Source organism: Esox lucius, chromosome 11 (assembly GCF_011004845.1).
Source record: "Esox lucius isolate fEsoLuc1 chromosome 11, fEsoLuc1.pri, whole genome shotgun sequence".
Lineage (NCBI taxonomy): Eukaryota > Metazoa > Chordata > Actinopteri > Esociformes > Esocidae > Esox > Esox lucius.
Genome location: NC_047579.1, coordinates 13,474,804 through 13,617,398, shown reverse-complemented (window position 1 = coordinate 13,617,398; position 142,595 = coordinate 13,474,804). Strand labels below are relative to the sequence as shown.

The 142,595-nt window shown below is 42.9% G+C and overlaps 2 protein-coding genes and 1 long non-coding RNA gene across 5 annotated transcripts; all 3 read left to right on the top strand.

Annotated features, from left to right (window-relative positions):
* The first annotated feature begins 45,442 nt into the window (after nt 1-45,442).
* On the top strand, nt 45,443-65,962 carry LOC117592781 (NLR family CARD domain-containing protein 3-like). The gene is given in 10 exon segments (XM_034295551.1): nt 45,443-45,691; nt 47,308-47,460; nt 47,624-47,757; nt 56,973-57,274; nt 57,525-58,838; nt 58,841-59,315; nt 61,333-61,506; nt 62,534-62,707; nt 64,059-64,232; nt 65,785-65,962. Coding segments are annotated over 10 exon segments (3,117 nt in total). The 5' UTR covers nt 45,443-45,652.
* A 14,131-nt stretch (nt 65,963-80,093) lies between these two features.
* LOC117595315 lies at nt 80,094-88,068 on the top strand. Of its 3 annotated transcripts, none has more exons than XR_004576523.1 (5): nt 80,094-80,131; nt 81,064-81,213; nt 83,228-83,321; nt 87,790-87,870; nt 87,989-88,068. It is a non-coding gene; the product is annotated as an uncharacterized LOC117595315 (long non-coding RNA). The 3 variants fall into 3 exon arrangements; XR_004576524.1 differs by lacking the exon at nt 80,094-80,131 and adding an exon at nt 80,164-80,197; XR_004576522.1 differs by lacking the exon at nt 80,094-80,131 and having other exon boundaries at nt 81,037-81,213.
* A 15,199-nt stretch (nt 88,069-103,267) lies between these two features.
* On the top strand, nt 103,268-107,887 carry LOC117595129 (protein NLRC3-like). Its single transcript, XM_034294925.1, has 2 exons — nt 103,268-103,425; nt 106,863-107,887. Exons 1-2 carry the CDS (start codon nt 103,389-103,391, stop codon nt 107,885-107,887), a joined length of 1,062 nt encoding a protein of 353 aa, XP_034150816.1. The 5' UTR covers nt 103,268-103,388.
* Nucleotides 107,888-142,595: the final 34,708 nt, after the last annotated feature.

Sequence of the window (142,595 nt, the reverse complement as noted above, 5' to 3'; positions counted from 1 at the left end):
CCCTGTAAAATTTCCACAATGTTTAAGGATATGTTATGACAACTAAATGACTCCTGCTCTACAGAAATGTTTAAGGATATGTTATGACAACTAAATGGCTCCTGCTCTACAGAAATGTTTAAGGATATGTTATGACAACTAAATGGCTCCTGCTCTACAGAAATGTTTAAGGATATGTTATGACAACTAAATGGCTCCTGCTCTACAGAAATGTTTAAGGATATTTTATGACAACTAAATGACTCCTGCTCTACAGAAATGTTTAAGGAGATGTTATGACAACTAAATGGCTCCTGCTCTTTAGTACAGGGCTTTAACTGAATTTATCCCTCTCTTCTAAAGACAAAAATATACAAGAACTCAAGGAGAGCTTAGACAGCACAACGGTTGATGCCTCAGGCAGCTCAGAAGCACCACGCTCAAACATACCAACCTGGAGTTTGTGGCAAGCGCTCTGTGATGGAAAGTGGCAGAAATCCCCACAACTTCTACAAGCCGTGATAACAGGGGGAAGGACACCTCAACATGGTGGACACAAGTCTAATGCACAAGAGGCTGTGATTGGATGCAGAGACTGCCTCCCCAAATAACTGTATTACAGTAACTGTGATGTTTCAGTGCATAGTCTGTATGTTTGTGGGAGGGTTTTACAAAGCCCGGTCACCGAAAAGCCTAATTTCAAAGGACATCAAGGGTGAACATGTAGTGCAGAGGTGTCAAACCGGTTCCACGGAGGGCCGAGTGTCTGCAGGTTTTTGCTCTCTCCTTGTACTTGATTGGTTAATTAGGTCACTGATTGGTTAGTTTCTACCCTCACCTGGTTGTGTAGGTATGAACTAGGAACCAATTTATAGGAAAAACCAAAAACCTGCAGACACTCGGCCCTTTGTGGAACCGGTTTGACACCTGTGATGTAGTGTCTGAGCAAGGTATGTGCATTTTATGCTGGATTGAATTAATGTCAAATGTAAATCTTTCCAATTAATAATGACTGTTTTTCTAACATGTGTCCTACCAATGGCTTGGCAAAACAAGATTTGCTGCTACAATGCTGGGGATATTTCTGTAAATGTTGGTCATGCCATTATCTTCATAAACATTAATGGTGAGTACCTCCTCATATCTGAAAGTATAGTTGCTACACCAAGTAGAAGGCTTTGTGTAGATGAATGTATGCTTGTGTTGACATTGTGTTTCTGTTGGTCTCAACAGGTCTCTATGATCTCTCCCTTCTGTTGGTGACCAGTAAGTCTTGTCTAAAGTCATGGACACCTGAGGGGAAAGACCTTATACAGAATGGGTCCTGGCCAGGAACTACTGAGTTTCTAACTTTTTACACGGTTGACCTGGTCAGTACCTTTGAAGATGTTAAAGTCATGGACACCTGAGGTGAAAGACCTTATACAGAATGGGTCCTGGCCTGGAACTACTGAGTTTCTAACTGTTAACACGGTTGAACTGGTCAGTACCTTTGAAGATGTTAAAGTCACGACACCTGACCTCTCCACAGGCATTTATCTGAACGCTACAAAGTTGCTTAATTCGTTCAAGCAGAGTAAGTGTTATGTTTTGCTTTAACTATTGATATACAGCATTGTTATAAAGCATTTCAAAACAAAGACAAATATGATTTACTGTAACAGGAAAGAAAGGCTATGTGGTTGTGACTAAGCCAGACAGAATAGTCTGGTCCGGAAAAAGGCATCTGATGAATTTGACAGAGCTGCTACTTGTGAGAAGCCATTATCACCATAATGCCCTTTTCATGTTTACTAGGTTGGCTCAATATCAGTGGACTGTTTCCAGCATAGTTTTCTGGAATTTGTTGTGCTTTTCAGTTCAGTGTTAAATTATTACCATGTTGAAAATTTGAGTGGAAGATGCTTTTTCAAAGCGAAGTTGTTTTAAAATGATTGTTCCCATTCATGGGGTAACCAGCCATGTGTGGCGCCATGTCTTCTTGATGTCTTGTACTTCTGCTTGAGTTTCCAAGTGGAAAATGAAGTGGCATTCCATTGTTCTGAAATGAAAGAAATGTGGATAATTATTGTTCATCCTCCATTCAGCTGCTGGAGCTGATAGAATATTGCTGGATCTTTTCATGAACAGTTTTGGATTTCCAATGAACAGGTTTGACTGTTGGAGAGGAAGTGGAAGCAGTCAATTCATTTGTGTCTCGTGCTGCTTTGACAACAAAGTATAAGACCAGATCTGGTGAGTCATTAGATAATAGATCAACTGGAATTGTTGGCTTTGTGCATCATTTCAAATGGACAAATGTTTTTGTTTCAGCACTGATAGGATCACTATTCATGTACCTGGATGGAACCTGAGGAAAAAGTTACATCTTCATAAGTATCTTGATCAAAGATATGTAAAGGTACAGTGAGTTTCTATCTTATTTTTGTTTATTAATACTTATCTAGACTCACTTTGGAATTACAATTATAAATGTATGTACATTACAGACAATAAAGAGAACAGCTGAAGTGGCAGGGGAGATTGAGATGACCAAATCCCACATCAACAAAACACCTGAAGACCTGCATCAGTGGGTCACAGACGGGGAATTGTGGGCAGCATCAAGTAAGCTTGTCACTACAGCAAGTAAAACAATGTCAGTGTTGTAACTGTTGGAATGTGTCAGAGTCACATCAATGTACAGGATCCACAGGGACTGCAGCGTGTAATGGAGGGCATGGTACTTAAAATACACCAAAAGAAACTGTTGTACAGAAAAGAAGAGTTGTACAGGTTTTTTTTAATGTATTTTATTTTCTAGAAGGATGCTATTACTCCATATTTAAGTAATCTTCACTGAATTGAAATGTCATAATGTGTTTAGTTAAAATTAGAAAATATAGAAGTACAAATGCACTGTACAGAATAACCTATATTTATATGCTAAAAGTTCTTGGGAGAAATGCCCTTGATACAAAAGAAGATTGTGTTTGACAAAATAATGCTGTTATTTGGTTTAAAAGAAGACCGCATTCTCACCAAAGAGATGACTCATCATTGGCGATTTCTCTGGCTGTCTCCAAGACATTAAGGGATGATGTAAAGTGGGTCAGAGGACACTTGAAAGAAGGAAGTAAGTATACACTGTTTCTGACAAGTAGTATCATGCCACAGGACTATGGAGTGTGGGAGAAAGGATATTATCAGGTATGATTATAGAATGTGTGATGGTAATTCCATGTATCGACACTCGGAGTAAGGAACACAGAGACAAATTTCTCTTGGCACATTCTAACAGTTATATTAACTATTATGCAAATATGAGAGACGCGTCAACCGCTTACACAAATAATCATCTGAGGAGTCTCTGACTTGATACATCATTTCAACAGTATTTAAGGGAAGAAAAGGGGTGTGGTAAGATGCTGTCCTACGTCAATAAAACACATTCCCTTTGTTCTATCACACAAGTCAAATGCTGTCCTCCCCCACCTTATCCTTCCTGCCATAATGTTTACTGTTGCATTTACTTAAAGATCCGCCCAAGGACCACATTCCTGAGGATCAAATGACTGACACCCTTCTTTGTCTAGGCAGAAGGACATGGCCCAAATTTAATCCTCTTATATTATACAGACATGTGTGTCACAATCAAAGTAAAGATCTACATACCAGCCAATGGAAAGACAGACATTTCTCAAATGCACCTTAGTCAAAAGGTTCCATAACAAATGTTATCAGGTATGATTATAGAAAATACAGCTCCAGAAAAAATTAAGAGACCACTGCATCTTTTTCTTTCTTTTCCAAAAAAGTTGAAAAGGAAAGTTTTGAGTGAGGAACAGAAGTGTTCAATGTGCAGTGGTCTCCTAAATGTAACCCTTCTGTTCCTCACTCAAACCCTTCCTTTTCAACTGTTTTGCTACTCTGAGCTCCACCCATTTATGGTGAGCCATTAAAAAGGCCAAATGTTTGTGTATGGTCCTCAGACTACCCTATCAATTTAGCCGACATCCTTTGTTAACTGAAGATTTAGATTTAGTGTCCAACCCATCTAATATTTTTGCAGGCATTGGTTTTAAAAACACAAGTATTATCCCAGTAATCTTTGGTAAATACAAATAAGAGAAACTATATTATTTAACCAAACTCAATTCAGCATTTAAAAAATAGGTCATTTAATTTTGTGAGGAGTAAACTGTAGTACCACTTTTTTAAGGATATGACTATATTGGATTCAAATTCAGTCCACATGGAACACAGCCTGTCTACTTAACGTTCAAGTCTATCACCATGTGGATTCTTCATTCTACCACTTTTACAATACATAAGGAAGGCGAAAACACAATACATTAACCTTGTGTAAGACAACCATGAGAATATTTTACCAGATTAGAAAATCATTGTACCAAATTCAAATTCATCATAGGTTTCAGACGTTCCCACTTGTGCTAGCGAACAGCTCAGCACACAACAGACAAGTACCACGTGGTGGGCCTTGGTTAAGGCCTTACCTACATTGTCGTGAGACCCCCCTTGAGGCCTTATGGTTTTAAACATTATCATCAACGCAATAAATACATTTGACTCACAATTACATAAGTAAACATGACAAAGCACAACAAAACAGATTATTTCTAGAATACCTATAAAACATGTTCAAGCATGACAGAAAACAAAAAAGGCTATTTCGAATGCCCATTTAAAACATGCTATATAACATTCAAGTGCTTTTCAAACTATATGTAATATTGAATTAAATATGCTTGGCTGTTACCGAAGAAGGTGATCAGGTTTCCTTGATAAGTTCCAACTCCGTTTAATGGTTAGGTACGATACATTTTAGGAAATAAACATTTAAGAACTCTGAATCAATGATTATGAAAGCTCACTTCAGTTAGTATTGTCCATGATTCCAGGATCCCATAAGAGGGACTCCATCTTGAGACTGCTGTCGGTCAGCCAGGTGGTCAAACAGAATTAATCTTTGTCCATTATGATTGTCTCCTTTCGCGCCATTCGACTTTTGTCCTTTCTCGGCCATCTTAACTTTCCTTTGTCTTCTGTCTTCGTATGTACCACACTCTCCATCTATCCATAGAGATATTTTACACGTTACACAATGTAATTCGTGGCCCAGTCAGGGAGTAACTAGGTCTTCTCTCCAATTTATCCACCCCTAGAGATATTGTACACGTTGTAATTTGTGGCCTAGTCAGGGAGTAACTAGGTCTCCTATAACTACCTGTGCTCTTGAATTTCTCGTTTTGTTTGTTAAATGGTGTGGATTTCAGACTCACCAACTTTTCAGCTGTTCGCAAAAAGAAACAGGAACTAAAGACTGACTCCCTTGCGGGTGCGCACAGCCAGCTTCGTCTCAGGACAACAAAAAACATATTTTTGGTAGAATCTGAATCTCCAACCATCCGGGTCACTGCACCAAAGTGTTAGAAATTGGCGGTTTCGTATAGTGGTCAAATAATTAAGAACCCGTATCAAATCAAGGGAGAAGTTCGCTCACGTTTATTGAAAAATTGCAGCACAGATGTCATTCAGTGAACGTTCCATTATTTTCTCACTGTAATGTTGGTTACCAGCTAGCCTATACATTAAGGGCATTTCTAACTAGCAAATACCATGTTTTTAGAAGTCAACCCCCATGTCATATGGCCATCGTAAATATTCCTATGGTCATTATAGCACAACCTACAGAGAGATAATCTAAACGGAGATGTTTCTGTTGTTCTCATTATCTAGGCACATTCACTTCCAATGAAACGTACATTCACATGGTAATTGTTAATGCTCACATTCCACAATAGTCACTATGAGAATGTTACTGTTCAGTTTGATTGTTTGAAATTTGATTAGAAGTAATCATATTAATCTCATGCATTATGGAATAAGTGAGTAAAAAGGTGCAGGGAACACATTTTGTTATTCCTTACATGTTTACTAAGTTTGGCTATGTTTTAATTGAAACTGAGAAAGTAATTCTGCATGATGTTCTATTCTATAAAACCAAGTTGAGAAGTTTTACATTCTAAATTGTGAAGAGGTACAGACCCCCTGGAGTGCTCAACTCACTCACACAAACACCAGTGTGGGTTTTGGGGTGGGCTGCTTGAAATGGGTTTTTGACTTGTTTGAACTCTTTAGAAGAGAAACAGACTTACTGGTGACATTATAAAAATTGGGTATTCTAATTCGGATACATTGAATACTTTTTGTTCATTATTCTGGTTTTGAACAGGAAACAGGAAATGTCAATTCCATGTTTATTTACATATTCAATGACTCTTTGTTATTTTTTATAGAAATGTATACCTATGTACTTAATTTCTGTTCTAGTAGGCAATCATTGGAATGTTAACAGTTAACAGATGTTTCTTTAAGGTGCGTATGCTGAGACTAAAAAGGTTTGCTTGCTATTGCCTAGCTGATTTGTTTCTCATGATAACAGCAATGTGTGCCTAATTGATTAGGGGTCCATTCTTCAAGACTAGGGTCAGTTATCCTTAGGTCAGTAAACCATCCCCCACTCCAGGGTGAGACCTGGGGGAGATAGGGCATAAAAGAGGGGGGGGGGGGGTCATGAGTTATGACAGGATTACAGAGTGTCTTTGATGTGCCAAGATAAGAGGCTTGGAGAATTTCAAACTGGGTTTCAACTAATCTTCTCAAGGAGAATTCACTGACAGGTACAGGACACTTGAAAGCGATTCAGTGATAAGAGGACTGGTTGGAACCCAGAGAGACTGAGTTTGGCTTAAAGGACAATTGGGCTGAGATAAGATGGATCTCACACACACACACACACACACACACACACACACACACACAGACACACACACACACACACACAGACACACACACACACACACAGACACACACACACAGACACACAGACACACACACACACACACACACACACACACAGACACACGCACACACACACACACACACACACACAGACACACACACACAGACACACAGACACACACACACACACACACACACACACACACAGACACACACACACACACACACACAGACACACACACACACACACACACACACACACACACACACACACACAGACTGTCCCACAGCTACAGAGATGAAATACTCTTGGCACAAATTAACAGTTCATTTAATATTTGCAAATAAGAGTGACGCTTCAAACGCTTACATACATAATCATCCGAGGAGTCTCTAACTCAATATAGCTCATTCAACCGTATATATCACATAGAAAAAGGGGTGTGGTAAGATGCTGCCATCTGTCCTGTCAATAAAACACATTACCTTTGTTCTATCACACAAGTCAAATGCTGTTCTCCCCCACCTTATCGTTCCTGTCATAATGTTTACTGTTGTGTTTACTTAAACAAGCCAATTGCTCCTACTTCCCCCCAAGGACCACATTCCTAAGGAACAAAAGGATTGACACCCTTTTTTGTCTAGGCAGGAGAACATGGTAATCCTCTGATATTATACAGACGTGTGTCACAATCAAAGTAAAGATCTACATAACAGCGTATGGAAAAACAGACATTTCTCAAATGTACCTTAGTTCAAAATTTCCATAACATAGGTCAGATTAATTCCAACAGAAAACCCCAGACATTAGTTTAACCATTTATTGGAACATGAACAACAATAACTTGTACATGGTTTGGTGTTATGTTCTTCTCCTTGAGGGTAACTCACTGCCATCACATGATCATGTATACAATACTACTGATAACAACACTAAACCACAACATAATCCCCATAGACAATGAACAAGGTAGCAGTACCAATCCCCCCCATTAAAATATGTATGTGGGTAACAGGTGGAGTTAGGGTGGTGGTGGGTGGGTAACAGTTGGAGGTAGGGGTGGTGATGGGTGACAGGTGGAGGTAGGGGTGGTGGTGGGTGACAGGTGGAGGTAGGGGTGGTGGGTAACAGGTGGAGGTAGGGGTGGTGGGTGGGTGACAGGTGGAGGTAGGGGTGGTGGTGGGTAACAGGTGGAGGTAGGGGTGGTGGGTAACAGGTGGAGGTAGGGGTGGTGGTGGGTAACAGGTGGAGGTAGGGGTGGTGGTGGGTAACAGGTGGAGGTAGGGGTGGTGGGTGACAGGTAGAGGTAGGGGAGGTGGTGGGTGACAGGTGGAGGTAGGGGTGGTGGGTGACAGGTGGAGGTAGGGGTGGTGGTGGGTGACAGGTGGAGGTAGGGGTGGTGGGTGGGTGACAGGTGGAGGTAGGGGTGGTGGTGGGTGACAGGTGGAGGTAGGGGTGGTGGGTGACAGGTGGAGGTAGGGGTGGTGGTGGTTAACAGGTGGAGGTAGGGGTGGTGGTGGGTAACAGATGGAGGTAGGGGTGGTGGGTGACAGGTGGAGGTAGGGGTGGTGGTGGGTAACAGGTGGAGGTAAGGGTGGTGGTGGGTGACAGGTGGAGGTAGGGGTGGTGGTGGGTAACATGTGGAGGTAGGGGTGGTGTTGGGTAACAGGTGGAGGTAGGGGTGGTGGTGGGTAACAGGTGGAGGTAGGGGTGGTGGGTAAAAGGGGGAGGTAGGGGTGGTGGTGGGTGACAGGTGGAGGTAGGGGTGGTGGTGGGTGACAGGTGGAGGTAGGGGTGGTGGTGGGTAACAGGTGGAGGTAGGGGTGGTGGTGGGTGACAGGTGGAGGTAGGGTGGTGGGTAACATGTGGAGGTAGGGGTGGTGGTGGGTAACAGATGGAGGTAGGGGTGGTGGTGGGTAACAGGTGGAGGTAGGGGTGGTGGTGGGTAACAGGTGGAGGTAGGGGTGGTGGGTAACAGGTGGAGGTAGGGGTGGTGGGTAACAGGTGGAGGTAGGGGTGGTGGGTAACAGGTGGAGGTAGGGGTGGTGGTGGGTAACAGGTGGAGGTAGGGGTGGTGGGTAACAGGTGGAGGTAGGGGTGGTGGGTAACAGGTGGAGGTAGGGGTGGTGGTGGGTAACAGGTGGAGGTAGGGGTGGTGGGTAACAGGTGGAGGTAGGGGTGGTGGTGGGTAACAGGTGGAGGTAGGGGTGGTGGGTGACAGGTGGAGGTAGGGGTGGTGGTGGGTAACAGGTGGAGGTAGGGGTGGTGGGTAACAGGTGGAGGTAGGGGTGGTGGTGGGTGACAGGTGGAGGTAGGGGTGGTGGGTGGGTAACAGGTGGAGGTAGGGGTGGTGGTGGCTCGGGTGGTCCACGTCACATCTGATACATGCTTTGTGTAGAATAACCCCAACAACGTTTTCCAGAATCATACCCATTGTTGCTTTGATGATCTTTAAAACTTTTGGTACAAGGTGATTGTCCATTTTGTGATAACTCTTGTTAGCGTTTGAAAGGTATGACAGGTTAAGAGGACCTAGCTGATCACCAATCCGGTCAATCCAGTGCTAGTTTCTTGCTGGGTTTGCAGGTGGAATCGAGTGGTCTTGGTCAGGGGTTCCGTAAAAGGCTTGTCATCCCAGGCATCACACAGCCAGTTCTCAGCCTTGGGTTCTTCAATCACCGCTTGGTTGTAATCTTGAGACATGTTTCGTGAATTATTCAGACTGCTTGATAGTGACAGGCGGTCTGTCTGTTTCTATGCTGTGCTGAGGATGGTGTTAACGTAAGGCGGGGCTTCAGGGTCTTACGTCAGTCAAACTGTCTGCAGTCACAATCGACCCCGCTGACATTTTCCGGAAATAGCTCCAATCTAACAGAGTCGTACTCTTTCAGCCCCTCGACAACTTTAAACAGTCTACTGTACAGGTGCTGGTCATAAAATTAGAATATCATCAAAAAGTAGATTTTTTTCAGTAATTCCATTCAAAAAGGGAACCTTGTATAAAGTATACATTCATTCCACACAGACTGATATATTTCAACTGTTTATTTCTTTTAATTTTGATGATTATAACCGACAACTAATGAAAATCCCAAATTCAGTATCTCAGAAATCTAGAATATTACTTAAGACCAATACAAAAAAAATATTTTTAGAAATGTTGGCCAACTGAAAAGTATGAACATGAAAAGTATGAGCATGTACAGCACTCAATACTTAGTTGGTGCTCCTTTTGCCTGAATTACTGCAGCAAAACACAGTGGACCAACACCAGCAGATGACATGGCACCCCAAACCATCACTGACTGTGGAAACTTTACACTGGACTTCAAGCAACGTGGATTCTGTGCCTCTCCTCTTTTCCTCCAGACTCTGGGACCTTGATTACCAAAGGAAATGCAAAATGCATTTTCATCAGAGAACATAACTTTGGACCACTCAGCAGCAGTCCAGTCCTCTCCGAGGCGAGACACTTCTGACGCTGTCTTGTTCAAGAGTAGCTTGACACAAGGAATGCGACAGCTGAAACCCATGTCTTGCATATGTCTGTACGGGCAGGTTCTTGAAGCACTGACTCCAGCTGCAGTCCACTCTTTGTGAATCTCCCCCACATTTTTGAATGGGTTTTGTTTCACAATCCTCTCCAGGGTGCGGTTATCCCTATTGCTTGTACACTTTTATCTACAACATCTTTTCCTTCCCTTTGCCTCTCTATTAATGTGCTTGGACACTGAGCTCTGTGAACAGCCTGTCTCATTAGTAAGGTGTGCAAAGTGTCAATGGTCGGCATTTGGACAGCTGTCAAGTCAGCAGTCTTCCCCATGATAGTCTATTTTTGTAGGCTACACAGAGAGACCATTGAAAGGCCTTTGGAGGTGTTTTGAGTTAATTAGCTGATTAGACTGTGGCACCAGGTGTCTTCAATATTGAACCTTTTCACAATATTCTAATTTTCTGAGATACTGATTTTGGGGTTTTCATTTGTTGTCAGTCATAATCATCCAAATTAAAATAAATAAACACTTTAAATATATCAGTCTGTGTGGAATGAATGTATACATTATACAAATTTCACTTTTTGAATGGAATTACTGAAATGAATCAAATTTTTGATGATATTCTAATTATATGACCAGCACCTGTAAACACACGGTAAAGGGTTTAGGGAAAAGGGGCTGAGCTGGACCCAAGAAATGAAATAATATGGCAAACACCCCTAAACTGAACTTTAAAACCACTTCAAGAACCGCTTGGCTGACTACTAACCAATACAAAAATACAGTGGGTGGTCCGCTCAGGGACACAGGGACAAACAAAGCACACAGGTTAAAGTGGGACTAAAGAGCAAACAATGGACTAAACAACACCAAACAAAACACCACAACAATACATACTCACATGACACAGGACTAAGTGAGATGTATGTGCTAAACTAAATGATGTATGCATCAACAGGGTATGTATCTCAAGAGTGTCTACGCCCAAGGGAGGTAAAGCAAAAGAGTCTCTCTGGGATAACCAACTGACTGGGTTTTTAAAACCAGGGATGTGTGATGTGATTGGGTAAAGGATAAAAGGAACCGGTGGTGCAATTAGGAGGAGTGTCCACTGATTGGTCCACCTCAGCAGTTAGGCGATGCACTCATTACTGCCAGGAGGGAAACACCAATGACAACAATCAGGAACATAAAGGACACCTGGGGAAACATTCTGTGACAGACTGGGTGTCTCCCTCAAACCAACAGACAGACTGAACCAGGGAAATACCTTAGACAACACTCACCATCCCCATGAGTGGAGCCAGAATGTAGCCTGGGCTGAATATGGGCAGAATTCACTGGTCCCCGCCTCTCTCAAACTCACTCTGCTTGGATACCAACCACCTCTGTTCCCCTGGGAGACAGAGTCTGGTTCTGTACCTGCTGTGTATGAATGGTTTCGACGGAGTGAGCGAGTGTGGGAAACCGCCCACAAGCACTTCCATCAAGCCTGTCTTTCCGAAAAACGTTTTGCAGAACGGCGCCGACGTCCCACTCCCCATCTTCATCCTGGGCAGAGGGTGTGGCTATCGACCCCGAGACATCCGGCTACAGCTCCCCAGGAAGACGTTCAAACCCCGGTTCATCTGTCCCTTCAAAATCACTCTGCATATCAACCCTGTCACCAACCACCTGCAGTTACCTTGTCACTACAGAATCTCCTCAACGCTCCTCCTGTTTCCCTCCTCAAACCTCTGCGGTACAGCCCACTTCATCCTCCAGTTACCCACCACAGAGCACCACCTCCATTGGATGTCGGGGGTACCCCAGCATACATCATCCACGCCATCCTCCATTCCAAGAGAGTGGACAGCTGCATCCACTACCTTGTGGATTGGGAGGGTAATGGACCCGAGGAAAGTTCATGGGTCCAGGCTCAGGGCATACTAGACCCCGATCTGATCTTACCAGTAAGGCCTTCCAGGCCATCCCGCACCTCATCCAAGAGGCAGACCACCCAACCGGCCTGCCTGACCTCACCCAAGAGGTGGACCCTCTAACCAACCGGCCTGCCTGACCTCACCCAAGAGGTGGACCCTCTAACCAACCGGTCTGCCTGACCTCACCCAAGAGGTGGACCCTCTAACCAACCGGCCTGCCTGACCTCACCCAAGAGGTGGACCCTCTAACCAACCGGTCTGCCTGACCTCACCCAAGAGGTGGACCCTCTAACCAACCGGCCTGCCTGACCTCACCCAAGAGGTGGACCCTCTAACCAACCGGCCTGCCTGACCTCACCCAAGAGGTGGACCCTCTAACCAACCGGTCTGCCTGACATCACCCAAGAGGTGGACCCTCTAACCAACCGGCCTGCCTGACCTCACCCAAGAGGTGGACCCTCTAACCAACCGGCCTGCCTGACCTCACCCAAGAGGTGGACCCTCTAACCAACCGGCCTGCCTGACCTCACCCAAGAGGTGGACCCTCTAACCAACCGGCCTGCCTGACCTCACCCAAGAGGTGGACCTTCTAACCAACCGGTCTGCCAGACCTCACCCAAGAGGTGGACAATCTAACCAACCGGCCTGCCTGACCTCACCCAAGAGGTGGACCCTCTAACCAACCGGCCTGCCTGACCTCACCCAAGAGGTGGACAATCTAACCAACCGGCCTGCCTGACCTCACCCAAGAGGTGGACTTTCTAACCAACCGGTCTGCCTGACCTCACCCAAGAGGTGGACAATCTAACCAACCAGCCTGCCTGACCTCACCCAAGAGGTGGACCCTCTAACCAACCGGTCCAGTCACCCAGTCTACCTGCTCAGCCACGCTGGTGTGGAAGACCTGCTGTCCAGCTCTCCAGTGCTCCTCCGCATTAGTAACAAATACTATCAGAAATAAATAAATAAATATCAATGTTTAGCATCAATTATGTCTTTGGCATTTGGTCATGATATATTGTCCATGTCACAATTAATATCTTAATTTTTCATGCACTGCGGAAAGAATATTTTGACTTTGCAAACCCAATTGTGACATTGGACACTAGTGATGTCATGATGGTGGAACCTCACATTATCACATACAATATTATTGAGGAACTCAATGATTTGCCTTTTAATGAGTGAAGTATTCGACCGGTTCTAGACACATTGGTGTATGTATTTATATAGATTATCAGTGTTATTCACTTCACCTGTCAGTGGTCATATTGTTATGGCTGATCGGTGTATATATTTATATAGATTATCAGTGTTATTCACTTCACCTGTCAGTGGTCATAATGTTATGGCTGATCGGTGTATATATTTACATAGATTATCAGTGTTATTCACTTCACCTGTCAGTGGTCATAATGTTATGGCTGATCAGTGTATATATTTATATAGATTATCAGTGTAATTCACTTCACCTGTCAGTGGTCATAATGTTATGGCTGATTAATGTATATATTTATATAGATTATCAGTGTTATTCACTTCACCTGTTAGTGGTCAAACCCCAGTTGTCTTTTATTTATGACACCAACTCAGTACATTTCTTTAACAGTCTCATGATCAGCATCACTCAGTGTGTCACATGCAGCCACTCTTCCCTTCACAATGGGGAGGGGTTGTGTATGTTGTGTTATTGGAGGAGGGGTTGTGTATGGTGTGTTATTAGAGGAGGGGTTGTGTATGGTGTGTTAATAGAGGAGGGGTTGTGTATGTTGTGTTATTAGAGGAGGGGTTGTGTATGATGTGTTATTACAGGAGGGGTTGTGTATGGTGTGTTATTGGAGGAGGGGTTGTACATGGTGTGTTATTAGAGGAGGGGTTGTGTATGGTGTGTTATTAGAGGAGGGGTTGTGTATGGTGTGTTATTGGAGGAGGGGTTGTGCATGGTGTGTTATTGGAGGAGGGGTTGTGTATGGTGTGTTATTAGAGGAGGGGTTGTGTATGGTGTGTTATTAGAGGAGGGGTTGTGTGTGGTGTGTTATTAGAGGAGGGGTTGTGTATGGCGTGTTATCAGAGGAGGGGTTGTGTATGGTGTGTTATTGAAGGAGGGGTTGTGTATGGTGTGTTACTGTAGTCACTGTCCATCCGGTCTTCCTTTCTCCTCTCCGCCATGTTACTGTAGTCACTGTCCATCCAGTCTTCCTTTCTCCCCCCTCCACCATGTTACTGTAATCACTGTCCATCCAGTCTTCCATTCTCCCCTCTCCACCATGATACTGTAGTCACTGTCCATCCAGTCTTCCTTTCTCCCCCCTCCACCATGTTACTGTAGTCACTGTCCATCCAGTCTTCCTTTCTCCCCCTCCACCATGATACTCTAGTCACTGTCCATCCAGTCTTCCTTTCTCCCCCCTCCACCATGTTACTGTAGTCACTGTCCATCCAGTCTTCCTTTCTTCCCCTCCACCATGTTACTGTAGTCACTGTCCATCCAGTCTTCCTTTCTCCCCCCTCCGCCATGTTACTCCAGTCACTGTCCATCCAGTCTTCCTTTCTCCCCCCGCCACCATGATACTGTAGTCACTGTCTATCCAGTCTTCCTTTCTCCCCCCTCCACCATGTTACTGTAGTCACTGTCCATCCAGTCTTCCTTTCTCCCCCCTCCGCCATGTTACTCCAGTCACTGTCCATCCAGTCTTCCTTTCTCCCCCCTCCACCATGTTACTGTAGTCACTGTCCATCCAGTCTTCCTCCCCCCTCCACCATGTTACTGTAATCACTGTCCATCCAGTCTTCCATTCTCCCCTCTCCACCATGATACTGTAGTCACTGTCCATCCAGTCTTCCTTTCTCCCCCCTCCACCATGTTACTGTAGTCACTGTCCATCCAGTCTTCCTTTCTCCACCTCCACCATGATACTCTAGTCACTGTCCATCCAGTCTTCCTTTCTCCCCCCTCCACCATGTTACTGTAGTCACTGTCCATCCAGTCTTCCTTTCTTCCCCTCCACCATGTTACTGTAGTCACTGTCCATCCAGTCTTCCTTTCTCCCCCCTCCGCCATGTTACTCCAGTCACTGTCCATCCAGTCTTCCTTTCTCCCCTCTCCACCATGTTACTGTAGTCACTGTCCATCCAGTCTTTCTCCCCCTCCTCCATGTTACTGTAGTCACTGTCCATCCAGTCTTCCTTTCTCCCCCTCCACCATTTTACTCTAGTCACTGTCCATCCAGTCTTCCTTTCTCCCCCTCCACCATGTTACTGTAGTGACTGTCCATCCAGTATTCTCCCCCTCCACCATGTTACTGTAGTCACTATCCATCCAGTCTTCCTCCCCCCTCCACCATGTTACTGTAGTCACTGTCCATCCAGTCTTCCTCCCCCCTCCACCATGTTACTGTAGTCACTGTCCATCCAGTCTTCCTTTCTCCCCCTCCACCATGTTACTGTAGTCACTATCCATCCAGTCTTCCTCCCCCCTCCACCATGTTACTGTACTCACTGTCCATCCAGTCTTCCTTTCATGCCCCTCCACCATGTTACTGTAATCACTGTCCATCCAGTCTTCCTTTCTCCCCCTCCACCATGTTACTGTAGTCACTGTCCATCCAGTCTTCCTTTCTCCCCCCCTCCACCATGTTACTGTAGTCACTGTCCATCCAGTCTTCCTTTCTCCCCCTCCACCATGTTACTGTAGTCACTGTCCATCCAGTCTTCCTTTCTCCCCCTCCACCATGTTACTGTAGTCACTGTCTATCCAGTCTTCCTTTCTCCCCCCTCCACCATGTTACTGTAGTCACTGTCCATCCAGTCATCCTTTCTCCCCCCTCCGCCATGTTACTCCAGTCACTGTCCATCCAGTCTTCCTTTCTCCCCCCCTCCACCATGTTACTGTAGTCACTGTCCATCCAGTCTTCCTCCCCCCTCCACCATTGTTACTGTAATCACTGTCCATCCAGTCTTCCATTCTCCCCTCTCCACCATGATACTGTAGTCACTGTCCATCCAGTCTTCCTTTCTCCCCCCTCCACCATGTTACTGTAGTCACTGTCCATCCAGTCTTCCTTTCTCCACCTCCACCATGATACTCTAGTCACTGTCCATCCAGTCTTCCTTTCTCCCCCCTCCGCCATGTTACTCCAGTCACTGTCCATCCAGTCTTCCTTTCTCCCCTCTCCACCATGTTACTGTAATCACTGTCCATCCAGTCTTCCTTTCTCCCCCCTCCACCATGTTACTGTAGTCACTGTCCATCCAGTCTTCCTCCCCCCTCCACCATGTTACTGTAGTCACTATCCATCCAGTCTTCCTCCCCCCTCCACCATGTTACTGTAGTCACTGTCCATCCAGTCTTCCTCCCCCCTCCACCATGTTACTGTAGTCACTGTCCATCCAGTCTTCCTTTCTCCCCCTCCACCATGTTACTGTAGTCATTGTCCATCCAGACATCCTTTCTCCCCCTCCACCATGTTACTGTAATCACTGTCCATCCAGTCATCCTTTCTCCCCCTCCACCATGTTACTGTAGTCATTGTCCATCCAGTCATCCTTTCTCCCCCTCCACCATGTTACTGTAGTCATTGTCCATCCAGACATCCTTTCTCCCCCTCCACCATGTTACTGTAATCACTGTCCATCCAGTCATCCTTTCTCCCCCTCCACCATGTTACTGTAGTCACTGTCCATCCAGTCATCCTTTCTCCCCCTCCACCATGTTACTGTAGTCATTGTCCATCCAGACATCCTTTCTCCCCCTCCACCATGTAACTGCAGTCACTTTCCATCCAGTCTTTCTCCCCCCTCCACCATGTATCTGCAGTCACTTTCCATCCAGTATTTCTCCCCCCCTCCACCATGTTACTGTAGTCACTATCCATCCAGTCTTCCTATCTCATCCTCCACCATGTTGCTGTAGTCACTGTCCATCCAGTCTTTCTCCCCCCTCCACCATGTTACTGTAGTCACTGTCCATCCAGTATTTCTCCCCCCTCCACCATGTTACTGTAATCACTGTCCATCCAGTCTTTCTCCCCCCTCCACCATGTTACTGTAGTCACTGTCCATCCAGTCTTTCTCCCCCTCCACCATGTTACTGTAATCACTGTCCATCCAGTCTTTCTCCCCCTCCACCATGTTACTGTAGTCACTGTCCATCCAGTCTTCCTTTCTCCCCCCTCCACCATGTTACTGTAGTCACTGTCCATCCAGTCTTCCTTTCTCCCCCTCCACCATGTTACTGTAATCACTGTCCATCCAGTCTTCCTTTCTCCCCCTCCACCATGTTACTGTAATCACTGTCCATCCAGTCTTCCTTTCTCCCCCTCCACCATGTTACTGTAGTGACTGTCCATCCAGTCTTTCTCCCCCTCCACCATGTTACTGTAGTCACTATCCATCCAGTCTTCCTCCCCCCTCCACCATGTTACTGTAGTCACTGTCCATCCAGTCTTCCTTTCTCCCCCTCCACCATGTTACTGTAGTCACTGTCCATCCAGTCTTCCTTTCTCCCCTCTCCACCATGTTACTGTAGTCACTGTCCATCCAGTCTTCCTTTCTCCCCCCCTCCACCATGTTACTGTAGTCACTGTCCATCCAGTCTTCCTTTCTCCCCCTCCACCATGTTACTGTAGTCACTGTCCATCCAGTCTTCCTTTCTCCCCCTCCACCATGTTACTGTAGTCACTGTCCATCCAGTCTTCCTTTCTCCCCCTCCACCATTTTACTCTAGTCACTGTCCATCCAGTCTTCCTTTCTCCCCCTCCACCATGTTACTGTAGTGACTGTCCATCCAGTATTCTCCCCCTCCACCATGTTACTGTAGTCACTATCCATCCAGTCTTCCTCCCCCCGCCACCATGTTACTGTAGTCACTGTCCATCCAGTCTTCCTCCCCCCTCCACCATGTTACTGTAGTCACTGTCCATCCAGTCTTCCTTTCTCCCCCTCCACCATGTTACTGTAGTCACTATCCATCCAGTCTTCCTCCCCCCTCCACCATGTTACTGTACTCACTGTCCATCCAGTCTTCCTTTCATGCCCCTCCACCATGTTACTGTAATCACTGTCCATCCAGTCTTCCTTTCTCCCCCTCCACCATGTTACTGTAGTCACTGTCCATCCAGTCTTCCTTTCTCCCCCCCTCCACCATGTTACTGTAGTCACTGTCCATCCAGTCTTCCTTTCTCCCCCTCCACCATGTTACTGTAGTCACTGTTCCATCCAGTCTTCCTTTCTCCCCCTCCACCATGTTACTGTAGTCACTGTCTATCCAGTCTTCCTTTCTCCCCCCTCCACCATGTTACTGTAGTCACTGTCCATCCAGTCATCCTTTCTCCCCCCTCCGCCATGTTACTCCAGTCACTGTCCATCCAGTCTTCCTTTCTCCCCCCTCCACCATGTTACTGTAGTCACTGTCCATCCAGTCTTCCTCCCCCCTCCACCATGTTACTGTAATCACTGTCCATCCAGTCTTCCATTCTCCCCTCTCCACCATGATACTGTAGTCACTGTCCATCCAGTCTTCCTTTCTCCCCCCTCCACCATGTTACTGTAGTCACTGTCCATCCAGTCTTCCTTTCTCCACCTCCACCATGATACTCTAGTCACTGTCCATCCAGTCTTCCTTTCTCCCCCCTCCACCATGTTACTGTAGTCACTGTCCATCCAGTCTTCCTTTCTTCCCCTCCACCATGTTACTGTAGTCACTGTCCATCCAGTCTTCCTTTCTCCCCCCTCCACCATGTTACTCCAGTCACTGTCCATCCAGTCTTCCTTTCTCCCCTCTCCACCATGTTACTGTAATCACTGTCCATCCAGTCTTCCTTTCTCCCCCCTCCACCATGTTACTGTAGTCACTGTCCATCCAGTCTTCCTCCCCCCTCCACCATGTTACTGTAGTCACTATCCATCCAGTCTTCCTCCCCCCTCCACCATGTTACTGTAGTCACTGTCCATCCAGTCTTCCTCCCCCCTCCACCATGTTACTGTAGTCACTGTCCATCCAGTCTTCCTTTCTCCCCCTCCACCATGTTACTGTAGTCATTGTCCATCCAGACATCCTTTCTCCCCCTCCACCATGTTACTGTAATCACTGTCCATCCAGTCATCCTTTCTCCCCCTCCACCATGTTACTGTAGTCATTGTCCATCCAGTCATCCTTTCTCCCCCTCCACCATGTTACTGTAGTCATTGTCCATCCAGACATCCTTTCTCCCCCTCCACCATGTTACTGTAATCACTGTCCATCCAGTCATCCTTTCTCCCCCTCCACCATGTTACTGTAGTCATTGTCCATCCAGTCATCCTTTCTCCCCCTCCACCATGTTACTGTAGTCATTGTCCATCCAGACATCCTTTCTCCCCCTCCACCATGTAACTGCAGTCACTTTCCATCCAGTCTTTCTCCCCCCTCCACCATGTATCTGCAGTCACTTTCCATCCAGTATTTCTCCCCCCTCCACCATGTTACTGTAGTCACTATCCATCCAGTCTTCCTATCTCATCCTCCACCATGTTGCTGTAGTCACTGTCCATCCAGTCTTTCTCCCCCCTCCACCATGTTACTGTAGTCACTGTCCATCCAGTATTTCTCCCCCCTCCACCATGTTACTGTAATCACTGTCCATCCAGTCTTTCTCCCCCCTCCACCATGTTACTGTAGTCACTGTCCATCCAGTCTTTCTCCCCCTCCACCATGTTACTGTAATCACTGTCCATCCAGTCTTCCTCCCCCCTCCACCATGTTACTGTAGTCACTGTCCATCCAGTCTTCCTTTCTCCCCCCTCCACCATGTTACTGTAGTCACTGTCCATCCAGTCTTCCTTTCTCCACCTCCACCATGTTACTGTAATCACTGTCCATCCAGTCTTCCTTTCTCCCCCCTCCACCATGTTACTGTAATCACTGTCCATCCAGTCTTCCTTTCTCCCCCTCCACCATGTTACTGTAGTGACTGTCCATCCAGTCTTTCTCCCCCTCCACCATGTTACTGTAGTCACTATCCATCCAGTCTTCCTCCCCCTCCACCATGTTACTGTAGTCACTGTCCATCCAGTCTTCCTTTCTCCCCCTCCACCATGTTACTGTAGTCACTGTCCATCCAGTCTTCCTTTCTCCCCCTCCACCATGTTACTGTAGTCACTGTCCATCCAGTCTTCCTTTCTCCCCCCCTCCACCATGTTACTGTAGTCACTGTCCATCCAGTCTTCCTTTCTCCCCCTCCACCATGTTACTGTAGTCACTGTCCATTCCAGTCTTCCTTTCTCCCCCTCCACCATGTTACTGTAGTCACTGTCCATCCAGTCTTCCTTTCTCCCCCTCCACCATTTTACTCTAGTCACTGTCCATCCAGTCTTCCTTTCTCCCCCTCCACCATGTTACTGTAGTGACTGTCCATCCAGTATTCTCCCCCTCCACCATGTTACTGTAGTCACTATCCATCCAGTCTTCCTCCCCCCTCCACCATGTTACTGTAGTCACTGTCCATCCAGTCTTCCTCCCCCCTCCACCATGTTACTGTAGTCACTGTCCATCCAGTCTTCCTTTCTCCCCCTCCACCATGTTACTGTAGTCACTATCCATCCAGTCTTCCTCCCCCCTCCACCATGTTACTGTACTCACTGTCCATCCAGTCTTCCTTTCATGCCCCTCCACCATGTTACTGTAATCACTGTCCATCCAGTCTTCCTTTCTCCCCCTCCACCATGTTACTGTAGTCACTGTCCATCCAGTCTTTCTCCACCCTCCACCATGTTACTGTAGTCACTGTCCATCCAGTCTTTCTCCCCCCTCCACCATGTTACTGTAATCACTGTCCATCCAGTCTTTCTCCCCCCTCCACCATGTTACTGTAGTCACTGTCCATCCAGTCTTCCTTTCTCCCCCTCCACCATGTTACTCTAGTCACTGTCCATCCAGTCTTCCTTTCTCCCCCTCCACCATGTTACTGTAGTCACTGTCCATTCAGTCTTCCTTCCTTCCCCTTCCACCATGTTACTGTAATCACTGTCCATCCAGTCTTCCTTTCTCCCCCTCCACCATGTTACTGTAATCACCGTCCATCCAGTCTTCCTTTCTCCCCCCTTCACCATGTTACTGTAGTCACTGTCCATCCAGTCTTCCTATCTCATCCTCCACCATGTAACTGCAGTCACTTTCCATCCAGTATTTCTCCCCCCTCCACCATGTAACTGCAGTCACTTTCCATCCAGTATTTCTCCCCCCTCCACCATGTTACTGTAGTCATTGTCCATCCAGTCTTCCTTTCTCCCCTCTCCACCATGTTACTGTAGTCACTGTCCATCCAGTCTTCCTTTCTCCCCCTCCACCATGTAACTGCAGTCACTTTCCATCCAGTATTTCACCCCCCTCCACCATGTAACTGCAGTCACTTTCCATCCAGTATTTCTCCCCCCTCCACCATGTTACTGTAGTCACTGTCCATCCAGTCTTCCTATCTCATCCTCCACCATGTTACTGTAGTCACTGTCCATCCAGTCTTTCTCCACCCTCCACCATGTTACTGTAGTCACTGTCCATCCAGTCTTTCTCCCCCCTCCACCATGTTACTGTAATCACTGTCCATCCAGTCTTTCTCCCCCCTCCACCATGTTACTGTAGTCACTGTCCATCCAGTCTTTCTCCCCCTCCACCATGTTACTCTAGTCACTGTCCATCCAGTCTTCCTTTCTCCCCCTCCACCATGTTACTGTAGTCACTGTCCATCCAGTCTTCCTCCCCCCTCCACCATGTTACTGTAGTCACTGTCCATCCAGTCTTCCTTTCTCCCCCTCCACCATGTTACTGTAGTCACTGTCCATCCAGTCTTCCTTTCTCCCCCCCTCCACCATGTTACTGTAGTCACTGTCCATCCAGTCTTCCTTTCTCCCCCTCCACCATGTTACTGTAGTCACTGTCCATCCAGTCTTCCTTTCTCCCCCTCCACCATGTTACTGTAGTCACTGTCCATCCAGTCTTCCTTTCTCCCCCTCCACCATTTTACTCTAGTCACTGTCCATCCAGTCTTCCTTTCTCCCCCTCCACCATGTTACTGTAGTGACTGTCCATCCAGTATTCTCCCCCTCCACCATGTTACTGTAGTCACTATCCATCCAGTCTTCCTCCCCCCTCCACCATGTTACTGTAGTCACTGTCCATCCAGTCTTCCTCCCCCCTCCACCATGTTACTGTAGTCACTGTCCATCCAGTCTTCCTTTCTCCCCCTCCACCATGTTACTGTAGTCACTATCCATCCAGTCTTCCTCCCCCCTCCACCATGTTACTGTACTCACTGTCCATCCAGTCTTCCTTTCATGCCCCTCCACCATGTTACTGTAATCACTGTCCATCCAGTCTTCCTTTCTCCCCCTCCACCATGTTACTGTAGTCACTGTCCATCCAGTCTTTCTCCACCCTCCACCATGTTACTGTAGTCACTGTCCATCCAGTCTTTCTCCCCCCTCCACCATGTTACTGTAATCACTGTCCATCCAGTCTTTCTCCCCCCTCCACCATGTTACTGTAGTCACTGTCCATCCAGTCTTTCTCCCCCTCCACCATGTTACTCTAGTCACTGTCCATCCAGTCTTCCTTTCTCCCCCTCCACCATGTTACTGTAGTCACTGTCCATTCAGTCTTCCTTCCTTCCCCTTCCACCATGTTACTGTAATCACTGTCCATCCAGTCTTCCTTTCTCCCCCTCCACCATGTTACTGTAATCACCGTCCATCCAGTCTTCCTTTCTCCCCCCTTCACCATGTTACTGTAGTCACTGTCCATCCAGTCTTCCTATCTCATCCTCCACCATGTAACTGCAGTCACTTTCCATCCAGTATTTCTCCCCCCTCCACCATGTAACTGCAGTCACTTTCCATCCAGTATTTCTCCCCCCTCCACCATGTTACTGTAGTCATTGTCCATCCAGTCTTCCTTTCTCCCCTCTCCACCATGTTACTGTAGTCACTGTCCATCCAGTCTTCCTTTCTCCCCCTCCACCATGTAACTGCAGTCACTTTCCATCCAGTATTTCACCCCCCTCCACCATGTAACTGCAGTCACTTTCCATCCAGTATTTCTCCCCCCTCCACCATGTTACTGTAGTCACTGTCCATCCAGTCTTCCTATCTCATCCTCCACCATGTTACTGTAGTCACTGTCCATCCAGTCTTTCTCCACCCTCCACCATGTTACTGTAGTCACTGTCCATCCAGTCTTTCTCCCCCCTCCACCATGTTACTGTAATCACTGTCCATCCAGTCTTTCTCCCCCCTCCACCATGTTACTGTAGTCACTGTCCATCCAGTCTTTCTCCCCCTCCACCATGTTACTCTAGTCACTGTCCATCCAGTCTTCCTTTCTCCCCCTCCACCATGTTACTGTAGTCACTGTCCATCCAGTCTTCCTTCCTTCCCCTTCCACCATGTTACTGTAATCACTGTCCATCCAGTCATCCTTTCTCCCCCTCCACCATGTTACTGTAATCACCGTCCATCCAGTCTTTCTTTCTCCCCCCTTCACCATGTTACTGTAGTCACTGTCCATCCAGTCTTCCTTTCTCCCCCTCCACCATGTAACTGCAGTCACTTTCCATCCAGTATTTTACCCCCCTCCACCATGTAACTGCAGTCACTTTCCATCCAGTATTTCTCCCCCCTCCACCATGTTACTGTAGTCACTGTCCATCCAGTCTTTCTCCCCCTCCACCATGTTACTGTAGTCACTGTCCATCCAGTTCACATGGTACCATACAATTCTACAAAAGATAATGGGCCATGTCTGCATTTCCTTTCAGATGCCTTCAGCTGTTGAAACAACATCTGCATGTCATTTTTCTGTAACATAGACAGACAAAGCATTGACAGTTTCAGGAAGCTGGTAGCACAGAGATATAATATTACCCTCCCATCTGGTTTTTGACAGTGGTTTTTTTGCACGGTTCTTCTCATGTTCCATATGAATTGACCAGCGGTTTACTGAGGAGCTAAACAGGGTATAAAGTTTTTGCAGCAGAACAAAGTAGTTGATGTGAACCCTCAAAACTTCAAACTGAACTGCTGTGAACCATCACAAGTACATCTCTGTTAAAAAAAGCTGACTTTTATCGGGTCAAAACTTGACATTGTCAGCAAAATATCATTGGCCAATGTTATGGAAATTTTTAACAATAATTTTAACATAAACGTTTTTGCTGTACTATATTATGATTCTGTATAATGAAAATGTGTGATCTTGGAGTTAACACGAAGTTAATGGTCTAGAATCATTTAAATGAGGATCCAGACATTTCAGATTTGTTCCATTCTCTAATCATTAGGGTAATGATATCGACAGGGTCATGTTGTAAAAGAGTACTGTTTTTTTTGCAGTCTACATCCTAATTAGTGAAGTGTTTATGGATTGATACCAAGGTTTGATTTGGTATCAAGAGGATGGGTTGTTATGGACATTTTGAACTAAGGTACATTTGAGAAATGTTTTTCTTTCCATTGGCTGGTATGTAAATCTTTACTTTGATTGTGACACATGTCTGTATAATATCAGAGGTTTATTAGGTATTTGGGCCATGTCCTCCTTCCTTGACAAAGATGGGTGTCAGTCCTTTCTGTTCCTTAGGAATGTGGTCCTTTGGTCAGTTGGCCCCTTTAGGTAAACAACAGTAAACATTATGGCAGGAAAGATAAGGTGGGGGGACAGCCCGCCCTTTGGGCAAAAACCTATGTGACACAAGACAGGCAACAACTTACCACACCCCTTTTAACTGTAATAAATACTGTGGAATGACCTGTATTGAGTTAGAGACTCCTCACACAATTATGTTTGTAAGTGTTTGACGCGTCTCTGTTATTTGCAAATAATAATAAACTGTTAAATTGTGCCAAGAGAATTTGGTCTCTGTTTCTTTCTCCTTTAAGAGTGTTGATCGATGGAATTGCCATCACAATACACATGGGCCAGTAATGGGCCAGATACACATGGGCCAGTAATGGGCCAGATACACATGGGCCAGATACACATGGGCCAGATACACATGGGCCAGTACTGGGCCACATACATATGGGCCAGTAATGTGCCAGATATGTATGTGGCCCAATACTGGGCCAGATACATATGGGCCAGTACTGTGCCAGAAACGATAGATAAGCATATGTTTTATGATGTGTTAGAATTTCTTGGCCAAGTTTGGCGTGCGGTATGTGGCCCAACAGTGAAAGTAAAATAAGAGGGCCACACAACCTATAGCCTAAGTGTGCTGAGATCTCCTTTTGGATCGTGTACTTTGTCAATGGCCCATATTCTTAAGCGCACACAACTTTCAAAACCTAAAAGTGTATGATGTATGTAGCTAAATTAAGTATGACAATGTTATTGTTAATAAAACTGAATATGTTTCCTTGCGCAGTAGGCTTGTAAAAGAGTGTACAATCTGAAATGTACATACACTACCGGTCAAATATTTCAGAACAGCTAAATTTTTCCAGTTTGTATTGAAATTCAGTTTTTGTTTTTTTTCATAATGTTTTCAGTAGTCCATTGGTGGTTCATGGTAAACCTGTTACCTTTCTAATTTTAACAGGCCTTACATAATACTAATGATAAAAAAATTATTTCCTGAAGTGGCATGAGATACAGTGGATATAAAAAGTCTACACACCCCTGTTAAAATGCCAGGTCCTGGTGATGTAAAAGAATTAGACAAAGAGAAATCATATCAGAACCTTTTCCACCTTTGTGGAATGTGACCTATAACGTGAACAATTCAATTGAAATCTTTGAGGGAGAAAAATAAAAAACTCACAATAACCTGGTTGCATAAGTGTACACAACCTTAAACTAATAATTTGTTGAAGCCCCTTTTGATTTTATTACAGCACTCAGTCTTTTCGGTTAGGAGTCTATAAATATGGCACATCTTGACGTGGCAATATTTGCCCACTTTTCTTTGCAAAAGCGCTCCAAATCTGTCAGATTGTGAGGACATCTCCTATGCACAGCCCTCTTCAGATCACCCAACAGATGTTCAATTGGATTCAGGTCTTGGCTCAGGCTGGGCCATTCCAAAACATTAATCTTCTTCTGGTGAAGCCATGCTTTTGAGGATTTGGATCGTTGTCATCCGGAAAGGTGAACTTCCTCTTCATCTTCAGCTTTCTAACGGACGCCTGAAGGTTTTGTGCCAAAATTGCCTGGTATTTGGAACTGTTCATAATTCCCCCCACCCTGACTAATGCCCCAGTTCGAGCTGAAGAAAAACAGTGTCCTTCGTAAAGAGATAGTTAGTACTCTCATACATTGTGTCAAGTTTAATGCTGTTACTTTTCATGCCCAATATCTATCAGTGGGTTTGGTGTTTTTGGGTGATGTGCAGTGTTGTTTTTGTGCTAAAAAGTACAACCTTGGTTTCATCAGATCATAACACATTTTCCCATGTGCTTTTGGGGGACTTGATGTTTGTTTTTGCCAGCCTCTGTTGTGCCATATTTTCTCCACTTGATGATGACTGTCTTCAATGTGTTCCATGGTATATATAATGCTTTGGTAATTCTTTTGTACCCTTCTCTTGACTGATATCTTTCAACAATGAAATGCTTTGGAAGCTCTCTGCAGACAATGGCTTTTGCTCTGAGATGCAACTTAAAAAAGGTCAGCAAAATCAACAGCTGAACTTTATTTGTGATTAATCAAAGTCACTTTAAATGATGGCTGGTGTGTAATGACTTGTATTTAACATGAGTTTGAATGTGATTGGTTAATTCTGAACACAGCCACATCCCCAGTTATAAGAGGGTGTGCACACGTATGCAAGCAGGTTATTGTAAGCTTTTTATTTTTCGTTTTTCCCCCTCAAAGATTTTAGTTTGTTTTTTGTTCACATTATAGGTCACATCAAATGTGGAAAAAAGTTCTGACATGATTTATCTTTGTGTCAGTCTTTTACATCACAAAAAAGTATTCGTGCAAGACTACTCTTTAGTTCCGTTAATAAATGTCTTTTGTCCACGTTATTTCAGCAAAAATGTAATGGCTGAGGTAAAAGTTGCATTCTGCTGTTTAAATGATTAAGTAATGATTAAAGACAGTCTGCCACATAGAAAACCAGGAATTTAAACCTGCCAGCGACAACAATATTCATCCCTCCTCATCAGCTGAACTAGGATTGCCTGGTTCCTTTTCTGGTTTCAAGGTCTTTTTGTTTTGTTTTGATTTCTTCTCCTTCGATTGGACATCCTGACTACTAGCGGCATTGGGCATTTTTAAATAGCAAAACATTTCTCTACTGAGAGCATGCAGTGAGAGTAGTTTTGCAAAAATACCTGAAACGCTGCTCGCAGCTTTAATTTTACTTTGAATTATTTCTTAATTAAACTTTAGATACTAATTTAAATGTCATGTCTGTCTTTGGATTAAATTGCCTGAAAATCCAAGAAATCCTTAGTTTCTTTTTGATAACCCACATTTATTAACATGAGAATTATGCAAAAGTTTAGTATTGATAATATGCATTTACTATTACAGGCCCAGTGTTTGGAATGGTGGTGTTTTTTTAGATGGAGCCTTCACACAAGTCAAGGTATTAGAAAAGTTAAACACGGATAGAAATAATGTTAGGAAATTAGGAGTAAACAGTAAATGCCATGATGGCTTTACATCAGTCTGGCGGGGCCTGAGGTAACCATGTTTTAATGGAGATTAAAATGAGTGTCTCAATCTGGTCTGAATATGATTGAGAATTTTTTTTATATTGTTGTAGGCGATGCATTCAAGAAGCCTCTGATACAGATGGTGAAAAGTAAGATTACAGCATTGGCCCGATGGACTTCCTAAAGCCCCATCAATCAGCCAACCCACCTACACTACTTGGGAACCCTGGTTTCACCAGTCTACAGTATGATTTTAGTCTTGTGTATGTCAGTACCTACAGGATGCACGTTTGATGTTCCACCCCTGTTTTAATAAAGTCTTTGTTCTTCACTGAAGTCCCTGCTAGACCTTGGCCCCAGCAGATGTCAACACCACAAGCCTTTTAAGAAGCCACCAGACACACCGGCAGAGATGGGGAGGGTGAGTACATCCATTTCTGAGGATGGAAACACCTTCCTTGTCTCTCCTCTCAGTCATGATCCTCAGGGGCCTCCATCCACAGTTTAGCTGTAAGTGCACATTTATTATTAAATACAGTGGGGAGAACAAGTATTTGATACACTGACGATTTTGCAGGTTTTCCCACTTACAAAGCATGTAGAAGTCTGTCATTTTTATCATAGGTACTCTTCAACTGTGAGTGACGGAATCTAAAACAAAAATCCAGAAAATCACATTGTATGATTTCTAAGTAATTAATTTGCATTTTATTGCATGACGTAAGTATTTGATACATCAGAAAAGCAGAACTTAATATTTGGTACAGAAACCTTTGTTTGCAATTACAGAGATCATATGTTTCCTGTAGTTCTTGACCAGGTTTTCACACACTGCAGCAGGGATTTTGGCCCAATCCTCCATACAGAGCTTCTCCAGATCCTTCAGGTTTCGGGGCTGTCGCTGGGCAATACAGACTTAAAGCTCCCTCCAAAGAGTTTCTATTGGGTTCAGGTCTGCAGAGTGGCTGGGCCACTCCAGGACCTTGAGATGCTTCTTACAGAGCCACTCCTTAGTTGCCCTGGCTGTGTGTTTCGGGTCGTTGTCATGCTGGAATACCCAGTCACTAGCTGTTTCTTTTCTTATTGAAAAATGGCACGCGTAAAACAAGAGCGCACAGGTGCAAAATAAATGTGCAAACAGCTTCACAATCAGTAACACCAAACATAGAACAATACCACACAAAGACGCCCAGAAACAAGGGAACTAATATAGGTAACCTAATGAGGGAATGGACACCAGGTGTGTGCAATAACAAGACATGACAGTGCCGTGGGAGGAGGAGCGGCTTGACTAGAAGGCTGGCGATGACACACGCCGAATTCCACGCCGGGGGGGATGGCGTGTGTCTTCTTGTTACAGACAGACCTCTACATGCTTTGTAAGTAGCAAAACCTGCTAAATCGGCAGTGTATCAAATACTTGTTCTCCCCACTGTATAAGAAAACATTAAGTAAACATATTGCTGTTTAGAATGTAATGGTATATCCAATGTGGGGCTCAAATTCTTATTTAATTAATATAAAAATTCATGAACATTTTGGAAATAACATTTTTGGAAATATTTTGGGAATGATTTCTCAGATTAACAAAAATTAAGTGAGCTGAATAAAGTTTTAACACTCAGATTTTCCATTTCACAAAAGAAACCAATGCAGAAGCCGGGGTGCGTTCTATAGACAAATAGTCTACTTTTTAGGATGCAGGTATGTGCTCAGCTAATCATTTCTGGTGAATACATTATATAAACTTAATGTATTCATGTCTTAGTACGAGCTGGTGGGGAGTTGGGGAGGATTTGTTATACTGAAAGGCCACAATACATTTTTGGTCAGCGACATATCTGCTGACGGTGGGAATATAACTATCTGAATTTATACTGACTTCAGTCGCCAGGTTAATCACTCTGATGTGTGCTGGTCTACTAGCATGCAAGTGTAAACCCACCCACCACCCCTGCCTCCACCAGTTTGGCGGTTTTCCTATGTGGATTGCAATTAATGACATTATGGTATTGATATTGTTATAGTATCGTATAAATGACATGTGATGTCATTAGGTTCTGATCCGCTGGGATAACTGAATGTCAAGAACTTTATTAAATGATTGTTGTGCCTGTCTCCAATAGATGGGTTTTATGGCTGAACAGCAGGTCTATTTGGAACATTTTAGGAAATTTATTTATTAAATGTATTCATATAGCAAATAATAGCAGGAGTTTAGGTTGTCGACCCATATGCTTCCCTTACCATGGGAAAATGGTTATTAATTGTATCTACTTTTTAGATCAACCACCTATACCTTGTTGGGGGATGCAACTGTAAGGATGCTGTATGGCGGGTGGTTTTTGAGGGAGGTTTGAGGAAGGATTTTCCTGTAACAAGTGTCTTGCACTTACAATACTGAATTCACTCTGCAACTTAATTTTCACATCTTCACAATCATTTGTGCTCCTGTCCATTTAGCTGCTGTGCTGAGGTATCCAGTGTCATCAATGGCATCAGAGTGATGTGGAGGCAAAAATGAGAAGGTGGCTGCAGCTGGATTGAGGTAGAAAGAGATGAGGAAGGAGTGTGGCGGCACCTCTGCCATGATGGACTTTGGAAGAGGGGTTGAGGTTATGAAGTGTGGCATGGTGTAGTGTGTGCCAGCGGATGGAGTGAGAGATGGGGAGGGTGTGTCCATCTGACCCCGAGGATAGACATGTCTTCCCTGTCTCTCCTCCTGGTGGACAATTCCTCAACATTATCAACAAAAAGTTGTTCTGTTTATTGTCTGAGCTCTATAGTCTATAAACCAGGGTTCCCACAGGTCCTTAATCCTTGACATTTTGTGAATTTGAGAAACAAATCAAGGCCTTGAAATTTGTTGAAAATAGTCATGGGTCATTGAAAGTGCTTGAATTCTTATTTTGTGTAAGGATAGTAACTAAAGAGACCTAGTAGTCTACCATCACTGTAACACTGCACAATTGAAGTATTCACACATTCAGACCTCTCTTTAATTGTTGTCTGTGAGCTTCTGTGAAGCCTGCTAGTTCTGATTATAATGCTCAGTATGTAACAGTAATTAACCTTGATCCATGTCTCCAACTATGCCACTTTGGGTCCATGAATTGGAGGGAATTGGGCCTGGAAAGTCCTTGAAGAGTAATTGAATTTAATGTATATGACGGTGTGGGAACCCTGCTGTAGACTTGGGGAAATGTTCAATATACAGTTGTGCTCAAATGTTTGCATACTCTTGGAGAATTGGTAATATATGTACCACTTGTAAAGAAAACATGTGTAAGCAGGCAAAACACATGTCTTTTATTTCTTATGGAATTCATATTCAACTGCATGTTATAACAGAATGGCAAAATCTTAAAACAAAACATGTCAACAGAAAAAAAAGTGACCTGACAAAAGTCTGCATACCCTTAATTCTTAATACTGTGTATTGCCTCATTAGCATCAATGTGCAGTCTTTTGTAATAGTTGTGTATGAGTCCCCGAATTCTTGCAGGCGGTATAACTGCCCATTTATCTTGGCAAAATGCGTCAAGGTCACGCAAAGCCTTTGGTCGTCTTGCATGAACCGCACGTTTGAGATCTCCCCAGAGTGGCTTGATGATATTAAGGTCGGGAGACCGTGATGTTCACTTCAGAACCTTCACATTTTTATGCTGTAACCAATGGAGGGTCAACCTGGCCTTGTGCTTAGGGTCATTTTTATGCTGGAAAGTCCAAAAGCATCCCTTGCACAGCTTTGGTGCATAAGAATGCAAATTGTCTGCCAGTATTTTCTGATAACATGCTGCATTCATCTTGCCATCCATTTTCACAAGATTCCCCGTGCCTTTAGAGCTCGCACACCCCCAAAACAGAAGACAATTCTTCTGGCAGTATTGGCTGAAATCTTTCTTGGTCTCCCTGACCTTGGCATGGTATCAAGAGATCCCTGAATTGTCCAGTTCTTAATAAGTGATTGAAGAGTACTGACTGGCATTTTCAAGACTTTGAATATCTTTTTATAACCTTTTCCATCTTTATAAAGTTCCATTACCTTGTCTCACCGGTCTTTAAACAGTTCTTTCTGCTCCCCATGGCTCAGTATCTAGCCTGTTCAGTGCATCCATGAGAGAGCTAACAATCTCATTGACTATTGATACACAGACACTAATTGCAATTGAAAAAGCCACATATGTGGGAAATTCACCTTTAATTGCCATTTTAACATGTGTGTGTCACCTTGTGTCTCTAACAAGGCCAACCATTCAAGTGTTTGTAAACTTTTGATCAGGGCCATTTGGGTGATTTCTGTTATCATTATAATTTAAAAAAGAGCTAAATAACTAAGTGATAATAAATGGCCTCATGTGATCACTATCCTTCAAGAAAGTTTATTTTGCATGATCAGTCCTATCAAAATCAATGCCAGAACTTCAACATTTCTGTAGGGTATGCAAACTTATGAGCAACAACTGTATCACACAGTGATATCACACTGGGTAACTGAGGAAAAGACAAATTTGAGGAAAACATTCATTCATTATTGGTATTTACAGGTGCTGGTCATAAAATTAGAATATCATCAAAAAGTTGATTTATTTCAGGTAATTCCATTCAAAAAGTGAAACTTGTATATTATATTAATTCATTACACACAGACTGATATATTTCAAATGTTTATTTATTTTAATTGTGATGATTATAACTGGCAACTAATGAAAATACCAAATTAAGTATCTCAGAAAATTTGAATATTACTAAAGACCAATACAAAAAAATGATTTTTTGAAATGTTGGCCAACTGAAAAGTATGAACATGAAAAGTATGAGCATGTACAGCACTCAATACTTAGTTGGGGCTCCTTTTGCCTGAACTACTGCAGCAATGCGGCGTGGCATGGAGTCGATCAGTCTGTGGCACTAGTCAGGTGTTATGAGAGCCCAGGTTGCTCTGATAGAGGCCTTCAGCTCTTCTGCACTGTTGGGTCTTCCTCTTCACAATACCCCATAGATTTCTATAGGGTTAAGGTCAGGCGAGTTTCCTGGCCAATTAAGGACAGGGATACCATGGTCCTTAAACCAGGTACTGGTAGCTTTGTCACTGTGTGCAGTTGCCAAGTCCTGTTGGAAAATGAAATCTGCTTCTCCATAAAGTTGGTCAGCAGTAGGAAGCATGAAGTGCTCTAAAACTTCCTGGTAGACTGCTGCGTTGACCTTGGACTTCAGAAAACACAGTGGACCAACACCAGCAGATGACATGGCACCCCAAACATACCATCTTGATCGTTCATATCAACAGTTCATCTTTCCCTGCTAGACTAAAAATAACATGTTATGTGCAGTTGATGTGATCTTTAGCTAAAAGTGTATTGGAACCATCAGTCAAAATAGCTTGTTTCCAATGTATCACTACAAAGCAAGGCAGGGTGCTACTGTTGGTTATTAAAATGATTAAATATTAAGTATAAGTTAATTTGTTTACAGGCATGGGTTGCTCAGTTCACATAGCGATGTTACGTAGGGTTGGGGAAGGTACTATTCAGGTCTCACAGGTAACACAGATGCTAAAAACGAATCAGTAATGTCGTCTACTGGGATGCACAAACCCAGTAAAATGGATGTTACTGTTTATACGTAGTTGTGTGCTTAACATGGTCTAGATTAGCAATGGTTATTATCATAAACAGGCACAGATCACGTCTTGTTTATATTTTGCTGTAAGACACGGCTACCCACGGCAGGACGTTAGCTGATCAGGCTAGTAAAAAGAGCAACAACTTGCTTAACGTTACCCCCAAATCAGCCCTTCGCATGTTATAATTTAAAAAGGACCGGTGCGTGGCTAATCAAGTCATGTCTATTTAGCCGGAAGGTTTAGCTAGCTATCTCTATGACAGTTAACGTAAATATGGCTAACGTTAGCATCGTAAACTAATGTTAATATCTTACCTTGAAATGGCGACCGGGATCTCTTCTTATTTAATGAATCCATTCACAGCGATGTACAGGATCTTTGGGGAAACGATGGAAGGTTTGACCTGTATAGGATTTCTTTCTCTTTGAAGACGCACATTTGGGAACACAACAATGCGGCGGCATTGTAGGTAACGTTATGACAGAAGTCTACAGTTGGGCGGGCCAACGTTACTTCCGTACCCCACAGCCTCTTTTTGGTTTAAAGGAAGTGCCGTAGGTGAATAAGGCGAATTCACACCTTAAAGAAACATCTGTTAACCGTTAACATTCCAATGATTGCCTACTAGTATAGGAATTTAGTACAAAGAAGCAGCACTGTAGGTATACATGTAGTCTATAAAAATAATGAAGAGTCATTGAATATGTAAATAAACATGGAATTGACATTTCCGGTTCCTTCAAGTCAAACCCAGAATAATGAACACCAAGCATTTAATGTAGCCAAATTAGAATACCCAATTTTGAAAATGTCACCGGTAAGTCTGTTTCTCTTCTAAAGAGTTCAAACAGTCAAAAAAACATTTTAAGCAGCCTATCTCCCCAATAATGAGTATCAGGCATTGGTTTTAAAACACAAATATTATCCCAGTTATCATTTTAAACAAAAACAAAGTGAAATTAATTAATTTAACCAAACCAAACCAAAATTTAAAATAGGACGTCAAATTTTACGGCTTTGGCTATTTGGGGAATAAACGGGTCGTGGCTATTTTACCTAGCATGTGTTCTTAACGTTAAAGTCTATCACCATGAGGTTCTTCATTGTACTACTTCATACAAGGAGAGAGAAACAAAAAAATTTAACCCATTATAATGAAACCACAAGACCATGTTTTACCAAATTAGGAAAGCAATCTTTGTACCAATTTCCAATTTATCACTCAGATGAAATTCAGGACATTATGCCAGTATAGAATCCTAAGTTACCATGCGAATACCTCCACGTGTGCCAGCCACCAGCACAACACTGGAACACAAATATCAATTTCACAGACTCCGCGCTAAGGCTAAAGCTGAAAGAGTGGGACTCGCCAAAGTATCACATTAACAACGCAATGAATGCGTTCGCCAAGTGTACACCCAACAAAGCAAAACCTGGCGAAGGCAAAACTTCCAGGTTAACAACAATCTTGGTAAATGAAATCAAATATTCCACCAAGGGATACACAATGCAGCCAATCGGACCCCTCGTGCACAGGGAATACCAAAATGGAAAATGCATGTACTAGGTCGACCATAACCAGATATCCACAGAAGCCCGGGACTCGGGCCACAATCTTATTCAGAGCAAGCACAATCGGTGCGCACGCATATACAACTTCATTAATTCTACCATTCACCAAACCACCAGCTGACCAACAACTTGGGTGTTTTACAGGAGCAATCCCAACTCTATCTTACAGTCTCTTCAATTGGTGGACATAGAACTTGACAAAGTCTGCAAGGTCATTTTGAGCATAGCATGTGGTTATACCCCACCACATAGATGCGCAACAGTTATAGCCCCTAAGCTATCAGTGCCCTTTCTATGTGGTTGGAAATCAACCAGAGGTCTGCACACCACTAGCCCACATGTCAGAATCTCTCCTACCTATAATACAGGTTGCACGGGGAGACATAAGGGCACAATTCCTCTACTGTTGAAAAACAAACAAGACATCTTTCTCGCATTTTGCACAGAAATGCAGTTGCACAGAAACCAATTACACCAACAGAGAGCTGCTTAAAATCCTGCACGAATCGCTCGGCAAAGACAGCATGGGAGTGTTCCCAGTGCTAACAGGACACAGAACAACAGCCTTTTCTTCACTACAGTTACTACAACAGAAATACTATTAAATAAATTACCCCTACAAACCATACTTCCTCAAAACCACCTGTCTACTTCCACAAATCCATCAAATCTGACATACTAAACCCAACCACAGTTTACTAAAGCATATGAAAACTGTAACGCCTGTATCCTCCAAATATGTTAGAGAAAAACCAGGATGGTATTAAGAAATGATCTCACCGGTTGATGCTCCCTGGTCCGTCTCCTCCAACCGTCAACACCCCTCCCTCAGGCGGTTTAGCATTCCTGCGTGTTTCCGTTGGGTCGCTCGCGGTGAGGCCAGAGAGGCAGCCAGAACTGTCTCTATTCTTGAAGGAACACTACATAAACAGGCATCGTTTCGATTCCCATAGGTATCTTCCCAAATCCAATGTCCAGTCGAATGTCTAGCGGTAGCTTCATAAATTTCAACGTAGCGGTTAGCATTGTATCTTCCTCAACCCTGGGTCTGTAGTCTTCCTTGGTCTTAGTCATCGTAAACACCGCCCTGGCCAACAGAGGTTACGTATCTGGTACGTTCTTCTCCTCCCTTTCAAATCATCTCTTGATGGAGCAAAACGGCCTCCAGATGGCCTACAGCATTCCCACGTTCACAACAAAAAGGGTCCATGGAGTGAAACGAGTCGGGGGCTATCTTGGTCACCAGCGGGGTTGTCTACGTCGATTGTAGGGAAATGTTCGACACCGATGCAGTGTCAACGGGCGGGGTGGGACCACGCAAAACTCCAAGAAGTCCCAGCGATCGGCCTGGCGGATGTTGTGGAAATTCTTGAACTGATGTATTCTTGGTTCTATACATGTATGAATGAGTTACTAGTTAAAGTACTGAGTACCCATGTTTGGATAAGGAAAGGAATGTAGGAGAGGGGGATCTGGTGTTTAGTGTCATTATTGACTGGTATCAGCAGATTATAGGGTTCTCTATCTGTTGTTTGTCCAGATGCTGTCTTCTACAGTTGAAAAGGTTACCCATGTGGGGGAGGATAGCTTGCCCCTTGTGTAAGCCTAGGTAGTAATAGAACAAAGGGAAGTATGGTCAGTTGGCCCCTTTAGGTAAACTCAACAGTAAACATTATGGCAGGAAGGATAAGGTGGGGGACAGCCCGCCCTTTGGGTAAAAGCCTATGTGACAAGACAGATGGGCAACAACTTACCACACCCCTTTTAACTGTAGTAAATACAGATTGTTCATGATTTGAGTCAGAGACTCCTCAGACGATTATGTTTGTAAGCGTTTGACGCGTCTCTCTTATTTGCAAATACTTAATAAACTGTTAAATTGTGCCAAGAGAATTTTGTCTGTTTCTTACTCCTTTAAGAGTGTCGATCGATGGAATTACCATCACACGGAACACCGCGGGAGGGTGGGGGCGGTCAGAGGGATGATCCATCCAACCTGAGCGAAAAGAACTACAACACAGATCAATAAACCCCACACAACCTTTCCCAAAGCTTCCATCAGTCACCACTGTCTACATACTGTAGCCTACGCCTTCCAAACTAATGTATATCATACTCCCATACGTTACCTCATCCATATTCCTCCAATCTGCCCAGTAGGCCATGCATCCATCACCAAATGAAAACACCATTAACCGGAAAACCTAATAACTCCCAAAGATACAGATGTTCACATGTCCAAACACCACAGTTACGTTATTCTTGCCTGTCCATAGCAAGTACGAGGGGCCGTCGAAAATGAACCAACGCACCAACCCATCAGCAAACCTAAGCGTGTTGAAAATGCCGGATCCAGAGCGAACCCCATGGGGTCGTCATGCCACCACCAGTCACCCTGGTACCTTGATTAATGTTCCCAGCATGCGTTAATAAGCTCATCAGCCCTTTTGCAAGATACTCCTTATACCAGTGTTTTATACAGTGGTCCAACCACTGTACTGTTAACAGTTTCAACCAAAGGCTGACTTGAACTTCAAATTGCTCCCTTTCCTCCGGATATGTACCAAACTCACTAAAATAGCGTAAATTAAGCCTCTTCTTAAATAATTGCATCTGGATCCTGACATATTAAACAATTATAGGCCAATATCGAACCTCCCGTTCCTCTCAAAAATCGTAGAATTTTTTTTCCCCAACAACTGAATGCCTTCCTGAAGACAAATAACATTTATGTTATTTGCCAATTAAGGTAAGAAATGCAAACTCAGTGCAAACTTTCAAGTGTCTACTAAAAAGGAATCTCTACAGCACGGTCTTTGATTAGGTGTAGCCTGGCCCAGGGGCGTGAAGGTGTCCAGAAGGCTTGATACTTTCCACCCTTGCTGTCTCATCGCCACTGGGATGCACTCCCTCTAATGCCTCTTGGGGGAGGAGTCACTGGCTGGTTGTTGTTTCTCTGTTGCGCACTTGTGCAATTGGGCTGTACTCTGCTGGCAATACTCAGCCCTCATTCAGGGTGATTGTGGTTGGTGGGTGTCCCTTTGGTTGATGCTTGGCAATGTGGGTGGATTGGGCCCTGTCCAGGGCCTTCCCCAGATAGGGCCACAGTATCACCGGACCCTCTGTCTCAGTCCCAAGGTCTTATGCTGCTATTTTATTGTGCTGGGGGAGTAGGGCCAGTTCTCCTTCTCCAATAAGTTCTCCTTCTCCTCTTTTAATCCTTGTTGATATGAGGAATGTATTTTCAGAATTTTCCCAGTCTCCTCCCGTTTTGAACTTAGGAGAACATGAGATCCTGGCCCACATCTGCGGAGTACATGGCTTTGGAGACCCGTTGCTGTTCCTGTCCAGAGTCCTCCTGGTTGTGTTGCAAATCGAGACGATGACTGATGATTTCAGCCGCCACTGTGCTGACGCCTCCACCTCCTGTGTTGTCCCTTTCCTTGTCCATTAGGTAATTTGTCCGAACCTGGACTAAGTTTAAATAGACTCTAGACTCAGCCAACATGCATTTATTAATTATTACATTTGTAATCTTAATATGTACTTGCCACCACTTCTGAGCCTGGATCCCCTCTAGGTTTCTTCCTAAATTTTGGCATTCTTAGTGAGTTTTACCTAGCCACTGAAATTCAACACTACTGTTGTTTGCTCCTTGGGGTTTAAGACCGGGTGTTTTGTAAAAGCACTTTGAGACATCTGCTGATTTAAAAAGGGCTTTATAAATACATTTGATTGATTGACTGTATTGTGACCTTACCTCCTGATTTCAAAATTTCAGCCGGTACCTGTACTGATGAACCCCTAATATAATTTAAGCAGGGCACCCTGACTCTCTCCCCTTTTGCAGCCAGTCCACGAGCGGGGGAGGATTTAGGGCTCCAGAGACCTAGTCTCTGGCCGTGCACAGTTGACCCGCTAGAATATGATTTCGAGAACACCAGGTTAAGTAACCAAGGACAAGCCCCCAAAGTGTGATGGTAAATCCATCGATCAGAACTTTTAAAGGAGTAAGTACAGAGACAAAATTCTCTTGGCACAATTAAAGGTCAAACGCTTACAGAATAATCATCTGAGGAGTCTCTGAAGTAGAAACATGAACAGTCCGTATTTATTACAGTTAAAATGGGTGTGGTAAGATGCTGCCCATCTGTCTTATGTCACATAGGTTTGACCCAAAGGGCGGGCTGTCCCCCCATCTTATCCTTCCTGCCATAATGTTTACTGTTGTGTTTATTTAAAGAGGCCTTATTGACCTAACTTCCCCCCAAGGGCCACATTCCTATGGAACAAAGGACTGATACCCTTCTTGGTTTAAGCAGATAAACATGGTCTGAGTACCTAATAATCCTCTGATATTATACAGACGTGTGTCACAATCAAAGTCAAGAGTTACTTACCTCGTAAGAGAAAGACAGACATTTCTCAAATGTATCTTAGTTCAAAGATTTCCACAACACCACAACAGTGGTTTTTATACTTTTCCTCATTAAATTAGATTTAGTTCAGGTAATCACCAAATCAGTACCTCATTAAGTAAAATGAGGTGTGCTTGTGTTGGAATTCACAGACACTGGAATGGAATGGCTGCTTTACATGTAGAGATGCTGATTTAAGAAAAATTAGGAGTGGTCTCTTAATATTTTCCCGAGCTGTATTATCGAGCTGTATTATTACCTTAGGTTACCTACCAGATGACAAGACAGTAGGTTACCTACCAGAGGACAAGACAGTAGGTTACCTACCAGTTGACAAGACAGTAGGTTACCTACCAGTTGACAAGACAGTAGGTTACCTACCAGAGGACAAGACAGTAGGTTACCTACCAGTTGACAAGACAGTAGGTTACCTACCAGAGGACAAGACAGTAGGTTACTTAACAGAGGACAAGACAGTAGGTTACCTACCAGACAACAAGACAGTAGGTTACCTACCAGAGGTCAAGACAGTAGGTTACCTACCAGAGGTCAAGACAGTAGGTTACCTACCAGAGGACAAGACAGTATGTTACCTAACAGAGTGACATAAGTAACAAAGTGGTTTCTCATCAGAATGTGTCCAACTAGAACAACCGGTTCAACCAGGTACAAACTGTGTTCTTGTCTTTCACATGACTGTACATGATTACTGTCAGATACAGATATCAGAGGGACAGGAGGGAACACACAGCAACACACAGAGCAGGTGAACAGGGAAACTACATACTTCATGGTGAGTACTAGACATTCATGGTTATGGACATTAATATCACAGAGTCAGTTATCTGAAGTAATGATGTGGTACTGAGGAGGATTAAAGACCTATAGGTTCCAATAGTAATGATGTGATCCTCAAGCTTTGATGGTACTTTTGTATTTGAAAGTTTTAAGTTATTTACTCAATGCATTCATACAGCAGAACGAAAACTTCAAAGAACACGATTGTTTTTCTATAGTTGTTAATTGAAAATTACAGAATGTCTGTAATAATAGTAGTAAAGCCAATAGCACATAAGCAGAGTCTCCAGAAGTTAAGTAAAGTAAACTTCAGGAAATGTTGAGTAATAATGAACTGAATGGAATGAAGCATGAGTGAGTTTTTACTGATACTGCAGTCAGTGTTTTATAAGCATGCAATTATGATCGTTAATAGATGTTTTTGATGTTCCATTTATTGATGCTACAAAAGGGGTCTACCCCGCCAGTACCCCTTGTCCTATGATATCTAGTATACAGTAAGTCAACTGTATAAGAACAATAATTAGCTGACAACCCAGCTGCCAGTAATCTACTGTAATTTCATAGGCAATTTATTTTGCTGTGTATGACCGCCAGTTTGTGTTTCTTAAGTAAGCAAAGACTAGTATATTTAGTTGATGAAGTCTATAAGAACTGTGACACTGAAGTATGTTTACTGTACTGGTCACTGTACATTCCATAGCCTAGACCAGCGGTCCCCAACCTTTTTTGCGCCACGGACCGGTTTAATGTCAGACAATATTTTCACGGACCGGCCTTTAAGGTGTGGCGGATAAATACACAAAATAAAATGATACGACCGGCATAAAAATTGTGGTATTTTCTAAATATAATAATAAGCGTGAATCCACTGTGTACTCATATGCAACTTTATTAGCAGCATCCTCGAAACATCGAGCCAACAACATAACATGAGTAACATCCTCTCTGCCCCCTAACACTCTCTGGTCGCTATGGTAACGTTTAAACATGCCTTCAAAATAAGATACAACACAAAAACAAATATAAAGTGCATGAAAAATACAACTCACCATAAAGCTAAATCAATGGGAGCCCTGAGCTTGTTTCTCTGCAACGAGACGGTCCCATCTAGGGGTAATGGGAGACAATGACACCCGAAGTGTGTTGCTTATGTCCAGTCTACTCCGCAGAGTTGTTGTCTCGAACATACTTTTAAGGCCGCCGTCATTTGCTATCTGCAGCAGTTGATCTTCTTCTTGCATAGGATTCACCTGGTTTGTTGACAAATGGGTCGCGATCCATTCCTTGGCAGTTCGTGGGTCTTTTGTGGTTGGGAAGTAGTGCTTTTTAAAAGCAAAGACCGGTGGTCGTGCACCAGCTGGGAGAATGAAGGCTCGGGCTCAGTCTCTTCCAAAATCCCCGCAAATCTTTGAAACATGTAAAATATACCTCTGTTCACGCGCCATCACCACAAATCCAGTTTGGCTTTAAATGCAGCTACTTTATCTGCCAACTTGAAGACAGTTGTCATTTTCCCCTGAAGTGACAGATTGAGTTAATTGAGCAGGTTGAATATGTCGCACAAGTAAGCAAGTTTTGCGACCCATTCCTCGTCACTGAAATGTGCTGCCACAGAAAAATCTCTGCAGCGGCTCTCGTAATTCAAACACTCTGGCCAGCGATCTCCCTAACCCTAATCCTAATAACCATCTTATTTCTGTGTATAAGAGAGGGTGTCTGTGCTGCGCGTCCATCCCCTCACAAAGCTGCTTGAACAGGCACGAGTTGACACGATGCGTAGACTCACATTCAGGTGCAACCTCCTTAATCCGAGTAGTTAAACCAGACAGACGGCCATGTCAGCAGCTCCGTCTGTGCATATGCCGACACAAAAGGACCATTTCAGTTTTCCTTATATATTATCATCCAGCGACTTGACTAGTTCTGCGGCTGTGGTTTTGGTTGGCAACGATAGTGCACATAACATATCCTCATGCACATCCTCCTGATGAAGATATCGCACATAAACAAGTAGTATTGCCTTGTTATCTGTAGACTCGTCAACCTGGAGTGCATACCACAGTGATGTATTAATCCTCTCCAACAATTGTGTTCATAGGCGCCGATTTATGTTTTCCTCCGTGGGTGCTCATAGGCGCACGCCATATATATATATCTGCCAACACACCTATATATACCTATATATACACACCTATATATACCTATATATACACCTATATATACATATTGTAACACCCCTGGTCGGGATGCTAAATCAGGAGCCGGAGTCAGAGGTAAAGAATGCCAGGTAGAATTTATTAACCCTAACAAGACAGCTGTGTGGCCACTGTCTACGCCCAACAATACCTGTTAACACACACAGGTTCTTTACAAACTCTCTTAGATCTGTAGCTAGCTAAGACAAGTACACCTGTCACGGTCCTCTATCACACACAGGAGTGGAGCCACGAGAGAGAGAGAGCTTCCCAAAACCCCACCTTATATAAGCTATGGCCTGAGACCCCTAGACCCGCCCCTGCTGTCCCCAAGTCCCCCAGAGATGCCCTCCTCACTGCGGGACGTCCCACCAGGTAAACCAGCCCCACCTAACTGTCAGGCCCCGCCCCATAATGAAGCATAACTGACCAACTTAAAACTTTAAATGAACACAGGGTCGCTACACAGCTCCCCCCTTTACAAGCCCTCGACACCCGCCTCGAAGTGCCGCCCCCTCGCACGCAGATCATAGTGTCGCTTCTGTCGTGCGCCCGCGTTCAGTAGCTGCTCTCTGGCGAAGGTGTGGGCAGACTCGAGCCGGTCCTGTAGTCTCCGGGCATAGTCTAGGCCAGCCAGCACTGGTGTTCCCTCTGGAGGGTGACCGAACACCATTTCAGCTGGGGTGCGGAGTTCCCTACCCAGCATGAGAAGAGCTGGTGAGCAGCCGGTGGAGTCCTGGACAGCCGACCGACAAGCCATGAGAACCAGGGGAAGGTGAGTGTCCCAATCTTTTTGGTGTTTTGCCGTCACCATAGCCAGCTGCTGAGCTAAGGTGCGGTTGAATCTCTCCACCAGACCGTCACTCTGAGGATGAAGAGGGGTGGTGCGGGTCTTTTCCACACCCAGTCGCTGGCACATTTCGGTGAACACCCTTGACTCAAAGTTCCTCCCCTGGTCGCTGTGGATCGCCTCAGGTACCCCAAACCGGCTGATGAAACCCCCCAGCAGCGCGTCAACAACCGTCTCAGCCTCTTGGTCAGGAAGGGCATATGCTTCAGGCCATTTTGTAAAATAGTCCATTGCAGTCAACACCCACCTATTTCCCTTGTCTGAAACTGGGAAGGGGCCCACTACATCAACCCCCACCCTTTCCAAAGGTGACCCCACAGGGAACTGTTGCAGTTGGGCATGTGACTGCCCTGGTGGGCCCTTCCTTGCTGCACAGCTGTCACACTGTCTGCAATAGTCCTCTACGTCCCGTCTATGTCGCCCCCAGTAAAACCCTTTCCTAAGTCGTCTAAGCGTCTTGGTCGCCCCAAAGTGCCCAGAGCCTAGGCCCCCATGTAATTGGCCTAACACGGTCTGCTGCAAAGCTTTTGGAACCACTACCTGCCAGATGACTTCTCCCGTTGCTGGAGTCTTCCATCCCCTCTGTAGGACCCCCTCCGCCAGCCTCAAAGTGTTAAAACCAGCCCACAGTCTCTTTGTTGTTGGTGAGAGGGGTGCCACCTCCTCTCTCGGCGGTCGTTGGCCCTCGCGGACCCACTGTAGCACAGGTGCCAGCTCCCTGTCCTCCTCCTGTTTCTCCCTCCACACACTGACGTCGACCAGGTGAGTCTCTCTGCACACCGGAAACCCCAGCTGGCTCGCCGTTGCCACTGCACCCTCCTCCTCACACAGCTCTCTCTCTCTGGCCACCCTCTTCTCACAGTAGCCGCAGCCCTCTTCTGCACAGGGACGGCGGGACAGTGCGTCGGCGTTGGCATGGCGAGCACCGGCCCGGTGCTCCACCCGGAAGTTGAACGACTGCAGCTCCTCCAGCCAGCGCGCGATCTGCCCCTCGGGCTCCTTAAAGGACAGCAGCCACTGGAGAGCAGCGTGGTCAGTGCGCACAACGAAAGGTATGCCACATAGATAGTATTTGAAGTGGCGCATGGCTGCTACTACAGCCAACAGCTCTCGCCGTGTCACACAGTAGCGCCGTTCTTCCTTACTGAAGGTCCTGCTGAAGTATGACACCACTTTCTCTCCTTCTGGACCAGGCTGTGCCAACACCGCTCCCAAGCCTACGTTGCTAGCATCGGTGTCGAGTACAAACGGCTGTGATGGGTCAGGGGCAGCAACGACGGGGGCTTCGATCAGGGCACGTTTCAGGGAGTCAAACGCTTGTTGGCATTCCTTGGTCCAACTAAATTCTCTGTCCTTACCCAGTAGGCCCGTGATGGGGGAAGCGATGTTGGAGAACCCCCTCACGAACCTGCGGTAGTAGGAGGCCAGTCCCAGGAAGCTCTTGACCTGCTGCTTTGTTGTTGGGACAGGCCAGTCTCTGACAGCCTCCACTTTGTCAGGCATGGTGCTGATGCCCTTCTCCCCTACGCGATGCCCGAGGAACGTGACCTCTCGACGCATGAAGTGGCATTTCTCCGGGTGCAGTTTCAGACCTGCCGCCGTCACCCTCTCTAGCACTCTCCTCAGTGCCCCCAGTGCCTCTTCAAAGGAGATCCCATGGGCGAGGATGTCATCTAGATACACCAGACACTGTTGGCTGGGGACGTCTGACAGCACACGGTCCATGAGGCGTTCAAATGTGGCAGGTGCATTGCACAGCCCAAAACACAACACCTTGAACTGCCAGTGGCCACGGTGAGTAGAAAACGCGATTTTGGCCCGCGCTTCCGGAGCGAGAGGTACCTGCCAGTATCCGCTGCGCAGATCGAGGGAGGAAAACCAGGAGGACCCCCTCACCAGGTCGAGGCACTCGTCTACACGTGGAATTGGGTAAGAGTCCTTCCGCGTCACTGCATTCAAACCCCTGTAGTCGACACAGAATCTTAGTTTCCCCCCTTTCTTAGGTACCATCACCACTGGAGCTGACCACGGGCTGTTGGACGGCTCAATGAATTCGGCCTGCTCCATCTCCTCCATGGCTCTGTCCGCTGCTTCCTGTCTCGCCAGTGCTATGCGACGTGGTCGAATCTTCACCGGTTGAGCGTCGCCTGTGTTGATCTCATGTTGCACTAGATGAGTACAGCCCACATCCTGTTCACTCCACGCAAAACTGTCCTTGAACTCGGTTAAGAGTTGTCTCAGCTGCTCCCCTTGTTCTGAGTTGAGGTCCTTGTTGTTCCTCCGACAGACCTCCTCCACCGCTGCCAGAGAGGCGTCAACCCCCCCTACGGCCTGTAGGGGTGGGGGCAGAGATGATGGCGTGGTTGGTGACGTCTCAGTGTTGTCCCGAGGTGAGACACTGGGGCTATCTGGGGGCAGCTGATGGACGTGTGTGGCGTTGTCTAAATGAGTTTCCACCCCTTTTTCCGGCTTCTTAGGGGATGCAGAACGGCAGCCCTTTCCACTAAACAGAACCCCGGGTGTGGACATTTTGACATCAGGCCCACCCCCAAAACGCATGGTGCCTGTGCCTAGATCTAACTGGCAGCCAATGTCTCTGAGGAAGTCTAAGCCCAGGATACAGGGGTCCTGCACACTAGCTACCCACACTAGGTGTTTCACTGTCTTACCCCCCACAGTCAGTGACATCAGTTTTTTTCCTAACATAGGAGCAGTCTCACCGGTAACAGTTCGCAGTTGCACAGCAGTTGGTTCCCAAGCCACCCACTCAGGAACAATGTCCGGCCGCACAATCGTCACAGTGGACCCAGTGTCCACCAAGGCTGTACACGCTGTCCCCTCCACCGCAACTGGTATGTGACAGAAGTCGCCAGCCGTCGTGCGCCCCACCACAACAATTCTATTTGAATTTCCCCTCCCTTTCCCTTGAGTGCCCTGTAGCTGCCTGGTATGTGGGGGCGTGTCTATGGTCCGTACCGCCCTCTCTGTACGAACCCCTTCCCGTTTCCCTGGGACTTGGTAGCTGAAGGGCAGTCACGGAGCAAATGACCGGGCTGGCCACACCCCCAGCAGGCTAAGGGGCCAGAACGCCGTCTGCGCTGCTCATTGGCCTGGGTCGAAGCATGCAAAGACATGGCACGGATAAGCTCTGTCATTTCAGTCGCCCACGTCGGCTTTTCCTCTCTCACCGCGCATGGTTCCGCCGTTCTCACCACCGCGGAATCTCCTGCTCTCCTCCCGGCAGCCTCCCCCCAGATGACCTCGTTCCTCCTCGCTACCTCGAACGCCTCCTGCAGCGAACGTGGTCCCGCCAGCTGGGTTTGTGCTCGCAGTTCCGGAGGAGTCAAAGCCAAGATGAAACGGTCGCGGGCTAGTTCATCCTGCACGGTTGGCGACATGTGACCGTAAGCTCGCCGGGTCAGGCCCTCGATGTCGTTAACCAACGATCTGAGCGATTCTCCCGGTAACCTTACTCTACGGCCCAGTGCCGGAAGAATTAGTTCAGGATGTCTGTCACGACCGTATCTCCGAGTAAGTGCCCCGACTAGCGCCCCATAATCACGTCTTTGATCCGGGCTAAGCAATATCAGGCAAGCAACTGCTTCTCCGGATAGGCACATCGCTAACTGCAGCACTCTCTGCTCCTCCTTCCAGCCAACCAAGTCTGCTAAAAGTTCGAATTGGGCCATGAAAGCTTCAAAGTCGGCATCACCAGAGAACTTAGGTGTCTTCACGCTACAGTTAGCCACCGGGTACTGCGCCGCGCCATCTTTGTTGACATTGCCATAGTAATGCTGATCGTCGCGCCGTGACGTCGGCATTGGGTCCTTTATGTCCGGAGCGGCGCCCTGTAGTTGCGTCAGATCCAGCTTGGCGGGTAAAGCACCGACGAAGACGTTCTCTCTCCCCCTCAGGTCGGTGTCACCTGCGGAGCACCACGATGTGCCCGGAGCCCTGCAATCCCCTATGTCGATTCTGACCTCGGCCTGCTCTTTCTTTATCTTAGGTCTCGCGCCCAGCATCTTCCCTCACGCGACTCGATACGTTATCCGAGTTGACGACTAAACTAGCCCTCCGACCGAGGCGGCAGTTCGAAAGCGCTTCTGACACCAGTGTAACACCCCTGGTCGGGATGCTAAATCAGGAGCCGGAGTCAGAGGTAAAGAATGCCAGGTAGAATTTATTAACCCTAACAAGACAGCTGTGTGGCCACTGTCTACGCCCAACAATACCTGTTAACACACACAGGTTCTTTACAAACTCTCTTAGATCTGTAGCTAGCTAAGACAAGTACACCTGTCACGGTCCTCTATCACACACAGGAGTGGAGCCACGAGAGAGAGAGAGCTTCCCAAAACCCCACCTTATATAAGCTATGGCCTGAGACCCCTGGACCCGCCCCTGCTGTCCCCAAGTCCCCCAGAGATGCCCTCCTCACTGCGGGACGTCCCACCAGGTAAACCAGCCCCACCTAACTGTCAGGCCCCGCCCCCTAATGAAGCATAACTGACCAACTTAGAACTTTAAATGAACACAGGGTCGCTACAATATATAAACACACTACACACACCTATTCATTTACTTATTAATAAAGCCGTAAAGTAGATCTTTCAAAATTTACCACTTATCACAAATACAGGATTGGAGATGAAAAGTTTAACTGACACGTAGGCCTAACCACGATCAGTTTGTGGGAAATTAATGTTTTGCGCTATTATCTAAATATCGATTAAAAAAAACTACACATATAGTTTCTGGGAGTTTCTCCCTAATTTCTGCTACGAGTTTTTGATAGTGGCATTTTTTCATCTGAGAAACGCTGTGATTGGTGGATAGGGAGCACCCGGAGCAGGCGACTACTCTACTCCGCAGAGTTGTTGTCACGAACATACTTTTAAGGCCGCCGTCATTTGCTATCTGCAGCAGTTGATCTTCTTCTTGCATAGGATTCACCTGGTTTGTTGACAAATGGGTCGCGAGCCATTCCTTGGCAGTTCGTGGGTCTTTTGTTGTTGGGAAGTAGTGCTTTTTAAATGCAAAGACAGGTGGTCGTGCACCAGCTGGGAGAATGAAGGCTCGGGCTCAGTCTCTTCCAAAATCCCAGCAAATCTTTGAAACATGTAAAATATACCTCTGTTCACGCGCCATCACCACAAATTCCAGTTAGGAACCAGGCAATCCTAGTTCAGCCGATTAGAAGGGATGAAGGTTGTTCTCGCTGGCAAGTTTAAATCCCTGGTTTTCTATGTGGCAGACTGTCTTTAATCATTACACTATTTAAACAGCAGAATGCAACTTTTACCTCAGCCATTACATTTTTGCTGAAGTAACGTGGACAAAAGAACATTTATTAATGGAACTAAAGAGTAGTCTTGCACAAAGACTATATAGCTAATAGCTAAACATCATACTTATAACGAAAACAATGACTCCAATCACTCCATGGCTGATTTGTGTCTTTGGAAGAAAATAACAGTATATAAGGGTCACATAAAACAATTATTCTAAATATAGGAGAATCATGGTATTACAGAGGGGATATATATTGTTGTGTGAAGGCTGAAACGTACCAAGTGGCTATACATTTGTGAAATACAATATTTGGAACATCTCAAAGGGGAATTGAACCAGGGTCAGAATATTGAAGAACAGGGATGTCCCCACTACACTACAGGTTTTCCATACAGCTCTTGACAATTTTGCTGAGATAAAGTGGGCAACAAAACGTTTGTAACGGAACTGAAGTGTACTGTTGTACAAAGATTATTATAGATGGCTAGCTAATAGCTAAGCATTTTTGAGAAAATTTGGCACTGTGTCATGAATATTCTTCAGGCCCTCTCTCACCACAAGGTTAAGTGTATGAGTGAAGCAAGGAAACTGGGCCCATCCCAGAAAGTCCTGTGCACTTTGTATGTTACCTGCATTGTCACTTACACAAGCCACCACTTTTTGAGTAACACCCCATTCATGTGTTTCTCTTGTGAGTTCACTTGCTAGGTGAGTTGCAGTGTGCCTCTCAGTTAAGACAAAACAGTCCAGGAGGTGAGAGGACAATTTAAAGGCCTCTATGTAGCGGCAGGTGATGGACATATAGCTGGTCTTTGTCATTGATGTCTAGCAGTCTGTAGTGAGACACACTGCGCGGGCGTACCTGTCCACCAGGTACGTCAAGCTTGTTGTGTTGCGCCTGAAGTCTTTCATTGTCAATGAAGCAATCCGAAAAGCTACGTTTTCAATGCGGTGCTGCATTGCGGTGCGTTTGGTGTAATGCAAGCGTTCAATATTTTCAACTTGTGCGTGGTTTTACAGTCGATCCGATGGAAGTTCAAGTTTCCAATGAAAGGAGTACATGGCAACGAGTGGCACACAGCATGACCATAGCCAACTAATAAAAACGTGTCAGGTTTATCAAATGTTATATTATTTACAATGTCAAATCTATATTGTTCAAGGTAAATTTGATAATCTGCTAAATAAAATAATTCAAGTGGCTACAGTAGCTTACCTAACAAACTCAAAACCAATTAAATAATTAGTTGACTTGTTGTTAGCTTGCATTGTATCAAACTACTGTACAATACAAACCATTCTGCTCTAACTTAGCTGAATCACCAGCACCTATTTTCCACAATTATAGTAGTTTATCTCATTCAACTGCGCAGATATAACTCTAGTAGCAATCCTGCTCCAGGCTGCATTTTTGGAGTTGATGTCCCAGTAGTAATATGCACTTTTGTCAGAGGTTCATTAGAGACTGAAAAAATAATATTTTTCCTGCTTCCAACCGTATTGCCTTGCGAAAGTATGTGTGTCATGTACGAAAAACTACGTACAGGGCATCCGACAAAAATAACATACTCAAAATGTTGACGTATCTGGTGGACATCAGCCATAGTTTGCAAATCGGAAGGTCCCGTAACACATTGGGGGGCACGAAAGACATGGATCCGGTTGGCAAATTGACGTGAATAAGCTACAGCACATCGGTAGCACAAATAGCGGAAAACAAAAAGCTAAAACTCTCACAATCTTTTCAGGCAGTGCTGAGGCTACAAGAAGCTCTAGGAAGAGTCAACTTTATGAACTCTGATTGCTTACAGTAGAATTTTTAGAGTGCAAAGCGAACACAGTGATGGAAAAAGACAAGTCATGCGCAGATGATCGGATCTGTGAAAAGTAGGTGCCGGAACTAACTGAGGAAAATCTGAGAGGTGCTGGTTCTTGTTCCGGCAGGATCCGGCTCAAATTAACCACTGGTGATGTGTATTTTGGACTGCGATGTCTATAAAGTATAACCGGAAGTTTCTTTGAGAAAAGTTCGTAAGATTGAGTCTGTAACATCATGGACAAAAGACCATCGGATTCTGCAATAAACTTTCTTCCTTGATGACTGGGTTACGCGATCATTATTTCAACCACTATATGAAACAAAGTTTTAACCATTCTACTGAAAATTAATTGGAGAGCTTCCCAGTGGCGCCCCACCGGCAGCCAATCGATGGCGCCCCACCGGCAGCCAACGGGCCACCAGCTTTTGCCGCTTTTCTCCTGATCTCAGTTTGCATCTCAGGCGGCTTTCCACCAGCGGCCCGACTGCTTTACGCTGGCGAATATCCGCCAAAGACAGGGCGTGTGTTGTGAACTAATGTATCTGCTTGTGTTGCCATTTTCTTCCAGCAAAGATGCAATTGTACCCCTTTTATTGTTGTACTGATTATTTGTATTAACTTTATTTTAATATTGTTAAATCTTAGTGTACAACATTTTGGTCAACACTGGTAGTTTATCAATAAAATAGACTTATGCACTATTGCTTGTGTAAAGGACCTTTGTTTAGACATGTACATTAAACACATAGAAACAGCCGTGTCTCGCCATTGCGTACCATCATTTTCTTCCCGAACTAATGGCCCTTTACCACTGCATGTTACCAGCTCAACTACTCGCCTAGCCTCGACTTTACTCGCTTCATGGGGGACAGTTCTCCCGAAACAAACGAAGATCAAGATTTTTTTTGACATTGGACTGAAGATTATTGAACGATGAGTCACATACATAGCTATGAGTGGCCGTCAGGGACATTATTCAGAATTACTTCTCACAAACACATGTGAAATGCTCTTACATACACTACTGAAACACTCTCACATAAACAACTGGAAGATTATTCACTCACACACACTGCTGAAACGCTCTTATATACACTACTGAAACACTCTTACATAAACAACTGGAAGATTATTCACTCACACACACTGCTGAAACGCTCTTATATACACTACTGAAAAGCTCTCATACATACAAGTGAAACGCTCTTATATACACTACTGAAAAGCTCTCATACATACAAGTACAACGCTCTTATATACACTACTGAAAAGCTCTCATACATACAAGTGAAACGCTCTTATATACACTACTGAAAAGCTCTCATACATACAATTGAAACGCTCTCATACATACAAGTGAAACGCTCTTATATACACTACTGAAAAGCTCTCATACATACAAGTGAAACGCTCTTATATACAGTACTGAAACGCCCGACTGTTGTCGCATTTGACAAGGTTCTGATGGTCTCCGCTGACGCCAGCACAGTGTGAAGTAACGCTGTTGCCTTGGTTAGGCTGCTTGCAGGCTGTTGGGCAGATATCAGTGTTGTGAACAACGTGGCTGACGATCAACACGTGAATCACGCTGTGAATTGTGCATTTTTGTTGACCAGAAGACTTTCCGGTTTTACTGAAACACCTCTCACACACTATAGTGAGATCCTTTCACACATTATAGTTAAATACTATATATAAAAAAAATATATATAAATATTTATATATATATATATATATATATATATATATATATATATATATATATATATATACACAGTGGGGAGAACAAGTATTTGATACACTGCCAATTTTACAGGTTTTCCTACTTACAAAGCATGTAGTGGTCTGTCATTTTTATCATAGCTACACTTCAACTGTGAGAGATGGAATCTAAAACAAAAATTCAGAAAATCACATTGTATGATTTTTAAATAATTAATTTGCATTTTATTACATTACATAAGTATTTGATCACCTACCAATCAGTAAGAATTCCGGCTCTCACAGACCTGTTAGTTTTTCTTTAAGAGGCCCTCCTGTTCTCCACTCATTACCTGTATTAACTACACCTGTTTGAACTCGTTACCTGTATAAAAGACACCTGTCCACACACTCAATCAAAAAGACTACAACCTCTCCACAATGGCCAAGACCAGAGAGGTGTGTAAGGACATCAGGGATAGAATTGTAGACCTGCACAAGGCTGGGATGGGCTACAGGACAATAGGCAAACAGCTTGGTGAGAAGGCAACAACTGTTGGGGCAATTATTAGAAAATGGAAGAAGTTCAAGATGACGGTCAATCTCCCTCGGTCTGGGGCTCCATGCAAGATCTCACCTTGTGGGGCATCAATGATCATCATGAAGGTGAGGGATCAGCCCATAACTACCTGGCAGGACCTGGTCAATGACCTGAGACCACATTCTCAAAGAAAACCATTAGTAACACACTACGCCCTCATGGATTAAAATCCTGTAGCGCACGCAAGGTCCCCTTGCTCAAGCCAGCGCAAGTCCAGGTCCGTCTGAAGTTTGCCAATGACCATCTGGATGATCCAGAGGAGGAATGGGAGAAGGTCATGTGGTCTGATAAGACAAAAATAGAGCTTTTTGGTCGCTGCGTTTGGAGGAAGAAGAAGGATGAGTACAACCCCAAGAACACCATCCCAGCCATGAAGCATCGAGGTGGAAACATCATTCTTTGGGGATGATTTTCTGCAAAGGGGACAGGACGACTGCACCATATTGAGGGGAGGATGGATGGGGCCATGTATCGCGAGATCTTGGCCAACAACCTCCTTCCCTCAGTAAGAGCATTGAAGATGGGTTGTGGCTGGGTCTTCCAGCATGACAACGACCCGAAACACACAGCCAGGGCAACTAATGAGTGGCTCCGTAAGAAGCTTCTCAAGGTCCTGGAGTGGCCTAGCCAGTCTCCAGACCTGAACCCCATACAAAATCTTTGGAGGCAGCTGAATGTCCTTATTGCACAGCAACAGCCCCGAAACCTGAAGGATCTGGAGAAGGTCTGTATGGAGGAGTGAGCCAAAATCCCTGCTGCAGTGTGTGCAAACCTGGTCAAGAACTACAGGAAACATATGATCTCTGTAATTGCAAATAAAGGTTTCTGTACCAAATATTAAGTTCTGATGTATCAAATACTTATGTCATGCAATAAAATGCAAATTAATTTCTTAAAAATCATACAATGTGATGTTCTGGATTTTTGTTTCTGTCACTCACAGTTGAAGAGTACCTATGATAAAAATAACAGACTTCTACATGCTTTGTAAGTGGGAAAACCTGCAAAATCGGTAGTGTATCAAGTACTTGTTCTCCCCACTGTACAGTGGGGCAAAAAAGTATTTAGTCAGCCACCAATTGTGCAAGTTCTCCCACTTAAAAAGATGAGAGATGCCTGTAATTATCATCATAGGTACACTTCAACTATGAGACTTATGTGGCTGACTAAATACATTTTGCCCTACTGTATGTGATACATACATACACATCTCCCGTATCCGCGAGGGATTGGATTAATTTTTCACATGTTTATTTTGTACGCTTGCTGTATAATGCCTGTTTTTTTATTTTTTTTATGCATCATGCCTTATTTGAAATAAACTGTTTATATTTAATTCAGTTCATTGTCATTTGTGATATGACCAAAATTATTGTAAAGGATTATGATAAATAAAACCTAATATTGGGGCATGAGGCATCCCACTGGGTTTAGTGCAAAAAAGCAGCTAGCCCCCGTCGGGCCGCTGGTGAGCTGCTGATCAGGGTATTGTTGGAAGGCATTGTGATGAAAGTGGCCGACTGCCAAGCGCGCTGTAAAACAAAAAGCCAGCAGATTTGCAGAAACGCTCGGCGGCCGCAGTGGGAGAAAGCTAGTGGGCCGGTGGCGTGTTGCTTGCTGGGTTAGGGGCTCATTTTGCAATTTTGCAGTTGAAGATGACCTACTTAATTCCCCTATCTACGCCATGATTTTTATTGTGTGGGATCTTTCTGTGTGGGTATGGAAAGTCCACTCTAGCTGAGTAGGGCGTAGACTGGTGTATAGAAGCTTCATTGTTATTCGTACAAGTGAGACCTAGAAACTCCTGTGTCTAGGCCACATTAAATTATCACGTGGGTGAATCTCTCTTCGGGCCATAATGAGAGTCCACAATAGTAGTGTAAAGAAGCTTAACATAGTTATTCGTTCGAGATCGTAATGTGATATTGTGTTTTTGGCGATTATACAGTCACTTGTACAAGTAAAATATAATGCCGTCCAGTTGTACAAATATGACAGGAGGACTGTAGCCTCTGATGCGCATGTGCTCATGTTTAAACCCCATGGTGCGACACCATCAAGAAGGAAAAGGATCATTAACATGAGGCCTGGGTAATGTCATATGACTGCCTTCGCGATTAGCCCATCAGCTAGCTCGATTCTTGTTTTCAACAGCATGGGAGCTTCTGCATTTTCTTTCTTTGTATTATTTTGTTACGAGGGCCTGTTGGCGGTGATGGTTGGGCATGGTTGTGTTGTGCCTGGGTCAGGATGGGCGATATTGTAGGGGTGAGTGACGCAGCTGTGGAGCATAGCGGTACAGTTAAGGGCAAGACTGGTAAGCATAAGGAACGGGATAGGGGAGGTACCCAAGGGGGTGGGAAAAGATTGGACAGGGTAATGGAGGAAGAGGGGAACAAGAGACGTAAGGTTGACAGTATGGGTAATGGAGGGAGAGGGGAACAAGAGACTACATTTGACAGTATGGGTAATGGAGGGAGAGGGGAACAAGAGACTACATTTGACAGTATGGGTAATGGAGGGAGAGGGGAACAAGAGACTACATTTGACAGTACGGGTAATGGAGGGAGAGGGGAACAAGAGACTACATTTGACAGTATGGGTAATGGAGGGAGAGGGGAACAAGAGACTACATTTGACAGTATGGGTAATGGAGGGAGAGGGGAACAAGAGACTACATTTGACAGTATGGGTAATGGAGGGAGAGGGGAACAAGAGACTACATTTGACAGTATGGGTAATGTAGGAAGAGGGGAACAAGAGACGTAAGGTTGACAGTATGGGTAATGTAGGAAGAGGGGATCAAGAGACGTAAGGTTGACAGTATGGGTAATGGAGGGAGAGGGGAACAAGAGACTACATTTGACAGTATGGGTAATGGAGGAAGAGGGGAACAAGAGACTACATTTGACAGTATGGGTAATGGAGGAAGAGGGGAACAAGAGACTACATTTGACAGTATGGGTAATGGAGGGAGAGGGGAACAAGAGACTACATTTGACAGTATGGGTAATGGAGGGAGAGGGGAACAAGAGACTACATTTGACAGTATGGGTAATGGAGGGAGAGGGGAACAAGAGACTACATTTGACAGTATGGGTAATGGAGGAAGAGGGGAACAAGAGACTACATTTGACAGTATGGGTAATGTAGGGAGAGGGGAACAAGAGACGTAAGGTTGACAGTATGGGTAATGGTAATGGTGACAGGGGAGGGGGAGAGGGTAGTGGGGAGGAAGGGTCAGAAGCAGGTGACATGGATATGGGCAACACAATAGTGCTGATGTTTATGGAGGGTGGGGGTGTAGGGGGGATGAGTCCAATGAAACGAACAGCTGCAATCCACAAAGAAGTAGGGGATGTGGTGGGGGCTAATGTGTTGAAGGGGTGATAACTGGGGGGGCTTTGAGTTTTGATAGTAGAGAAATTGAGGGTAATTTGAGGTGAGGCGGCTTATGAAAGTTCAAAGGCTGCAAGCGTTGAGGGATGGTGTTCGGGGGCACAGTCTGACAGTTCTGTTGTGTTCTGAGGACAGTGCTGCATATTATGGTTACCATGGGGATATGAGTTATTCTGTGAGGCCGTATGTGGCCAAGCCTTTGAGGTGTTACAACTGCCAGAGGTGCTAGCAGTGGGTGGTGCTAGGAGTGCTTCCTTCTGCCTGGAAGCAAGTGTGTCTTTATGAAAGGAGCCACAAAGGTTATTAAACACCAGGCAGCCTAACCTTCATGAGCTCCTGCCTACAAGAGGTGGGTAAACAGCAGTGAAAAGCCACTGAGCAAAATAATTTGAAAGACGTCTTTTCAATGTATTTTGCAACATCCTTTGCTCAATGGGAACAGAGCCCCCCATCACTATTCCCTTGTTTGCGCCATGTGACATAATAGGAACATGCACATTTGCACTAGTTAAGGACCACGTTTGTATCAATCTGTTTTAATATCCTGCAGTGTGTTTGTGGTCATCATGGACGTGTCTGTGCTGCAGAGGCTCAGGAGACCGGTATTTAGTTTGAAGATCCTGTTATATCCTGAGGCTTTACATGTTATACTGTAGATATAGGAAATGCACTGCAAAACCAACTTCCCCAAAAAATATTTTGGTGGCCTGCAAATTAAATGACATTGTTATCTACAGAATTCTCCTCAACAAGGCTGTAGGGTTGTACTGGATATTAAAGCATTTGTATCTTTCTTTAAGACCTTTCTAAACTACATTTTCTAAATTTACATTGAGGATCCTACTGTGTTTTTCCCAGTATCTGGGGATCTGGAATGGCCACTGCTGCTCGAGAGCTGCTGCTGGCTACTCTGCAAAAGCTGGGCAAAAAAGAGTTGAAGACATTTCAATGGTACCTGCAGCATGCTGATGAGATGATCCTTCAGAAAGGCTTTTGCAGCATCCCTAAGAGCAAGTTAGAGGATGCTGACAGAGAAGTCACAGTGGATATGATTGTGCAGACCTACACCCATGGCAATGCTATGAAGATCTCAATGGCGGTCTTGAAAAAGATGAACCGGAACGATCTTGCTGAGAGATTAATGGAGAACTGCAATACAGGTAATATTTACTTCCAGTTTAAATAAAACGTGTTGTCTTGTATGTATGCAAACTTGTTGTCCATTCAAGTAAATGTATGAAATTCCTTTTTGAATGGTTTACAAGGTATTTCTTGAAATGCAAATGACTGATAATTAGTAATATACCTTTCTCCCTTTCTTATTTTATTTCTCATATTTAATATTCCATCACATATTGAGTACAGTACACTTTTGTTGCATAACACTCTTATCCTTGTTTGGTAATTTAGATGACTGTGCTGTGGTGTGCCAAACTGAAATTAAAAAGCTCAAAGAGAAGCTGAAGAATATGTCTGAAAAAATATCTGAGGGTATAGATAAACAAGGAAAGACAAAACATCTGGATAACATCTTCACAGAGCTCTACATCACAGAGGGTGGATGTGGAGAGGTCAATAATGAACATGAGGTGAGACAGATTGAGAAAACAACCAGGAAACAAACAAGACCGGAGACAGCAATCAAATGTAATGACATCTTCAAACCCATACCTGGACACGACAACCCAATCAGAACCGTTCTTACAAAGGGTGTGGCTGGAATTGGAAAAACAGTGTCTGTGCAGAAGTTCATTCTGGACTGGGTTCAAGGAAAAGCTAATCAGGACATCCAGTGTATATTTCCATTTCCATTCCGAAATCTGAATGTGTTAAAGGACAAATTCAGTTTGTTACATCTTATTGATAAGTGTTTTGAAACTCCAGGATTCTCCAACTTTGACAATTGCAAAGTTGTGTTCATCTTTGATGGTCTGGATGAGTGTAGATTACCCCTAGACTTCTACAACAATGAGTGTGTGTCTAATGTCACAGAGTCAACCTCAGTGGATGTGCTGCTGACAAACCTCATCAAGGGAAATCTGCTTCCCTCTGCTCTCCTCTGGATAACTACCAGACCGGCAGCAGCCAATCAGATCCCTTCAGGGTGTGTTGACCTGGTGACAGAGGTGAGAGGGTTCAAAGACCCACAGAAAGAGGAGTACTTCAGGAAGAGATTCAGTGATGAGGGCCTGGCCAGAAGAATCATCTCACACATAAAGACATCAAGGAGCCTCCACATCATGTGTCACATACCAGTCTTCTGTTGGATCGTTGCTACAATCCTTGAGCACATGTTGACTACAGATGATAAAGTAGAGCTGCCCAAGACCCTAACAGACATGTACTCACACTTCCTTGTGTTTCAGTCCACACACAGGAATGTAAAGTATGATGGGAAAAAAGAGACAGATCCACACTGGAATAAAGAGAGCATTCTGACACTTGGAAAACTGGCTTTTCAACAGCTACAGAAAGGCAATCTGATTTTCTATGAAGAAGACCTGAAAGAGTGTGGCATTGATATCAATGAAGCATCAGTTTACTCAGGAGTCTGTACACAGATCTTTAAAGAGGAATGTGAGCTGAACCAGGACAAGGTGTTCTGCTTTGTCCATCTGAGCATTCAGGAGTTTCTAGCTGCTGTATATGTTTTTTGCTCATTAATCAACAACAACAGAAATAAAATGTATGAACAACAATCAACCATCAGTAAAGTTTTAATGTGGTTAAAAAAAAGTCTCAAGTCAAATTCTACAAGATTGCTGTGAATAAAGCCTTACAGAGTAAGACTGGACACTTGGACCTTTTCCTTCGCTTCCTTCTGGGTCTCTCACTGGAGTCAAATCAGAAGCATTTACAAGGTCTACTGACAAAGACCAGAAGCAGCTCACAGAGCCATGAAGAAACAGTCAAGTACATCAAGAAGAAGATCAGGGAGAATCCCTCCTCAGAGAGGTGCATCAATCTGTTCCACTGTCTGAATGAACTGAATGACCATTCTCTAGTGGAGGAGATCCAAAGGTACCTGAGTTCAGGAAGTCTCTCCAAAGAAGAACTGTCAACTGCACAGTGGTCAGCTCTGGTCTTTGTGTTACTGACTTCAGAAGAGGAGATTGATGTGTTTGACCTGAAGAAATACTCCACATCAGAGGAAGGTCTTCTGGGGTTGTTGCCAGTGATCAAAACCTGCAGAACTGCTCTGTAAGTACAGTCATGCAAATTACCCCCCACAAATTAACCCCCCCCCCCCACCACACACACACACAAACCCTCTTTTTACATCTACAATATATGTTGACATGACAGCACTGATATATTTCTGTGTAGGAGGTTACATTTGTGTGTCATATATATAGGCAATGTCAGTTTTAACAGTATGTCCTTAAGTAGAGTTTACATGACAATGATATGATATATAGAGGATATTCTAATGTTATTCTGAACTTTTGTTCTGTTTGTGTCATCATGATAATCTCTTTCCAGACTGTCAGGTTGTGGAATCACAAAGACAGGCTGTACTTATCTGGTCTCAGCTCTGAAGTCAAACCCCTCACACCTGAAAGAACTGGATCTGAGTAACAATGACCTGAAGGATACGGGAATGGAGAAGCTCTCTGCTCTGCTGAAAGACCCACATTGTAGACTGGAGACTCTGAGGTGAGTAATAGTAGGTTCTTTTTATATTTAATATGACATAGTGATCATTAACATTATAACAATATAACAGAGGTGTTACACTACAACAAGGGACTAAAAACAGCTGCTGTTGTCAATGGGTGAACCTCCACCAGCCCTGAGCTCCCAGCAGGACAAAGTCCCCAACCTCCTGGTAAAGTCCACTGTTCACTGGTACAATATAAATGTTCACTGCTCTTCTATAATTAAACCAGCATGAAAATAATGACCTTTTTACATTTTATTAGCAATGATTCAGTCATCTTTGTGATCACCTGGCCACTTCTTCTATGGCATTAAATATTGAGTTCATGAAAATAACATGATATATAACTAAGGAACGTAATCATGGAAACTACACAACTCTGTGGTCTCAAGCAGCTATTTTCCTTATATATTCATACCTTTGAACATACCGTGTCCAAACACAACCAACAACTAAAGTGATCTTCTATATCTGGGTTATTTAGACAATATGTTTTTTTGGGGAGAACATGGTCTGAATCCATCAGCTAGTTATTTTTTTTTCGGACCATCGGTCCCAGAGTCTGAGGATCTCAGACGAGGTCTGCCTTTCCATACAGCTGTGAGTGTGAGAGATATACCCTGTTGCTACCCTGAAGAAGACAGCTTGTCTGTAGAAACATTGGTGTGATATTAAATTATTGCATCTGAGCGTAGTAGTGTGGCTTTCTTATTCTTTAGAATGTGAGAGATATAACTTTATCATAGTGAATCACTATTACATCAATTCAACTGATAGTGTCACGACTGTGTTAAATCATATGTACACATTACTTTGTTACACATACAGTAATATTTGAGTCCTTATTGGTCAATAACCGTATGTTTTTGAAGAGACTGATATGATGTTCCAGCCTAGTCTGTATGCTCTGGTTTTGAGTGTTAAATCATAGTGGATGTGTCCATGGAGAAAGACAATTCTGAGCCCATATTACAACATTTGGTTTCATTATTTCTCTATTTGAAATATTCAGGTATGTTAGATTGTTTCACCTGTTTATTGGGTCACTGTTTTTCACTGCTGCCTGTAGGATCAGAAATATTTCAGGTAATGTGTGAGATTGTTGTGTTCAGAGCTTCTAAACATACTGTATGTACTTTAGGCTAATAGGAATTATATTTGACTAATCAAAGACCGTAACCGAAAATATTTTACTAGATAAGTATGTTGACTTAGTGTAAATGTCGTTGCAGTCCTACTTTCCAGGTTTATCAAACATTCAAACGTATCTTAATTTAAACCATCTGTTGTCCACAAATCCACCTCTGTTTTTCAGTTTAGTATCGTTCTTGCTAATACCTTCAACACACACACACACACAGTATATTTATTAACTGAGAACATTGATGGTTTTCTATAAAAGGGGTTACATTTGCGTGTCATATATATAAGCAATGTCAGTTTTAACAGTATGCCCTTAAGTAGAGTTCACCAGACAATGATGTAATATATAGAGGATATTCTAATTTTATTCTGAACTATTGTTCTGTTTGTGACATCATGATATTCTCTCTCCAGACTGTCAGGTTGTGGAATCACTGAGGAAGGCTGTGCTTCTCTGGTCTCATCTCTGAAGTCAAACCCCTCACACCTGAAAGAACTGGATCTGAGTAACAATCTGCCAGAGGATTCAGGAGTGATTGAACTCTCTGCTTTGTTGGAGGATCCACAATGTAGACTGGAGACTCTGGGGTGAGTAGTAGTAGTTTATTTTTATATTTAATATGACATTGTGATCATTATCATTATACAACAGAGGTTTTACACTACAACAAGGGACTAAAACAGCGGCTTTTGTTAATGGGTGAACCTCCACCAGCCCTGAGCTCCCAGCAGGTGTAATGAATGGGGTGTTGCGGAGCAAGGAACCAGGTGCAGGCAGGAGTAGTTGGTGATGAGTCTTTAATAAAACAAACACAGAGCACAAAAAACACAATGAAAGAAAAGGGCTGACAAAAGCAGCAAAAACGAAAGCAGGCAACGGGTACAAAGTACTTTCATATAACAAGACATCCAAACGCAACAACTACAATGTGGGGAGCAGAGGGAAAACATTTAAACACATACAAACGATATCAATTGGGACCTGGTGTGAATGATTGAAAACATGTGACAGTCTGGGATGTGTTCGTATGTGTTGGAAACTCAGAATGTATGGCACGGTGGCGCTGCTGCTCACCGCACCACGACAGCAGAAGAAATATTCAGGGATGTTGGATTGTTTCACCTGTATATTGGGTCACTGTGTAGCTCACTGCTGCTTGTAGGATCAGAAATATTTCAGGTAATGTGTGAGATTGTTATGTTCAGAGTTTCCAAAAATAAGCAATAGGCAGTATGATGAGTCATCAACAGCCAATACCCAACAGATTTTACTAGATAAGTAAGTTGACTTTGTTTAATTCTCTTTGCAGTCCTACTTTCCAGGTTTATTAACCATTCAAACTAATCTTGATTTCAACCCTCTGATGTCCACAGATCCCCCCCTTTGTCTGTTTTTATCATTCCTGCTACTCACCTCTTCTCACACACACACACACAGTATATTTATTGACTGAGTACATTGATGATTTTCTATATAGTAAATTACATTCTAGTGTCATTTATTGGCAATGTTAGTTATACAAGTTGACATTACGATGATGTAATATATAGAGGATATTCTAATGTTATTCTGAACTATTGTTCTGTTTGTAACATGATGATATTCTCTCTCCAGACTGTCAGGTTGTGGAATCACTGAGGAAGGCTGTGCTTCTTTGGTCTCAGCTCTGAAGTCAAACCCCTCACACCTGAAAGAACTGGATCTGAGTAACAATGACCTGAAGGATACGGGAGTGGAGAAGCTCTCTGCTCTGCTGAAGGACCCACTATGTAGACTGGAGACTCTGAGGTGAGTAATAGTAGTTTATTTTATATTTAATATGACATAGTAATCATTAACATTATAATAATACAACAGAGGTTTTACACTACAACAATGGACTAAAATCAGCTACTCTTTTGAGTGGGTGAACCTCCACCAGCCCTGAGCTCCCAGCAGGACAAAGTCCCCAACCTCCTGCCCAATGGGGTTTTCTAAAGGTCTGATAGATGAAGCCCCACCAGACCTCCTATCAGAAATGGAGGTGAAACACCCACAACCAGCAGGGCCTCCATGAAAACACAACAACTGATTATTACATTATTATTTTCTCTCCAGTAGGGGTGCTGCTATGGATTATTTTGAAAATGAATTATTCTATACCTTAATACGAGATTATTTGAATAATCGAAAAAGTAAAAACATGATTCACGGTCTATGTGGTGTTTGCTTTTACATTGAACCAAAATCTAAACAGCAGGTAAAGTCTTGGTCCAATGCTTCGTGAGCTGAAATAAAAGATCCCAGACAATTTAATATGGGCATAAAGTTTCTGTATTGCCAAATAATGTAAAATGCATAGCTTCGGGCCTAATGAATCTGTTAATTGACTAATTTACTTTTATGAACTGTATCACAATAACATTTTGCAAATTGTTGCATGTTTGTTCAGTATACTAGGAGCAAGGTAAGGAAAACAAATAAATGTGAGGAAAACAAAGTCATAGTGGATGTGTCCACGGACAACGACAATTCCGATCCTGTTTTACAAAGTATGGTTTATTTATTTCTCTATTTGCAATATTCAGGGACTTTAGATGGTTTCACCTGCATATTGGGTCACTGTGTAGCTCACTGCTGCCTGTAGGATCAGAAATGTGTGAAATAATGTGTGACATTACTGTGTTCAGAGCCTCCAAACATACAGTTTGTAGGCTAATAGGAAATATAATTGACTAATCTAAGGCCGTAACAGAACAGATTTGACTAGGTAAGTTGACTTACTCTAATAATCATTACAGTCCTACTTTCCAGGTTTATCAACCATTCAAACTAATCTTCATTTCAACCCTCTGATGTCCACAGATCCACCCCTTTTTGTCTGTTTATTATCATTCCTGCTACTCCTCCCCTCACACACACACACATACACACACACACCCATACACACACACATTCACACACAGACACACACATTTCCTACATATTTATTGCCTGAGAACATTGATGATTTACATTCTAGTGTCATGTATTGGCAATGTCAGTTTTAAAAGTATGTCCTTAATTAATGCTGACATGACAAGATATAATATATAGAGGATATTCTAATGTTATTCTGAACAATTGTTCTGTTTGTGACATAATGATAATCTCTCTCCAGACTGTCAGGTTGTGGAATCACAAAGGAAGGCTGTGCTTCTCTGGTCTCAGCTCTGAAGTCAAACCCCTCACACCTGAAAGAACTGGATCTGAGTAACAATGACCTGAAGGATACGGGAGTGGAGAAGCTCTCTGTTCTGCTGAAGGACCCACAATGTAGACTGGAGACTCTGAGGTGAGTAATAGTAGTTTATTTTTATATTTAATACGACATAGTGATCATTAACATTATAATAATACAACAGAGGTGTTACACTACAACAAGGGACTAAAAACAGCTGTTGTTGTCAATGGGTGAACCTCCACCAGCCCTGAGCTCCCAGCAGGACAAAGTCCCCAACCTCCTGGTAAAGTCCACTGTCCACTGGTACAATATAAATGTTCACTGCTCTTCTATAATCAAACCAGCATGAAAATAATGACCTTTTTACATTTTATTAGCAATGATTCAGTCATCTTTGTGATCACCTGGCCACTTCTTCTATGGCATTAAATATTGAGTTCATGAAAATAACATGATATATAACTAAGGAACGTAATCATGGAAACTACACAACTCTGTGGTCTCAAGCAGCTAGTTTGTCTATATATTCATACCTTTGAACATACTGTGTCCAAACACAACCAACAACTAAAGTGATCTTTTACATCTGGGTTATTTAGACAATATGTTTTTTGGGGAGAACATGGTCTGAATCCATCAGCTCATTATTCTTATTCGGACCATTGGTCCCAGAGTCTGGGGAAGTCAGAAGAGGTCTGCCTTTCCATACAGCAGTGAGTGTGAGAGATATATCCTCTTGCTAACCTGAAGAAAACTGCTTGTCTGTATAAACGTTGGTATGATATTAAATTATTGCATCTGAGCGTAGTAGTGTGGCTTTCTTATTCTTTAGAATGTGAGAGATATAACTTTATCATAGTGAATCACTGTTACATCAATTCAACTGATAGTGTCACGACTGTGTTAAATCATATGTACACATCACTTGGTTACACATACAATAATACTTGAGTCCTGGTTGGTCAATAACCGCATGCATTTGAAGAGACTGATACGATGTTCCAGCCTAGTCTGTATGCTCTGGTTTTAAGTGTTAAATCATAGTGGATGTGTCCATGGAAAAAGACAATCCTGAGCCCATTTTACAACTTATGGTTTCATTATTTTTCTATTTGAAATATTCAGGGATGTTAGATTGTTTCACATGTTTATTGGGTCAGTGTGTAGCTCACTGCTGCCTGTAGGATCAGAAATATTTCATGTAATGTGTGAGATTGATGTGTTCAGAGTTTCCAAATATACTGTATGTAGGTTAATAGGCAATATGATGAGTCATCAACAGCCAATACCCAACAGATTTTAATAGATAAGTAAGTTGACTTTGTTGAATTCTCTTTGCAGTCCTACTTTCCAGGTTTACTAACCATTCAAACTAATCTTGATTTCAACCCTCTGATGTCCACAGATCCCCCCCCTTTGTCTGTTTTTATCATTCCTGCTACTCCCCTCTTCTCAAACACACACACACACACACACACACACAAACAGTATATTTATTGACAGTACATTGATTATTTTCTATATAGTAAATTACATTCTAGTGTCATTTATTGGCAATGTTAGTTATACAAGTTCACATGACAATGATGTAATATATAGAGGATATTCTAATGTTATTCTGAACTATTGTTCTGTATGTGACATCATGATATTCTCTCTCCAGACTGTCAGGTTGTGGAATCACAAAGAAAGGCTGTGCTTCTCTGGTCTCAGCTCTGAAGTCAAACCCCTCACACCTGAAAGAACTGGATCTGAGTAACAATCAGCCAAAGGATTCAGGAGTGAAGAAGATCTCTGTTCTGCTGAAGGAACCACAATGTAGACTGGAGACTCTGAGGTGAGTAATAGTAGTTTATTTTATATTTAATATGACATAGTGATCATTAACATTATAATAATACAACAGAGGTGTTACACTACAACAAGGGACTAAAAACAGCTGCTGTTGTCAATGGGTGAACCTCCACCAGCCCTGAGCTCCCAGCAGGACAAAGTCCCCAACCTCCTGCCCAATGGGATTTTCTAAGGGTCTGATAGATGAAGCCCCACCAGACCTCCTATCAGACATTGAGGTGAAACACCCACAACCAGCAGGGCCTCCATGAAAACACAACAACAGATTATTACATTATTATTTTCTCCCCAGTAGGGGTGCTGCTATGGATTATTTTCATAATGGATTATTCAATACCTAAATACGAGAATATTTGAATAATCGATAAAGTAAAAACATGACTCATGGTCTCTGTGGTGTTTGCTTTTACATTGAACCAAACTCTAAACAGCAGGTAAAGTCTTGGTCCAGTGTTTCCTGAGCTGAAATAAAGATCCCACACATTTTAATATGGGCATACAGTTTCTGTATTGCCAAATAATGTAAAATCCATATGTTCAGGCCTAATGAATCTGTTAATGGACTGATTTCCTTTTATGAACTGTATCACAATCACATTTTGCAAACAGTTGCATAGTTGTTTAGTATACTAGGAGCAAGGTAAGGAAAACAAATAAATGTGAGGAAAACAAAGTCATAGTGGATGTGTCCACGGACAACGACAATTCCGATCCTGTTTTACAGTGTATGGTTTATTTATTTCTCTATTTGAAATATTCAGGGACTTTAGATGGTTTCACCTGCATATTGGGTCACTGAATAGGCTCACTGCTGCCTGTAGGATCTGAAATGTGTAAGATAGTTGTGTTCAGAGCCTCCAAACTTACTGTTCGTACATATTGTATATTTCCTACATATTTATTGACTGAGAACATTGATGATTTACATTCTAGTGTCATATATTGGCAATGTCAGTTTTAAAAGTATGCCCTTAATTAAGGCTGACATGACAAGTTATAATATATAGATCAGGGGTGGGCAATATTTTTCACTGGGGGGCCACACTGAAAATGCCAGAGAGCATCGTGGGCCAGATTAATTTTTGCCTAAAAAACACACAACATAGCTAACTTTGTTAGCTTGCATATTATATTTATGCATATTCATTTTCCATGCAACACCGTTTTCATAATTGAACTTAATATACTTCAAAATCCCTTTTTAGGCTTATTACTCAACAGAAATGTTACAACACATATTTGTCTTAAACTTAACTTTCAACTCAACTGAGTAAGCTACATTACATAAGGTATAGTGTATAACAGTTATATAGGTATAATAGTTATCAGGGCTGACATAAGTCTATGAAATCTCTTCTGAAGATTTTCACTCAAAGCCAGGGGCGTAGCACAAGATCCAGGGCCCTAGGCATAGACAGTCCTGATGGCCCCCCCCAATTAAAAAATAAATTATAATAATAATAATCAGGTCTCTGTACACATGAATCTTTAGGCCTAGATGTTTATAGGGTGATAACTATTAACTGTACTGCTTAGAGTAGGCTGATAATTTCTCTACACACATTTCAAACCTTTCTCAACATTCTCTAACCTACTTTACTCTGCCTACTCTCCAGTTCCTCATCTCTCATTTCCACACTGTACTCCCTGCTGTCTTCACTCCCATCATCCTCAATCACATCTTCTCTATCATCTTTCTCTATGAAGGATACCTTTGATATTAACCTCTTATCCTAATTGTAATGTTATATAATAAAATACATTAAGATATTAGTGTTCTGCTCTTCATATGGGTTGTCTCAGTCTGTTTTTAGCACTAACGGTCACGGAGATATTCAAGTAGTAGAGCACGATTTCGTTTTCTAGTTTGTGCTCACCTTTCTTCTCTCCTTATTCTGTCTTTCCTTTCTTTTCTGGCAGCCTGGTTTGGATTTCTTTGAGAAAGACATTTCTATACTAGAGGTTTGCGCTCCACCTAGCGCTCCACGTCTCCACCAGATGCTCAACTGAACTAAACAAAATGCGTGCAGGTGGACTAAACCATTTGGCGCATTAGTAAGGGGTGGGTGAGACCTTAGATAGTCTTTTTTGTATACAAAATGTAGTCAGTCAATCAACCAAGTTATTCAGCCGATACACTTTACATTTCATCTGACAAGCATTAGGAAATGTAATTAGGAAATGAAAATATTCAGGTGAAATAAATTATATTCCAGACTTTTCAAGTGCCCTCTCTCCCCTTGGGGTCTGGTAATCAGTATCGGTTTTACCCCCAGTCCGACGCCCCTGCTCAAAGCAAATGTTGGTGTAATTGCCGTCATCTAACTTCATACAATATTTGTTGTACTACGTGCTTTTAACGATAGCTATTCCAGCAGCCCAAACTCAAACAATCTACTTAATTTCTGCCCCATTTTTCTGGTGTTGGGAAATGTACTAATGATTTAAAATCCTACTAATCTGAAGCATCAGTACAACCAAAAATGCGTGAAAATTGTATAATATGCTTTTATATCAAGTTAATATCTAGTAAAATATTAAGAAGTCCATTCACATTAAGCCATTTAGCGAAGGCTTTGTTTTATCCAAAATGACAAGTGAGGCCACGAACAATCATAGCATATAACTACTACAATGGCTCTAAACACCAATTATAATAATCACTAAATATTATTTATTATTATTATTGGCTCACACTTTGAAAATACAGTATCTAATATACATGTACTATATATAATATATATTATTAAATACATAATATCAAGTAGATTAAATATCTAACACATGTTGGTAGTCAGTGGCCCTGGTATGGTTGAGGTGGAGCCAAGGGTCTCTGGTAAGTGTTGAGGTGGAGCCAAGGGGCCCTGGTATGGGTTGAGCCAAGGGTCTCTGGTATGGGTTGAGGTGGAGCCCTGGTATGGGTTGAGGTGGAGCCAAGGGGCCTTGGTATGGGTTGAGGTGGAGCCAAGGGGCCCTGGTATGGGTTGAGGTGGAGCCCTGGTATGGGTTGAGGTGGAGCCAAGGGGCCCTGGTATGGGTTGAGGTGGAGGCCAGGGACCCTGGTATAGGTTGAGGTGGAGCCCTGGTAGTCAGGAGGCACTTGAGGGGCTAAGGGGTCCACATATTAAAGCGCTATCTACATTGTGCATTCACAGTATATTGTCCCAGGGGCCTCTGACCATTATTTGCCATCAGGGTACCTTGTAAGCTGAGGCCCCTAATTGTCAGAGGCCCCTGGGCCCAGGCCCCATTCCATGATCTGGCCCTGGTTCGTGTCTTTTTTTAATACAGTGATTTCCACTACAAGAAGCGTGTCTGTTTTTAATGCAGTGCCCGAAGATCACAGCCATCCAATATTGGTGTTTGGCCTTGTCCCTTTGCGTACAGAGATTTCTCCGGATTCTCAGTCTATTAATGATGTTATGTACTGTGGATGATGAGATCCCCAAACTCTTTGCAATTTAACGTTGAGAAGCGTTATTCTTAAATTGTTTCACTAGTGGCCTGCACAGTTTTTCACAGATTGGTGAACCCCTCCCCATCTTCTCATCCTCTTTGGCATGCTCTTTTTATACTCAATCATGTAATTAGACAATAAACCAAATTAGTTGTATGCTCTTTCACCAGGTTGGTTTTTATTCCAGCTTTTTGAAACATGTTGCTGGCATCAACATAACATGTCTTAGTTTCAACATTTGATATGTTGTCTTTGTATTATTTTCTATTGAATCTAGTATTACGGGCAACCAAGGCTTTCTGAAGTGTTAGAGGCTTTCAAAATCATATGTTCTCAAGGCTTTGAAACTCACTGCACAGTGGTGTCACCTGCTGGTCAGGAATAAATATCACATGTTTAATGTTTATATAGATGTATGTATCTTCTGCAGTTTCCAACATGACTTTGTGGTACAGTGGGTAGGTGTGTGCTTTCCAAAGGGAAATTAAAATGCCTGGTTCATATCCACATTCTTCCTGCCTTTCCAGACAACACAACTATGCATCCATTGTAATGTTTTGTATTATTAAGACAAGAGTACAGAGTACTGATACACATAAATAAAAACAATTATTTAAAAACAATAAACAGTATCGTTTGAACTTAAAAAAGTGAAACATGATCTGGCACCATAACAAGTCACAGAGTGAGAGTCGGTGACACTACCCACTGGGGCATCGATGGACTTATAATGCAAACAACAAATAAATGACTAAATAAGGTGACCAGTAGAGGGCGGTGTTTGAAAGTCTCAGGCACCAAACAACCATAGAAGCCTGTATTTTACAAGAGGATTTGGAAAAAGCATGTGATCAAACGATACTTCGTACGTCATCAATCACATGGTATTACACCGATACAAGACTCAGCCCTTTAACATGGATTAGAATGGGTTGACATTTCAAAACAACCCTTGATTGGAGAGTTTAGTTCAATCTCCTGATCAACAATAGCAGAGTGGCAGCTGAAATCGTGTTTTGTAAATAGTTTTCTTTTGTAAACCTGGCTTCTTTGCAATTGAGATTGAATTAGCATGGGCTAGGTTGTTAGATTTAGTCATAGATTTCAAACATGTAGTTTCAAAATGGGAAGGTGGGAACCTGGGAATGTGTTCCGGTCCCGTCCCACCGGGAGGAGAGCCCGGGGAAGACCTAGGACACGCTGGAGGGACTATGTCTCCCGGCTGGCCTGGGAACGCCTCGGTGTCCCCCCGGAAGAGCTGGAGGAAGTGTCTGGGGAGAGGGAAGTCTGGGCAACCCGGCCCCGGATAAGCGGAAGATGATGGATGGATGGTTAGTTTCAAAATGGGAAGTTACTTCTTCAAAAGCTTGTGATCAATGACGTCTGAATCTTTGATTACATGCCTTTTTAAACCTTGTTGCAAAATGCTCCCAGTTCTGTCTTGGATGCCAATTTGCTTTCACTCACTGACCTCGACACCTAATTCACCATTCTATGAACATAATGTGTTAGTGTTGGGGTTATGAGTTACAGGCAGTGACATGAGACACTATCACATAATGTCTAAATGATTTGTTTCATTTCATATATGCTATGACACTTCATCCTAAACATTAGTATGGATAAACAGTTTAAAATACATGGTTACCTGGGAGGCAACCCACCCATTCTGACTGAACCTCAAATTATTTATTGCTGATCAGTAGATGTCACTATTGTAAATTATTTAATAACTGAATTCATCTTTAGTAACTATTTCATCTTTTTTTTTACAATCTTAAAAAGCCTTGGTTTCCCATCAGTACTTGAAAGTTCAGAGACTTTGTTAATGTGAGTATTTTGTGAATAAATGATAATCTCTGTGCAGGCTGTCAGGCTGTCAGGTCACAAAGGAAGGTTGTGCTTCTCTGGTCTCAGCTCTAAAGTCAAACCCCTCACACCTGAAAGAACTGGATCTGAGCTACAATCACCCAGGAGACTTGGGAGTCAGACTGCTCTCTGCTGGACTGGAGGATCCACTCTGGAGACTGGAGAAACTCAAGTAAGTCCTGTAGAGGTTTTCTCTATCAGTAATCAGTAATGGGGTATTAAGTTGTCATGTTGTTTTGCATTATGTAATATGTGTCTAATACAGACCTGCCAAACTGTAATCATTTTGTGTAGCAGGAACAATAATTATAAATTTGAGGAAAACACATTATTTACTGTATTCATGAAATTCTGTTTTTTTCACCACCCAATCCGAGTCAGATCCAAGGTTGTCCATATCCGGTCCAAAAATGTACCGAGATGAGGGTTAACTGTCTCTAAATTGTGTTGGATATATAACAGACACAAATTCATCCTGAAGAGAAAAATGGCTGCTCTCTTCCGACGCAGGCCTGTCTTATTATTTTACCTTGTCTGGCAGTGAATGTTCACTTATCAACTGGTTTTGTTATAGTTCAAAATGTTTTATACACCCATCAGCCATACCATAATGACCACCTGCCTAATATTGTGTAGGTCCACATTTTGCCACCAAAACAGCACTGATCTGTATATATATTTATATAGATTATCAGTGTTATTCACTTCACCTGTCAGTGGTCATAATGTTATGGCTGATCGGTGTATATATTTATATAGATTATCAGTGTTATTCACTTCACCTGTCAGTGGTCATAATGTTATGGCTGATCAGTGTATATATTTATACATATTATCAGTGTTATTCACTTCACCTGTCAGTGGTCATAATGTTATGACTGATTGGTGTATATATTTATATATATTATCAGTGTTATTCACTTCACCTGTCAGTGGTCATAATGTAATGGCTGATTGGTGTATATATTTATACATATTATCAGTGTTATTCACTTCACCTGTTAGTGGTCAAACCCCAGTTGTCTTTTATTTATGACTACCAAGTCTCTACCTCCCTTTAAGTCAGAACCCTTTAAGTCAAGTAAGGTAGAGATCAAAATGCTCTTTAACACAAATACAGTTTCTGATCACTGTCCCTCAGTGTGACACATGGAGTCACTTTTCCTTCCCAATGTTCCTGCTTCTCCTTTCCATCAAAGTCAGGATCCTGGAACTGGAAAAAGCCTTGTGTCATATGACTTTAGAGATCATACAAAATCTGATCACCATTATGTACGCATGGAAAGAACACTGAGTTTGTAAACAAACATTCATCCATCCTCAATTCCATCAACAGTCATTATGGATAGTTTGTTCACTGTTTTAGGAACAGTGTCTATTGTATCTAATCAAGCATGTTATTTTTTATGGGGACATTTTGGGGTAATCAGTGGATTTCTGTATTTTGAAGGTTGTTTTGTGTTTAGTCTCCTACATACACACACACATACACTTGTTCTTCTATTCCTTTGGGGAACTGAGACCTAACCTAAACCGAACCTTACCGTAATCCTCAATTACCTACACCTTTATACCGAAACTTATCCAAACCCTAAACACCAAACTGGTAAAGATTAGGAAAGTTTCCCCAATTCTAACAATATCTTATTGTATATTTTTCCTAAACTCATAATCCAGAAATCATATTTTCTACCGAGGGAACTGTGGTAGAAATGTACAGAACAGGCCCCACTATTTAAAAAAGAAATATGGTGTATTAATTGGAGGAGGGGTTCTGTATAGTGTATTAATTGGAGGAGGGGTTGTGTATAGTGTGTTATTAGAGGAGGGGTTGTGTATGGTGTGTTATTAGAGGAGGGGTTGTGTATGGTGTGTTATTAGAGGAGGGGTTGTGTATGGTGTGTAATTGTAGGAGTGGTTGTGTATGGTGTGTTATTAGAGGAGGGGTTGTGTATGGTGTGTTATTGGAGGAGGGGTTGTGTATGGTGTGTTATTGGAGGAGGGGTTGTGTATGGTGTGTTATTAGAGGAGGGGTTGTGTATGGTGTGTTATTGGAGGAGGGGTTGTGTATGGTGTGTTATTAGAGGAGGGGTTGTGTATGGTGTGTTATTAGAGGAGGGGTTGTGTATGGTGTGTGATGGGAGGAGGAGTTGTGTATGGTGTGTTATTGGAGGAGGAGTTGTGTATGGTGTGTTATTGGAGGAGGGGTTGTGTATGGTGTGTTATTAGAGGAGGGGTTGTGTATGGTGTGTTATTGGAGGAGGGGTTGTGTATGGTGTGTTATTGGAGGAGGGGTTGTGTATGGTGTGTTATTAGAGGAGGTGTTGTGTATGGTGTGTTATTGGAGGAGGGGTTGTGTAGGGTGTGTTATTGGAGGAGGGGTTGTGTATGGTGTGTTATTGGAGGAGGGGTTGTGTAGGGTGTGTTATTGGAGGAGGGGTTGTGTATGGTGTGTAATTGGAGGGGTTGTGTATGTTGTGTTATTGGAGGAGGGGTTGTGTATGGTGTGTTATTGGAGGAGGGGTTGTGTATGGTGTGTTATTGGAGGAGGGGTTGTGTATGGTGTGTAATTGGAGGAGGGGTTGTGTATGGTGTGTTATTGGAGGAGGGGTTGTGTATGGTGTGTTATTGGAGGAGGGGTTGTGCATGGTGTGTTATTGGAGGAGGGTTTGTGTAGGGTGTGTTATTGGAGGAGGGGTTGTGTATGGTGTGTTATTAGATGAGGGGATGTGTATGGTGTGTTATTAGATGAGGGGATGTGTATGGTGTGTTATTAGAGGAGGGGTTGTGTATGGTGTGTTATTAGAGGAGGGGTGTATGTTGGGAGGAGGTGTGAGTGTGTTTTTGGGGTATTGCGTTTGTGTGTGATTGGGGGGTTGTGTATTGTGTTTGTGTGTGATTGGGGGGATGTGTATAGTGTTTGTGTGTGATTGGGGGTTGTGTGGTGTGTTTTTGTGTGATTGGGGGTTGTATATTGTGTTTGTGTGTGATTGGGAGTTGCGTATTGTCTGTGGTTTGGGAGTTGTGTATTGTGTTTGTGTGTTTTTGGGGGGTTGTGTATTGTGTTTGTGTATTATTGGGGGGTTGTGTATTGTGTTTGTGTGTGATTGGGGGGTTGTGTATTGTGTTTGTGTGTGATTGGGGGGTTGTGTATTGTGTGTGATTGGGGGGTTGTGTATTTTGTTTGTGTGTGATTGGGGGGTTGTGTATTGTGTTTGTGTGTGATTGTGGGGTTGTGTATTGTGTTTGTGTGTGATTGGGGGGATGTGTATAGTGCTTGTGTGTGATTGGGGGTTGTGTGGTGTGTTTTTGTGTTTTTGGGGGTTGTATATTGTGTGTGTGTGTGATTGGGAGTTGCGTATTGTCTGTGGTTTGGGAGTTGTGTATTGTGTTTGTGTGTTTTTGGGGGGTTGTGTTTGTGTATGATTGGGGGGATGTGTATTGTGTTTGTGTGTGATTGGGGGGTTGTGTGGTGTGTTTGTGTGTGATTGTGGGGTTGTTTATTGTGTTTGTGTGTGATTGGGGGGTTGTGTACTGTGTGTGATTGGGGGGTTTTGTATTGTGTTTGTGTATGATTGGGGGTTGTGTATTTTGTCTGTATGTGATTGGGGGGTTGTGTATTGTGTTTGTGTATGATTGGGGGGTTGTGTATTGTGTATGTGTGTGATTGTGGGGTTGTGTATTGTGTTTGTGTGTGATTGGGGGGATGTGTATAGTGTTTGTGTGTGATTGGGGGTTGTGTGGTGTGTTTTTGTGTGATTGGGGGTTGTATATTGTGTTTGTGTGTTTTTGGGGGGTTGTGTATTGTGTTTGTGTATGATTGGGGGGATGTGTATTGTGTTTGTGTGTGATTGGGGGGTTGTGTGGTGTGTTTGTGTGTGATTGTGGGGTTGTGTATTGTGTTTGTGTGTTTTTGGGGGGTTGTGTATTGTGTTTGTGTATTATTGGGGGGTTGTGTATTGTGTTTGTGTATGATTGGGGGGATGTGTATTGTGTTTGTGTGTGATTGGGGGGTTGTGTGGTGTGTTTGTGTGTGATTGTGGGGTTGTGTATTGTGTTTGTGTGTTTTTGGGGGGTTGTGTATTGTGTTTGTGTATTATTGGGGGGTTGTGTATTGTGTTTGTGTATTATTGGGGGGTTGTGTATTGTGTTTGTGTATGATTGGGGGGTTGTGTATTGTGTTTGTGTGTGATTGTGGGGTTGTGTATTGTGTTTGTGTGTGATTGGGGGGATGTGTATAGTGTTTGTGTGTGATTGGGGGTTGTGTGGTGTGTTTGTGTATTATTGGGGGTTGTGTATTGTGTTTGTGTATGATTGGGGGGATGTGTATTGTGTTTGTGTGTGATTGGGGGGTTGTGTGGTGTGTTTGTGTGTGATTGTGGGGTTGTGTATTGTGTTTGTGTGTGATTGGGGGGTTGTGTATTGTGTGTGATTGGGGGGTTGTGTATTGTGTTTGTGTGTGATTGGGGGTTGTGTATTGTGTCTGTATGTGATTGGGGGGTTGTGTATTGTGTGTGATTGGGGGGTTGTGTATTGTGTTTGTGTGTGATTGGGGGTTGTGTATTGTGTTTGTGTGTGATTGGGGGGATGTGTATAGTGTTTGTGTGTGATTGGGGGTTGTGTGGTGTGTTTTTGTGTTTTTGGGTGTTGTATATTGTGTTTGTGTGTGATTGGGAGTTGCGTATTGTCTGTGGTTTGGGAGTTGTGTATTGTGTTTGTGTGTTTTTGGGGGGTTGTGTATTGTGTTTGTGTATTATTGGGGGGTTGTGTATTGTGTTTGTGTATTATTGGGGGGTTGTGTATTGTGTATTGTGTTTGTGTATGATTGGGGGGATGTGTATTGTGTTTGTGTGTGATTGGGGGGTTGTGTGGTGTGTTTGTGTGTGATTGTGGGGTTGTGTATTGTGTTTGTGTGTGATTGGGGGGTTGTGTACTGTGTGTGATTGGGGGGTTTTGTATTGTGTTTGTGTGTGATTGGGGGTTGTGTATTTTGTCTGTATGTGATTGGGGGGTTGTGTATTGTGTTTGTGTATGATTGGGGGGTTGTGTGTTGTGTGTGTGATTGTGGGGTTGTGTATTGTGTTTGTGTGTGATTGGGGGGATGTGTATAGTGTTTGTGTGTGATTGGGGGTTGTGTGGTGTGTTTTTGTGTGATTGGGGGTTGTGTATTGTGTTTGTGTGTGATTGGGGGGTTGTGTATTGTGTTTGTGTTTTATTGGGGGTTGTGTATTGTGTCTGTATGTGATTGGGGGGTTGTGTATTGTGTGTGATTGGGGGGTTGTGTATTGTGTTTGTGTGTGATTGTGGGGTTGTGTATTGTGTTTGTGTGTGATTGGGGGGTTGTGTATTGTGTTTGTGTGTGATTGGGGGGGATGTGTATTGTGTTTGTGTGTGATTGGGGGGTTGTGTATTGTGTTTGTGTGTGATTGGGGGGTTGTGTATTGTGTTTGTGTGTGATTGGGGGGTTGTGTATTGTGTGTGATTGGGGGGTTGTGTGGTATGTTTGTGTGTGATTGGGGGTTGTGTGGTGTGTTTTTGTGTGATTGGAGGTTGTATATTGTGTTTGTGTGTGATTGGGAGTTGCGTATTGTGTTTGTGTGTGATTGGGGGTTGTGTATTGTGTCTGTATGTGATGGGGGGTTGTGTATTGTGTGTGATTGGGGGGTTGTGTATTGTGTTTGTGTGTGATTGGGGGGTTGTTTATTGTGTTTGTGTGTGATTGGGGGGTTGTAAATTGTGTTTATGTGTGATTGGGGGGATGTGTATTGTGTTTGTGTGTGATTGGGGGGTTGTGTGGTGTTTTTGTGTGTGATTGGGGGTTGTGTATTGTGTCTGTGTGTGATTGGGGGGTTGTGTTGGATGTGTGATTGGGGGGTTGTGTATTGTGTTTGTGTGTGATTGGGGGGTTGTGTATTGTGTGTGATTGGGGGGTTGTGTGGTGTGTTTGTGTGTGATTGGGGGTTGCGTATTGTGTGTGTGTGTGATTGGGGGGTTGTGTATTGTGTTTGTGTGTGATTGGGGGGTTGTGTATTGTGTCTGTGTGTGATTGGGGGGTTGTGTCTGTGTGATTGGGGGGTTGTGTATTGTTTTTGTGTGTAATTGGGGGTTGTGTATTGTTTTTGTGTGTGATTGGGGGGTTGTGTATTGTGTGTGATTGGGGGGTTGTGTATTGTGTTTGTGTTTTATTGGGGGTTGTGTATTGTGTCTGTATGTGATTGGGGGGTTGTGTATTGTGTTTGTGTGTGATTGGGGGGTTGTGTATTGTGTTTGTGTGTGATTGGGGGGTTGTGTATTGTGTTTGTGTGTGATTGGGGGGTTGTGTATTGTGTGTGATTGGGGGGTTGTGTGGTATGTTTGTGTGTGATTGGGGGTTGTGTGGTGTGTTTTTGTGTGATTGGAGGTTGTATATTGTGTTTGTGTGTGATTGGGAGTTGCGTATTGTGTTTGTGTGTGATTGGGGGTTGTGTATTGTGTCTGTATGTGATGGGGGGTTGTGTATTGTGTGTGATTGGGGGGTTGTGTATTGTGTTTGTGTGTGATTGGGGGGTTGTGTATTGTGTTTGTGTGTGATTGGGGGGATGTGTATAGTGTTTGTGTGTGATTGGGGGTTGTGTGGTGTGTTTGTGTGTGATTGGGGGTTGTATATTGTGTTTGTGTGTGATTGGGGGGTTGTGTATTGTGTGTGATTGGGGGGTTGTGTATTGTGTTTGTGTGTGATTGGGGGGTTGTGTATTGTGTTTGTGTGTGATTGGGGGGATGTGTATAGTGTTTGTGTGTGATTGGGGGTTGTGTGGTGTGTTTTTGTGTGATTGGAGGTTGTATATTGTGTTTGTGTGTGATTGGGAGTTGCGTATTGTGTTTGTGTTTTATTGGGGGTTGTGTATTGTGTCTGTATGTGATTGGGGGGTTGTGTTTGTGTGTGATTGGGGGGTTGTATATTGTGTTTATGTGTGATTGGGGGGATGTGTATTGTGTTTGTGTGTGATTGGGGGGTTGTGTGGTGTTTTTGTGTGTGATTGGGGGTTGTGTATTGTGTCTGTGTGTGATTGGGGGGTTGTGTTGGATGTGTGATTGGGGGGTTGTGTATTGTGTTTGTGTGTGATTGGGGGGTTGTGTATTGTGTGTGATTGGGGGGTTGTGTGGTGTGTTTGTGTGTGATTGGGGGTTGCGTATTGTGTGTGTGTGTGTGATTGGGGGGTTGTGTATTGTGTCTGTGTGTGATTGGGGGGTTGTGTATTGTGTCTGTGTGTGATTGGGGGGTTGTGTCTGTGTGATTGGGGGGTTGTGTATTGTTTTTGTGTGTAATTGGGGGTTGTGTATTGTTTTTGTGTGTGATTGGGGGGTTGTGTATTGTGTGTGATTGGGGGGTTGTGTATTGTGTTTGTGTTTTATTGGGGGTTGTGTATTGTGTCTGTATGTGAATGGGGGGTTGTGTATTGTGTGTGATTGGGGGGTTGTGTATTGTGTTTGTGTGTGATTGTGGGGTTGTGTATTGTGTTTGTGTGTGATTGGCGGGTTGTGTATTGTGTTTGTGTGTGATTGGGGGGTTGTGTATTGTGTTTGTGTGTGATTGGGGGGGATGTGTATTGTGTTTGTGTGTGATTGGGGGGTTGTGTATTGTGTTTGTGTGTGATTGGGGGGTTGTGTATTGTGTGTGATTGGGGGGTTGTGTGGTATGTTTGTGTGTGATTGGGGGTTGTGTGGTGTGTTTTTGTGTGATTGGAGGTTGTATATTGTGTTTGTGTGTGATTGGGAGTTGCGTATTGTGTTTGTGTGTGATTGGGGGTTGTGTATTGTGTCTGTATGTGATGGGGGGTTGTGTATTGTGTGTGATTGGGGGGTTGTGTATTGTGTTTGTGTGTGATTGGGGGGTTGTTTATTGTGTTTGTGTGTGATTGGGGGGTTGTATATTGTGTTTATGTGTGATTGGGGGATGTGTATTGTGTTTGTGTGTGATTGGGGGGTTGTGTGGTGTTTTTGTGTGTGATTGGGGGTTGTGTATTGTGTCTGTGTGTGATTGGGGGGTTGTGTTGGATGTGTGATTGGGGGGTTGTGTATTGTGTTTGTGTGTGATTGGGGGGTTGTGTATTGTGTGTGATTGGGGGGTTGTGTGGTGTGTTTGTGTGTGATTGGGGGTTGCGTATTGTGTGTGTGTGTGATTGGGGGGTTGTGTATTGTGTCTGTGTGTGATTGGGGGGTTGTGTATTGTGTCTGTGTGTGATTGGGGGGTTGTGTCTGTGTGATTGGGGGGTTGTGTATTGTTTTTGTGTGTAATTGGGGGTTGTGTATTGTTTTTGTGTGTGATTGGGGGGTTGTGTGGTGTGTTCTGGCAGAATGGAGGACGTTTAATTAAAAAACGAAGAAGTCATAATGTGTGATTGCAGAAACAATTATGATTTGAAATTTTCAAAAACTTTGAGTTGTGTTGGGTGTGTGATGTGAAAAGGGAATTGTTGTTTGTGTGATTGTGGAGGGGGTTGTGTGTGTGTGTGTGTGTTAGACAGATTGTGTGTCACTGAATGACAGTCTGCTCCTCTGCTTCTTCCACAGTATGGATCATGGTGGAGAGTGGAGGTTGAAATCAGGACTGAAGAAATGTAAGTGATTTATTATACAGAACACATATACAGCTGGTGTGTGAGTGTTTGTGTGTACATGTCTGTGTGTCTAAGTTTGTGCATATTTGTTTCATTCTGCATGTGTGTGTATAATATGAATGATGATGATGTGTAATATTGTGTCTTGGTCTCATCCATCAGATGTCTGTGATCTCACACTGGACCTAAACACAGTAAACAGAAACCTCTCTCTGTCTGAGGAGAACAGAAAGGTGACAAGGAGGAGAGAGGAGCAGCCGTATCCTGATCACCCAGAAAGATTTGAGGACTATCCACAGGTGTTGTGTAGAGAGGGTCTGTCTGGACGCTGTTACTGGGAGGTAGAGTGGAGTGGGGGAGGGGCTGAGATAGGAGTGACATATAAAGGAATCAACAGGAGAGGAAGGGATCTTGACTGTTGTCTTGGATACAATGACAAGTCCTGGTGTCTGGTCTGTAATGGTAACAGTTACTCTGTCAGGCACAATAAGAAGACAACTGTCATACCTGTCACCTCCTCAGACTCCCACAGAGTAGGAGTGTATCTGGACTGGCCAGCCGGCACTCTGTCCTTCTACAGTATCTCCTCTGACACACTGACCCACCTGTACACATTCAACACCACATTCACTGAGCCCCTCTATCCAGGATTTTGGGTTTATTCTGATTCCTCAGTGTCTCTGTGTCAGATGGTCCCTGTGTCAGATGGTCTCTGTGTCACACACAACATGATGTTTCACTCTAATCATGGTCATGTTCAGTAGGACACTGTAGTAAAACACTGATAATAACTCTCTAGTAGTGAGTAAATACATCATATGATTGTAAATATTCTTGATTAAACACCACTGAAGATGTAACCTGTAAACTAGTCATAAATCAATAGAATGAATCACCACACTGGTCTGTAAAACCTCATCATCATTCATCTGGTTGTTATTGTTTATCATTGGTGTCTGTAAACATTGATGTCTTTAAAATGTTTATTTATTTAATTGTTGACAAAACATTCCTGCTTCTGTAAATTAATTACAATGTCCCAGATTTGACAGAATAAAAAAGGTGTTTTAAAACATAGTATTTAGGATTGTTTTATATATAATGTGTGTGTGTGTGTGTGTGTGTGTGTGTGTGTGTGTGTGTGTGTGTGTGTGTGTGTGGATAGATAGAATGCTGTAAATACTTTACTAAACACAGACCACCAAAGCCATTGGATTGATGTGACAGTTGACCGTCCAACAACAGAAACTTAGTGAACCTCCTCCTGTTAACTGATCTACTAACCATGAAGAAAGAGAACCATGTAGCACACCAGGTGAACAGAACCTGATAGAAACATGGATAGAAAACACACACATCTTCTCCTGTGTTTCAGGGTGTCTCTGTCCCTGATCCAGTGTGTCCTCTCTACCTCCCTCTCCTGTCCACTCTGATCCAGTGTCTCCTCTCTACCTCCCTCTCCTGTCCCCTCTGATCCAGTGTCTCCTCTCTACCTCCCTCTCCTGTCCCCTCTGATCCAGTGTCTCCTCTCTACCTCCCTCTCCTGTCCCCCCTCTCCTTTTCTCTTACTCTTCTCTTCCTCACTTCCTCTCCCCCTATTTTTGCTCTTCCTCCTCTGTTTCTCTCTTCCTCTCCTCATGTCTCCTCTTTCCTCCTCATTCTCTCTGTCTTTCCTATCCTCCTCTTACTCTCCCACTCCCTTGCCCATCTCCTCTCCTCCTCTCTTTACCTCCCTGTCTTTCTCCCTTGCTCTCCCTCCTTGCTTCTTCTCTTTTCGTCTCTCCCTATGCTCCTCTCTTCCTGTCTCCCCCTTGTCTTCTCTTTTCCTCTCCTCCTCTTCTCTCCTGTCCTTCTCCACTTCTCTCCTTCTGCTCCTCTCCTTTTTATTCCTCTCCCTCCTCATCCTCACTTCCTCTCCTAATGTCCACCTCTCCTCTCTTTTACCTTCTCCTCCTCTCTTCCACTGCTCCTCTCCCTCTTTCTTCTTTTATTCACCTCCCCAGTCTTTCTCTTCCTCTCCTCTCCATCATCCTCTCATCTTCTATTCCATCTCTTCATCTCCCCCTCTGTTCTTCTCCTATCTCTGTCTCCCACTCCTCTCCCCTTCTGCTCCTATTTTCCTTGCCCTTTCTCCTCTCTTCCTGTCTTCCTTACTTCCTCTCTTCCTCTTCCACTCTCTCTTTCCTAATCTCCCCTTCTGCTCCTCTGCGTCTCCTCCTCTCCTGAGGGTTGTTGGGAATGAAGGGAGTGGTGTGGTCTCTGATGCTGTGTTAGTGGAGGGTGTGAGTAAGGGGGTCCTTCACAAGCCAGTTGGTGGGGTTGTGGGGCTGATCACACCAAAGAGGAAAAAGAGTGTGAGGAAAGGTGTGGTTGGTGGGGTGGAGGAGGTGTTGGCGTCCCTGGGTATTTCACCTGGTGTTGGGGAGCAGGGCCTGGGTAAGAAAAGGGTGCAGGTCAGTACGTTGTTGGGTCAGGGAGAAGAGGAGGTAGGGGAATCTGGTGAAGGGGAGTGTGAGGAGGTCCTTCTCTGACTGCTCTCTGAGTTCGGTGCTACCAGCCAGTCAGTTTGCAGGCCTACTTACAGACATTCTGGGGCCTCATTGGTGGAGATTTATGTTGTGTTTTATATGAGTGTGTCAGGGTTGGGGAGTTGCCATTGAGCTGCCGTAGGACAGTTTTGACTCTCCTGAAGAAAGGGGACTTGAGCGACCTGAAGAACTGGCGAAATGTAGCCTTGCTTTGTGTGGACTATGAGGTCCTTGCTAAGGTCTTCGCCAATCGGCTTAAATCCCTACTGGTTATTCTGTACAGTGCATTTATACTTGTATATTTTGTGTCATTATTTATTACTCTCGAGGTTGCAGTGAACTTTGGTGTGGTTAAGTGTTGAACTAAGTCACATTCAGTGTCGGTCTATTCTAGTAGGTGAACACAAAAACAAACTTCTGCACTGCGTGGACATAAATGTTTTCTATTCTCTACCTGTGTCCCAAGGCCATATTGGGAAATCTTGTGCTAACATGGTGTCTGCTGGATCAACAGCCTCTGCATTTGAGACCAGGGCATTGTATGATGTTATAGCCTCTTCCAGTTATTTCTTCTCATTTGCAATGGCAGCTCGTTTGAGTCCATTTGAAATGATGCACAAAGCCAACAATTCCAGTTGATCTATTATCTAATGACTCACCAGATCTGGTCTTATACTTTGTTGTCAAAGCAGCACGAGACATAAATGAAAAACTGTTCATGAAAAGATCCAGCAATATTCTATCAGCTCCAGCAGCTGAATGTAGGATGAACAATAATTATCCACATTTCTTTCATTACAGAACAATGGAATGCCACTTCATTTTCCAAACTCAAGCAGAAGTACAAGACATGAAGAAGACATGGCGGCACACATGGCTGGTTACCCTGTAAATGGTAAACAATCATTTAAAACAACTTCGCTTTGAAAAAGCATCTTCCACTCGAATTTTCCACATGGTAATAATTTAACACTGCACCGAAAAGCACAACACATAAAACATTCTAAATGGCAGGATTTTTAAATGTAAACTTTTTAAATGATTCTAAGGAATGTGAACATGGCAGTCAGAATAATCCAATAACATACATGTCAGTAGAAGCTCCAAAGTTCAAACTCACCAGCTCCCTCTTGTTGCTGCCCCCCCACTCCACCTGTACACATGATCACTTCAGTACTGTATCAGAATCACTCACATATCATCACCATTATGTATTAAGAAGAAAATGGGGTTGAAATGGTTCATCCCTTCCTCACATTTTGTTGAATGTCCTTTTGTCATAACCAATATGATGGTTGCATTTGCAAAATGTACTGTAGATCAGGAAAGGCCTCACACACTCTTTTCAAGTATGAGTAATACTTGCACATTACATCAGTACAGATAAACTACATTGCCCAAATCTAACTATTAGTCAAATTTATGAATAATAATTTATTCGTAAATAAAATGAACCACATGATGACCTTTCACCTGACGACCTCATCCAGACTGGCACGATTTGCCGCACGCAAGTTTTTCAATATTGCGCCCGCGCACTACTACCAGAAGGAGAGGATCTTCAATAGGCTCTGTGCACAAGCGTATGGACAAACTTCCGCTTTAGCCATAAGTCGGCTTATCAGTTTCCGGTTTACTTAAGGCGATCACCTGCATCGGCCAAAATTTCCGTTTTTAGTAGATGTCTCCAAGACCTGTCTAAAATAAGCATTAGTGATGTCCATCGAACTGTTGATGCCTGGTCCCCTGCTCCAACAAGCAAGCAGAACAAGGGATTCAAACTCTACATATCGAGTTATCTGCACAACTACGAGGGTAAGTAGTTTACTGTGGTGTGCCGGCCGGCTATCGGCTAAGCTAGTTAGCGACGTGTTCCTTTTTAGTGTAGTATTAGGCAGGACAATAGAACGCATAAAAATTCACCCTAGCCTCAAAAACGGCAAAGGAACGCTGGCTGAGCTGGAACGCTAGCGTGTCATAGCAAGCGAATTGAAACAAACCTTTGTTCAGCCTCTTCTAACCTGAATTAAGCTTAAAATTCCATAGCCTCAAAAAAGCACCAAAACAGGTCCCCTCTTTAATTTTACTACTGTTACCTCATTTCACAACGAAACAGAAAAATAACAACTGGCATAGGAAGTGAACATCTGGTCCTATAGGGTTTTAATTGCGCTTAAACCTGCGTTACGTGGAAGTATATAAAAAATTGCCTATTCTGACTATTTCTAGTCTAGCATTTGAAGTCATTGAATGGCGCAAGCCATATTTTATAAAAAAGAGGACATTCTCCTGATTAAAATGATGCCCCACTTGAAACATGAATGAGTCACGTACATTATATTTCTTATTTTTTCCGTACAACAGCATCACTCATCTTGTTGTGAGTTTAGGTGTTTACTAATGCGGATGAGGACAGGAAGTAAACCGGAAACTGCAATGCCGATTTCTAGACAAAAGCAGAAGTTCGTTACTACGCTGGTGCACAGAGCCTATACCGCGACTGCTGGTAAGTGCTGTTCCCAGTGAAGCGGTGTGTTTGTAATGTTTACTGATTATTATTATTATTATTTTACAATGACGTGAAGAGAGCATGGAGCTGTAAACCATTTGTTTACACTCCAAAGGTATTTTATACATCAACTACAACAGTTATTAATAATTAGTATATTGCAGTGTATCAGTTATTTAATGTTTTGTATCAATACTGAAGGTATTATTGATTAGGTGATGGTTAAAAGAATAGATTAATGTTGAAATTGTGCCTTGTTCCTAGAAGGACAGAGAGTGGAAAGTTATAGATCAGATGGTAAAATGGAGATAGAGACTGGAGAGAAAGTGGGAAATGTAGAGGCACAAGAGACAGAAACAGTACAGGGAACAACAAGCCAGGCGACAGAGACTGGAGAGAAAGAGGGAAACTAAGACACAGAAACAGTGAAGGGAACAGCAAGCCAGGAGACAGAGACTGGAGAGAAAGAGGGAAACTAAGAGACAGAAACAGTGCAGGGAACAACAAGCCAGGAGACAGAGACTGGAGAGAAAGAGGGAAACTAAGAGACAGAAACAGTGCAGGGAACAGCAAGCCAGGAGAAGGAGACAGAAGCCAGAGAGGGGCTATTCTCTAACCTACTTGGACTACAACACCCAACTGACCCTGCATGTCCTACAATTCAACATAAAGTACGATGAGGCCTTTATCCGAATGTGTGATAATATTGGACCCTGCCAAACCAGACGGTCATTTCCAAAGAATGTAGAGGGATGGTCATTTCAGAAGAAGTGGTATGAATGTAGAGGTAAGAAGTGGTATGAATGTAGAGGTAAGAAGTGGTATGAATGTAGAGGTAAGAAGTGGTATGAATGTAGAGGTAAGAAGTGGTATGAATGTAGAGGTAAGAAGTGGTATGAATGTAGAGGTAAGAAGTGGTATGAATGTAGAGGTAAGAAGTGGTATGAATGTAGAGGTAAGAAGTGGTATGAATGTAGAGGTAAGAAGTGGTATGAATGTAGAGGGACGGTCATTTCAGAAGAAGTGGTATGAGAATAACCCATGGCTAGAATATTCTCCTAGCACTGATGCCATGTTTTGTTTCAGCTGCAGTCTTTTTTTAAATGATGAAAGATACAGGAGTCACACTAACTGGAAAACTGTAGGGTTAAATCGCTGGAGGAAAGCACAGTGCCTCAGAGGTTTAACATGTCTGGTATGGTGAGGTGGAACTCCTTCAAGAAAACATACTGGAGGCAGCTTTTGAAGTGGGTGACCTTGAGTCACAAGCTGCAAAAGACAAAGAGAGGGAGAGGAACAGAGAAGTGTTGTCTGGTTTGATTGCCATTACTCTTTTCCTGGCAAGACAGGGCATGTCTTTCAGGGGAGATGATGAGACTTCATCAAGCCAAAATCAAGGGAATTTCTTGGAGTTAGTGGAGTTGTTCAGCAAGTATGACAGTGTAATTAAATTACACCTTGATGCCGTAAAAGAGAAGCAGGGAACCCAAAAAAGACCTCTTGTCTCGCTCCTCTCCAGAATCCAGAAAGACATAATCAAAGCTTTGGCTATATCTGTAAAATGTGTCATCAGAGAAGAAATTCAAGAGAGGAAAATCTTTTCGATACTTCTGGATGAAACGACAGATGTGTCCCACACTGAACAGGTTTCCTTTGTTGTGAGACATGTACACAACATGAAAATAAAGGAGCGATTCATTCAATGTGCAATGTGCATTCAACAAGTGGAGATGCTCTTGAAAATCTTGTCATGGCTCTACTGGAAGAAAATGACCTGAAAATAAAAACCATCTGGGGTCAAGGTTATGATGGGGCTGCAAACATGAGTGGGCACTATAAGGGACTGCAGTCCAGAATCCTCAGGGAAAATCCAAAGGCCTTGTATGTGCATTGTCAGGCACACTGCCTTAATCTGGTATTGGAAGAAAGTGCAAAGTCAAACATCTTTTTTTGTCAACTATTTCAATCTAGTTAAAAAACTTTACACTTTTATGGCCAACTCATCAAAACGGCACTCCTCATTTTTTCAAATGCAGAAGAGAAAGCACCCCGATCAGCGTCCACTGGAGCTGAAGAAACTGTCAGATACTCGGTGGGCCTGTAGAGAGAGGGCACTTAAAACTCTGGTGAAGGTCCTCCCATCTGTCATGCAGTTCCTTGAGGAAATGACACAGCACGATCCCCCAGACTCCTCAGCTGGTGATGCAATGATCCTTCTAAAAAGCATACATTTTGAGTTCTTCTTGTGTTTAGAGATCACCTGTCCAATCTTCCAGGTAACTGCAGTTGCATCTGATGCATTGCAGCAGAAAGACATGGACCTGGCTACAGCATACAGCATTGTTGATGGAGTTTTAAAGAGGCTGGCCTACAGCAGAACAGAAGAAGAGTTTGAGAACATTTATAAACAGGCTACAGAGAAGGCTGCATCAGTGGGCCTGGATCCTCCATCTGAGGTCCCTGGACAAGCTAAGAGGAGGAAAGAGCCAGAAAAGTTCAAGTTTTCTGCCTACGACTGACCATGCTTTCCCAACTTTGCAGGAGTACTACCGTGTTTTTAGTAGTTGCCAACAGAATGAACACACACACATTTTAGTTTCTTTATTTAGATTTTTGATTAGACATATAATCAATCAAAATCTTAGAGTCACAATGCAACATATGAAATCATGATCATAATATTGCATACTGTTAGACACACACACACACACACACATCTCTGTCTATATAGATGTATCTGTCTCACTCTTACCCCTGCCATGGCCACCCTCATCCTTTCCCCCTATTAATGTTTCTTTCTCAAATGATTTCCCATGCTTTTTTGAATCTGGTATCTTATTTTCTCTACCTGCAGCTCTTGGTGTGCAGCAGCCTCTGTGAGCATCCTCTTATTTTCTTGCAGCAGTCAGCCTTGGCAGCAGTTGCAGCACAGCAGGTCAGTCACTGTGAGCCAGTTACAAACACTTTCAGCAATCTTTACAGCTTGTCATGGTCATAACAATTGTTTAATCAGCTAATATATCTCATATGCTTGTTTTAATGTCTATTCTCAGATAAACTCCAGCAGTATCAGCAGCAACAACAGCAGCAAATGCACTTAAGATTTATTTAGGATTTTACCAGAACAAGTTTTAGACATTAATGTTAAAAATGTTGTATAATATAAATAACTTTATATTTTTATTGTGTAAATGTAACTCTTTTATTTGTAATTCAGTTTTTGCCATGAAAATAGCCACATATGCTAATAAGGCACAAAATAAAACTATACTGTACTGTACGAAAAGGCCACGTTGTTGATTTTGAATAATGATGATGTCCTAGACAGAGTTTACTATAACAGCTGTTCTTTACTATTCTGTATAACAGAGAAGAAAAAGCCTTCAGATTGGGACAATTTAAGACACTTCAGTTTGTAATTCCAGAGTTATTAATAGGTGCAAAGAAAATAGTTTTTTTACTTTTAACCTTAAAATGGTATTTTGTATTCTGATTCTTTTTCAAAACTGCATAACAACATTTGCTGCCATATAAAAACAGAAGCATCCATATCGATACACGTATCAGAAAGGAATGTGTCACAATATATTGATGTATTGATATTTTATTTTATTTAAATCCTTGTTCCATGTGCCCCTTTTATACTTTGAGCACCTGCCCCTCCAAAGGTCTCTGCACGGCCCTGATTATCAAGGAAAGTCAGGGTTGACAAACTCTGATTAAAATGGGTTAAAAGGTACTACGATGGTATTTAAGGTGTTTGTTAGTTGACTGTGTTAACTTAATGGAGTTTCTGCACGCTCACCTAAAAGGGGCGCGTTCAGCGACGCAAACTGAGTTTTTGCACAATGGCTTGTGCTCTGTATTCTTCCCTGGAAGCACATTTAGGATATAAGGAGTTTAAAGGAAGGTTAACGGCTAAATCTCTCACTGTGGAGGCCAACAAAGGCAGTGTTCTTGTCATATGTTCTCTTTTGTCTTACAGACTCTTAGCCTATGTGTAGTATGATTGAGATGTAAGGACAAGTAAAATTGTCTAAATATGTGAAAACAGTTAATATATTTCAGTTTTGGCCTACACATGTGCTACATCTCTGAAATTGAATTTAAATTGTTAATAATTAACTCACTGTTAATTATTTAAGGTCTACTCCATAAAACACCTAGGTTGAAGGGCTACCTGTATGAATTTAATGATCAAATACCTGAACATGACTGCAGTGAATTGGCATCCTATTCACATAACCCCCCTCATGTTCTCACAGGGATGCTCTAATGGGGATATGAGTACAGTCAATCACACCAATCACCCTGGGATTCCTATGGTGTTCTGTATACAGCCCAGGCCCAGCCTATGCATATTAACACTAGAACCGCCAAATGCCTACGCCAATTGGTGTTTGAGTTTGTAATTAACATAAAACTGCCATTTTGAAAGCTACACCCTCCTCCTTCCATAACTTTTCCTAAATAGGCGTATATTACATTGTTCCATTGTCGAAATTCTAAACTGACAAACAGAAAACTATTTAGTTGTCTCCAGTTTTTTTTACCCTATTTTCCGACTTAATCCGCAAACAGGCCGCACCACTTAGCGTTGGTACCCAAATGGTACCCAGGCACTAATCACCCCTCATCAAAAGGCTAATTCATCAAATGTAAATCGAAAATGTAAATCTACTTTCTTTTAGGAGGGAAAGAGAAACTACATCACACACACATCCTATCTTCTCTCTATGAATATTCTCTGATTATTTTATTGAAGCCAAATGTATTAGGTTAAATAATTATTCACAAAACGAAATTCCAACGAAATCTCCTCTTTATCTACAACTCCTCTCGGTTTTTTCATAACATATTCATGTCACCTAAGTCAATAATCTAGGTGACTAGAGCTATGCATCGGTGTTGACATCAACCTGATAGCCCCACTACAACCCTGGGAGAGACTTACAAAGACACGCCGTTCACAGCCTATTCATTACAGACCTCGTCTTTTTCTAATAACTCCTCTCAGTTTTGCAATAACTTATTGATGTCACCTATAGAAAAATATCATATGCCAGTAATCTATGAGACTAGAGCTATGCATTGGCTTTGAAATCACTTTGGACCTTGTCTTTTTCAATGAATTCTTTTAATTTAATTAATTTAAAACAGACAAATTCTGTAATTTATGATTTTCTAAAATATTTTATATATAGTTTGATGACGACCCAGTAGATGAACTGATGCTCTGGCTGGATGGTGATGCTGCGGAGGAGAATGTCCATGCTAATAGGGACGATTCATATGCAAATGACGCCAAAACGGTATTCAGCTCTGGGGTTATAGGGGAAAAAAGGCCTGGCGGTTTTAGTGTTTAAAATAGACCAAGTATTTTTTGCGAATTACTTGCAATGGCATAAAAAGCATATTTGATCTGTAGAAACGTGTAAATAGCCAGGAAACACAACAAATGCTTCCGGCAGTTTAGTGAGAGCAAGTACCACCTTGCAAACTGCAGGACAAACAGTATTATTACTCAGATGTTCAGCATCACAGATGGAATACATGAAATATCCACTGGCAAAATATCTCAAAACAAGGCACACTTGTCTGTCCAACAGTGAGGGCATTACTCTGATGAGTGGCATTAGATACATCTGGCCCTAGAAGCAGGTGTGTCATTAGGACTGGGCGTCCAGGTCTATAGCCCCAGATCTTTTAGAATTGCCCTGGATCTGCCTCGGGTAAAACGTATTCACCTTTCATAGTGCGGGTTTATCAGGAAGTTACACCTGATGTAACCATGTTACTCCTGAAGTGACCTCAATAAGCCTGGTCCCTCTCTTCATAGTAGAGCCCTCTGGTCTGCTGCTCCTGTGGTAGATCACGGAGGTGAGCCTTGGATATTTACAGTATTTGAGTGTTATCACCTGTGTGCTTATTTCTAACTACTGTATCATATTGTGTTTATTATCTTGCGAAAAGTGTTTTCATAAATTTGTGCATTGTATTTCCAAGGTATTCCTTGCCCGGGTGATATTCTCGTTGGTTTCTCGTGATTGCAGTCAGACCTACTCTTATTTTGTTTGACAGACATGTGTCCCTTGTCCCGAGGACCTCCCTGCGAGTATAAAAGGTGGCGTTGTATAGTTTACATAAATAAAACATTTAAATGAACATACACCACACACTCTGTCTGTCTTACCACATCTATGACATTTATGAGAAAAGCAAGGGGAAATGGATACTGGTTGTATAAAATGTAACTAATTGTAATTGTTTGACACAGGAATTTCATGCTGTAATTGCTTCATCACAACTCTGTAATTGACAACCTGATGAAGGTGTAAGCCGAAACGTGTTGTTTCTTCTGATGATCTAGCCAACACATTAAAGGCTTTTAAAGTTTAAATCCACATGAGTGTCTGGAATTAAATGTTTTATAACCCAGTATACATATTTCCTTGCTTGTCGTAGAACTGCTGCTTTGTTTCACCTTCCTAGTTCTCTCATGTTCTTTCACATTAATTCACATCAGATTGTGGGACACCTAAAAAAAATTCAAAGGTAAACCCTAAACAATTTAAAAAACACAAAAACATGTGTTTGAGTTTATCAGCCTGTGTATGTTTAGCAAAATGAATGAGATCAAATGTCTGTTAGCTCCACCTCCTGATGACACAACTGAAAACAGAAGTAAGGTTTCTTTACATGGTTACTTTTGATACGACTGAGCAGCATATTTTTATTTTATCTTTAAACTGGAATAGGCTTTTCAGAATGATAATTCAAAGATGAAAACAGGGAGTGACCACATGGAGTAAGTCATCACTTTTCTTTTGAAGGACTACTACTTTAGTTAGTCAGTCTGTTTTTAAAGAGAAAGTAAATCAGTTTGTCTGTCATCAGCAAAATGTAGTTGGAGAGGGAAGTCAAAACAGGATTTCAGTCCATATATGCTGGTGATGTGTCTTTGTTTGTTCAAAGGTAATGTGTAATTATATTCAGTTTGTGTCTGAACCAGATATGGTGTGTCTCTGTAGTCTTTACAGTTTAAGTCTTGATGCAGGAAGTGTATTTCCATGATGTGTTTACAGGTTTAAGCAGAGAGAGTAAAGGACTGGACTAAGCCTCTAAAATGAGTCTCTCTGGGTAGAGAGAAAAGGGCACTGCCTCATAAATGAGTCTCTCTGGGTAGAGAGAAAAGGACACTGCCTCTAAAATGAGTCTCTCTAGGGACAGAGAGGAGAAAGCCACAGCCTCAAATATGAGCATGTAAATTACCAGTACCATACTAAGAATGTATGTTTCCCATTATAGTAGGAGAGAGATGTAATGTTGGTCTCTGATGTGTTGAAGCCTAATCTATCAGGAGAGACCAGCCTCCTCTGTACCCAGCTGTGTGTCCATGGAGAGTGACTGGTCTATGGGACGACCTACCAAGTTCAAAGAGAGAATCTTTTCAACTGAACACAGGTAAGAACTTGTGGGTCATGATCATCAGTAAGTATGCAACAATATCTCTTACTTGGATCCCCATTAGTTGATAACAATATTGTTTACATGTTATGTTATTTAGTAGAAACTCTCATCATATATTCCAGAAGACATTACAACTTATTTCTGAATTCATTCATTTGGATATTTGATCCAAATTACCTAGGAGGCACTGTTCAAAGTTTTCAACTCTAATAACATTACTAACCTACATAAACTAATTAGGTGTAATGACTTTAGTAAAAAGGGCCTTTGGTACGTGTTTTTTTACAGTACTGGTAATTAATTACCAGAGGACGTCTGCTGGGAATGATTTAAGATTATTTCTTCTATTATGTTTAGTCACTTGGGTGCTGTTCACACAAGAATGTAGTATTATTTCACCCTTATTCAAAAAACACACATTTCTAAGCACATACAACATTGACTGAGTGCAACAAACCAGATCAAATATCAGCGTACTACATAGAAAGACGTGTTTCACATTTAAATACATGTTCATACAATGTAAATGTTGAGAGGATTTTCTTAACTATTTTTACATTTTTTGTTGCTTTGGTGTTATTATCAACAGTAGGGTGCAGTGTTTCAACGCTCTTATTACAAACTGATCATACTTTTAAACCAGTAAATCTTGAATTTAAAACAGATAAAAACTGATTTTGCTTTCATTTGGTTTGTAATCGTCTTTCACCACAAGATCAGTCCTTCAACCATTATCTTTTTGATGAAATATGTCTTATCCATGAGCTGTAGGAGGGTCACATGCACGTGGGGATGGTGGTCACAGACCTTCCACCTCCATAAGGAAAATGAGACTATGGGGCAAATCAGGGTCAGGAATCAGGGATTGGGCCAAAACCATTCCTGAATCATCTCTAAATGGTGGAACCTACCATAAATCACATAAGAGAGGGATATGATATTGTTTGTTTGTGTAAACATGTCTGATATATGGCTTTAGGGATTTACCTTTGACCTTTGAGTGGTGTGACTGGATGTCAAAGGTGATTATGGGATTCATTAATTGTTGTTTATGTCAAAAAGATTAAAAGGGGTAATTTCCGGACTTCCAAGGTGTCTTTTAGGGAGGGGTGGTTTTTATGAGGTTGACCCAGGATGTTTGGGTAATAAAAGTAATTTATGTATATGCTTTCATAGGTGTATGATGTTTTTCAATGTGTTTCTCATGGGAGGGAGATGAGCCTGGGAAAGGTATGGAGGCTGGTCAAACTGTCTGCTCATGGGTAAGGGAAGGGGGGCTGGTCAAACTGTCTGCTCATGGATAAGGGAAGGGGGGCTGGTCAAGGGGGGTCAGGGTGATGGGTAGGTCAAGAGAAGGGAGGGGTTTGGTTTTAGGGTCTTGGGCCAGGGTGTGTGTGTGTCATAAATAAGGTGTTTCCTCTTGAGCAAAGCTGGACTTTAAATGTTTCATTTCCATTAGATTTTTAAGATCTTTTCTTCAACTAACAGACAATAAATTCTTTGGTACTGAGCGAAACACTGGTGGTAGTCCTGACTTATGAAGTAGGACGTAGAATGGAGGATAGAAACATGGAAGACTATTCAGAACAATTTGATGCCCCAAAGGAGCGCTTCCTCAATCAGTATAGAACTCAAGTGTCGTCCTTTAAACTGTTGAGGGATCAACACGACTTGCCTAATGGGAATATGCTTGGGTTCATTTTTAGGGGTGATTACCCTGCCTCTAAAGTGAAGCTGTACAGTTTATTTACAGGAACTGAATATATAGATGCAACATTTGGCGTGGAGTATGACTGGGAAGTATTACATCATGTAGTTCAATAGAAAACCAGGTAACTGATTGTTCACATACTGATTCAGAAAGATCTTTAAATGGTACCTGGGTTTCTATTAAGCTGGTTAAGTCTGTTGAGAAAGGTTATTGCATTGTGAAAAGATTTGAAGTCTGGGACTTTACCAGATATTTGAAGTCTGGGATTTGACCAGGACAACAGATAATATTTTTGCAGATTACATGAGAACATTCCTGAATCACAACCAGGAAGCTAGAAGCTTCCCGCCATCTATGGTTGACGATGATGCTAAAGACCAGTATATCCGTGAATATCATGAAAAGGAGGGTGTGCAGCTTGACAAGTAAAACATTGCTGGTGCACTTAAATCAAAAACAACCCTGATATGGCCTGGTTTCTTTTGGTGGTACAGTGCAAACGTAGGCCGGTACCGGGACTCTTCTTCCTTTCCTATGGGGTGTGCCACCTCCGCATGGCCATTGATACGATATGGGCATAAGGACAGAAGCTAACACCATTCTGGAATATCGTTCTCATAAAAAGTGAAGACATGTTCCTTCATCTCCGGTTTCCTGAAGATTATTTGCAACTGCACAGTACACCATCACAAATATGTCCATTACATTAGCTTGTTGCACCTTGCTAATGCATTAGAACCCAGTCCAACCAAACACTCAAACCTATATTTCCAATATCTTTCTGATTCCTTTGTCTAAATAGATTAGAACAGTTGTAAACAGTAACAGTATAGTCAAAACATCAACATTTCTGGTGCTTCTGTTCTGCTAGTGTGGCAAAATAACTATTCCACTCTTTTCTATAGTTGGTTCAACAACAAACAAATAACAAACCAACACAAAGAACAGAAGAACACAATTTTCCATTTCCCATTACTGTTCCAATTACTCATCAGTAAAGGTAGTTTGCTTACATTGAAGCATCACTCTCAAAGAGTAGTTCATGAACAATTCTCAGTTCACCTAACCAGATCTCAGTTGGTATACATTGCTTCACATAGAGTGGGAAGAACAATTATTTGATGCACTGCCGATTTTGCAGGTTTTCCCACTTACAAAGCATGTAGAAGTCTGTAGAAATAGATTTTTATCATAGGTACTCTTCAACTGTGAGTGACGGAAAATCACATTGTAATATCTTTAAGTAATTAATTTGCATTTTATTGCATGACATAAGTATTTGATACATCAGAAAAGCAGAACTTAATATTTGATACAGAAACCTTTGTTTACAATTACAGAGATCATACGTTTCCTGTAGTACTTGACCAGGTTTGCACACACTGCAGCAGGGATTTTGGCCAAGTCCTCCATACAGACCTTCTCCAGATCCTTCAGGTTTCAGGGCTGTCGCTAGGCCATACAGAATTTCAACTCCCTCCAAAGATTTTCTATTGGGTTCAGGTCTGAAGACTGGCTAGGCCACTCCAGGACCTTGAGATCCATCTTACGGAGCCACTCCTTAGATGCCCTGGCTGTGTGTTTCGGGTCGTTGTCATGCTGGAAGACCAAGCCACAACCCATCTTCAATTCTCTTACTGAGGGAAGGAGGTCGTTGGCCAAGATCTTGCGATACATGGCCCCATCCATCCTCCCCTCAATACTGTGCAGCCGTCTTGTCCCCTTGCAGAAATGCATCCCCAAAGAATGATGTTTCCACCTCCATGCTTCATGGTTGTGATGGTGTTCTTGGGGCTGTAGTCATCCTTCTTCTTCCTCCAAACACGGTGAGTGGAGTTCAGACCAAAAAGCTAAATTTTTGTCTCATCGGACCACATTACATTCTCCCATTCCTCCTCTGGATCATCCAGATGGTCATTGGCAAACTTCAGACGGGCCTGGACATGCGCTGGCTTGAAGGTGACCAAAAGGCTTGATACTTTCCACCCTTGCTGTCTTGCCAGGTGGGCTCTCGTCACCACTGGGATGCCCTCCCTCCAATGCCTTTCGGGGGAAGAGTCACTGGCTTGTTGTTGTCTCTCTGTTGTGCAATTGGGCTGTACTCTGCTGGCAATACTCAGCCCTTATTCAGGGTGGTTGCAGTTGGTGGGTGTCCCTTTGGTTGATGCCTGGCAATGTGGGTGGATTGATTTCCTGCCTGTTGGGCCCTGTCCGGGGCCTCCCAGTCTCCCAGTCTCCTCCCGTTTTAAACTTTAGGTGGACATGACGTCCTGGTCCACACATGTGGAGTACCTGGTTTGGGGGGGACCATTGCTGTCCCTGACCAAAATCCTCCTTGTTGTGTTGCAGATCAAGATGATTCCTGACGATTTCAGCTGCCACTAAGCTTACACCTCCTCCCTCCCCCGTGTTGTCCCTGTCCTTGTCCATCTGGTCAGGCTTCTGACCTAGTCTAAATTCAAATAGACTCTGGATTCAGCCCACATTAATTTATTAATTATTCCAATTGGACTCTCAATATCTCACCCGGCACAGCCAGATGAGGACTGGTCACCCCTCTGAGCCTGGGTCCTCTCTAGGTTTCTTCCTAAATGTCGGCCTTCTTAGGGAGTTTTTCTTAGGCATTATGGGGGGGGGGTACTCATACAACTGTAGATGGTACTCATACGAGTTGTCTGCAACACCTTATCAACCAGCTGTAAATGGTACTCATATACGTTGCCTGCATCACCTTATCAACCAGCTGTAGATGGTACTCATACAAGTTGTCTGCAACACCTTATCAACCAGCTGTAGATGGTACTCATATGAGCCACCTGTTGCAATCAGTAAGTCACCCACATACTGCAAGACCTCACCTGTACCTGTTAGTGGCTTCAATACGTCAGCTATTACCAGGTTCCATCTGATTTTGGTAGGGGATTGATAGGAGAATTAGGGACAGAATTGCAACGCCTGACTATCCCATATTTCACCAGTGTTTGGACTTTGTCCCACAAGTCAGCCTCTGCCTCTGGGTTGATTTTGTATTGTTTTTGAGGGGAGTGAGCGATTCCCTCAAAACATACTTCCATGTCAATTTGACCACAGTCTGATTTGTACAGGACACGGCTGCTCCTGTATCGATTAAGACATATGTTCACTGACCCCCCAAGATTAACCTTTATCCGTTTGCCACTTAGAACCAGTGTTCCGGGTGACGCCATGGGGTCACGTACCCCTATTTCTGGCTATATTTTGCACTAAGATTAGTGAGGATAGTTACAAAAGAAGCGTCATCTTGATAGCTACCATTTCTCATTTGGGAAAATCTTTTTTTGCATGGCATCCTGCAGATTTTGATCAGATTGATTAATTAGCTCTTTTACATTATATGCATGATGGGTTTATTTTTCCCTTCTTACCCTGACACGCCCATTGCCCTGGAATAAGGTCAATCTGCACTTATTAGACCGCATTACCTTTCTTCACTGCTCCAGAGTCCAACTCTGATGGTTTAAAGTTGATGGTTCAACACTATTCTTCCAGGTTTTAATAATGTGTTTGACAGTTCTTAACCCAATTCCAGTACTTTCAGCAATCTCCTTAGTGGTTTTCTTTGCTTGATGCAGGCCAATCATTTCAACCTTCTGAAACACAGTAACATCTTTACTTCCGACATGGTTGTTTAATAAATGAGAAGCTACTTGCTGCTTTAATTAGGGTAAAAATGATTGTAACATGTTAATCATTGGGAGGAGACCTCGGGGTAGGCCCAGCACTAGGTGGAGAGATTATATTTCAACACTGGCCTGGGAACGCCTCGGGATCCCCCAGTCAGAGCTGTCAAATGTGGCTTGGGAAAGGGAAGTTTGGGGTTCCCTGCTGGAGCTGCTGCCCCCGCGACCCGATACCGGATAAGCAGATGAAGATGAGATGAGATGATGTTAATCATCTGTAAAATTCTGTCCTCAAAGTTGATGTGTTAGAAGCAAAAGAATGGCCAAATTTAAGGATCTGAGCAACATTGACAAGGGCCAAATTGTGATGCTAGACAACTGGGTGAGGGCATCTCCAAAACTGCAGCCCTTGTGGGGAGTTCCCAGTCTGTAGTGGTCAGTACCTATTGAAAGTGGTGAAAGGAAGGAAAAGCGCTGAACCGGCGAGAGGGTCATGGGCGGCCAAGGCTCATTAATGCACGTGGGGAGCGAAGGCCGGCCTGTGTCTTCCCGATCCAACAGACGAGCTACTGTAACTCAAATGGCTGAAAAAGTTAATGCTGGTACTGATAGAAATGTTTCAGAATGCACAGTGCTTCGCAATTTGATGCGTATTGGATTGCATAGCCGGAGACCAGTCAGGGTGCCCATGCTGACCCCTGTCCACTGCTGAAAGCCCCTACAATGGGCACATGAGCAACAGAACTGGACCATGGAGCAATAGTCTGATGAATCACGTTTTCTTTTACATCATGTGGATGGCCGGGTGCGTATGCATCGCTTACCTGGAGAACACATTGCACCAGAATGCACTATGGGTAGGATGCAAGTCGATTGCGGTGTGATGCTTTGGACAATGTACTGCTGGGAAAACTTGGGTCCTGATATTCATGTGGATGTACCACTTTCCTAAGCATTGTTGCAGACTATGTGCATTTCAAGTCAATGGTATTCCCTGATGGCACTGGCCTCTTTCAGCAGGATAATGCGCCCTCAAAAATTTTTTAGGAATGGTTTGAGAAACGCAACAGCGAGTTCAACATGTTGACTTGGCCTCCAAATTCCCCAGATCTCAATCCAATCGAGCCTCTGTGGGATGTGCTGGACAAACAAGTCCAATCCATCGAGACCCCACCTCACAACTTACAGGACTTAAAGGATCTGCTACTAATGTCTTGTTGCCAGATAACACAGCAACCTTCAGAGATCTAGAGGAGTCCATGCTTCGATGGACCAGGGCTATTTTGATGGCAAAAGGGGGCCTACACAGTATTAGGCATGTGGTCAGAATGTTATGCCCGATCAGTGTATAATTAAAAAGTTTTTCAAGTTTAGGTTTACCATGCTGATTCAATGCTGGCATTTATATAGGGTTTTTTATTGGGTTTAGTGTTTTGTTTTTCTCTCCAGTTATAAAATGTGGTTGAATTTGGATGATGGAGAGTTTAAATCAATTCATACATGTTCCAAAAATAAATTAGGCCAATAGATGAACTAATGTTTGAGTGGACTTGAGAAATTGACTGTTGCAAGGTAGGGTCAACTTCAAAGTGAGGTGAAGTAGCAGAATTAGGCACTCTAGAGTCAAATCCAGTGGGACAGGGTTTGCTTTTGAGATTGACCAAATGCTGTATGTCTGATTGTTTTGCTTGTTTTAAACCCAGATGAAGTAAAGCACACGGCGCCAAAGATAATGGGTCTTTGCTTTCTTGCAGGAACACCGTGTCATAATGGAATAACTGTGTTGTTTGTACACTAAAACTATCAAGGCAGTCATTTTGAAAGTAATTTTTTTGCAGGGTATTAACTTGGTGGAAATGAAACACATGTACCTATAGGACCCTGACTTTTCATAAATATGTTTGTTTTATTCTAAACTTGTTGTTGCATTAAAATTGATATGGAACCATTTTTCATTAATACTCATAATATTTTTATTTCCAGGTTGTAATCACACCAAACGGAGTAGTGGACTGGTAGCACAGTTTGTATTAACGTCTTATTATAAAATCAGTATTTCAAATACATTTTGACATCATTATTATAATGCAAATGACATAAATCGGTGATAACAATCCTAAATAGCGAACTACTTACTTGTTATCCAGATGGGTCACAAAGCACAAAAACCCATACCCTTACATCATTCCCAAAAAACACACACCTCTCCCAGAACTGTAAACACTATTCACCTGTTTCCACATGATTCAATGTTCAAAATGCTTTCTGCAAATCCTAACACAAAAGTGGACAAATAAACAAGAAACCAGGCAAGCCTAGTTCAGTCTAGTTCAGTCTAGTTCAGCCTAGTTCAGCCCGCAAGTGAAAGTTTTGCCCTCTCAAGATTCAAACCCGGGTCGCCCACGTGGTGGGCTGTGTCGTTAAGTAACCACCACACCACAGATCTGTACATTTGATGGATGTCAGTATAATTGTGTCTACCCTGAACAAATCCTCTTTTGCCAGTGGCTGTTTTAACAGCTAATCAGTCATTCATGAATGACATTGATACAGTTAAACTGACTAACGGTTCTTACTAAGTTTACCTCCATCACAAAATGGCGTCTATGAACTGTATGGCATTTGCCACTGGCCGTTTTAAGTGTATAAGCCAGTAATAGGCTTTACCAGTATCTACTAACTTACTGGAATAGTCATAAGAATTGAGTCTGCCAAACCTATTTCATTTCATTGCATGAGAAATTATTTTTTTCTTTCATGGCACAACAACATACTTTTTTCTTTCATTCATGAATGACATTGATACAATAGCTATAAATAAAGGTGACGATAACTTTTTCATCAAGTGAAAAGACGAGAGAATCGTGGAATCTACCAGAAATCGTAATAATAAAATTAATAAATGTTGTTGCTCTCTATAGATTCAAACATACAGTGCCTTGCGAAAGTATTCGGGCCCCCTTGAGCTTTTCGACCTTTTGCCACATTTCAGGCTTCAAACATAAAGATATAAAACTGTAATTTTTTGTGAAGAATCAACAACAAGTGGGACACAATTGTGAAGTGGAACAAAATTCATTGGATATTTCAAACCTTTTTAACAAATAAAAAACTGATAAATTGGGCGTGCAAAATTATTCAGCCCCTTTACTTTCAGTGCAGCAAACTCTCTCCAGAAGTTCAGTGAGGATCTCTGAATGATCCAATGTTGACCTAAATGATTAATGATGATAAATAGAATCCACCTGTGTGTAATCAAGTCTCCGTATAAATGCACCTGCTCTGTGATTGTCTCAGAAGTCTGTTTAAAGCGCAGAGAGCATCATGAAGAACAGGGAACACACCAGGCAGGTCTGAGATACTGTTGTCAAGAAGTTTAAAGCCGGATTTGGATACAAAAAGATTTCCCAAGCCATAAACATCCCAAGGAGCACTGTGCAAGAAATAATATTGAAATGGAAGGAGTATCAGACCACTGCAAATCTACGAAGACCCGGCCGTCCCTCTAAACTTTCAGCTCATACAAGGAGAAGACTGATCAGAGATGCAGCCAAGAGGCCCATGATCACTCTGGATGAACTGCAGAGATCTACAGCTGAGGTAGGAGACTCTGTCCATAGGACTCTGTCCACAATCAGTCATATACTGCACAAATCTGGCCTTTATGGAAGAGTGGCAAGAAGAAAGCCATTTCTTAAAGATATCCATAAAAAGTGTCGTTTAAAGTTTGCCACAAGCCACCTGGGAGACACACCAAACATGTGGAAGAAGGTGCTCTGGTCAGATGAAACCAAAATCGAACATTTGTCAACAATGCAAAACACTTTGTTTGGCGTAAAAGCAACACAGCTCATCACCCTGAACACACCATCCCCACTGTCAAACATGGTGGTGGCAGCATCATGGTTTGGGCCTGCTTTTCTTCAGCAGGGACAGGGAAGATGGTTAAAATTGATGGGAAGATGGATGGACCCAAATACAGGACCATTCTGGAAGAAAACCTGATGGAGTCTGCCAAAGACCTGAGACTGGAACGGAGATTTGTCTTCCAACAAGACAATGATCCAAAACATAAAGCAAAATCTACAATGGAATGGTTCACAAATAAACATATCCAGGTGTTAGAATGGCCAAGTCAAAGTCCAGACCTGAATCCAATCGAGAATCTGTGGAAAGAACTGAAAACTGCTGTTCACAAACGCTCTCCATCCAACCTCACTGAGCTCGAGGAATGGGCAAAGATTTCAGTCTCTCGATGTGCAAAAATGATAGAGACAAACCCCAAGCGACTTACAGCTGTAATCGCAGCAAAAGGTGGCGCTACAAAGTATTAACTTAACTGAAAAATTTTGCACGCCCAATTTTTCAGTTTTTTATTTGTTAAAAAGGTTTGAAATGTCCAATAAATTTCGTTCCACTTCATGATTGTGTCCCACTTGTTGTTGATTCTTCACAAAAAAATTACATATCTTTATGTTTGAAGCCTGAAATGTGGCAAAAGGTTGAAAAGTTCAAGGGGGCCGAATACTTTCGCAAGGGACTGTAGGTCTTCCAAGTGAGAGGCACTGTCTTTAACCACTACACCACGACATTACATGTTTCACCATCGCTAGACACCATTGAGCATTGTGTTAAATTGGTTTGTGTTATTGATACGTTTTCAACATTATAGGCAACATTATTTATAGGTCACAAGACTGTTTTTGGTTCCCTGTGTTATCCAGTATTGTGGGAGAACATGAAGTGCTGTATATTCTTAGTTATTTGCAGGAGTTGGTCTTGTATTGGCCAGTAGAGGGAGCTACATACTCTAGTAGTTGATTAACCCGCTCTCGCTCTACTGTTGCTCTCACCAGCCTGTCTAGTAGTCAGTTAGTTGACAGAGAACTTTGTGATATAAACCTGTAGTGTGGCCTTGACAAATGAAAGCCAATTCTTATGAAGACTTAAAGTGAAAAAGACAAATTATATTTAAAGAAAAAAACATCCAGAGAACCTGTAAAATCCTTTGTTGTTGTTTTTAACTCTGAGTTAACAAGAGCCCACATGTTTTAATTACAGAGCTACAATAGTCAATGGTGGAATATGAATAGTAGCATTTATTTATTTTGTATTTGAAAAATGTTGTTAGTTCTGAAATTGGAAGCACAAAACTGTGTGAGTCTGTACAAACTCTGGAAGTGTAGATGTAATGTCATGTTTTGTCCACAGAGACCAACAGGAGAGATCAGAGTCTGAGATTCTCAGTGGTCAATCTGTCCAGAGTCATCAAACAGACCTGTCCTCTATATTCAGTGTATGTGGTCCTGTTATGTACATTTGTTTTTGTATACCTCAAGTAAAGTTAATCTGTCAATCTTTCATGTAATTGTTAATATTGTTCTGATATTTAAGTAACTTTATTTTAGTCCAATTTGAACTTTTTCACTTTCTTTCAGTTACTTGAACAGAATATCATGATATTTGTGAAGAAAGAGTTAAAGAGGTTCAGATCTCACAGAAGGATTTAAGAGTCAGAGGGAGGAGGAGGAAGGTGTGGACCCTGAAGATGAGAAGCAGGAGAGCAGTGCCAAAGAGGGGGCTCTGAAGATCACACTGCATGTCCTGAGGAACATGAACCAGAAGGATCTTGCTGACACACTGGAGAAAAGTAAGAGTTGTCTGACTTTACTGTTGAATGTTCCAAATGATATTATAGTGACCTTGAGACAACGTATAACAACCTCTTCTGTGTTGAAGAACTTAACATAGAACAAAGTGAAGAGACGAGAGACAGATCTCACAATTAGGGGTGCACGATATATTGACTAAATAACGTTATCGCAGTAACACGTTGCGCAATATCAAAAGTCAAAATGACTTTTCACTAGATTTCAGATGTAATCAGTTAAAGAAATCTCTAATGATGTATGTGTTGCCAAGAAATACAATAGGCACCATTAAAAAAGCCGGAAACACCAGACTCTTCTACGTTCAGATTCCCTTTGCGGTAGATTACAAGGCTTTGTGTAGCTAGTTTACAATCTGTGTCCATGCGATCGTTTGTTTTCAAAATGATTTAGCTTTTAATGTTGATTAAGTACTGTGTCTAAAAAGCCAATACTTGTGACTGGCCCTGTTTGAGAGGTGACAAGCGTTCCTCTACTATAGAGACTAAGCCTGGGGGCATATCCTAAGAAAAACTTTAGATTACATTGAAATGCCAGAAAACCTGGTACACCAGTCTAATACTTGGTAGGTCTCCTATGGCAGCACCTATATCCACGAGGGAACGTTGCACAGTCCTCATGCTGATGTTTGTTGAGGGCCCAGCATTGATACAATTCTTGCTAGTTGATGCTGGTCATGTTCTCCCACAGTCTTTTTATGGCCATACTGCTGTCGTCAGTTAGATGTTTGACCAGAATTCTTGTATTCACAGTACACCCTTTAAATGGTAGTGTGTGGAAATCCAAACTTCTCCTCTACTCCCGAAATGCTATGACACATCTCACGAGCTCCACCTATTACAGTTTTTTTCAATTGTTCACACACAATTTTGAAAACCGGGTTCTTTTTTTCAAAATATAATCACAATTATCCAAACACCACACTCAATTTGTATAATTCCTAGATTGTTTGCAATATGACACACTTCAGTCAAAACATACAACTTCAGTCAAAACATATACACATTTAGATGACAAAATAAATAGTGACAAACCCACAACATTCTTCATGATTAGTTAGAGATATAGGGAGAATATACACAAATAGGCCTACTATAAACTAACCAAGCACTGCACAACACTGATGCTGCAGACTGAATATTTCAAGTATTAGGGCCGCAGGTCGTATACCTTCCACCGCCATGCTGAAAAACCTCTTCTATTGGATTCAGTAAGGGGGAGTATGGGGGAAGGTAGAAGACTTCCAATTAAGGGTACTCATGGAACCAATTCTGTGCACAATACCACACCATAGTAGGATGAACTATACATACCTAATGTTGACAGAGAGACTCGTTGGATGTTGTTGAAAACATGGTCATCATTGATGATATTGTCATTGATGATATTGTCATTGATGATATTGGCTTGGATTTCTCACAGCCTGATACAATTATTGGTCAAAACCATGTTCACAATGGCGGCCTCTTGTGCACGAGTGAACATTGGGCCCCTTCCACCTTGGTGTCCTCGACCCTCAATGCTATGTAAATATATATAAAAAAATACACATGCAGCCTACTGTCAAATGTCACAGTTAACAATATTGATGAGAAGTACAGCAAGCTTCAGTTTCAATGTACTGTGTGGTTAGCTTACCTGTTTCCTTGATCAAATGTCCGAATTACTGATGCAACAGTATTTCTGCTGAGATTTGGTTGAACTCTTTGTCCAGCTTCCATCAGTGTCAGTCCATGGTTGATAACATGGCCAATAAGTGTTGCACGGATTTCTTGAGTCACATTTGGTCCTCGTTTTCTTTGTATCAACTCTTCAAGTCCTTCTCTACCTTCTCCTCTACCTAGGCCTCTTCCTCTACCTCCTCCTCTTCCTCTACCTAGGCCTCTTCCTCTACCTCCTTCTCCTCCTCTTCCTCTACCTAAGCCTCTTCCTCTATCTCCTTCTTCTCCTCTTCCTCTACCTGGGCCTCCTCCTCTTCCTCTACCTAGGCCTCTTCCTCTATCTCCTTCTTCTCCTCTTCCTCTACCTCCTTCGTCTCCTCTTTTGAGCTCCCCCTCTCATTCTCACTCTTCTTCTTCTAACTCCTTCCATGTTTTTTTGAAGACAGGTGAACTCACCTGCTGCCTTTCATAGCACACCTTGTGTGCTTCCACACCTGGTGGATGTGATTATCCAATTTGTTCATTAGTGTTGTTCATTGGCAATCCAGGGCTTTGTAATGACAAGGAAGTAACAGCACAATCCTTATCTGTGTCTAAGGTGTGAAAATGTGTGTAGAGTTTAACAAATCACTGTGTGTAATGTTTTGCAAAAAGGGTGAAGCAGACATTGTGTGTAATGGTGTTTTGCTCATTGGAGTAGAATTTTGCAAATTGTGTGGACATTTTTATTTTAGTGTGTAAACTGTAATCCTTGTTGAAAATAGCTTAAATCCTGATAACTTGCCGTTCTCACGGTGGAAACAGCTCTAGATGCTTCTACAGATGTCTTTCTCTTTATATATGCACTGGCAGATGCAACCAATGATGTGCATGGCTGGCGTTGCTATATATTTTGAATGGGCTCGTCTGTTTTTTTAAAACTTCAGTGTAGATTCAACTTCATTGTCATTGAACGGTACAACAATTTGCTGTTTTTATGTAACAAGAAGTGCAAATAGAAGTGGGTAGAAAATGTACAAGTATTAAGTATAATGTATGTTTTAAGTATAATATAAGTATTAAGTATAATGTATGTTTTAAGTATAATATAAGTATTAAGTATAATGTATATATTAAGTATAATATAAGTATTAAGTATAATGTATGTATTAAGTATAATATAAGTATTCTGTATAATATAAGTATTAAGTATAATATAAGTATTAAGTATAATGTATGTTTTAAGTATAATATAAGTATTAAGTATAATGTATGTATTAAGTATAGTGTACAAATGGGATGTATAAATGTACAATTAATACAAATGCAAGTACTAATGACAGTCCTGATCCCCAGTTTGCTGCCTGTCTGGAACTCTAAAAGGTTATAAAGGGTTGTCAGGTCTTCTGTACCACCAGTACAACATGTCCTGTTCTGTAGACATGGTCTTTATTTATTCATGTTGTACCAGTCCAGTATGACTGTCAGATTAAATAAACCCTTGTGTTGTGAAGACCCTTGTTTTTTAGTATTCATATGTTATGAATCTATTTTGATGGGTTTTCCAATAACCTTTGTGTTTTTACACAAGTTTAAGAATGTTTAAGAATATATCTAAATTAAAATCACAGTATCACATTTTATCAATATTGTGCAACCCTACTTACAATTCAGACATTTAAATGAACATTCATATTCTCTGTGTTATTTATTAATTGATAAAATGCTATAATCATTTATAGAAACATCATTAATATAATTTGGGTTATTTATTTCAGATGAGCTTGCTGTGATTTACCAACATGATCTCAAATCTAACCTGAAGAAGAAGTGTCAGTGCTTATTTGAGGGTATCGCTAAACAAGGGAACCCAACACTTCTCAATAAGATCTACACAGAGCTCTACATCACAGAGGGTGGAAGTGGAGGAGTCAATAATGAACACGAGGTGAGACAGATTGAGACAACAACCAGGAAACAAACAAGACCAGAGACAGCAATCAAATGTAATGACATCTTCAAACCCCTACCTGGACAAGACAAACTTATCAGAACTGTGATGACAAAGGGAGTCGCTGGAATTGGAAAAACAGTTTCTGTGCAGAAGTTCATTCTGGACTGGGCTGAAGGAAAAGCCAATCAGGATGTCCAATTTGTATTTCCCCTCCCTTTTAGGGAGTTGAATTTAATGAAAGGGGATGAACTCAGTATGATTCAACTCATCAATCATTTCTCAGTTGAAACCAAAAAAGCAAGAATCTCTAACTACAACAAATACAAAGTTGTGTTCATCTTTGATGGTCTGGATGAGTGTCGACTGCCCCTTGACTTCAAGAACAATAAGAGCTGTTGTGATGTCACAGAGTCAACCTCAGTGGATGTGCTGCTGACAAACCTCATCAAGGGAAATCTGCTTCGCTCTGCTCTCCTCTGGATAACTAGCAGACCTGCAGCAGCCAATCAGATCCCTTCAGGGTGTGTTGACCTGGTGACAGAGGTGAGAGGGTTCAATGACACACAGAAAGAGGAGTATTTCAGGAAGAGATTCAGTGATGAGGACCTGGCCAGCAGAATCATCTCACACATAAAGACATCAAGGAGCCTCCACATCATGTGTCACATACCAGTCTTCTGTTGGATCGTTGCTACAATTCTTGAGTACATGTTGACTACAGATGATAAAGTAGAGCTGCCCAAGACCCTAACAGACATGTACTCACACTTCCTTGTGTTTCAGTCCAAACACAGGAATGTAAAGTATGATGGGAAAAAAGAGACAGATCCACACTGGAAGAAGACCTGAAAAGAGTGTGGCATTGATATCAATGAAGCATCAGTGTACTCAGGAGTCTGTACACAGATCTTTAAAGTGGAATGTGGACTGAACCAGGACAAGGTGTTCTGCTTTGTCCATCTGAGTATTCAGGAGTTTCTAGCTGCTGTCTATGTGTTTCTGTCATTCAACAACAATAATAAAAATCTAATTGATGAAAAACAATCAAACTCCTTAACAACTAAGTTCAGGAAGATACCTGAAATAGATTTTCACAAGACTGCTGTGAATGAAGCCTTCCAGAGTAAGACTGGACACCTGGACCTTTTCCTTCGCTTCCTTCTGGGTCTCTCACTGGAGTCAAATCAGAAGCATTTTAGAGGTCTACTGACAAAGACCAGAAGCAGCTCACAGAGCCATGAAGAAACAGTCAAATACATCAAGGAGAAGATCTGGGAGAATCCCTCTTCAGAGAGGTGCATCAGTCTGTTCCACTGTCTGAATGAACTGAATGACCATTCTCTAGTGGAGGAGATCCAAAGATACCTGAGTTCAGGACGTCTCTCCAGAGAAGAACTGTCACCTGCACAGTGGTCAGCTCTGGTCTTTGTGTTACTGACTTCAGAAGAGGAGATTGATGTGTTTGACCTGAAGAAATACTCCACATCAGAGAAAGGTCTTATGGGGTTGTTGCCAGTGATCAAAACCTGCAGAACTGCTCTGTAAGTACAGTCATGCAAATTACCCCCACTCACACACACACACCCACACACAGAGACACACACAAACCTTCTTTTTACATCTACAATATACACTCACCTAAAGGATTATTAGGAACACCATACTAATACTGTGTTTGACCCCCTTTCGCCTTCAGAACTGCCTTAATTCTACGTGGCATTGATTCAACAAGGTGCTGAAAGCATTCTTTAGAAATGTTGGCCCATATTGATAGGATAGCATCTTGCAGTTGATGGAGATTTGTGGGGCCTTAAGTGTGCCAAGAAAACATCCCCCACACCATAACACCACCACCACCAGCCTGCACAGTGGTAACAAGGCATGATGGATCCATGTTCTCCTTCTGTTTAGCAAATTCTGACTCTACCATCTGAATGTGTCAACAGAAATCGAGACTCATCAGACCAGGCAACATTCTTCCAGTCTTCAACTGTCCAATTTTGGTGAGCTCGTGCAAATTGTAGCCTCTTTTTCCTATTTGTAGTGGAGATGAGTGGTACACCCGGTGGGGTCTTCTGTTTGTTGTAGCCCATCCGCCTCAAGGTTGTGCGTGTTGTGGCTTCACAAATGCTTTGCTGCATACTTCGGTTGTAACGAGTGGTTATTTCAGTCAAAGTTGCTCTTCTATCAGCTTGAATCAGTCGGCCCATTCTCCTCTGGCCTCTAGCATCAACAAGGCATTTTCGCCCACAGGACTGCCGCATACTGGATGTTTTTCCCTTTTCACACCATTCTTTGTAAACCCTAGAAATGGTTGTGCGTGACAATCCCAGTAACGGAGCAGATTGTGAAATACTCAGATCGGCCCGTCTGGCACCAACAACCATGCCACGCTCAAAATTGCTTAAATCACCTTTCTTTCCCATTCTGACATTCAGTTTGGAGTTTAGACATTCAGTTTGGACCACACCCCTAAATGCATTGAAACAACTGCCATGTGATTGGTTGATTATTGCATTAATGAGAAATTGAACAGGTGTTCCTAATAATCCTTTAGGTGAGTGTATGTACTGACATGACATCGGATATATTTCTGTGTAGGAGGTTACATTCGTTTGTCATATATACAGGCAATGTCAGTTTTAACAGTACGCCCTTAAGTAGAGTTGACATTACAATGATGTAATATATAGAGGATACTCTAATGTTATTCTGAACTATTGTTCTGTTTGTAACATGATGATAATCTTTCTCCACACTGTCCGGTTGTGGAATCACAAAGAAAGGCTGTGCTTCTCTGGTCTCAGCTCTGAAGTCAAACCCCTCACACCTGAAAGAACTGGATCTGAGTAACAATCAGCCAGAGGATTCAGGAGTGATTGAACTCTCTACTTTGTTGGAGGATCCACAATGTAGACTGGAGACTCTGAGGTGAGTAATAGTAGTTTATTTTTATATTTAATTTGACATAGTGATCATTAACATTATAATAATACAACAGAGGTGTTACACTACAACAAGAGATTAAAAACAGCTGCTGTTGTCAGAGTGTAAACCTCCACCAGCCCTGAGCTCCCAGCAGGACAAAGTCCCCAACCACCTGGTGAAGTACACTGTTAACTGTTACAATATGAATGTTCACTGCTCTTTGATTATATCAAAACAGCCTGAAAATAATGACCATTTTACATTTTATTTGCAGTAATCATCTGGCCACTTCTTTTATGGCATTAAACTTTCAGTTCATGAAAATAGTGATATACAGTGGGGAGAACAAGTATTTGATACACTGCCGATTTTTCAGATTTTTTGTAGAAGTCTGTAATTTTTATCATAGGTACTCTATTGTGAGTGATGGAATCTAAAACAAAAATCTAAAAAAATCACATTGTATGATTTTTAAGTAATTAATTTGCATTTTATTGCATGACATAAGTATTTGTTACATCAGAAAAGCAGAACTTAATATTTGATACAGAAACCTTTGTTTGCAATTACAGAGATCATATGTTTCCTTTAGTTCTTGACCAGGTTTGCACACACTGCAGCAGGGATTTTGGCCCACTCCTCCATACAGACCTTCTCCAGATCCTTCAGGTTTCGGGGCTGTCACTGGGCAATACGTACTTTCAGCTCCCACCAAAGATTTTCTATTGGGTTCAGGTCTGGAGACTGGCTAGGGCATTCCAGGACCTTGAAATGCTTCTTACGAAGCCACTCCTTAGTTGCCCTGGCTGTGTGTTTCGGGTTGTTGTCATGCTGGAAGACCCAGCCACGACCCATCTTCAATGCTCTTACTGAGGGAAGGAGGTTGTTGGCCAAGATCTCGCGATACATGGCCCCATCCATTCTCCCCACAAGACGGTGCAGTCGTCCTGTCCCTTTGCACAAAAGCATCCCAAAAGAATGATGTTTCCACCTCCATGCTTCACGGTTGGGATGGTGTTCTTGGGGTTGTAATCATCCTTCTTCCTCCAAACACGGCGAGTGGAGTTTAGACCAAAAAGCTAAATTTTTGTCACATCAGACCACATGACCTTCTCCCATTCCTCCTCTGGATCATCCAGATGGTCATTGGCAAACTTCAGATGGGCATGGACATGAGCTGGCTTGAGCAGGGGGACCTTGCCTGCGCTGCAGGATTTTAATCCATGATGGCGTAGTGTGTTAATAATGGTTTTCTTTGAGACTGTGGTCCCAGCTCTCTTCAGGTCATTGACCAGGTCCTGCCGTGTAGTTCTGGGCTGTTCCCTCACCTTCCTCACGATCATTGATGCTTCATGAGGGGAGATCTTGAATGGAGCCCCAGACTGAGGGAGATTGACCGTCATCTTGAACTTCTTCCATTTTCTAATAATTTCGCCAACAGTTGTTGCCTTCTCACCAAGCTGCTTGCCTATTGCCCTGTAGCCCATCCCAGCCTTGTGCAGATCTACAATTGTATCCCTGATGTCCTTACACAGCTCTCTGGTCTTGGCCATTGTGGAGAGGTTGGTGTCTGTTTGATTGAGTGTGTGAACAGGTGTCTTTTATACAGGTAACGAATTCAAACAGGTTCAGTTAATACAGGTAATGACTGGAGGACAGGAGGGCTTCTTAAAGAAAAAATAGCAGGTCTGTGATAGCCAGAACTGTTACTGGTTGGTAGATGATCAAATACTTATGTCATGCAATAAAATGCAAATGAATTATTTAAAAATAATTCAATGTGATTTTCTGAATTTTTGTTTTAGATTCTGTCTCTCGCAGTTGAAGTGTACCTATGATAAAAATTACAGACCTCTACATGCTTTGTAAGTAGGAAAACCTGCAAAATCAGCAGTGTATAAAATACTTGTTATCCCCACTGTATAACTAAAGAACATAATCAGGGAAACTACGCAACTCTGTGGTCTCAAGCATCTTGTTTGCCTATATATTTATACCTTTGAACATACCATGTCCAAACACAACCGTCAACTAAACTGATCTTCCACATTGTTTTGGGGAGAACATGGTCTGAATCCATCAGTTAGTTGGATATTCTAATGTTATTCTGAGCTATTGTTCTGTTTATGACATGATGATAATCTTTCTCCAGACTGTCATGTTGTGGAATCACTGAGAAAGGCTGTGCTTCTCTGGTCTCAGCTCTGAAGTCAAACCCCTCACACCTGAAAGAACTGGATCTGAGTAACAATGACCTGAAGGATACGGGAGTGGAGAAGCTTTCTGCTCTGCTGAAGGATCCACAATGTAGACTGGAGACTCTGAGGTGAGTAACACAATTGACAACAGAACAATAAACATGACAACAACACAACAAAAGGGCAACACAGCAAAAGGGGAATACAAACATGTTCTGTGTTCCCACCTCCACCTGCTCTGAGCTGCCAGAAGGTCCAAGCCTCCATCCCTGGTAAAGTCCAAACCCTGTTAGACATCCCAGCAGGCCTGGAAAGAAACACACCACAACTAACAGGACCACCATTACAAAAAACATCATATTCTTACATAATAAATAATAATTTCTGTTAGTCCAAGTCCATCACACATTAGAACTAATCTTCATTCCACCCCTCTGATGTCCACTGATCCACCATTCATTCCCACTGTATTATTGTTACACTCTTTCTTATTGAAGACATCCCTTCATTCTACCATGTTCTCTTATAGGGATTTGAACTTCCCATCTGTTACATTTCTTCATAAATTGTCTGGTTACATCATACTGATGCTGCCCAGGGATCCATCATAGTACAGAGTAATTTGTCTCAGTTCTGCCAGGGTGGATGGGTGGAAGTCACACAGGGCTGCCTTGTCATGTTGCACTCTAGCGACTCCTTGTGGTAGATTGGCTGACTAATCTCAGTCATGGTTGTTAAGCTGCGGAATGTGTTACCCTCAAGCACACGTGTATCAGATAAAAACGTCCTAATTGATTGAGCAGTGTCATTAGAATCGGAACGGCTTGGTAAAACATGCTCATAAGATATGTCCTAATTTAGTTAATTAATTTTGACTATCCTGTAACTTCTGTGTGGATGTTGAGACAAGGCAGCATAATGCAGCGTAATGCCTTGTCTCAGCATCCACAGGTCATAAAAGAGAATTAGATTAGAGATGTGCATGGCAATTATTTTCACTATTGATAATTCCTCAGCTTTTGTTATTGAATAGTCGACCCCACCCCCTCATGCCCAAAAGAAAGGTATTAAATGAAAAATATGAATGTAAACTACAATATGTTATGCAATAAATTCAACTTTTTATTTAAAAATGTAGTTAACAACCTCAATAACGTTTTAACATAAACAGTTAGGCTAGATATACTTTTACTCAGGAGACATTCAGATTCAGAAATGCCACAACAGCATCAAATAACCTAATGCATAGGCCTGGCAAACCGTCTTTTCATTTTATAACAAGTATTTTACTATTAATTTATTTCAAATTATTGTTACAAGCTTTTACATTAATTACAATACATATGAACTATAATGAACTATAAACATTTTCAAAAAGCCAGCATTTTCTCCCATGAATTAGCGCAGAGACATGTAAGAATTACCTTACATTAGCTAATGACTTTGTGCCAATGTTTTCTGGCCATAACAACAAAATAATAAATGTATTAGACCATCTAGCCAACTATTTTTATATATACAGTCCCTTGAAACTATACTTTCTAAACGAAACTACACTTAATATATAGACTAACAGAGTTACGTTTCAGTCTGCATTAAATCAAACAAAGCTACCGATGTGTTCCAGTGAATAAACAAATATCTTTGGAAGGAAGCTTAATAGGAATAAATTATATACAATGAATTAACATAAACCAAATCTGGCTAGCGCATCCATAAATGCTAGATCTTAACAAAAATATAAAGAATCATTAGGCAATGTCCATATTATAATGATAATGTATTCTTGTTCAGTAGAATTAGCATGTCCATGTGCTCCGGGAGTAGACAAGTAGGCTTACGTAGTTTGTAGACTTTCAAACCTGCAGGAGAGAAAACCCTTTCAGCCAGGACAGATGTTTTCAGGATGCACAGGTATGTTTTCACTAGCCGTGATCATTTCCTGTACTTGGCTGTTAGACAGATTTGTTTAGTCTTTAAGAAATAACCTTTCATTTCTGCCGCTAAGTGAGTGAATTGGTAATATATATTTTTTTGTACGTTGGAAACATTAGATTAACTTGTCGATAAATGCCATCCTTGTCGAATTGTAGACAATTCTGTATATTATTTATTATTATTATTGGCTCACACTAAAAAATACAGTATCTAATATGCATATACAATACATAATATCAAGTAGATCAAATGTCTAACACATGCTGGTAGTTAGTGGCCCTGGTAAGAGTTGAGGTGGAGCCCTGGAATGGGTTGAGGTGGAGCCCTGGAATGTGTTGAGGTGGAGCCCTGGAATGGGTTGAGGTGGAGCCCTGGAATGGGTTGAGGTGGAGCCCTGGAATGTGTTGAGGTGGAGCCCTGGAATGGGTTGAGGTGGAGCCCTGGAATGTGTTGAGGTGGAGCCCTGGAATGGGTTGAGGTGGAGCCCTGGTTGTCAGGGGGCACATGTTAAAGCACTATGGGTCTATCTATCTACACTGTGCATTCACAGTATATTGTCCCAGGGGCTTCTGACCATTATTGGCCATCTAATAAACTGAGGCCCCTAATTGTCAGAGGCCCCTGGGCCTAGGCCCCATTTCATTCTGTGATCTGGCCCTGGTTCCTGAGCCAATGCAGTGATGTCCACTACAGAATCCGGTCTGTTTTTAATGCAGTGATGTCCACTACAGAATCCTGTCTGTTTTTAGTGCAGTGATGTCCACTACAGAATCCTGTCTGTTTTTAGTGCAGTGATGTCCACTACAGAATCCTGTCTGTTTTTAATGCAGTGATGTCCACTACAGAATCCTGCCTGTTTTTAATGCAGTGATGTCCACTACAGAATCCTGTCTGTTTTTAGTGCAGTGATGTCCACTACAGAATCCTGTCTGTTTTTTATGCAGTGATGTCCACTACAGAATCCGGTCTGTTTTTAGTGCAGTGATGTCCACTACAGAATCCTGTCTGTTTTTAGTGCAGTGATGTCCACTACAGAATCCTGTCTGTTTTTAGTGCAGTGATGTCCACTACAGAATCCTGTCTGTTTTTAATGCAGTGATGTCCACTACAGAATCCTGCCTGTTTTTAATGCAGTGATGTCCACTACAGAATCCTGTCTGTTTTTAATGCAGTGATGTCCACTACAGAATCCTGTCTGTTTTTAATGCAGTGATGTCCACTACAGAATCCTGTCTGTTTTTAGTGCAGTGATGTCCACTACAGAATCCTGTCTGTTTTTAATGCAGTGATGTCCACTACAGAATCCTGTCTGTTTTTAGTGCAGTGATGTCCACTACAGAATCCTGTCTGTTTTTAATGCAGTGATGTCCACTACAGAATCCTGTCTGTTTTTAATGCAGTGATGTCCACTACAGAATCCTGTCTGTTTTTAATGCAGAGATGTCCACTACAAGATGTGTGTCTGTTTTTAATGCAGTGATGTCCACTACAGAATCCTGTCTGTTTTTAATGCCGTGCCGCCTGAGGGTCAGAAGATCACAGCCATCCAATATTGGTGTTCGGCCTTGTCCCTTTGCATACAGAGATTTCTCTGGATTCTCAATCTTTTAATGATGTTATGTACTGTGGATGATGAGATCCCCAAACTCTTTGCAATTTAACATTGAGAAGCATTATTCTTAAATTGTTACACAGAGTGATTAACCCCTCCCCATCTTCTGAAAGACTCATCCTCTCTAGGATGCTCTTTTTATACCCAATCATGTAATTACACAATAAACCTAATTAGTTGTATGCTCTTTCACCAGGTTTGTTTTTCATTACACGACTTTTCCAGTCTTTTGTTGCCCCTGACCCAGCTTTTTTGAAACGTGTTGCTGGCATCAACATAACAACATAACACAGTTTCAACATTTGATATGTTGTCTTTGTATTATTTTCTATTGAATCTAGTGTTACGGGCAACCAAGGCTTTCTGAAGTGTTAGAGGCTTTCATCAAAATTGTTTGAAAAAAACTGTTAGTTTTCTCAAGGCTTTGACACTCACTGCACAGTGGTGTCACCTGCTGGTCAGGAATAAATATCATGTTTAAGGTTTATATAGACAACATGACTTTGTGGGGCAGTGGGAAGGCCTGCGCTTTCTGAAGGGAAATTAAAATGCCTGGTTCATATCCAGATTCTTCTTTCCTTTCCAGACAACACAACTATGCATCCATTGTAATGTTTTGTATTATTAAGGCAAGAGTGCCATAAGATACACAAAATAAAAATAATTATTTAAAAGCAATAAACAGTATTGTTTCAACTTCAAAAAGTTAAACATGATCTGGCACCATAACAAGTCACAGAGTGAGAGTCGGTGACACTACCCACTGGGGCATCGATGGACTTATAATGCAAACAACAAATAAATGACTAAATCAGGTGACCAGTAGAGGGCGGTGTTTGAAAGTCTCAGGCAACAAACAACCATAGAAGCCTGTATTTTACAAGAGGTTTTGAAATAAGCATGTGATCAAACGAGGCTTCGGATGTCATCAATCACATGGTATTACACCGATGCAAGACTCAGCCCTTTAACATGGATTAGAATGGGTTGACATTTCAAAACAACCCTTGATTGGAGAGTTTAGTTCCATCTCCTGATCAACAATAGCAGTGTGGCAGCTGAAATCGTTTTATGTAAATAGTTTTCTTTTGAAAACCTGGCTTCTTTTCAATTGAGATTTAATTAGCATGGGCTAGGTTGTTAGATTTAGTCATAGATTTCAAACATGTAGTTTCAAAATGGGAGGTAACTTCTTCAAAAACTTGTGATCAATGACAGCTGAATCTTTGATTACATGCCTTTTGAAAATCTTGTTGCAAAATGCTCCCAGTTCTGTCTTGGATACCAAGTTGTTTTCACTCACTGACCTCGACACCTAATTCACCATTTTATGTACATTCTACAACAGGTTGGTCAAATAGGTGGTGTTGGGGACATGAGTGACATGAGACACTATCAAATAATGTCCACATTTTTTTTTTCATTTCATATATCCTATGACACTTTATCCTAAACATTAGTATGGATGAACAGTTTAAAATAAATGTTTCCCTGGGAGGCAAACCACCCATTCTGACTGAACTCATAACCTGAAATTATTTATTGCTGATCAGGAGATGTCACTATTGTAAATTATTTAATAACTGAATTCATCTTTAGTTACTATTTCTTCTTTTTTTTACAATCTTCAAAGGGTTTAAAAAGCCTTGGTTGCCCATCAGTTCTTGAAAGTGCAGAGATTTTGTTAATGTGAGTCATTTGTGATATCATGATTGACTCTCTACAGGCTGTCAGGCTGTCTGGTCACAAAGGAAGGCTGTGCTTCTCTGGTCTCAGCTCTGAAGTCAAACCCCTCACATCTGAAAGAATTGGATCTGAGCTACAATCACCCAGGAGACTTGGGAGTCACACTGCTCTCTGCTGGACTGGAGGATCCACACTGGAGACTGGAGAAACTCAAGTAAGTCCTGTAGATGTTTTCTCTATCAGTAATCAGTGATGTGGTATTAAGTTGTCGTGTTGTTTTGCATTATGTAATATGTGTCAAATACAGACCTGCCTACCTGTAATTATTTTGTGTAGTATGAACAATAATTAATAAATACATTTTAGGAAAACATTATATACATGAAATTCAGTTTTTGTAAAATCCGAGTCTGATCCAAGGTCGTCCATATCCGGTCCAAAAATGTACCGACATGAGGGTTAATTGTCTCTAAATTGTGTTGGATATATAACAGACACAAATTCATCCTAAAGAGAAAAATGTCTGCTCTCTTCCGACGCAGGCCTGTCTTATTATTTTACCTTGTCTGGCAGTGAATGTTAACTTATCAACTGGTTTTGTTATAGTTCAACATGTTTTATACACCCATCAGCCATAACATAATGACCACCTGCCTAATATTGCGTAGGTCCACATGTTGACACCAAAACAGCCCTGTGGGTGTTGTGTTTGTGTGTGTTTGGGGGGTTGTGTATTGTGTGTGATTGGGGGGTTATGGGATGTGCTTGTGTGTGATTGGGGTTGTGTATTATGTTTTTGTGTGATTGGGGGGTTGTGTATTATGTTTGTGTGTGATTGGGAAGTTGTGTGGTGTGTCTGTGTGTGATTGGGGGGTTGTGTATTGTGTTTGTGTGTGATTGGGGGGTTGTGTGGTGTGTTTGTGTGTGATTGGGGGGTTTTGTGGTGTGTTTGTGTGTGATTGTGGGGTTGTGTGGTGTGTTTGTGTGTGATTGGGATGTTGTGTATTGTGTTTGTGTGTGATTGGTTGTGTGGTGTGTACATGTTCGGGGAGAATGGAGGACGTTTAATAAAACAAGAAGTCATATTGTGTGTGTGTGTGTGTGTGTGTGTGTTTGTGTGTATGAATGCAGAAACAATTATGATTTGACATTTTCAAGAACTTTCAAAACCTGTAACACAGACTTTTAGTTTTTGTGAATAACAACGAACCCTGAGTGGTGATGAACAATCATCTGTTTTTGAAGGTCTATTTTTGGGGAACGTTGGAAACCAAATCACATTGGTGAATGGAACAGTTCATTTACTTGCATGTTTTCTTTTCTTTGCTGTAACAAACTCAAGGGGTGGGGGGGTTGTGTTTGTGTGTGTGAATGACAGTCTGGTTGTCTGTCACTGAATGACAGTCTGCTCCTCTGCTTCTTCCACAGTATGGATCATGGTGGAGAGTGGAGGTTGAAATCAGGACTGAAGAAATGTAAGTGATTTATTATACAGAACACAAATACAGCTGGTGTGTGTGTGTTTGTGTTAAAGTGTGTGTGTGTGTGTTTGTTTGTTTGAGTTTGTGTACATATTTGTTTCATTCTGCCTAGAAACACCCCTGTGATTGCCCATTACACCACTGTCTCTGATATGTGTGGGTGTATAATATGAATGATGATGTGTAATATTGTGTCTTGGTCTCATCCATCAGATGTCTGTGATCTCACACTGGACCCAAACACAGTAAACAGAAACCTCTCTCTGTCTGAGGAGAACAGAAAGGTGACATGGAGGAGAGAGGAGCAGCCGTATCCTGATCACCCAGAGAGATTTGAGGACTATCCACAGGTGTTGTGTAGAGAGGGTCTGTCTGGACGCTGTTACTGGGAGGTAGAGAGGAGTGGGGAAGGGGTTAGGATAGGAGTGACATATAAAGGAATCAACAGGAGAGGAAGGGGTGACTGGCTTGGACATAATGACAAGTCCTGGAGTCTGGTCTGTTATGATGGCTTTTACTCTGTCTGGCACAATAAGAAGACAACTGTCATACCTGTCACCTCCTCAGACTCCCACAGAGTAGGAGTGTATCTGGACTGGCCAGCCGGCACTCTGTCCTTCTACAGGGTCTCCTTTGACACACTGACCCACCTGTACACATTCAACACCACATTCACTGAGCCCCTCTATCCAGGGTTTAGGGTTCATTATATAAACTCCTTAGTGTCTCTGTGTCAGATGGTCCCTGTGTCAAACACAACATGATGTTTCACTCTAATCATGGTCATGTTCAGTAGGACACTGTAGTTTGTCACCTCCTCTCTCCTGTTGTTTCTCTGGTTTTCTGCTTCTCTTCCACACTCTCTCCTCTTTTCCTCTCCTCATCCTTGCTCCTCTCTTCTTTCCTCTCCTCTATTCAACTCCCATCTTACTCTCCATCTCTTACCTCCCTATGTTCTCCTGATCTCTCTCCCACTTTTATCTTTGTCTCCTCTACTTCTCTTTCTGTACTCCCCCTTTCCTTTCCCCTTCTACTCCTCTCCTCTCTCCCTCTTCTTGTCTCCCCTTCTGCTCCTATTTTCCCCTCCCCATTTCCTCGTCTCCTCTCCCTCTTTCCTCCTCTCTTCAACTCCCCATCCTCCTCTCCTGTCTCCTGTCTCCTGTTCTTTTCTTTTAGATGTTCTCCTCTTCCTCCCCTTCTCTTATCCTCTCCTCTCTTCCTCTTACTCTCTGCATCTCCTCTTCACCTCCACTCTTCCTCTCCTCCACACTTCACTTTTTTCAGCCCTTGTTTCTCTCCTTATCTCCTTTCCACCTTCCTTCTCCCCCGTCCCTCTCCCCTGCTCTCCTCCTCTCTTCCTCTCATTTTCTCCCTTTCATCCTCTCTTCCTCTCCCAATGTCTCACTCTAATTCCTCCTCTTGCTCTCCACTGTTCCTTTCTTCCTCTCCTGCTCTCCCCCTTTCTTCAACTCCTACTCTCCTCTCTTCTCCCCCTCTGCTCCTTCATCTTTCCCTCTCCACCTCCTCTTCTCCTTTCTTCCTTTCTGTTTGTCCTCTTCCTCACCCTCTTTCTTTCTGCTTCCTCTCTTTTCTCTCTCCCTAAACTCCTCTTTCCCTTTCCTCTGCTCCTCCTCTCCTCATCTCTTCTTCTGCTCCTCTCTGTCATCATCACTTCCTGCCCCCTTGTCTTCTCCTATTTTCCTCCACTACTCTTTCTCTACTCCTCTTTTCTTCTCCCCTTCTACTTCTCTCCTCTCTCCCACTCGTCTTTGTCCCTTCTGCTCCTCTCTTCTCGCTGTATCCTTTTCCTCCTCTTACCTCCTCTCTTCAACTCCCCTATCCTCCTCTGGTGTCTCCCTCTCATCCTGTCTTTCTTTTCTCTTGAATTACACCTTACTCCCTCCTCTCTTCCTCCTCTCATCTTCCTCTTCCTCTCTGTTCTTGTCATCTCTTTCCTCCTCATCCTCTTTGTTTCTCATATCCTCCTCTTTCCTCCCTCTCTCCTGCTCTCCCTCCTCTCACTTCCTCTCCTTCTCTCTCTCTCTCTTCCTTTTCTTTTCTCTCCCTCTCATTCTCTCTTCCTCTCCTCCTTCCTCTCTTCCTCTCCCAATGCCCACGTCTTTTCTCAGGTTCTCCTCTCTTCGTCTCCTTTCCACCTGTTCCTCTTCTCCTTCTTTCTTCCTCTCCTGCTCTCCCCATTTCCTCCTTCAACTCCCCCTCTCCTTATCTACATTCTTCCTCTCTTCTCTCCCTCTGTTTTCATATATATTCAATTTAAAAGGTTTTATTGTGATGGGAAACAAATGTTTACATTTCCAAAGTAGTTAGAAAAAACTATACAAAATGTAATTGTTACATGTGTTGTGTGTTATAATCTACTATGTACATTGTTTTTTAACAAGGTGCCAGAGCAAAACTCTATATAAATGTAAATAACAGAAATTAAATGAACTGTACAATATAATGTGTTTATTAAATCATTGATGTTCCACCAGATGTCCTTTTATTATTTCACCCAATAGATTTGGGATCTGGGGCCATATTCACAAAGCATCCTAAGAATAAAAGAAGCTCATATCTTGCTGATTTAGGAGACACTCTTAAAATAAAATGGGCGTGTCAGTCCTAACTTTAGGCCTAAGAGAAATTCACAAAGCATTTTAGGGCTGAAACCCACTTCTAAATCTGTGAAAAGTTACGAGTAGTTAAGAGGTCACCAACAAACAGAAACAACCCAAGAGTATTATGATCATGGAGCTGATCAGGGATGCTGTCACTTCACCAACAAACAGAAACAACCCAAGAGTATTATGATCATAGAGCTGGTCAGGGATGCTGTCACTTCACCAACAAACAGACAAAACTCTCAGAGAAGGTGCAGTGAAAACAGCGGAGTCAATCTCAGGTTGGTTTTAATAAAGAATAAACAAGAAGTCCTACGTAGCTCGAGACACGAGACAATAACACACAAAGCCTAGGGGAGTAGAGGGTAACACATATACTGGGGGAATCAAGTAAATGAGGACCAGGTGCGCTAAACAAGACAACAGGTGATGAACTGATGGGAGGGGCGTGGTGTCAGAAGGACCAGGTGCACTAAACAAGACAACAGGTGAGATGAACTGATGGGAGGGGCGTGGTGTCAGAAGGACCAGGTGCACTAAACAAGACAACAGGTGAGATGAACTGATGGGAGGGGCGTGGTGTCAGAAGGACCAGGTGCACTAACCTGTTAGCCAAGGTGCAAAAAAAGGCTATTTCCGCCTAAAATGATGTACCCAAATCTAAATGCTTGTAGCTCATGACCTGAGTATAGTAGAAACATTTATTTGGTACCATTTGAAAGGAGACACTCTGTAGTTTGCAGGAATTATAAATTATTGCAGGAAAGTATAACACAATAGATTTGGCAGAAGATAAAACAAACCAAAAACATACGTTTTTAATTTTTTTTATTTTTATCATCATGTTTGAAATGCAGTGGGAAGGCCATGCATTGAGATAGGAGGCTGGAGACACTTCAAGTATTGTCCCTTAGAAGGCAAGAGACTGTAGGTAAAGTTTTAGGCAGCTACATTGAATGACCATAGAGATGCAGTATATTCTGTAAGAGGACTCCCAAGAGTCCTTTCCGAGTGTCCCCAAATCTACCCAAGTGGCCAAATTGGATAAATGATTAAATTCCAAGCATATGACAACAAAGATTATTCAAAAATACAAGTGTAATAACAAATAAGGTTTACACACTCCCAGAAATGTCATACATGGTGGATCATTAGTTTCCCTTCATAAAGGTACTGACAGGAGGCGCGACGAGAACGCTGATCCAATGCCCCCCAAAATAAGTGAACTATTTACAATAAGGGCTAAGTTAGAAGCCAACACTGATCTAATGTCAAAAGTGCAAACAGCAAACCACAGCAAACAAAAAGTGAAAAAAAAACTTTGTACACATTGAGTGTCCAGATCACCCAAGTCAACCCTCTACATAAAGTTATGCTGTTGATGCCAAGTACTATAACAGTCTCTTTCTGTTGTAAAGCACAGGGTGACACCACAAGTTGTGCAGGTAATAGGTGACTTTTTATGGCACAGGGTACAACGACGCCTTCCAACTGTACCCTTTTGGCCTTGAGGCACATTCAGATCTGCAACCAGATACTTTGGTATGTGCGCACCACTGGAGGCAGGTCCTGGGGCAGGAGTGCTAGAGGAGGCAGGAGTGCTAGAGGAGGCAGATGCTTGTGCAGCAGTTGACTTTGGCCCACATTCAGCCAGCTCCTGGATGAGCCGCTCTCTGAAAGCCAACTGTGTCAGCGAGGCCTGTCCACGACTCTTTGCCATTTGTTGGTGAAGGATGAAGGCATTCACCACAGCAATGTCAATGAAATGATAAAAAAATGTTTTGTACCATCTCAAAGTCTTGTGGAGAACGTTGTAATAACCAATGAGTGCGTCTGATAGGTCCACACCGCCCATGTTCTTGTTGTAGTCCTTCACAGCATCAGGAATGGCTATGTTCTTCTTGCTCCATTTCCCTTGTGCATCCTTCACACGTCTGCTGACATGGTTGCCACTGAAGGAGTTGTGCATAGTAGTGCACATGACCACCTCTCTGGTATCCATCCATTTGACAAAGAGCAAGTCGCCTTTCCGGATCCATCGCATGCTGCCTCTATCAGCCCTCTTAGGCATGTCGTTCAGTTTAGTTTTGGGAAAACCAACTCTGTTGGGACGAATGGTGCCACAACACCACACATTCAGCTTCTTGAGGTCACTGAACAAGGCAGGGCTTGTGTAGAAATTATCTACAAACAGCTTGTATCCAGTTCCGAGTAGTGGAAAATCCAACAACTGCATACCTAAATCGTAACTGAGTCCCTTACCGGTGGCTGTGAGTGATTTTCCCTCATAAACAAAAAAGTTCCAGGTGTAGGCACACACGGAGTCGGCCAAACCAAACAGCTTATAACCCCATTTAGTTGGCTTATCTCGCATGTACTGTTTCATTCCAATTCTGGCTTTTGAGGCTACCATCCTCTCATCAATGGACAGGTTCTGGGCGGGCTGAAAATATGTCTTGCAGGCCTCAACAATGCTCTGGTAGAGAGGTTTGATTTTATAGAGCCTGTCAAAGCCTGCTGTGCCTCTCTTCTTTTCATTTTCTTCATCTGTGTGTGGGTCACTCATGTGAAGGGCCTGTGAGATGGCCAAGAACCGGTTGGCCGACATCACAGTTGCAGGAAAAGGCAGCTGGTAGAGGATTGTGCTTTTCCAGTAATCTTTCAGGGTTCTCAATTTCACAATCCCCATGTAAATGACCAGTGACATGTAGGAGTACATGTCATTGATGGAAATGGTCTTCCATGCCTCTTTTTTTCCAGCTTGCTTTTTAGTCCCATACTTGTTGGTGTTCGACACCAGCGTCGCAAGAACAGAGGTAGTAAAAAACAGCTGGAACAGATGGAGGGGGCTGTATGTCCCAGTCATGTCCAGCTGAGGTCCAGGCTGCCTTTTAGGCCTGAATGTGGGTGGATGTGGCTCCACATCCTCCTCCAGTACTGTGTGCCAACGGTCCTCTCCCTCAGTGGAGGTGTCAGCTGGTGCACTGGCCCGTCTTTGTCTCTGGGCTGGTCTCTTCACACCTCTGGATGGCCGGACGGGGGTAGGTGTGGATGACATCGGACCTGGAGTGATTTTGGAGACAAAAGGTGTGCTTGTTGTAGAGCCAGAAACAATGGCAGATGTAGATGCTCCTGAAGTAGTGAGGGCAGGACTGCTTGATTGTGGTTGTCTCTTTGCAGCCGGCTCCCAGAGACCATCCGAGTCGGAGTCGCTTCCACTGTTAAAAAAATAAAATACATTTAGATTTGACTAGAATTACATATGGGGACCAATACTAGAATTATATATTGGGACAACAACATGTTATAGCCATATAACAAATGTGTGTGTGTGTGTGTGTGTGTGTATATATATATATATATATATATATATATATTTTCTAATTTAAACTTTATTTCAACAAGGCATGCAGACTGAGACTAAGATCTCTTTTACAACTGGGCCCAAAACAGGACGGAAAAAACCCCAGACAAAACAATACGCTCACATATAGCACAGGACAAAGAACAGTTCTTTCAATCTGTATTTATATAACTTTTTATATGAAAGTTTAGCTGAAATATATATTTGTGTATGTGTTTATTTGTACTGTAATTGTATATTTGTAATATATACATATTACTACACTTACTACCCAAATAAAATTATTTTTCAGGTGTACACAAGCATATACACGTACACACATACATATGAACATACATATAAAGAACAATAATTTATTTTACTCACCAATCTAAAACGGGATCCTTTCCTTCCAAGAACAATTCTTCCTCGCCAGAATCAAAACTTTGTTCGCTAAGAGAGTCCTCGTCTAGCTCTCGGTCACTCTCTCGCTGAATCTCCTCAAAAATCTCCTCCAAGTTTGTGTACTTGGTCTTGGATTTCGCTTTCCCACTTTTAGGAGCCATGTTCAAATTCGAAATGTTTAAAATTATCGAAATAACAAGAAGAAGTAACTACTAAGTACTAGCAACAATGTGCGTAATGAAAATACTAGCGCGCTCTGATGCTCTCTCAATTCGAAATGATGCAGGGGTGTCCGGTTGAGCACACCTCTAGATTCCAGCCCATTCTTCCCACAGTGCACATTCCCACATCACAAGAAAGGCCAGCTCATTGGCTATCTAGCTAGCTATGTTTCAAATTAATTGGTCGTCATTGGAGGAAGATATTGTCCTTCAAGTTTGTCTTGGTCCATCTTATTGGTGCGTAACGTGAGGCGCGCTACTAGGGTTTACTGAGGTATTGCGCAGCCAATTCGCTGTGTAGAATCTCGGAATAAGGCTAGTTATCTTCCTGAGTGTCTAATCATTACAGACATACCAAATGTCACGGGGAAAATACTTGTTTTATGGTCTGGATAGCATGAGAAGTTTTGTTGCATGTTGATCGAGTCATTTTTCATTCTGTGACGCATGGATACTATGAAAATGAAAATATGCTTCCCGTCCTCTCTGGGAACAGAGGGATAAGAAATCTGCGGAGGTTCAGTAATGTAAGTACAATATTTTCCGTGATACATGAAAAATGAAACCGAGTGCCTACCGTAAAGTATTTTGTTCTTGTTGACTGTCCTGAAACAATTGCACAGTGTTTGGTCGTCGTAATAGCTTTTTTAAATTGAATATTATAATTAGTTTAATGAGATTCCAAGCTTTCTGGCGATATAAGACATGCCTATGCCAAAAAAAAAATATATTTTACGAATCGTCGCAGTTTTTACCACATGCCGCAAATGAGTCTGAACCGTCCCGTAGACGGGACGCCAGTATGGTTCAGGCTAAACAAGACAACAGGTGAGATGAACTGATGGGAGGGGCGTGGTGTCAGAAGGACCAGGTGTACAAAACAAGACAACAGGTTAGATGAACTGATGGGAGGGGCGTGGTGTCAGAAGGACCAGGTGCACTAAACAAGACAACAGGTGAGATGAACTGATGGGAGGGGCGTGGTGTCAGAAGGACCAGGTGTACTAAACAAGACAACAGGTGAGATGAACTGATGGGAGGGGCGTGGTGTCAGAAGGACCAGGTGTACTAAACAAGACAACAGGTGAGATGAACTGATGGAAGGGGCGTGGTGTCAGAAGGACCAGGTGTACTAAACAAGACAAAAGGTGATGAACTGATGGGAGGGGCGTGGTGTCAGAAGGACCAGGTGCACTAAACAAGACAACAGGTGAGATGAACTGATGGGAGGGGCGTGGTGTCAGAAGGACCAGGTGCACTAAACAAGACAACAGGTGAGATGAACTGATGGGAGGGGCGTGGTGTCAGAAGGACCAGGTGCACTAAACAAGACAACAGGTGAGATGAACTGATAGGAGGGGCGTGGTGTCAGAAGGACCAGGTGTACTAAACAAGACAACAGGTGAGATGAACTGATGGGAGGGGCGTGGTGTCAGAAGGACCAGGTGTACTAAACAAGACAACAGGTGAGATGAACTGATGGAAGGGGCGTGGTGTCAGAAGGACCAGGTGTACTAAACAAGACAAAAGGTGATGAACTGATGGGAGGGGCGTGGTGTCAGAAGGACCAGGTGCACTAAACAAGACAACAGGTGAGATGAACTGATGGGAGGGGCGTGGTGTCAGAAGGACCAGGTGCACTAAACAAGACAACAGGTGAGATGAACTGATGGGAGGGGCGTGGTGTCAGAAGGACCAGGTGCACTAAACAAGACAACAGGTGAGATGAACTGATGGGAGGGCCGTGGTGTCAGAAGGACCAGGTGCACTAAACAAGACAACAGGTGAGATGAACTGATGGGAGGGGCGTGGTGTCAGTCTGATGTGTTGATGGTCTTAACATGTGAACCCACCCACCACCCCTACCTCCACCTGTTACCCACCACCACCCCTACCTCCACCTGTTACCCACCACCCCTACCTCCACCTGTTACCCACCACCCCTACCTCCACCTGTTACCCACCACCACCCCTACCTCCACCTGTTACCCACCACCACCCCTACCTCCACCTGTTACCCACCACCCCTACCTCCACCTGTTAACCACCACCACCCCTACCTCCACCTGTTACCCACCACCACCCCTACCTCCACCTGTTACCCCCCCACCAACCCTACCTCCACCTGTTACCCACCACCCCTACCTCCACCTGTTACCCACCACCACCCCTACCTCCACCTGTTACCCACCACCACCCCTACCTCCACCTGTTACCCCCCCACCAACCCTACCTCCACCTGTTACCCACCACCCCTACCTCCACCTGTTACCCACCACCCCTACCTCCACCTGTTACCCACCCACCGCCCCTACCTCCACCTGTTACCCACCACCACCCCTACCTCCACCTGTTTTTTTATTTAATTGTTGTCAAAACATTCCTGCTTCTGTAAATTAATTACAATGTCCCAGATTTGACAGAATAAATAAATGTGTTTCAAAGCTGATTATTGAAGATTCTGTAGTCTGATCCAGTGTTTCCTCTCTACCTCCCTCTCCTGTCCCCCTTTCATTTTCTCTTTTCTTCCTCACTCTCTCCCTTCTGCTTTCTTTGCTCTTCCTCTCCTCGTGTCTCCTCTTTCCTCCTCATTCTCTCTGTCTCTCCTATCCTCCTCTTTCTCTCCTACTCTCCTCCTTGTCCATCTCCTCTCTACCTCTATTCCTCTCCCTGTCTCCTTTCCACCTCACTTCCTCGTCTCCCTCTTGTCTTCTCTTCTTTTCTTCTACTCCTCTTTCTCTATTCCTCACTTCCTCTCCCAATGTCCACCTCTTCTCTCTTTTCACCTCTCCTGTTTTTCTCCCCCTCTCCCCTTTCCATCATCCTCTCCTCTCCCCTTCTGCTCCTCTTTTCCTTGCTCTCTCCTGTCGTCCTTGCTTCCTCTCTTCCTCTTCCTCTTTCATTTCTCCCTCTGTTCTTCTCATCACTTCCTCTCCCCCTTCTCTTTTCCTTTACTATTTGCTATTTTTTATGTCAGTGAGCGCATCATCATCTTCCACTCCAGGTAAACCACTGTCTGATCACAACAGCCCTAAATCGTTCTTCATAATCTAAGAATGATTCCGTTAGCTTCTGGAAAAAATATGTTTTTCTCTCCCCAATTGGTGGTGACATTGGTCAGGTCTTGGACATAGGCCTGTATGGCCTTTCATCCACTTCTGATATCTTGACCATCCTCACCTAATGCGGTAACAACCTTGTCTTGTAAGGGAATGGATTCACGGTTTGTCAAAACAAACCCAAAGCACTCCATCCATTAGGATGCAAATTGTAGAAGGTCTTGTACCGTTTAATAGCATCCCATGTCTTTATTCCCACCTCACGGTGATGTTTTAAATGTTTAAACTATTCATCAAGTTGTTTTGGTTCAGCAGGGTTATGATAGGTCAATAAAACCTTCTTTCCCCCTTTGTCTGGTCTCACTAATTTGGATGTTAGAGGTCTGACATATATTTCATCATCATTAGACTCGTCATCTGAGTCTAAAGAGTCCCAGCCAGGGAGGTCAGTCCATGTCGGGTCCCGGATACCTGATGCCATGGCTGCTTTTTTCATTTCAGCTTGAGGGTACAATGAGGAGGGTGTTATTTTAACTGAGGGAGGAGACATTTTGTCCACTCTCTCTCCCTTCAGCTTGTTCAGTTCCTCCTCCTTTTTCTGCTTCTGTTCAGCCAGCGCCCTAACATTTTCTTTCTCCTTTCTCATATTTTTTTTATCTTTAAGAAATGTATCATTCCTTTTCCTAATCTCTGATAATACAATCAACAACCAGCAGGTTTTTTGTAATCCATCACACATTCTCTGAATTTTTCCTGAATGTCCTGAATCTTTCTCTGAATGTTTTTTTTGCAATTAAAGATGTCATTTCTTTTCCTCACCTTACTTGTACAAGATTATTATTGCTATTACTAGACACGTGTCAACCTCCTATCCAAATAATAAGGACTCCTAGATGAATAACGAAGCTTTGCACTAAACAGTGGCCTATATTAGGACTACATGTGTCACTTACTACTCAGTCTAGTGTGATGGTAATTCCATCGATCGACACTCTTAAAAGTGTAAGAAACAGAGATAAAATTATCTTGGCACAATTTAACAGTTTATTAATTATTTGCAAATAAGAGAGACGCGTCAAACGCTTACAGACATAATCATCCGAGGAGTCTCTAACTCCATTCTATTTACCATACTTTCTCAAATCCATCTATCAACTTCCACAAAACCCTCAAATTTGACATACAAAAATCATCCACATAGTTTACTAAAGCATATGAAAACTGTATTAAGCAACGATCTCATCGGTCGATGCTCCCTGGGGTCCGTCTCCTGTCTGACCGTCCGCACCCCTCCCTCAGGCGGTTCAGCGTTCCTGCGTGTTCCTGTGTACCCGTCTCTCAACCCCGGGTAATCTCCTTTGGTTTCAGTCGCTGCAAACACCGGAGACTCCCCACTTCTGGACATTTTCTTGACCCATGGAGACACGCTCAACACTTCCAAAGCGGAGCGAACACCACCACGGACAACGAAAAGGTCCATAGAGCGAAACCAAACAGGGGCCAGTTCAGCCTCCGGCTGGGTTGGCTACGTCGAATGCAGGGAAACGTTGGGACCACGCAAACCTCCAAGGAGTCCTAGCGGGGGGGTGGGGGCGGTCAGAGAGGACAAGCTGAACGAAAAGGGCACAGGTCAATACACCCCACACAACTTTCCCAAAGTTTCCATCAGTCACCACTTCCTACACACCGTAGCCTACGCCTTCCAAACAACTTCACATCACGCCTCCTGCAACACCCATACGTTACCACGTCCATCCACCCCCAATCAGCCTGGCAGGCCGCGCATCCGTCACCGAACGAAAACGCCTGACGCCGGAAAACCTAATAACACTCAAAGAAACATTTGTTCACATGTCCAAACACCATAAACACAAACACCATCGCAAAAAACTTACCATAACGCCGACCCAACATCAAACGCAGTAAAAAAAACGGCGAAACAAACCCTATTTTAGTAATAAAGCTCATGACATGTGAGAGCGTCGCTCACACCAGAACCACCTAAACCTAATGTGCCTTAACACAAATACCAGCGCCCTAACGCATAAGTGCCCTAACACTTTCTTCTCAATCAACGAGCCCTAACATCGTTGATAGACCCGTCGGCCCGTAAATGAGACGTTCAAGGCCCAGCCTTGTCTGCAGAATTTAAATGTGCCCTAACACATATACACGCGCCCTAACGCAAAAAGGAGCCCTAACCCCTAGTATACTCGCGCCCTAATGCAAAAAGGAGTCCTAACCCCTAGTATACTCGCGCCCTAATGCAAAAAGGAGCCCTAACCCCTAGTATACTCGCGCCCTAACGTAAAAAGGAGCCCTAACCCCTAGTATACTCGCGCCCTAATGCAAAAAGGAGTCCTAACCCCTAGTATACTCGCGCCCTAACACAAAAAGGAGCCCTAACCCCTAGTATACTCGCGCCCTAATGCAAAAAGGAGCCCTAACCCCTAGTATACTCGCGCCCTAATGCAAAAAGGAGCCCTAACCCCTAGTATACTCGCGCCCTAATGCAAAAAGGAGCCCTAACCCCTAGTATACTCGCGCCCTAACACAAAAAGGAGCCCTAACCCCTAGTATACTCGCGCCCTAACGCAAAAAGGAGTCCTAACCCCTAGTATATTCGCGCCCTAACAAAAAAAGGAGCCCTCACCCCAAGTATACTTGCGCCCTAACGCAAAAAGGAGCCCTAACCCCAAGTATAAATGCGCCCAAAACGCAAACTAAAGTGCCCTTACCTCCCGAGTTCTAAATTTAAGCCCAGGTACCTGTACTGAGGAATCCCAAAAATTAGGAGACCCCAGGATCAGTAACCAAGGACGAACTCCCAAATTGTGATGGTAATTCCATGTATCGACACTCTTAAAGGAGTAAGAAACAGAGACAAAATTCTCTTGGCACAAGTTACTCATTTTAATATCATTTGTAAATAAGAGAGACGCGTCAACCGCTTACAAACATAATTGTCCGAGGAGTCTCTGACTCAAAACATGCACAATCCTTATTTATTACATAGAAAAGGGGTGTGGTAAGTTGTTGCCCATCTGTCAATGAAACACACTCCCCTTGTTCTATCACATGTCATAGGTTTCAAACAAGTCACATGTTGTCCTCCCCCATCTGGGTTACCTTCTCAACCTTTGAGGGGGACCTAAAGCATCTGGACAAACAACAGATAGGCAGATTTACTGATTTACGAGCAACCCTCTAATCTACTGGTACCGGTCAAGGATGCCCCCCTAGGACAAATACCAGGTCCCCGGGCATGATTGCTCCTAACGGAACTAACAGAACTCACTTCATTTGTGGTCCCAATTCCTATCCATGGCTCCCACCTTTCATGGCGAGGATGGGCTAGGTTATTTGGGTTATGTAATTCCACATGTGAGAGTGAGTACAGATTCTCCCTTTAAAACACAAAATACTCGAGCCATCACTGAAACTGAAAGGTTTTTTGCTATTGCATTCCCTCCCTGTGGCACCACCATGTTGGCAAGAGAAGGTATTAGTGTGGCTAGATCTTTGGAGGCTTTAGCTATGACCTCTGAAAGTCTGAAATTGCAGTCAGCTGAAATGGTTGCCCTTCGTACTGTTGAAATGCAAAACAGACTTGCTCTCGATTACATTTTGTCGGCTCAGGGGGGAACCTGTGCAGTTATCGGGACTGAGTGTTGTACCTACATACCTGATAACTCTGAAGAACTGACTGATTTGGCTGGTAAGATCCATGAGGAAGGTGCCAAATACCACTATTACAATCCTGATGATTTAGGCTTATCTACATGGTTATCTATTTTTTCTAAATTGGGAGGTTCTCTGCTGAACATGAATCTGCCAGTGGTGATTGTAGTGTAGATCTTTTTATCTTAGTATAACTTGTCAAGTGTGCTGTCAACAGGTGTCTGTCACTCAAGGTAAGGCGCATGCTCCCATGGGACATTCCAGAGCAAAGGCCAAATTTGTGTTGAAAAGGACAAGAATACCACCACCCCACCATCTTTAATTTTAATATGCATAAATAGTAACCACAAGCGTACCGCTGACATCACTAGGATGTGAGATAAATGAGATTGCTCTATTATTTGTAAACTGTTTTTCATTTTCTTACTATTACATGGGTAGTCTTGATATGCTATATAGACTTGTTGTTATGACATATAAATGTGGTATTTTAATATCATAGGGGGGAATTATGTCTTTTCCTAGAAGTATACATGTATTTTAGTTCTATTCTCTTATTTAGAAACAAAACACAGAGGAGTGTTACTTTGTTATCTTGTGCTATATGAGGTAACGTATCACTGAGTTGAAGAGGGCCCCATACAACCTGATAAGTGTCTGTGTGTGGAGCCAAGATGGGACACAATACCAGGCCCTACAGGGTTAGGATGTAAAATACACGTACATGATTGGAAGACAGACAGATAGTGAAGGGGATGTGTTGAAGGTTTGGTCTAGTATAATATATATATATGCTGTTTAAGGCAGAGATATTTGGGGAAGCACAAAGACAGCTGGAATGACCAAAAAGAGAGAGATGGAAAGAAGACTGAACCTCTAAGACAGACATTTACTGTATTCTATGAATAAACAACAAGGAACACTTCTTCCCCTGACTTGGGTGCCATTATTATTCTGCAAAAGAGCCAGAAGCCAACAGTTGGTAGCCACGACCCGGATAGGTTGGGTTCTGAGATCCAATTCATATCCATCGTTGATCAAGAGGAGAAGATTGCTGACAGTACACACCCATTTGGGAGTTGGTTTCCTCATCCTCTGACAGTGGTTGGTGAGTCAGAATCTACACCATTTAAAGAACCAATGGTCAGGTTATATGTTGTGATAGAACATGCAATTGAGTCATATGTATCCAAGTACACTATTTGTAGTGTGAAACCTTTCCTGTTGTAATGGGAAGTGCTTACTAGACTGAGTAGTAAGTGTCACATGTATATTACAAGACCTAACATAGGCCACTCCTGTATGAGTGAGAAACCTTCGTTATTCATCTAAGTCCTTGCTAGATGTTCTGACTCTTATCAGTGTCAGTGCTTTGATAATGTTAAATAGCGACATCTGGTGGTTTTTGGAGTCATTGCGCTTGTAAAGAGATCATCAACAGGTGTACATGTAAAACTGAATGCTCCACCTCAAGTGTTATTTGTCTATCCTTGGAATAGATCCATCAGTGAGTATGATCGCTCAGTTGTTTAAGTATTTAAAATATGTGTAGACGTTCTACTACTGTTGTTTAAAAGCATTTATTTTTAGTGAAAATCGGGTTAATGCTAATCGCGATGCTAACCGCTAGCATAGATGTAGCTGGGCTTTATATACAGAGTTAGCAGGCTGTTAAGCCTCCTTTATCATTATTCATTTGCCTGTGTTTTTATTTAGCCAATTTATAATTGTTCTTCGAGTGAATCATATGGTAATATGTGCTGTGGTTATTATATTTATGTTGATATTGCACATATTTGACTGTAACATTTTATTTTATATTGTATTGCAGTTTTACAAAAAAGAAAACAATCAAGATTTCAGTAAAGAAAACACTCAACCTGGAGTTAAGCCTACTGAGTCTTATTGTTGATGTTCGCTATCTGTCTAACAATACAGTGACGTATCTGCCAGGACAGAATAGTAAAATGATGCACACACAGCGGGAATAGACAACAAATAACTTTGTGAACAGCATTCAGAAGCATATACCTACAGACTCGATCAAGATATTACAAAGATGAGTGACAACAATGAAGGATCACATCAGTCTCAGTTACAGACAAGGTCTAGAGTTTCCGCTTCACTCAAGTCCTCCAGAGCCTCAACTCGGACATCTGCCAGCGCGGCTGCAACGAGGGCAAGGGCCAAGGCAGAAGCAGCAAAAATAAAGGTGTCTTACACAGAGAAAGAGGCAGCCATTATGAAAGAAAAGGTAACCATTGAGGCCAATCTTCATGTGTTGCAGCAAGAGAAGGAAGCTGCAGCAGCATCAAAAGAGGCAGCAATATACGAAGAGGCAGCAGCAGCAGCTGAACAGATGGAAAGAGACCCTCTTGATGAGTTTCAGGATTTTACCTTTGAAGATCCAACAAAACGCACCAGAGATTATATAGAAAGTCAACCATTTGAACAACATGCTAACCGGGAGCTTTATGATGGTACGCCACGGCAGCCAATCCAAAAGGATAAAATCTCTCATGCAATATCAACGGGGGCATCACATACAGTGTACAGACCACTTAAAGATGAAGAAAATCACAAACCCATTGTAGATGAGCGCTACGCACCTACACCTGCCCATAAGGCTCCTTATATCCCAAACAACTACCCAGCATCTACCTTTCAAACACCTAATCGGGTCCAGCACAAGATATACCCACCGTCAACTCCTTCGACCACTGACCTAGCTCAGTATCTGATGAGAAAGGAAATGGTTAGCTCTGGGCTCCTTGCCTTTGATGACCGTCCAGAAAACTATTGGGCATGGAAATCGTCTTTTCTAGCAGCTATAAGGGAGCTAAAACTATCTGACCAGGAAGAGCTTAACCTCCTCGTAAAATGGCTTGGGCCGGAGTCATCAGCACAAGCCAAGCGGTTAAGGTCAGTGCATGTTAACAATCCTTTAGCAGGAGTGAATATGATATGGCAGCGCTTGGAAGAGATTTATGGAAGCCCAGAGGTTATTGAAAATGCCTTATTGAGAAGACTGGAGACCTTCCCAGTCATCTCTAACAGAGACATACACAAGCTCGTGGAATTAGGTGATTTGCTAAGAGAGCTAGAAGCTGCTAAAGCGGAGGGATACTTGCCTGGACTCGCATATCTAGATACATCAAGGGGTGTTAATCCAATAGTGGAGAAGCTTCCTTTCTCCCTCCGGGACCGCTGGATAGGGCAGGGATCCAAATACAAGGAGGAGTTTCATGTCCCCTTCCCACCATTCAGCTTTTTTGTCAACTTCGTATGTTCCCAGGCAAAGACCCGTAATGACCCCAGTTTTGCATTTAGTCTCTCCTCTACCCAAAGCCACTCCAAAGTCGAAAGGTCACCAAAATACCTCCCTAGAACAACAGTGACAGTCAGAAAAACGGCAGTCGCTACTACAACTACCTCTCCAAAGGCTAGTGCAGCAGCCAAGGATGAACCGGATAAGCAGTGTCCCATACATAATAAACCACATCCGCTATCAAAATGTCGTGGGTTTCGAGGGAAACATCTTGATGAGAGGAAAGCATACTTGAAAGAGAATTCAATCTGTTTTCGATGTTGTGCCAGCACCAAGCATATGGCCAAAGATTGCAGGTCAACACTTAAATGTAATGAGTGTGAAAGCGACAGACACATATCAGCGATGCATCCTGGAACTGCCCCATGGTTGCTTGGTGAGCAGCTGCAGCACGCTGCTGAGGACGAGCAAGGCGGGGAGTATGAACCACGAACACCTCCTATAGTCACGTCCAAGTGTACAGAAATATGTGGTGGCTCTGCCAAGGCCCGATCCTGCTCAAAAATCTGCTTGGTCAAGGTTTATCACGCCAACAATCCAAGTAAAGTTCACAGGGTGTATGCAGTACTAGATGATCAAAGCAACCGGTCGTTAGTAAAATCACAATTCTTCGATCTGCTAGACATTAACAGCAGTGCATCCCCCTATACTCTTAAAACATGCTCTGGCACAGTGGAGACTGCAGGGCGAAAGGCAAGTAACATTATAGTGGAGTCAGTTGATGGTATAAGCAAAGTAAAACTTCCTACTCTGCTAGAATGTAGCAACCTACCTGACGACAGATCAGAGATCCCAACGCCTGAGTGCACTAAATATTTTCCTCATCTCTCTCCTGTGGCCGATAAGATCCCTCCTCTTGACACCAGTGCTCCTATTCTTCTCCTCCTAGGAAGGGACATTTTGAGCGTGCATAAGGTGCGTGAACAGTGTAACGGGCCTCACAACTCACCGTATGCTCAGCGCCTTGACCTTGGCTGGGTCATAGTTGGAGAGTTATGCTTGAATGGTGCTCACAAGAACGAAGAGGTTAATGCCTACAAGACACATGTCCTTCCTAATGGACGCTCCTCTTTCCTTGAGCCATGTGCCAATAAGATTCACATTACGGAGAGAGTACAGGGTCCAGTGCAGCCTAGTCTTCAAACGTCTTATAACACCAAGGAGATCTTTCAGGAGACCTGTCGAGATGGTTTGGGGGAAAGTGTGTTTCAAAAAACACCAGAAGATGAGAAACTAGCCATGTCAGTAGATGACAACAACTTTCTCAGAATAATGGAAGGCGAAGTGTACATGGATGACCAAAATCACTGGGTGGCACCCCTACCTTTTCATTCGCCTCGCAAGCCCCTTCCAAATAACAGAGCACAGGCCACCCAGAGACTCTCCACTCTCCAACGCTCATTCAGAAGGAGACCTGACATGAAACAGCACTTCTTTGACTTCATGCAGAAAGTCCTTGACAACCAGCAGGCAGAACCGGCTCCTCCATTGCAACCAGGGCAGGAATGCTGGTATTTACCTACCTTCGGTGTCTATCACCCGCAGAAGCATGGAAAAATCAGGGTGGTTTTTGATTCCAGCGCAGTGTTTAAGGGAACGTCATTGAATGACATGCTCCTCAGCGGACCTAACCTTAACAACACTCTGGTTGGAGTTCTACTAAGGTTCAGGAGGGAGCAAATAGCCATCACAGTCGACATTGAACAAATGTTCTATGGGTTCAAGGTCAGAGAGGACCATCGTAATTTCTTGCGATTTCTGTGGCACAGAGATAATGATCCTGATAAGGAGATTATTGACTTCTGGATGACTGTACACGTGTTCGGAAACAGCCCATCACCCGCTGTAGCAACGTATGGACTGAGGAAAGCTGCAGAACATGGAGAAAATGAACACGGCAAGGATGAAAAGGATTTCGTCTACAGAAATTTTTACGTTGATGATGGTCTTGTCTCAGTATCAAAGGAGGTTGACGCTATTGATCTCCTACAACGCACCAGGGCCTTACTAGCTGAGTCCAACTTGCGACTTCACAAAATAGCCTCAAATAGTTTAAAGGTTATGGAAGCCTTTCCTCTAGAAGAACGAGCAAGTGACTTTAAGGATCTAGATTTAGGAGCAGACCCGTTGCCCTCCCAACGCAGTCTGGGTGTAAGCTGGGAACTCCAGACGGACAGTTTTACTTTCAGAGTGTCAAGAGATGTGAAACCATTCACTCGGAGAGGCATTCTGTCAACTGCAAATAGTCTTTATGATCCTCTTGGATTTGCTTCCCCCATTACAGTGCAAGGCAAGGCACTTATAAGAGACCTTTCCTTCGAGCAGTATGAATGGGACACACCTCTCCCAAAGCAAAAAGAGGCACAGTGGAAAGCATGGACTTACTCTTTATCTGAACTGGAACGGATTCACATCCAGCGAACATATGTTCCAGTCTCCATGTCAAGTTGTAAAACTATAGACTTGTGCGTTTTCTCAGACGCTTCTACTATGGCAATAGCGGCTGTAGGCTATCTGCGTGCTTTGGATTCTGATGGAAAATGGCATGTAGGGTTTGTAATGGGTAAATCAAAGCTGGCTCCTTACCCCATGCAGACTGTGCCACGCCTAGAGTTGTGCGCCGCAGTCTTGGCAGTTGAACTGGCAGAACTGATCCAATCTGAAATAGATGTAGAGTTGAAAGCAGTCAGGTTCTATACAGACAGTCGTGTTGTGCTGGGCTATATCCACAGCAGATCAAGAAGGTTCTATACCTATGTAGCTAACCGAGTAACACGCATTCGGAGCTCAACCAAACCAACACAGTGGCAGTATGTGCAAACCGATGAGAACCCTGCAGACCATGGAACCAGGCCAATTCCAGCGGCTTACCTGGCATCATCCAGTTGGTTACTTGGCCCTCAATTTCTCTGCCAGCCAATCACATGCCAAGAGGATGAGGCAGAATTGTTCGAGCTAGTGCAGCCAGATACAGACAAAGACATTCGGCCTGAAGTCACCTCTCTTGCAACCAAAGTCACAGGGCAGTCTCTTGGATCACAAAGATTTGAAAACTTCTCTACCTGGAAGAGTCTAGTAAGAGGTATGACAAGTCTCATTCATGTGGCAAAGTCCTTTTCTGGTGAGATTAAGAATGAGGAATGTAAGGGATGGCATCAATGTCGGCAGCCACACACCACAGAGCGCTGTCAAGCTAAGACAAATATCCTCAAGGCAGTGCAAGAGGATGTGTTTCAGGAGGAGCTTAAATGTCTAACCCAGGGCATCGCAGTTCACCACCAAGGTCCTCTTGTAAAGTTGGATCCTTTCCTTGACAAGAATGGACTGCTTAGAGTGGGAGGTCGGATACACAAAGCAGATCTAGAAGATCAAGAGAAACACCCACTAATCCTTCCAGCTAGACATCATGTAACCACTCTATTAGTCAGGCATTATCATGATAAAGTGGCACACCAAGGTCGCCACTTTACAGAGGGTGCAATACGTGCCGCTGGAGTCTGGATAGTAGGAGGGAAGAGGCTTATATCCAGCATCATATTCAAATGTGTCATCTGTAAGAAGTCGAGGGGCAAGCCTGAAGTTCAAAAGATGTCGGATCTGCCCACTGACAGGTTGGCTACGGACCCGCCTTTCACCCATGTAGGACTTGATGTTTTTGGTCCGTGGAACGTTGAAACCCGGCGGACACGAGGTGGTGCTGCTGAGAGCAAAAGGTGGGCTGTCATTTTCAGTTGCCTAAGTACGAGAGCCGTCCACCTTGAAGTAATTGAGTCTATGTCGACTTCAAGCTTCATCAACGCCTTGAGGCGCTTCCTGTCCATACGGGGACCTGTCAGACACCTCAGGTCAGATAGAGGTACCAATTTTATTGGTGCATGCAGAGAGCTTCAGATTAACACTGGCGACCCTGAGGTCAAGAACTACTTGCAAGACCAGGGCTGTACATGGACCTTTAATGCACCTCATTCTTCACATATGGGAGGAGCCTGGGAGAGATTGATTGGAGTGGTTAGACGGATTCTAGATGCGCTGCTGGCGAAGGATGGAGCTACCAGACTTACCCATGAAGTACTAACAACCTTGATGGCAGAGGTTATGGCCATTATGAATTCAAGACCACTGGTCCCAATCTCTTATGATGCAGAGATACCTGAGATACTCTCGCCTGCCATGTTACTAACCCAAAAGGCAAGTGTTACTCCTGCTCCCCCAGGGGATTTCAAGTTGGACCACCTATGCAAGGGACAGTGGCGCCAGGTCCAGAGCTTGGCGGACTCCTTCTGGAAAAGGTGGAGGCTGGAGTACTTAGCAACTCTTCAGCCGCGGAGAAAGTGGACCAAGGAGAAGCATAATCTCCAGGACGGTGACATTGTACTGATAAAAGACGTTCAAGCAAGACGCAATCAGTGGCCTCTCGGATTGATAGTCGAGGCCATTCCCAGCTCTGACAGCAGAATCCGCAAGGTTATGGTGAAGACCTTCAAGGGACAGTTAAGGAGTATCTTAGGCCTATTAGTGATGTTGTGTTACTGATACCAAAAGAAGAAGAGTAGATGGTGGTATAACATAATTATACCAAGCGGGGAGTGTTCTGACTCTTATCAGTGTCAGTGCTTTGATAATGTTAAATAGCGACATCTGGTGGTTTTTGGAGTCATTGCGCTTGTAAAGAGATCATCAACAGGTGTACATGTAAAACTGAATGCTCCACCTCAAGTGTTATTTGTCTATCCTTGGAATAGATCCATCAGTGAGTATGATCGCTCAGTTGTTTAAGTATTTAAAATATGTGTAGACGTTCTACTACTGTTGTTTAAAAGCATTTATTTTTAGTGAAAATCGGGTTAATGCTAATCGCGATGCTAACCGCTAGCATAGATGTAGCTGGGCTTTATATACAGAGTTAGCAGGCTGTTAAGCCTCCTTTATCATTATTCATTTGCCTGTGTTTTTATTTAGCCAATTTATAATTGTTCTTCGAGTGAATCATATGGTAATATGTGCTGTGGTTATTATATTTATGTTGATATTGCACATATTTGACTGTAACATTTTATTTTATATTGTATTGCAGTTTTACAAAAAAGAAAACAATCAAGATTTCAGTAAAGTAAACACTCAACCTGGAGTTAAGCCTACTGAGTCTTATTGTTGATGTTCGCTATCTGTCTAACAATACAGTGACGTATCTGCCAGGACAGAATACTAGAACTAATAGTGATGAAATATATGTCAGACCTCAAAATTCCAAATTAGTGAGACCAAACAAAGGGGGAAAGGAGGTTTTAATGACCTATCATAACCCTTCTGAACCAAAACAACTTGATGAATAGTCTAAACATTTAAAAACATCCCTGTGAGGTGGGAATGAAGACATGGGATGCTATTAAACACTACAAGGCAATCTACAATTTGCATCCTAATGGATGGAGAGCAACTCCTTCAATTTGTTTTGACAAACCGTGAATTCATTCACAAGATAAGGTTGTTACTGCATTAGGTGAGGAAGTCAAGATAAGTGATGAAGTGGATGAAAGGCCATACAGGCATATGTCAAAGACTAGACCAATGTCACCACAAATTGGGGACAGATAAACAGATGTGTCCAGAAGCCAAAGGATTTATTCTTAGATTATGAAGAACTGTTGTGATCAGACAGTGGTTTACCTGGGGTGGAAGATGATGATGCACTTACTGACATAAAAAATTGCGCTATTCTTCATCAATTGATGCAATCCATACTTGAAGATATGAGGAAAACCAATGTTGCTACTTCTAAACATTGGGATGCAGCTACATATGGAGAAACAGCTGATTGCCTAGCACGACTGGATAGAGACATGAATCATCACAATGTCACTAAGCCACCGGTCATCAGGCTGATGCAGGTAGAAAACACATCTAAAAACACTCCAAACCGATCAAATAAGAAACCAGGGGCAGGTCATTACTATGGAATCCCTGGTCATTGCCAGAAAGGCGAAAACAGGTTCAAACAGCAACCAGGACACTTGGAAAAAGGACAACAATCCTAACGACACAATGCTAATGCAGACATTCAAGGAACTCTCTCCCAGGCAACAGCAAAGGATGCTGGAAGCGGCGGAGGGAAACTAACAGACCAGACCCACTCTTACAGCCCATCTCTGCTGGAGTACACATGAAGTCTGATGGGATATATGTGAATATGTCTTACAGCCCATCTCTGCTGGAGTACACATGAAGTCTGATGGGATATATGTGAATATGTCTTACAGCCCATCTCTGCTGGAGTACACATGAAGTCTGATGGGATATATGTGAATATGTCTTACAGCCCATCTCTGCTGGAGTACACATGAAGTCTGATGGGATATATGTGAATATGTCTTATGGCCCATCTCTGCTGGAGTACACATGAAGTCTGAAGGGATATATGTGAATATGTCTTACAGCCCATCTCTGCTGGAGTACACATGAAGTCTGATGGGATATATGTGAATATGTTGGTAAACAAATACCCGATTGATTTTTTTAGTGGACACAGGAGCAGAAGTTACTGTGATGCCCACATCTTATGTAAAACACATACATCCTGTGTAAAACACATACATCCTGTGTAAAACATATACATCCTGTGTAAAACACATACATCCTGTGTAAAACACATACATCCTGTGTAAAACATATACATCTTATGTAAAACACATACATCCTGTGTAAAACACATACATCCTGTGTAAAACGTATACATCCTGTGTAAAACACATACATCCTGTGTAAAACACATACATCCTGTGTAAAACATATACATCTTATGTAAAACACATACATCCTGTGTAAAACACATACATCCTGTGTAAAACACATACATCCTGTGTAAAACACATACATCCTGTGTAAAACACATACATCTTATGTAAAACACATACATCCTGTGTAAAACACATACATCCTGTGTAAAACACATACATCCTGTGTAAAACATTTACATCTTATGTAAAACACATACATCCTGTGTAAAACACATACATCCTGTGTAAAACACATACATCCTATGTAAAACACATACAT

Excerpts from the sequence above, each read along its gene's own strand:
- LOC117595129 (XM_034294925.1), top strand. The coding sequence starts at position 103,389 with ATGAACCAGAAGGATCTTGCTGACACACTGGAGAAAA. Across the intron at positions 103,426-106,862 it reads TGCTGACACACTGGAGAAAA|ATGAGCTTGCTGTGATTTAC; the intron begins GTAAGAGTTGTC and ends TATTTATTTCAG.